Raw genomic sequence first — 143746 nt, 5'->3', positions numbered from 1 at the left:
TCTAGCTTTGTTTCTCGTAACCAAACCGTCTTCATTGAGTTTATTTCTGAATACCCATCTTGTTCCTATGACCGGTTGATCTTTCGGTCTGGGAACTAGATACCAGACTTTATTACTCTTAAACTGGTTTAACTCTTCTTGCATTGCCAAGATCCAATCTGAATCCGACAATGCTTCATCCACCCTTTTCGGCTCAATCTGGGAAATGAAATCGGAATTAAAGTATTCCTCCAGTTTTTGTCGCCTAGTTTGGACAGGTTTTGAAGGGTCACCTATAATAAGCTTGGGAGTATGATTTGTGTTCCTTTTGAGATTCGGTTCAGGATTGTCTACCAAATTACCGTTTGTTTGATCAAGACTAGACATCTCGGTAGGTTGATCAATAGTGTCAGACCGACCGATTTCCTCAGTTTGAACCGAGGTGTCAGCTTCGTGCTGTGTGGCAACTTGATCCTGCTGGGTTTCAACAACACCCATTTGGTCATGGACAAACTGTCTGAAAACCGGAATCTCATCTTCACTATCAGAATGGATATTATTATTTTCCAATCTGTTGTGTAGATCAAAGAATGATGCAGTGTTAATTTCAATAGATTCATCGAATACAACATGAAGAGATTCTTCCACAGTTAAAGTTCTAGTATTATATACTCTATATGCTTTACTAACCGCTGAGTAACCTAGCATGATCCCAATATCGGATTTTGCATCAAAAGCAGATAAGTAGTTTTTGCCATTAATGTGAATGTAACATTTACAGCCGAAAATCTTAAGGTACCGAATGTTGGGAATTCTATCAAAATACACTTCGTACGGTGTTTTATTGTGAAATCTGTTAATCAAAGACCGGTTTTGTGTATAACATGCAGTACTGATAACTTCAGACCAAAATTTTTGAGCAACACCTGAGTCGGCTATCATAGACCTTGCGGCTTCCTTGAGAGTTCGGTTTCTTCTCTCAGCCAGGCCGTTCTGTTGAGAAGTTCTAGCACTAGACAACGCGTGTCTAATGCCGGATTCATCAAGGAATGCATTTAGAGTACTATTTGTAAATTCGGTTCCTCTATCACTCCTAATGCTATTTATTCGTGTTGATTTTTCATTTTGTAAACGCTTAAGCAGAGTAATTAAATTGGATGCGGTTTCACGTTTAGATGCCAAAAATGTGACTCGTGTATATCTAGAATAATCATCAATAATAACCATAGTGTAAAGCATACCACTTATACTAGTGACCTTAATCGGTCCAAATAAATCCATGTGAAGAAGGTCTAAACATCGGTTAGATTGAATGTGTCCTTTACTCTTAAAGGTTGATTTGGTTTATTTACCCATTTGACATGCTGAGCACACCTTATCCTTATTAAATACTATATCAGGAATTCCTTCAACTAACTTTTTACCGCGGATATAGTTTAAGGTTTTGAGGTTTAGATGGTTTAGCATTTTATGCCATAGCCAAGTTTGATCGGTTTTAGCTACCATGCAAACAGGATGCTCCACTTCATTTTTCCAGTCTACTTTGTATATATTTCCTAATCTATTTCCGGTTAGTAGTGTGCTACCCTGAGAGTTTTTAACTAAACATGCATGCCTAAGAAATTCTACAGTATATCCAGCATCACACATCTGACTAATACTTAGCAGGTTAAAGTGTAGATTTTTTTCAACTAGAAGTACATTGTCGATTGTTAAGTTACCATGGACAATCTTACCCTTGCCCACAGTTCTACCTCTTGAGTTGTCAGCAAAGACAATCATTGCACCGGTTTCAATTTTGATGTCGGTCAGAAGGTTGTTGTTTCCAGTCATGTGTCTAGAGCAACTGCTGTCCAGATACCACTCAGAATTTCCTAGCTGTTTCTTCATATCCTGCAAAATATACATATTTACAACTATTTGGTACCCACATTTACTTGGGTCGACTTGGATGATGTGTTTGAACAGCACAGATTCACGACCCATTGTAGTTTGAAGAGATCGAAGGATCGAATGATTGAAAGTTTTGAGAGGTTTGAGAGCTAGAGAGAGAAAGATGATTCGCGTGAGAGTTAAAGAAAATGGCTAAGGACCCTTTTTATAGTCGCGGTTTGGAATTCCAACCTCCGCGAACCGTCACATCAGGTTTGGGCGGGAAGTTTTCCTCCAAAGGCCATGGGTGGGAATCGATGGGCGGGAATCGATGGGCGGGAATCCATGGGCGGGAATCGATGGGCGGGAATCCATGGGCGGGAATCGATGGGCGGGAATTTTCCCTCCAAAGGTTTTGAGTAGGCTTTTGATTGCGGTTATTTAACCGGCGATGAAGCGGTTTTTCTTGTAACCGTTTATTAGGTGAGTTGGTTATTTAACCGTGAGGATGCGGTTTTCGATTTTGACCGAGTTTTTAATGAAGTAATTTAGCGATATCAGCCGGTTAGTCAGTTAGATAGATATTCTGATGTTGCGATTTTTGACCCGGTTATCAAGCTTAAAAGTCAGATAATCATTGAAAGAAAAGATGCATGATAGAAACCGATACATTGATCGGTTTGAAATACATAAGATACAAAATTATAACTTATGTAATAATTATTCTAGAGAGATTGTCTTCCACCCCTTTCTCATCGAGAACATTTGATGGGCACGCTAGTGTACCCGGTCCAAAATCTGAACTGTGTTCAAGAATGAGTCGGCTGATATGGGGGGCGTATCTGAGACCTTTCTTTGGCTCGACCATAGTCCTCAGGTTTTGGAAGAGGACCGATGCCCAATTTATGGGGGTGTTGTTGACAATTTAGGTCATCATGTCGAAAACCCTCTTGGAGTAGTGTTGGTTCGGAGATTGGCAAATGATGGATCGGTTGACAATCTCGTAAAGGAGTTGGATGTGGTGGGCAAGACGGGTTTTCAGACCGTGGTTCTCCACCGGCACCTCGGTTCCGGAGAATAGTTCTGAATAGTCGGTCGCGGCTCTTCCCACCCGGGATGGGAAGTCGGAAAACCCTTCGGTAGGTAGATTGAACATTTGAGCAAATTCGGATTCGCTCAGAGAGATGGTGTGCCTTCTCACTGTGAAGACAATGCCATTGTCACTTATGTATGCATTGTGGAAGAATTCCAGCACTTCTGGAATGAGCATAGGTTCGGATTCTTCGAGAAAATCACGAAGACCAGTGTCGATTAGTGATTCAAACATGAGTTCCTTTGTTTCCAGGTCATCATGTTGAAGGACTGAATCGAAATCAATGCATAGAAACTTTCTTAGTGTGCGGCTCGACATGATTTCAAGTTTTGCTAAGAGAGAGAGAGAGTTTAAGAAATTTTGATTTGAAGATATGGTGAATTGATAAGGTGGGGTTCCTTGTATAGATCTGAAATTGGAGGGAAAATAGGGGTATTTAATGCTGAAATTCAGTTTTGTCTCATTTATGAAGGGAATATTTATGTTTCCAAAACTCCTTGGGAAGGAGTTACTTTTGACCGGTTGCGGAGCTCGAGGTAGAGAATCTAGTTAGGAAGTAACTAAGTTTGTGTAATTACCCATGTAGTTCGAAGTTGAAAGTTACGTTTCATTAATGGAGGAAAGTACATGAAACCGAAAGGGGCATAATTAAAACCGAAAATAGCATAGACTAAACCGAGATGATCATGATAGAGTGGGACACTGATACAACCGGTGCGTACAGCAAAATGACCGGTTGTAGGAAGGAGTGACTTAGTTTTCGGAGGAGTTAAGGTGTCGGTTCTTCCTCTTCCAGACCTTCTCAAACCGCTCATAAAATGATTCGGCAACCTCCTTGGTTATGACCTCGGCCTGGTTCAACCCTTCACCCGGACAGAGTGGAACCCCAAGTTCCAAAAGTAGGCAGCTGATCTGGGGAACGAGGTCGGTTTGGCGAATGTCGATCATCTAGATCAGGACATCGAATAACACTCTAGACTAGTTGACTAGCGTGTTTGTTGTGATGGCAGACATCATGTTAAAAACTGTAGCACAGTAGGTGTTGGTCACATCCTTTCCTAGGATGCCTCGACCGATAACATCGTTGAGAAGCTGGTACTCAGCTCTCAACGATGACCTGGCACCATGGTCACCGATCGGGCGGTTTGACCGAGCAAAGCTTAAGGAAATTTCGGCCTTTAGTTCAGCCGAAACGTTTAGGTTGGTGAGCCCTTTCTTCGGAAGATCGAAGCATCTGGCGAAGTCACTTTCTGTGAAATCAAACACGGTCCCTCCCACTTTGGACTGAATGTGGGTGTCGAAGTAAGGGGTACCCCGGAAAACCCTGGCATTGTAGAAAAAATCCAGGACTGTTTCTAGGAAGATTACATATTTGTCATCTAGAAAATGTTTGAGACTGGTGTCTTCAAGTGACTTAATCATCTTGAAGACTTCACAGTGCTCAGTGCCTTGAGCTGAATCGAAATCCACTTGAAGGATGTTTGGAAACTGAGACATTTTGTCTTAGTAAGAGGATAGGTTGGAGTTTGTGATTGTTTTGTCTAAGGTTTGTCTAACTTATATATTAGTGGAGGGGTGATAGTATTATCCAGTGTGTAGCAGGTAGTAGTGTCTATTAACCATAGGGTAAAGCATTTTGCATGAAATATGCATGTCTAAAACCTAGGATGTGAGTCATAGGCCTGGACGGTGAAAGATATCATATCTTCACGTCTTTTGAGGTATGACCGTTTTGCTTTGAAAAGGTAGTTTTTCAGAACAGATAAGTTTAAACACAGATAATTATTCCACTTTTGTTCGGAGGCCAAATAATCCGAAATAAACTATTTCCAAACTGGTTGGTTTTCAGTTGTTCGTTCCGATGCGGTTATTTGGTGCATGCACTAAGTAACCGGTCGGTTTACTCTAACTGATAGACAAGGCGGTTCTTCCATAGATACCTTGGTGAATTTGGAATCTGACAGTTTAGGAGGAACTACCGGTTTTGTCTGTTCGAACCGATTCCCCTTTTTAAACATTTCTAGAGATAAGCTGATTAATATCGGTTAAACCAAGTGTGATTCTGAATTGAGAAAACTTAGCTTCCTGTAGAGGCTTTGTGAAGATATCGGCTACTTGTTGTTTTGTCGATACGTATTCCAGCCGGATATGCTTCAACATGACATGTTCCCGAATGAAGTGGTGCCTTATGTCAATGTGCTTGGTTCTAGAGTGTAAAACTGGATTGTATGTAATTGCTATGGCACTTGTGTTATCACAGAATATTGGAGACTCTTCAGCTGTGATACCGAAATCCTTTAGTTGTTGTTGGATCCATAGAAGTTGTGAACAACAACTTCCGGCTGCCAGATACTCAGCTTCTGCGGTTGATGTGGCAACCGATGTCTGTTTCTTGTTGTGCCATGAAACAAGCCGATCACCTAGGAATTGGCATATTTCACTGGTGCTTTTTCTGTCAACTTTACAACCTGCATAATCTGCATCTGAGTAACTTGTGAGGTTAAAGGAGGAGTCTTTTGGATACCACAGACCGACTTCAGGAGTTCCCTTTAGGTATTTCAAGATTTGCTTTGCGGCTGTGTAATGAGACTGTTTTGGATTAGCCTGGAATCTTCCACACACACCGACTGCAAATAATATATCTAGTCTACTTTCTGTTAGGTATAGAAGAGAGCCGATGATTCCTCGGTAAGCTGTCAGGTCTACTATCTGACCGTCATCATCCTTGTCCAATTTGACCGATGAGCTCATTGGGGTAGCGGCTGAGGAGCATGTATCCATCCCAAATTTCTTTAGAAGTTCCTTAGTATACTTGGGTTGACTGATGAAGGTTCCTCCATCGAGTTGCTTAACCTGAAGACCTAGGAAGAAGCTTAATTCTCCAATCATACTCATTTCAAATTTGTTAGTCATCAAGGTTGAGAATTTATCACATAGCTTAGGATCGGTTGAACCGAAGATAATATCATCTACATATATTTTAACAAGTAGGATATGTTCCTTTTTCTCAAATTTAAATAGTGTTTTGTCCACCGGACCTATGGTGAAATCATGTTTTAACAGAAATGTGGTTAGTGTATCATACCAAGCTCTAAGAGCTTGCTTTAAACCGTATAAAGCTTTGTTTAAGCGGTATACATGGTTGGGAAGGTCAGCATTTTTGAAACCGGGTGGTTGTTCAACATACACTTCTTCACGTAGGTCACCATTCAAAAATGCACTTTTAACATCCATTTGAAAAACTTTAAAGTTTTTGAAAGCAACAAAAGCTAGAAAAATCCTAATAGCTTCAATCCTAGCTACAGGGGCAAATGATTCTTCAAAATCAATGCCTTCTTCCTGTTTGTACCCTTGTGCCACTAATCTGGCTTTGTTCCTCGTGACCAAACCGTCTTCATTGAGTTTGTTTCTAAATACCCATCTTGTTCCTATGACCAGTTGATCTTTCGGTCTAAGGACTAGGTACCAGACCTTATTACTCTCAAACTGGTTTAATTCTTCTTGCATTCCCAAGATCCAATCTGGATCTGACAATGTTTCATCCACTCTTTTCGGCTCAATCTGGGATATAAAAGCGGAATTGAAATATTCCTCCAAAATTTGTCGCCTAGTTCGAACGGGTTGTGAAGGATCACCTATAATTAGCTCAGGAGGGTGATTTGTGTTCCTTTTGAGATTCGGTTCAGGAGCGTCTATCAAATCACCGTTTACTTGATCAAGGCTAGACATATCGGTAGGCTGAACAAGAGTGTCAGACCGACCGATTTCCTCGGTTTGAACCGAAGTGTCAGCTTCCTGCAGTGTGAATGCTTGATCCGGCTGGGTTTCATCATTACCCATTTGGTCATGGACAAACCGTCTAAAAACCGGAATCTCATCTTCACTATCAGAATGAATATTGTTGTTTTCCAATCTGTTGTGTAGATCAAAGGATGATGTAGTGTTGCTTTCAACCGATTCATCGAAAACAACATGAAGTGATTCCTCCACGGTTAAAGTTCTAGTGTTATACACTCTATAAGCCTTACTGACTGCTAAGTAACCTAACATGATCCCAATATCGGATTTCGCATCAAAAGCAGATAGATAGGTTTTGTCATTTATGTGAATGTAACATTTACAACCGAAGATCTTAAGGTACTTGAGGTTAGGAACTCTATCAAAGTATACTTCATAAGGTGTTTTGTTGTGAAACTTGTTGATTAGAGACCGGTTTTATGTGTGACAGGCGGTTTTGATAGCCTCATCCCAGAATTTATGGGCAATACCCGAATCGGCTATCATAGACCGTACGGCTTCCTTGAGAGTTCGGTTTCTTCTCTCAGCCAGGCCATTCTGTTGAGGAGTCCTGGCACCAGCCAACTCGTGTCTAATACCGGATTCATCAAAAATGCATTCAGAGTACTATTTGTAAATTCGGTTCCTCTATCACTCCTAATGCTATTGATACGTGTTGATTTTTCATTTTGCAAACGTTTAAGAAGTGTAATTAAATTTGATGCGGTTTCACGTTTGGATGCCAAGAATATTACCCATGTATACCTAGAATAATCATCAACAACTACCATAGTATAAAGCATACCTCCTAGGCTGACGACCCTAATCGGTCCAAATAGGTCCATGTGAAGAAGACTTAAGCATCGGTTAGATTGAATGTGTCATTTACTTTTAAAGGTTGACCTGGTTTGTTTACCCATTTGACATGCTGAACAGACCTTATCCTTATTAAATACTATATCAGGAATTCCTTCAACTAGCTTTTTACCGCGGATATAGTTTAAAGTTTTCAGGTTTAAGTGGTTCAGCCTTTTATGCCACAGCCAGGTTTGATCGGTTTTAGCCACCATGCAGACAAGGTATTCTACTTTATTTTTCCAATCTGCCTTGTAAATATTTCCTAACCTATTTCCGGTTAGTAGTATGATACCTTGAGAATTTTTAACTAAGCATGCATGTTTAAGGAATTCTACAGTGTATCCAGCATCACACATTTGACTAATGCTTAACAGATTAAAATGTAGGTTTTCAACTAAGAGTACGTTATCAATTGTTAAGTTACCATGGACAATCTTACCCTTGCCCACAGTTCTACCTTTTGAGTTGTCACCGAAGGTGATCATTGCACCGGTTTCTGTTCTGATGTCGGTTAGAAGATTGTTGTTCCCAGTCATGTGTCTAGAGAAACCGCTATCCAGGTACCACTCGGAGTTTCCTATCCGTTTCTTCATATCCTACAAGATATACATATTTACAACTATTTGGTACCCACATTTACTTGGGTCCACAAGCGATTAGTCCCTTAGGTATCCAGACTTTGATAAGTCGAACAACTTTCTCGGTTATGGTTCTAACTAGTTTTCCTGCACTCGGTTTGGAGTCTTTCTGCTTTCCTAAAGGTGCCTTATTCGGTGGTGGTCTTTGGTTTAACTTGTGTGGTTCGACTTTCTTACCTTTGGGCCGGTTGGCTTTTCTTTTCTCAGGGTGAAGCCATTTTTCGGAATCAGTTGGACCTACATAGATTAGTTCGTCTTCCGGATATGAGGCACTTAATTCCTCTTCGTCGGTTAAGGAACTTTTGACAAAGCTTACAAAGGGGAGGTTATCCTTTGTGAGCCTCATGTTGTTGGAATGGTTCCGGTTGTTGGATCTGTTGTTCTTGTATCCAAGACCGAACATGCACTTGGGGTGTCTATTATAGTTACACATTCTATTCACCATTTCACTAGATCTTTTCCATGCGGCCATTCGATACTGGGTTCGGGCGTCTTCCTCCTAGGTAAACTCTTGAACTGACTCCTTGAGCTGTTTGGTCTCAGAGGATAATTCAGGTGCTGCCTCGGTTTCCAAGATTTTATCAGGTTGTATGGTTTTTGATTCGGTCAAGGTAGGTGCTATGGGGTCGGTTCTAAAGTTGAATTGGGCTTGTATTAGTATTAGTAGGTTCTTATACTCTACTACTATATCATTTAGTGCATTAAATAACTCATCTTTAATAAATTCATCACAGGGAGAGTCAGATTCATGTTCATCATTTGCCATGAGGCATGTGAGTTCATCATCACTATCACTGTGAGCCCATAAGCTTCCTCCATCATCGGCTATCAGTGCTTTCTGAACTTCACTTCCTTCACCGGTTTGTTGATAGTTATTTCGGTGATTCTGATCGTCCGGTTTTCGGTCATCCCGTCTCGGTTTTCTGCATTCCCACCTGAAATGTCCCAAACAATTGCAATTATAACATCTAACATTAGATTTATCACCGTAGTTATAGTTGTTGTTTTTCGGTTGGCTTCTCTTCATGAATCGGCCAAATTTCTGTGCAAGCATTGCCATGGCATCCTCGGTGAACTGTTCAGCGATTCTGATCGGTGCAGGAGCAACCGGTTCTGTGTATGTGACCAATGCTCTGGTTGAAGTTGAGGCTGAGACTTCTTCTTCAGTTCTAGATCTCATTTCAAACTCATATGCCTTAAGATCTTCGAATACATCGTGTAGCTTCATCTTGCTTAGGCAGTTTGATTCCCTCATCACCATTGTCTTTATATCTCATGCACTTGGAAGAGATCTTAGCGCTTTCATGATGACTTCCTTGTTGTCATACTTCTTGCCAAGAGTTGCTAGCTCGTCTATCACATCTGTGAACCGGTCACTGTATTCTCTCATTGTTTCTCCCGGTCTCATCTTGATGTTTTCAAACTTCTGGGTAGCCACCATTATCTTGTTTTCCTTGGTTCTTTCATTTCCCTCATGGATTTGAATCACCGCTTCCCATATTTCTTTTGCGGTTTTGTAATATCGGACCTTACAGAACTTATTTATGTCCAAACCGTTGGAGATGCGGTTTCTGGCATGGTTGTCTAGATTGTTTCTTCTCCTGTCTTCAGCTGTCCATTCCTTTCTGTCTTTATCAATTTTTATCGGTCCTTCAGACAGAATGAACTGCATCTCGTCATCCATAGTGATTAAGTGCAGGTGCATGTATGCCTTCCAGTTGGCAAAGTCGTCACCTTCTAGCATTAGAGGCCTATCAAACGACATGTTTGCTTGAGTATTGAAACTAACTGCTCTGATACCAATTGTTAGGATCTAGGTCGCGGCTAGGGAACCGGGGTTGTCCAGTTAACGCGTGGTGATTAATCCGGTTAGAGATTAACACTGGGGTTTCAATACTACACAAACTGTCACAAACCCTTGAACCGAGTTCAAGTGCGGAAGTGGTTTGTTTCAGGTTGAAGCAGCACACACGAGATAGGCAGAACCAGATTTGGATGAAGTTGGTTTGGAGTGTGGTAGGTCGGTTTTGGTATTCGGTAATTCGGTTATAATGATGTAGGACGGTTTAAGTGGAATCGGTCAGAACACAAGACCGGCAGAAAGTAAATAACAAGACAGAATTTTATGGATGTTCGGAGATAAACTCCTACGTCACCCCTTCCTCTCGAAACCGTGAGAAGGATATTCACTAAGGAATACACGAACACAATCCGATCGAGACATATTTTCTGCTCGATAACACTCGTACAATTGTAACTGAAATTGTAATCACTCTTCAACTACACACTTAAGCTCTTTTAATTTAGAGAGATAGAACACGATTTGTGACTTAGGTTGTAGAAAACTCTTAGAACTTGTAACCGCATTTATTCCTTCTCAGCTCCTTCTTTTATAGGTGAAATGTGTCAACGGTCACATTTCATTTCCTTGAATCTGATTGGTTGAGCAGAGGTTTAGTGATTCAGACCTGGCGGTCAAATCTTCAGACCTGGCGGTCTAGTCTTCAGACCTGGCGGTCTAACCGACTAGGTTTGTCTTTTACTCAATATGGTAACTGTCGGTTGGACAGTTGCCTGTACCTGGAAGATTTCGTCTCTGATTTATCTTGGAGTGGAAAGATCTTGTCGGACAATCTTCTGCAGCCTTTAGACTGTCTTCAGACTTGTATGAATATGGCAATACTAAAGTTTGTTCATTCGGTATCATCCTCAACAGATACTCGAAGTGTCTATTTGTATTGGTCGGTTGTTTATGTTAACCGAATGGCTTCCAGTTTTTCCATAACTTCAGATTGACCGAATGTTCAATGATTTTGCCTTCTGATTTGACCGATCTTGTCTTCTTGTTCGGTCAGGTTTTTGGTCGGTTGAGTTGCTTGACCGGTTGAGTTTCTTAACCGGTTGAGTAACTTGACCGGCTGAATTCTTTACCTGTTCCTGCACAGAAAATTTGTTTTTATTAAGTTTTATTTAACCGATTTAATTTTATCTAACATTGGTTTATAGTGATTATGATTTGAATGACTTATGATTTGGGACTGTTAACTTTCAGAATCAAGTAGAAAAGATTTTAATTGTGTAATGTTTTTGAATGTGACAACAAGAAATGAAAAAATGTAATGGATCCTACGGGGCCATCTCCCAATCTTATTAACTAATACAATAGCTTCATACATCTTACAAAATAGTCCTTAAATTATTGATATAATAACACAAATAGAAATAACTTTATAACTAAAACTATTTTACCCTAATCAACAAGTTATCTAATATAACTTATTACAATTTTTACATGGACATTCCCATGTATACAGAATCAATCAAAACATAGGAATTCCTATGTGAACATTATTTATATTCTTCAGTATCCTTTGTTATATCTTTGCTTTCATCTTCTACTTCTTACACTTCTTTGTCTTTAGATTTATCTTATTCAGCATCTCATGTTTCATCAATTTCATTGATTTCTTCATTATTTGATTCTACTTTGCTATCTTCCTCTACATCATTACTTTCTTCATTCTCTGATATTTACTTGATTTCTTCTTATGTATTTTTTCCTTGTTGATTGTCTTTAACTTCCCCAATATGCTCTTTGATCTTCGATTCTCCCGTTTCATTTTTCTATTTTTCTTCTTCTTGGGCTTTCAGGTTTTATGCTCTTCCTCAATTGCTTTTGCACATTTAGTGCTAGCATGTTGAAAAGTATTGTAGAAAACACTTGTCTGGATTCCATTCATATCAGATTTCCATGACTGTAGACTTTCCTTTTTGTCAACTAATGTCATGTTCTTGGTAGCGTACTTCGAGGATGTACTTCTTTCTTCCCCTGTTTTCCTACTATATTTTCTTTGGAACTTTTATCAACAATTGATTCTTTACCTTTGTTGCATTTCTATTTTTCCTTGATAATTTTTCTTCAGTAATCCTATTAATTTCTTTTTCAACTGCCTCCCTTAAACCTTTCATCACAAATTCTTTGACTTCCTTATCCTTATTGCTTTTCTTTCTTCCCATTTTAATAAAGAATAGAAAACAACAACAAAACAGAGCAATTATAGAACATGGTACACAAGAAACACTAGCTATTACAGAGAACAGGGTAACTAGAAACCCTAACCTCCAAACAAGTTTTGCAGATGAATGAACAACCTATCAATTGGATTTACCGTGTCGTTCGTACCGATTGTGCAAAAAGCGACCCGAAGCGACTAGCAACCGCGATCACAACAAGAGAACCGCGAACTTGATAACTTTCCAATCGTGTCGATTGTTCTATTCATGCCAATCTTGTCAACCTAGGTAATATTATGTTGACATTTAGCTTGTTGTCAAGTTATTTAGCTATTCACATTATGAGAGTATGAACTATTAATTATTAATTAGTTATTGTTGTTGTTGGGTTCTAATTAAATTTTTGAGAATATAATTTTTATAATTTGTTTTAAAATATAATGGGACTTAAAAAAATAAATTTAATGAATTAATGGTACTTTAAATAAAGTTAATGAATTGATAATCGGGGACGATTATAGCGGTTAAAATTAAAAGTATAAATACACTCCTCCTCCTCCGCCCATCCCATCTGCGCCAGGTTTACGCCAAGCCAATTAGAGGAAAAGGAAGAGAGGGATGATCGATCGATCGAATCCACCACCGAATCCGCGTCGTCTCTCTTCTCGGAGGAGCTCTACGCCAGTTTAGAGGAAAAGTGATCGGAGAGTGAAATCCACCACCCAACCAACACCGTTCCTTCCACATCATCCTCAGCAGGTCAGTCGGTCTTCTCATTTCATTTCATTTCATTTCTTGTATGAAATAATCCTAATAATTAATTACTGGCTCAACACAAACCCTAATTTCCCAAACTTTCTTACCGTTTGATCAATCAATCAATGTATTTCTCAATCAATAATCATGTTTCTTAATTAGTTGATCAATGAAACTCTTTCTTGACGCAAAATGGATCAAGGTTCGTCACATTAGTGCACCTCAAAACATTATTTGATATAAGGGTTTTTTTGGGGCATGCTGATATTATTTTTTGGATTATGATCCACATTTTTCATTTGGTATACGACTAATTTGTTTCTGCATCAATATCCCCAAATTGTAGTATAATCTTCTGCTTCATTTGAGAATTTTTTGTTTCTGATTTTTGATCAACATGACAAATGTATCTTTTTCATATTCATATCCTGCTGCGCTAAGAGCACCTATAAGTGCATTGTTCATAGTTGCAGTATGTTTGATGTACTATCAATATGGGTTATAAGACCCCGATCCCTTTCTTTCTTACTTATGATGATGTGTGATGAGCATTTATACAAGGAAATATATATAGATAGGAAATATATATAGATGTATATATTAAAAACATCTTTAACTTCCTAGAAAAGTATCACGAGTTATTATTCTCCAAGGCCCCATAGGCCATTTTATGTAATAGTTATTCCTACCAAGAGTAGTATATAAGGGTTAATTAGTATTATGTTATGTTAGTTGAATATTGGAGCCAATGACCAACCTTATATCACCTCATTCACATTCTCTTTCAAAGAAAGCCGCAAAAAAGGTCCCACAATCTTTTACAAGATAATACAAAACAATAAATAAAAAAATTTTCCACATCTTCTCACAAAATATCATATTTTTATATTCATTTATTTTGAAACAATTCATAACAAAAGCTAAAACATGTACATATATTGTTAAAATAACTGAAATTCTTCCGAACAAGAAATATATTAGGTTCCAAGTAGTGTCATTAATGTTAACTATTTGCATTTATTAATTTTCCCGGCAAAGATGTGGAGGTCTGTCCTAACTGTTATGAATGATTTTGGTAATCTATTAAGTAGAGGGTTTCATCTCCCTATACCTGCATTGACAACAAAAAATTATTTGTGATTAAGACTATAATTATATTCGGTTTGAAATTATTAAAATTATGTGTATGATAATATTTTATTTCTGCATATTTTCTTATTTAGTTAGTTTAGTCTTAAAATAATATGATAAGACTATATTGTTGCCACATGGATAAAAACACAAAATTTTAAAAGATTGAAAGCGATCAGTTACCAATATTGTTATAGTTATTGTGACTTTGTGACTTGTGATTTGAATTAGGACGTATAATTATATTCGTTTTAAAATTATAAAAACTCTGTATATCAGATTATTTCATTTATGCATATTCTCATACTTAGTTGGTATAATTATACAAATAATATGATAAAACTATATTGTTGGAGCATGAATAAAACATAAAATTCTAAAAGATTGAGAACGATCACATTAATGTTATTTTGAATAAATTGTAATTTGGGAAGTATAATTATATTCGATTTGACAGTACTAAACTATGTGTATGAGAATATTTAATTTCTACATATTCTCCTACTTAGTTGGTTTAGTCTTACAAATAATATAATAAGATATATTGTTACCACGTGGATAGAAACATAAAAATTCTAAAAAATTGAGAAAAATGACTTACTAATGTTGGTTTTATAGTGATTATGAATTTGTGACTTTAGATTTGAATGACTTTATATTTGAGACGTATAATTATATTCGGTTTGTATTATAAAAATTCAATGTATGAGAATACTTTCTGCATATTCTCCTACTTAGTTGATTTAGTCTTACAAATAATATGATAAGAATATATTATTGGCACATTGATAGAAACATAAAAATTCTAATAGATTGAGAAAGATCACTTACTAATATTGGTTTTATAGTGATTGTGATTTGGTAACTTGTGATTTGAATTGGGATATATAATTATATTCGTTTTGAAATTATAAAAACTCTGTGTATGAGAATACTTCATTTTCTGCATATTCTCATACTTAGTTGGTTTAGTCTTACAAATAATATTATAAGAATATATATATTGTTGCAGCGTGAATTTAAAACAAAATTTTAAAAGATTGAGAACGATCACTTACTAATATGATTTTATAGAGATTTTGATTTGGTGGATTTAGATTTGATTGACTTGTGATTTGAGACGTATAATTATATTCAGTTTGATATTATAAAACTATGTATGAGAATACTTTGTTTTTGCATATTCTCATACTTAGTTGGTTTAGTCTTAGAAATAAACTATATTGTTGTGGCGTGGATAGAAATACCAAAATTCTAAAAAAGATTGAAAAATATCATTTACAAATGTTGGTTTATAGTGATTGTGATTTAGTGACTTGTGATTTGAATGAATTGTGATTTGTTGCATAAAATTATATTTCGTTTGCAATTATAAAAACTCTATGTATGAGAATACTTCAATTCTGCCTATTCTCTTACTTAGTTGATTTAATCTTACAAATAATATGATAAGACTATATTGTTGCCGAGTGGATAGAATAATAAAAATTTAAAATATTGAGAATGATCATTTACAAATATTGGTTTATAGTAATTGTGATTTGGTGGATTTAGATTTGAATGACTTGTGATTTGGGACGTATAATTATATTCGGTTTGAAATTATAAAACTCAGTGTATGAGAATACTTCTTTTCTTCATATTCTCTTATTTAGTTGATTTAATCTGACAAATAATATGATAAGAGTATATTGTTGTTGCGTGAAAATAAACAAAAAATTCTAAAAGATTGAGAACGATCACTTATTAATGTTGGTTTTATTGTGATAGTGATTTGGTGACTTTTGATTTAAGACTTATAATTATATTCGGTTTGAATTATAAAATTTTGTGTATGAGAATACTTTATTTCTACATATTCTCATATTTAGTTGGTTTAGTCTACTATGTGGTTGCCATGTAGATATAAACAAAATAATTCTAAAAAATTGGGAACGATCATTTATTAATGTTGGTTTATGTTGATTGTGATTTGTATTGTAAAATTATATTTGGTTTGGATTATGAAAACTCTATTTATAAGAGAATACTTAATCTCTACATATTCTCATATTTAGTTGATTTAATCTTACAAATAAAATAATAAGACTATAATGTTGCCGCGTTGATATAATTACAAAAATTCTAAAAGATTGAGATTGATCATTTACAAATGTTGGTTTTACAAATGTTGGTTTATAGTAATTAAGATTTGGTGGATTTGGATTTGAATGACTAATGATTTGGGACGTATAATTATATTCAGTTTGAAATTATAAAATTCAGTGTATGAGAATACTTCTTTTCTGCATATTCTCTTATTTAATTGATTTAATCTTGCAAGTAATATGATAAAAGTATATTGTTGTTGCGTGAAAATAAACAATAAAATTCTAAAAGATTGAGAACGATTACTTATTAATGTTGGTTTTATTGTGATGGTGATTTGGTGACTTGTGATTTGAATGAGTTGTGATTTGTGGCGTAAAATTATATTTGGTTTGAAATTATAAAAACTATGAGTATTAAAATACTTCATTTCTATATGTTCTCCAATTTAGTTCATTTAATCTTACAAATAATATGATAAGACTATATTGTTGCTGTGTAGATAGAATCTACAAAAATTCTAAAATATTGAGAACAATCATTTACAAATGATGGTTTAAAGTAATTGTGATTTGGTGACTAACTTTGAATGACTTGTGATTTGGGACGTATAATTATTTTTGGTTTGAAATTATCAAAACCTTGTGTATGATAATACTTCATTTCTTCATATTCTCATATTCAGTTGATTTAATCTTACAAATAACATGATAAAACTATATTGTTAATTTGGGAAAATAGTTTAGCACAATTTCATTAAAAAGCCCAAAAAGTGGGGGATCAAAAATCAAAACTAGACCAACCTTAACTTTTGTTATAAAATGACAAACAAATGACCCTAAAATTTCTGAATGTTAGCAATCAAATAACAGTACAAACAATTAACATTCCCAATCTTTCATGTTATTTTTATATTCGCTTTGTAGGTAATGTTGATTTCTTCCACGTCCCCTTCCTCGTTCATATTTCACGAAAGGTGATTGAATTGTTGAAGATGACGATGCTTGTTTCCTCCCATTGCTAAGACTACCTCTATTTTAACCTATAATGATCTGATAATTTTTTTCCAGAATTTCAGGGTTTTTTATCAATGCTTTTTTCTGTTTTAATTTTTTGGGTTTAAGGATCAACAACCCTAGTTTCCTCCTCACTTTTCTCCTCTGTTATTTCTTTGTTTTCTTCTTTTAGTTGTTTCTCTTCCTTGTCTTCAGATTTAACCTTTTAAACATCCTCTATTTTTTAAATTTTCTTTATTTTCTTCCTTCTCTTATTTTTTCTTGCTCTCATCTTCTGTATTTTCGTCATTTTTGTCTTCTTTATCACTATCTTTGACTTCCACAATATGATTTTCTATTCTTGATTCTTCAGTTTTATTTTCCTGTTTTTTTGCTTCTTGGGCTTTTAGGATTTTCTGATATTCCTCTATTGTTTTTTCACATTTAGTACTAACATGTTGGAAATATTATAGAAAACACACTTGTTTGGCCTCCCTTCATATGAGATTTTCATGACTGGGTTTTTTACTTCCTATCAATAATTGTCATGTTCTTTGGCAGTGTACTTTGAGGGTACACTTCAATGTTTATTCTAACAAAAGTAAGGTGATCTTTCCTCTCTTTAATTTGGTCCATATATAATGATTTCTTCAATAGACTAACAAAGTGACTAAGAGCTTCTGCATTATAAATGTTTGATGGGATGTTTCTAAACTTTATCATATTTGAGCTGTTTAATTTGGCTTGCTTAGAATGCTTAATTCTTCAGATCATCTCTTTCAGCTTCATATAGTTGGATCCAATATAAGTATGCCCAATTTTCAGAATATCATCCAAGTTTGTTCCCTTTTTGAATTGCAAAAAATAGCGATCATGGATGTTTGCATAAACCTTCTTTAGTCCCTTCAGTTCTTATTGTTTCATTAGTGATTCATTGGTGATTGAGATAGTGAGATAGATACACGATTCTTTTCTATGTAGTTCCAACAACTACATTTTCTCATTCTTTGACGCATTTCTCTTTCATTTCAGTGGGACTTTTAAATTCAAAAGGAGAGTTGAGAATCTCGATTTTTGTTTTAAACTCATCTAAGTAGATTCTACCTTTGTATGCATGATCCTCTACTTTATTCTTTGAATTCTTTTTTTAAACTTCATTTACCTTCCAGCTGGAATTGCTTCTGATAGTATAGGTCTTTAATTTTGTGGACTTCATTAACTCCCTCATTGTTTCTATTGACCAATTTACAATCTTTTCGTATTCTTACTTCTTCAGTAAGTTCAATCTTGAAGATAGTGTATATTCAATTGAACGGTCGTTTGCTATATTTTCTCTTTGTTGAACATAATCTCTCATTTCTTTATATGCATCAGTAGTTTTGCGATTTAATTTTTAAGTCCAAAGAGATTTGCTTTTTCATTATACCTAACCTTCCATATTTCTTCATGATCTCTCTATTTTACTGTTGCATTTTTTTCAGAATTTTTATCAGCAATTGGTTTCTTACCTTTGTTGCATTCATATTAATCCTGAATACTTTCTTCAGTAATCCTATCAATTTCCTTTTCAGTTGCCTCATTCAAACCTTCCATCATAAATTATTTGACTTCCTTATTATTATTGTTATTCTTTCTTCCCATTTTAATGAAGAAGAGAACACAACAATGAAGTAAGCAATTACAAAATATGGTACACTAAAAACCATAACTATTATAGAACATGGTATACTAGAAACCATAAACTTCCAACCAAACTTTGCATATGATGATCGACCTAGCTATTAGAGATGATTGTGCTGATCGTGCACATGTTATTGATTTGACAAGGGACCCTAACCAACTAGAAACCGCTACCACAACATGAGAACTGCGACCTTGATATCAGACCCATGGTGGTCTTCTCCTTTGTTACAATGTGAGCAACCGTCTTGGCTAGCGTCAATCGGACAACTCTCAAAACCTGTCTATCAAGGAGTTTTCATTCAGTTTCATCCATCTTCTTTGGTTTCTCACTCAAAGAAACATGAAATTTATATCCATAGAGATAATCATCAATCTGAATCCTCCGGAATGCATAATTTGTTTCATCAAATCTTTCAATCTTGTGTCTTATATTGTTCTCGCTTGTCATCATTTTCAATGCTCCAATCTAGCATACCAACTCTGATACCAGTTGTTAGGATTTTGATCCCCCAATCTGACCTACTTGAAACGATCTGTAAAAACGCAAGAAAAAAGAAAACACAAATTTATAGTGGTTCACTCAAATGAGCTATGTCCATTTCAGCCGCCATCAAATTTCACTATGAAGAAAAATACGGAATACAGAGTTTTTGTCACTTTAACTCTCTGTAATTATGTTTTGTCAATGTAAACCCTTAATAATAACATATATAGGGTAAACATACATGTAATAAACATAAATAACTCTTGGTCAGATTCAAACACAAATACAAACCCAATAAACTTTAATTAACTATCGTAAAATTTATTATAAGTGTACACTCCATAACTCAACATTAATTGATATTGCCTAATAATTGGCATGAGAATAACAGTCACAAAATCTCAATATATATAGATATCAATAATCAAGTAATATCGCCTTATAATTTTTGAAATGTTCTTTTGTTTTAATTCCATCAAACAACAAAATAACAGCTTTAGCCCCTTCTAACAGCTTCTTATCTCCTTGTTCTTGATTTGGACCCTTCTAACAGCTTCTTATCTCCTTATTCCGGTCTGAACTATTATTTCGGTAGACTTTTAGTATTCATATAACTATATTTTAATATTATATAACAAACACAACATTGAATTACTGAATTCATATATTTGAAAAATTAATTTAATTCTATAGTTGAAAAATAATATAACTAACTTAATAAATATATATATATATATATATAATATATCTGTTTTATTTGAAAAACAAAGAGAATTAAAAATTATAAAATCACATTATTTAAATTTTATTCTAATTTTAATTTTTAATCTAATATGGTCTATCAAATCTAAAAAATACAAATATATCCCAATTTCAATTCTAATTTCATTTTAATTTCAATTTTATAGTTACCAATAACACTCTAAACAATATAGCACAACTGAATCAAATAATTTACCTAAATATTATGTCTCTCAATTTATAGTTTTGAAGGCCTTACCCCCATGACCCGACCCGACTTGACTTACCCAAGAATCATTTATATAGTAGTCTATTATCCATTTTTTTATGATTTTAAGGTCAATAACCCAAATCTCCTAAATAAAAGTGATCACTTTTTCCAATTTGATTAACTTTATATTTAATTCTTATCTTTGGTGGTGTCTTCAATGCATGCATTCTAACTAACTAAAATTAAAAGGATCTTATATTATCAATTAATACTTTGAATTTATCAATTTTGACTGTTGAATTTCATTAGAATTTGATCAGTCCAGAAAATTATTTGGATTAGGATTCTAAATAAAGTCATGCCATGTACAGAAAATGATCTAGTATTAGGTAATTTATATAATAAATAATAAACTATTAATCAAATTGTTCAGAAGTCAGATTGTTCGTACAATATTTCTTTCTTCATTAGTTGATTAGTTAGCCCATTAATAATATATTGGAAAAAAAAATACTTTTTTTCTTCTATTACATAAAAATTTGTAAATATTTTTTAAACATGAGATCACAGTCAAAATCAGCACCAGAATAATTTGTTCAGTGATTATAACCTGCAAGTTAAAAAAAAATAAATAGGTAATTTTCCAAAGAAAAATATAAAAAAAGGTAACGTACTAACGTGTATGAATTAATGAGAAAACGGTTACTCTTCTAAGTATGAAGACGAAGAAAATTGCAATGATTTTGACTAATTAATAAATGACAAAAATAAATGAATACCATAAAGTCAATATTCAGCGGTCAAGGTTCTTGAAAAAATACGTGTGAGAGAGAAATATTAAGTACCCAAACTTATCAAACACTTCATTACAAAATATAATAATAATTATTAGCCCCTATAGTTATTTTAGCCTTTGAAATTAGATCGATTTAATAAATGAGCTCGAATTTTAAATTAAATTCGGTCATATATGATTTTAATTATCAAAATTTTAATTATTTAAAAAAAATTAAATAATAAAATATTTATTATCTTATTTTAACGTATCATTATTGTTTCTATAATGAATTTGTCACATTTTAAAATAAAACGATATTTAAAAACGTTTTTTCGTATATTTTTAAATTAAGTATTATCTCGAGATTTACGTATTTTAATTTGTCGAATTTGTTAAGTACCTATAACAAAATGTGTAATCTAAGAATATATTTGAAAAAAATTGAATAGAGATATTTTGTATTTTTTTTTTATAAAACTTTGTAATTTCATAATTGTGTGTCTATCAATTTGGACGTAATTATATTTTAAATTTAATTTTTATTTAAGAAATATAGGTTCAAATCTATCCAATATGGTTTGAATGTCTTAAAAATGTATAATATGTCGGAAAATTAATTGGAAAAAAATATTACATTTTTTTTTAATAAATGTAGTATATTAATTTAGAAAAGAAAATTATTATGTTAAATGAATTATTATTTTTTAAAAATTTTAAATTAATTTAGAAAAGAAAATTATTATATTAAATTAAGAAGAATGACTGTTCACTTTGTATTAACAAATCTTAAATAACTAAAACTTTAATATTTAGAATCCTATGAGACTAAATTCAAAGTTCCAACTAATCTAATAAATATACTAAAATTCAAACCCTAATTAAGAATAAAAATTGTATCATAATTATTATATATCTCTCGAGTAATAAAATATACCATTTAAAATTAATATACAAAATTTAGAAACTTTAGTTTTTAAATATATTAGTATATAAGGATCCATATTTTCATAGAAATCACAAATTAATCCAATTGATCAATTACTCTTTCTCTCTCTACCTCCTTTTTTACAAAGTCTCCGGCGACAATGGGACAAGACGACGACAATATGCCGCCGCCGCATTTTAGTAAAGACGAATTGAACGGCGTTAACAGCAAGATCATGATATCCGCCATCGCTTCTTTATCCTTCGTCATAATCCTAGTCATAGTTCTTCACATCTACGCCCGTTGCTTAATCCGCCGTCAAGAACGGCGAACAATCGCCCTTCGACAGCTACGTATGACGTCAATCTCAGTCGACCACCTCATCATTCCGGACAGGCCCGGTCTAGATCCCGCCGTCATCGCTTCTCTTCCAATTTTCCCCTTCAAAAAGGAAACAACAACAGATGATGATGAATCACAGATTGAATGTTCTGTTTGCCTTAGTTTATTAGAACAGAATGAAATGGTTAGGAAATTGCCGAATTGTAATCATACTTTTCATTCACAGTGTATTGACATGTGGCTTGGATCTCATTCCACGTGTCCGGTTTGTCGGACGGAAGCAGAGCCGAAACCAGGTGTTCAATTGTTGCCGCCGGAGTCAAGTCATCAGCTTCCGACCGCGCCGCCGTTAGATGGAACCGATGGAACTTCCGGTCCGACGGTTAAAGTTGGTGGGTCGAGTTCAAGGCTGAGCTCTTTCCGGCGAATACTTAGCCGGGAAAGATCTTCCCGGCGAGTTCAATCTTGTGTTCAAGACGATGTCGTATTGGATCTTGAGAGACAACAGCAGCAGCAGCAATAGTTGTAATAGTCAAAGGTCAACTTTAAATTTATATAATTATTTTGCACTTAATTTATAAGAATAAATTTTGTTTTTAAGTTATGTATACCAAAATACTTTAGTTTTTATTTATGATTTTTTTTTTCATGGTATAAAATTAGGTTAAAAAGTTTGAGTGTTTAAAAAATTAAAAGAAAACAAAAGAAGAATTAGTTTGAGAAACTAGGGTAATTGGATTTTGATGTAAAATATATTGAGAATAATAAAACATCATTTATAATGATATATTTTCTAAATAAGTTGTACTTTTTTTTAAATGATTAATAAAAATATTTTGTTATTTTAATTGGAACTTCAATTTATTTATTTTATTTGGCAAGGTGAACCATTGATGTCCTACTTTAGAGAAGGAATTGGGTTGTGGTGTAAAAGGAACCCCAATGTATAGGTTGAGTGAATTGATTGTCTTCATTCGGAAAAATATAAATATATATATTTAATTGTCTGGTAGTCTGGTAGGAAGAAAATCAAACCCACCAAATCGTCAAGATCTATAATTCTTTTTTTGTTATTTTATTCAGATTAATTATAATCTTTTGAATATAACATTGTTTCTAAAAGTAGCCCGCAAACCTGTCATTCATAAAATTTATAGTCTTCCAACTATACATTGTTTTAGAAAAGGAGTACATTAAATTGACAAACTCAGAAATGACAATGGATAAGGTATATATATCATCGGATTTGAAATCGGGGATGGATAGTGAAAAATGTACCCAATCTAGTTGAGTACTAAGTATTAGTTTAACTTTTCCCAATCTAGTTGAGTACTAAGTATTAATTTAACTTATCTCATCATTGTATTCATCATAATAATTAAATCATTTATTATACTTTTATCCTCACTTTGTACCAACTTTTTCTTTTCTAAAACCATCTCCAACCTTCAACACCATTTTCAACTCCAAAATGCAGTAAACATCACATCAAACAGTAATCCATCTCCAACCCAAAAACCCATTTCCAAATTCAAAAGAATATTCTCAGAATATTCTTTTTTATACCAACTTTTTAACTTTACTAATATTATCTATATATTTATCAACTTTATAAATTTAACCCAAATCTTTTCTTATTTGTTTATGAAATAAAATTTAATTATAAATTAACAATTCATACACATAAATATAATTTAAATAAATAAATTATTAAATAATTAAATAAATTATATATAAATATAAAAAGATTATATATTAAAGATTATAAATATATAAAATTAGAGAAATATTTAATATAAAAATAAATAAAGAAATCCTTAATTAAAAGAAACACAAAAATTGGAGAACATGATTACATTTTATGCCTAATTGCAGTGATGAATATGCCGGCTTCTCTCTCCATATTTGCCGGATCTGCAAAATGCCGCTGGAAATGCATAGGGTTGGAGCAAAATGGGCTACTGCAAACCCATTTTGCAGTAGGGTTGGAGATGTCCTAATACCAAACAATTATTTATCTTTCATCATATTCATCTTCATCTAGTATGATATTAATAATCTCTTTTATCATTCTTGATCTTCCATTCTTAATTTTTCTTAACATTTAATTTATATTTTCTTCTTCAATATAATAATTTTTTTTGTCAAATAACAAATTAGGGTTCCTTATTGGAGACTAGTTGCAATTTGGGTCTTCTTCTTTTGAACTTTACAATTTGGGGCTCCTTATTGGGGTTAATTGTAATTTAGGGCATCTTTTTTCGAACCTAACAATTTGGGGTTCCTTATTGAGGCCAATTACAATTTGGGACCTCTTATTTCGAACCTTACAATTCAGGACTCTGCATTGTTAAGTTGATACAAAATGGGGTTTTGCCCTAACGGACATGGATGTCCGTCAAAAAAATGTATTACGTGACCTTATAATTAAAAAATTAATAATCACATGTACTTTTAAATATCAACTACATTTTTTAATAAATGTCAAATAATTGAAAAAAAAAGAAAAAAAAAAACTTACATCCATCCCAACTCAAATTAAACTATATCTTCGATTCCATCTTGTACCCTAGTTTGACTCTCATATCCTTCACATCGTGACGCTCGACTACCCTCACCCTACCTTAACTCTCCTCCTCTTCACATCGCGATGAAATGAAGTTGAGTCGGGTTTAAGACATTTTGAATTATGTGTTACTATTAATTTTATAATTATAAAAGCCACAAAATATATTTTTTGACGGCGTTCATGTCCGTTATGGCAAAACCTCATTTTATACAAACTCTACAATGCGGAGTCCTAAATTGTGAGGCTCAAAAGAAAATGTCCCAAATTGTACTTAATCCAATAAAGAGCCCCAAATTGTGAGGTTGAAAAAAAGGACCCAAATTACAATTGACTTCCAATAAGAAGCCTCAAATTGTGAGGTTCAAAAGAAAATGTCTCAAATTGCAATTAGTCCCCAATAAAGAGCCCTAATTTGTTGTTTCGGCCCAATTTTTTTTTTTGTTATATTTTCGACATGCTTATATAAATAAGTAATTATTACATTTATATATTTATTTTAATTTCGATATTATTAATCTTGTCTGTAGTTGTCATGCTAGTTTTTTATATTTAAAAAATAAATTATAAAATTATTTATTATTTAGTTAATCTAAAATCTTTATTTTGTAACGATTTTTTTTTAATAAAATATATAAATTCACACTTTAATTAAGTAATAATGTATCTTGATATTAAAATACTCGGGCAAATAAAGATGTGATAAAAATATAAATACTCGTCCAATTTAGATAGTAAATCAATTGGGATTTGGGAATAGATCAAAATAGATAAAATTATTTCACATGAAGAATTGCTACTTTAATTGTTAAGTCAAACAAATAAAAATTTCAGGCTCCAATTAACACTACTCTCATTTAATTGGGAGACTAAGTACATTTAGTGTTAGAAAATAAATCATAATCACATTTTAAAAAAATGAGTTTTTATTATTTATTTTTGTATAATATATAATTGGGAAGAATACTAAATATATTCTTGAAGGTGTGTCCATATCTAAAATATAGTGTTAACGATTTCAAATATGCTCAAGAAAATCAATATTAGACGTTCTCAATAGCACATGATTGACAGAAATATTATAATTTTATTCCCAATAAAATTTTGAGAAAGGAGAAAAACTAACAAAGTCAAAGCCAACGTATTCGAATTGAGATGAATAGCTCACGAAAAATCATAATTTGTGTGAGGTGTGGCCAAGAAGGTTATAGTAGTCAAAGATGTATTGAATAAAATTGTCAATAATTTAGAGAAGAATAATTGTAATTATTTTTATAAAATTTTAAATTATTATATATTGTTATGGTTAAAATATTTTAAATATATTAGACTATTAGTATTTATTAGGATGAAAAGTAAATATTTATTATATTATATTATATAAATAATAATTGAAATATAAATATATATATTAAAATTATAATTATAAAATTTATAAAATTATAATTTAAAATATATATATATATATATCAAAATATAAATAATAATAATAATATACCTATATACATCAAAATATAAATAATCTAATTTATAAAAATAATAATTTAAATATTTTAATAAAAAATAATAATTTAAATATATATTTAATAATAAGTTTAAATATAATATAAATAAATTAATTAATTAAAATATGAAAACTGAGTTTGAATAATAGAATAGATTAGTTTGGAAAGTTTTTAGTTTGAGAAATTGAACGTCAACCAAAATTAGTTTGATAATTAGTTCGGAAAAGAGGTAGAGTTAAGAGGGTGGGAAGTGAATAGGTTTAAGTTATGTTTGGTTAATTAATGTCATTAGTAATTGTATAAAAATAAACCAGGTGGGCAAATTATTAACGGCGTCCCTTTATTAGTATTTAATTTATTATATTTGAGAAAATGTTGAAGGTGAAAAAAAGAAAAGTAAAGAATTAAGAAAAAAAAGTGGGAGGTGAATAAGTTTAAGTTATGTTTGGTTAATTAATAATGCCATTAGTAATTGTATAAAATAATAAATAAAGACACATGTATATTAGGCAAATTATTAACGGCGTCTCTTTATTATTGTTTAATTTATTAAATTTAAGAAAATGTGAATATTAAGAAAAGTGGCTGGGGAGAGGAAGAGTTAGTCGGTGAAAAGGTATGTTTAATTAATTAATTAAATAATGTCATTAGTAATTGTATAAAAAAAATAAAGCCACCTCTAGAGCAAATTATTAACTGCCTCTCCTTACTGTATAATTTATTTAACTAGCATTTAGCCCGTGCATTTGCACGAGTAATAATATAAAAACCGTGAAAAAAAAATACGGATAACATTTTTTATTTTACTTTTAACCGTTTTAAGTTTATGGGTGAGTCAACCCACAATCCGACCCAATTATCCATTTACTCAACATCATTATATATTAATTAGTTAAAAAGTTGAACTTATATTAATATTAAAACGTCCCGCGTTTATCAAATTTGGTGTTGAATTTAAAATATAAAGTCTTTATAGCCTAGTTGGTTAAAAAGTTGTACTTGTTTTGTTAGGTTGCAAGTTCGAAACATACCTCTAGCATTTTTAATTTTATTTTTAACCGTTTTAAATTTAAAAACGGGTCAATCGACAATCCGACCCAAGTATCCAAATTAACCACAGCTCTCGACCCGGCAATCCAGACACTTTAAAAATTAAGCATCATTATATATATATATAGATTCGAGAATTTTTACCAATAATAAATAATAGAATTTTGAATCATAAATATATTTAAAAAATTAACCCAACCACAATTATATATTTAGTTTTCTTCCCATATATAATTATTAAGGCAGCTTATATAAAAAAACAGTTATTTTAAATATTTATTTTATCTTTGAAATAAAAAGAAAAGATAAAATATATCTTAAGTGTTATGTGATTATCTCCAAATATATGCAACTCTAACAATATTCAAAAGATTAAAAAAAAAAAGTAACTAAAACTTTACAACAGTAACTAACTAAGTAACTACTACTTTAAACTTGGAAGTAAAAAAGTTTTGTTTTTGGCAAACAATCATACTAACCCTCAAACTTTGTAAGAGGTGACCTAATCAAAACAAAACTTTTCATTTACACCATCTCTGCAACAGAAGCTACTAATACAAAAGGAAGAAGAAGGAAACGGCGAAAAACGCTACCAGATTTACTCTAACCGCAACAAGATCACCGCCACCGCCGCCGTTCAGATCTCCGCTTGCCGGATTCAGTCCCGGCGAGCTTCCATTATTCCTCACACTAGAGCTGAAATCAAAATGTAAGTCGATTCATCACCAAAAGTTTAAAAGCTGAATGATGATTACGTACCTCGATTGAAATTTGCAACTTCCATGACCTGAAATCAGCAATTAAAGCAGAAATCAACAATCGAGACAATAGATTCGATGATATCGGAACTGAATCAAGTGTAATTAAGTGGCGGTTTTCATTACTAGGGTTAAGAGATGTGAGAGCTGCAGTATTATCAAAATTGCAAGTATCATCTGTAAGTCCGTGTTTCAGGTAATAATCGTTGAAAGCATACGAAGCCGTCCGTGTTATATCGGCGGAATCGTAGCAAGATCCACCTGGTTGAATCGGTCTGCAATTTGCTCCGCCTTGACCGCAGGCCCAATCCAGGGCAAATTGGAGAGCATTGGTATCGGCGTTGTTCTTCGCTACGCACCAAAGCTCTACTGTCGATTGGCGGTGATTGGAGGCGTGTGAGAGGGAGGGAAAGTGGATTGTAACGAAGAAGACGATGATTAGAAAGAAAAAACTGTTGGCAGCCATTGATAACGCAGAAAATTACAGAGAGATTAATGGAAATGGAAAGGAGAGATGACTGAATTACTCTATGAGAGATTTTGTACAGTTAAAAAGTGGAAATGTGACCGTTGTGTGTATGGAAAAAAATTCAATTTCTTTAACTTTTTTATTTCCTGGAACGCTTTCTTTGTCCTCTTTCTCTTTATTTCTCATTGAATCATCAAATATTAAACATATGCTTGAAGTTTGCAAATAGAAATATGAAAATCAAAATAAATAATCTCTGTAAATACATGTATTAAGAAAATTATAGTTAAATTTAACATTTTTAGGTTATATTATGTTACTTGGGTTTAATTCGTGTTTTATAGATACTAAATGATCAATGTTTATGGGTCGATTTTCGCTTAAAACGCCTTAAGATGAAATAAATGTCTTCCTTACCGTGAGACATTCTAGCCTCCTATGTTAATAAAATAAAAAATCGAGTTTTGTAAAATTTAGTACAATTATTTTGGTTATACAAAAATATCCATAATAATCATAATCTAGCTGTTATGACGCAGATATCCCCGACTCCATGAAGTATAGGGATAGATTAAAAAGGGAAAACTTTAGAGAAGTGTGGGGGCTACACGGTGGCAAGCTCACGTCTTCTTAACCCGAAATGGATAGGGAGAGGTAGTTGAAGTCGCTGGCTCTCCTAGGTCTCCTAGGGTTCCCTCGTCTGGAATTCCTGGGGGAGGAGGATCAAGTTGGCTAAATTTCGCTTAGTTAAATTGGTTTAGTATGTTTGCGTTGCGGGCTATATGTTTGAACCGCGGGGTTAGTCGCACTCAGGAAAAAAGAAAAACTCTAAGATATTGAATTCTATGTTTTCTCAAAATGTATTTTGATCTTACTTAAATTGTAACTGCTTAAAATTGTAGTCAATGGCATATATAACTAACAACAATTAATAATCTACTTCCAAAACAAAATCCTATAATGAAATGTAATTTGGAAATGTAAATCACCTGAACAACATACATGTAAGAAGGGTTGCAAACCCTAGGACTTAAGCACCACAAAACTTTGACGAACCGCAGAAGCAAGTTCGACCTCTCCTATACTAGCCAGTCTCTCGACCACCTTTTGTCTAGTTGTTATATACGGTATAAACCCCCTTCTCGACATTCTCAAAGCAGACTTCCCTGCCAAAACATATTGACGCCGCTCTAAACAACCTTTAACCGCTAAATCATGAATCTCAAACCCTAAAAGACACCCCGCATTTTCCAAAAGTTTAATCATCTCAACCGCTCCCCACATTTCATTGTTTATACGCATTGATGCAACCACTTTTAACACCGTCTCTTGTCGAGGGTTCAAACCGAACTTTTCAACCATTTCCTTCATCATTCTGAAAGCTTCCCTACTCTTCCTTAGTGCACACATTTTGCTTATTATAGAACCGTAACTGTCCAAATCAGGTGTACACCTTGCCTTACTCATTCCATTCAGTACTTTTACAGCCTCCTCTAGCTGATCAATGGAACAGAGCGAGGAAATGAGATAGTTACAAGTTCCACAATCAGGGTAGTAACCGATTGATCGCATCTCATTTAGTAGGTTCGTGACTGATTGGGATTTGGCACGTCGATCAATCCAGGCAGTTGAAAGTAGGAGGTTGATTTGTGGATTAGGGATGCAGCCGGAGCGAGAAGTGCGTTGGATAATGGCGAGAGCAAGAGGGAGTGGATTGGGGGTTTGGAGGGAATAAGACAATAGATAGGAATAAGCAACTCTTAGGCTAGACCGTGGTCTAATGGGTACAAATGATTGTAGAAGTTCATCAATGGCTTGAATTCGGTTTTTCTCTGGGAATGTAGAAAGGAAGGAGAATGGGTTCTCCTTATTGCAAAATTCTCCAGATTCAATGAGGAGATCAGGGATTTGTTGGTATGATTTGGATTCGACAGCGGTCTTGATAGATTCTTGGAGAGTTGGCAATGAAGAGACTGATCGAATGAAGTAAAATGGAGAGAAAAGGCGTTTGGAACAACCAATAGATGTGGCGATCTTTGGAAACGCCATATGACAACTAGTGATGGGGTACCTGAGGCAAAAAGAACATAATTTATCACTAGAAGTGAAAAATCAAAGCAACTAAAAGATGCTGGTAGCTGTCATTTCTACAGAAAATGTCTACTTACAAGGACTGAGATGCGAAAATCACTTCAAGGTAAGCTTATGCGATGTAAATGTCTGCGTCTGGATTTGATTCTACAGCGGAGCACACGAAAGAAAATCACAAAGATGACAATTACAGCTTGTACTATAATCACTACCTTCAGACCTGAAATCAATAATCTCATTAATCAATAAGAACAGATGAAGTAACTTGATTGATAGGAAATTAAAACACCTTTAATTTTCCAGCTCGAGTCCTCCAAACTGGCCTGTTCTTCAGCTTCTTTTGCGTATTTTGTAGCTACATATGCAATATTCCCACCCATAACACAAGTGTTGGGACAAATGATGCTACCATCGTATTCATCGCTACCGTCACAGCAATCTAAAGAATTTCTTTGAATCAGTTCATGGATCAGAACACTGAATGAAAAAAGATACAGTAGCTTGATCATCTCAGACTTACCACAAATTCGATCATTCACACGAGAAGAGAATAAAAAGTGAGGTGTGCTTCCTACATTTCCGCAATAGAATTTTCCCCTAGGGCATGCCGAAGTTCCTGCAATTGCAAATCGAGGGATTATGAGATGATTGCACATACACTTATGCTAAACCTGATGAAATCTCGATTCTCAGGCTAAATTTGATGATGTGTGAAGAAAAATAATGGAGGCGTAACTCAAATACCTGGCTCATCAGTTCCATCGAGACAATCGCAGAAATCGTCATTGATGCGATCTTTAGTGAAGTTCTTTGATCCGTCTTTACACTTAATCACTTCCGATTGATAGTACTTATCATCTGTATAACAACTCAGATCAATTTAATACTAGCTATGATAGATCCTTTACACTGAAGTAACAAAGATAACTAGTACAGAACAAGAACAATCATCAAAAGATGTAAACATAGAGGAAGAGAAAACCTAAGGGATGGATTCCGATCGGAAGAAGAGAAACGGTCAAATGAATGAAGAAGAAGGCGAAGAAGACGAGATAGACGCAGCAGCTGCAGAAACCCTGCTCCATTATTGTGGTCATTGAGAAGATTTCATTATCTTATTTGCTAATACTAGTACCCGACCCGTATGTTCTTATTATCGTAATATTATACCTAAAATATTGAAAATATAGATTTTTTTTTATATATCAAAAAATAGTAAGTCGAAATTATTACTACCATCAAAATACGAAATTTTAAAAATTTATGTATAAATAATTAAATTTTTATTTTTATTTTTATTTTAAAATTTAATTCACGCAGTATTATGAATAAAGATGATCAGAGGTAATGAAGTACACCTCTCCCAAGCTCGATTTCATTTTACTTCTCACTCCAGACTCCAATCATCACGGGTATATTTATATCATTGATTCGTCGGATACCCAATCCTCGACAAGTATTTATTCATTGTCAAACTAAAATTATAAGATGGTAAAGGTTGAATAAGAAAAAACATAATATTAATAAATAATTTTTAAATTAATAATATCGAAATGTTAAAAATAAATTATTTACTTACATATCTATATATATATAATGATGCTTAATTTTGAAAATGTCTGAATTATCGGGTCGAGAGCTATTATTAATTTGGATATATATGTTAGAGTAAATGGATACATGAGTCGGATTCTGGGTTGACCCGCCCATAAACTTAAAACGGTTTTAAATTAAAAAAAATGTTATAGGTATGTTTCAAATTCCCAACCTAACAAAACAAGTACAACTCTTTAACCAACTAGACTAATAATACTTTATATTTTAAATTCAACACCAAATTTGATGAACGTGAGACATTTTTAACTAACTAATCTATATATATAATGATGCTTAAAACGGTTAAAAATAAAATTAAAAATGCTATAGGTATTTGGATATATGTGAGAGTAAATGGATACTTAGGTCGGATTTTGGGTTGACCCGCCCATAAATTTAAAACGGTTAAAAATAAAATTAAAAAAACTATAGGTATGTTTCGAACTCGCAACCTAACAAAACAAATACAACTCTTTAACCAACTAGACAATAATAATTTATAATTTAAATTTAACAGCAAATTTGATGAACGCGTGACATGTTTAACTAACTAATCTATATATAATGATGCTTAATTTTAAAAGTTTCCGGATTGTCGGGTTGAGAGTTGTGGTTAATTTGAATAGATATATGTGAGAGTAAATGGATATTTAGGTCGGATTCTTGGTTGACCCGTCCATAAACTTAAAACGGTTAAAAATAAAAATATTATAAGTATGTTTTGAACTCGCAATCTAATAAAACAAGTACAACTTTTTAACCAACTAGACTAATAACACTTTATATTTTAAATTCAACACCAAATTTAATAACACGAGACGTTATAACAATATATTTTTTTCCATGTGCATCGTACGAGGATCTTCCTAGTTCATGTTTAAGATCATTAAGATTATAAATAAATGTTGAAGAGAAATTAAAATTTAAATATGAAGAGTGGTGAGAGAAAATAATATTTTTATTAAAAAAAAGTTGAAAATAAATAGACAAAAAAATATCTTTTTTGAATTATAAAAAAATAAAATTAGAGTGTGTGAATAATAACAAGATTAATGTTGTATTTATGATGATATTTGTAATGGTAAGGTATTTAAAATGTCTTATTCAACTTTAATAAAAAAAACACATTTTGTTTTTTATATTAATCTAGATAGGTATCAGATATTGGTAAGGGTGGGTGGTCAATACTTTATACCTTAACTTTTTTATCCATACTTTATATTTTATAAAAAAAAATCAGTATAGAAAAATTCAAACATTTATCGCACATTGATTTTGATATAACTTAAAATCGGTATGATATCAGTGTTATATATTTAATACCTAAAAATTATATTTACTTAAACAAAAAAAAATATGTTTCATATTTTATTGTGTTTTATATTTAAGATAAACTTATTAAAATATTATTAGACTCTAATTCAAAAATAAATTCAAACACTTTATAAAAAAATAAAATAAAATATATAACGATTATATATATAATCTCCATTAGAGATTTTGGAGATGTGTACACTCCATCCCATCCACGTTCATTCACATTTCTTCTTTCTTAATTATATATATATATTATTTAGAGTAATGATAGAGAATGGAAAAAAATTGACAGGATTTATAGGAAATGAGGTGTCACTTTTTAAATGGATTGAAAATTTAATAGAAGAGAGAATTTTCAGATTTTCAGTCCAATTAAAAAGTGACACATCATTCCCTATACATTCCTGTCAATTTTTTTTCCGCTTCCTATCATTTCTTTTATTTATGAAGTGTGATGAAGGAATTGAGAGAAATAACGTGATTCCACAAAATCTATTTCAGTAGAGCCTATGTATTGTCGATGGGCCCGAAGTATAGCACTCATAAGAAAAAAAGAAGTTTGTTACTTTTTTTTTTGTCAATCAATTCAGATTAAGTAAATAATTCTTTCTCCATTTTTCTTCCAAATTCTCCCATTTATTATATATATATTTTAAATATATATAATTTTATATATAATAAAAATAATTAAATTTCTTATCATAATTTTTTTAATATATTATATAAATTTATGAATAAAAACAATTTATCTTTTTATTTTTTTCAATATACAATATATACATTTTATTCTAATTACAAATTTTAATTCCTAATTTATTTAATAATATATAATAATTATACAATGTATATATACATATTATATTAGAAAAAAATTATTTTATTAATAAATTTATATAATATATTAAAAAAAATAGTATAAGAGATATAATTATTTTATTATATATTATATATAATATATATATTTAGAGAAAAAATATTTGTATTATATATTAAGATTTATATAGGTATAATATTATTTTTTATAAATATTAATAAATATAATATATAATTATTCAAAATTTTATTTATAAAATATTAATTCATACACAATATTATAAAACTATTTAATATTTTTAGGTGGTCTAGCTATTAAAATATTAAATTTCATATATAAGACTACCTAGGATGCCCTGATATAGATTATTGGTATGTGTATAAATTATATAAGATATAAATTATATAAAAGTATAAATTGTAATGAGATATAAATAATATAGGGCATTATAAGTTGCATTTGATATATGTTATTGATGTTTAGTATGAATTATAAAAATTGAATAAGTTGTATATGGTTTATTTTTGTGTTTGGTATATAGTATAAGAATGTAGTATAAGTGTATAAGTTGTTTAAGTATGAATTTAAAATTATTATTATTATTTATATTTACTTATATTATAAATAATATTATTTATTACTATAAATTATTTTACTACTATTATTTAATAATTAATGTAATTTTAATTAAATTATAAAAAATTAATTATAATATAAATTATAAATTATATTTATTTAATTTAAATATTATTAATAATTATCATAAAATAAACAATATTATTTATAATATAAGAAAATATATAAATTAATAATTAATAAAATTACTGTTATAAAAATAAATAAATATTTTTTAATTAAAATATTGAATTATTTTAAAATATATATTAAAAATGATTAATATAATAATATTAATAATATTAAAATTAAATAAAATATATTTAACATATTATATAATAATAAATTATATATAATAATAATAATAAAAGGTATAATGAGAAATTAAAAATTAAGTGATATAAAAATAATTACACCATGTATAAAATAGTAACTAGTTTATGGGTATAACACTATTATTATATTTCTTAATTTTAATTTTTATTATACTTTTTTATTAATATTATATATAATTTATTATTCATTTTTAATATATTTTTTTTAATAGTTTAATTAATTATTTTTATAATAATAATTTTATGAATTATTATTTTTTATATTTAATTATATTCTAAGGTTGAGTTTTTGAGACCAAGAGCTTCCACGGAAACCAATAAAAAAGGGTTTCGGTAGGTTTTAATATTTTATTTATATCAAAAGCCTTTTTTTAGAAGTTGAGCATGTGATGTCTGATTTTGATTGACCTCAATTTTTTTTGAGTGTGCCAGCGAACGGAACTACGTGTAGTGCTGCTGTTTATACTTAATGACTTGTTATTTATTTCTTTTTCTTTTTTATATTTATTAATAATTTTATCTCTCTCCTTATTACTTACATTTTCTCTTTTTAATTAATAATTTTCTCTCTCCTCATTACTTATATTTTCTCTTTTTATCTTAAATACTAGCATTCAATAAAAAATTTAATTTTTATTATTAAAAAAACACTTAACAATTTATCTCTTTAATTTTTTATTATTATAAATATATATATTTTTTAAATTATTGTACATACCCACTATAAACCTATAAACCGCATTTTAATTATTTCTCCCACTATAAACCGCATTTTAATTATTTCTCCCACTATAAACCGCATTTTAATTATTTCTCTCTTTTAGTAATTTATTTTCTTTTATTTATTAAAAAAATAAAATTTATTTTTAATAATAAAAATGGCTCAAATTAAAATAAATAATAATTAATTAGAAGAATAATATCATGGTGTGCTAGTTGGTTGTTGTAGTTGATTGAACTTAGTTGATTGAGTTTCTAGTTGTTGGGTTTCTTTGCCTAGAATATTCTTTTTGTATGATTGTCCCACATCGGAAGATGATGGGAGTTGGGGAAGTTTCTTAGTGTATAAAAGAAACTCTCCCCTCTTTGGTTCAATGCACCCAATATTTGTTAGTTCTCTTTTGAACTATTCTGAGTATCTGTAATCCGTGTTAACGATTATAGTGAAATATTTTTTCAGTGGCTCTGCCCGTGGATTAGTCAGCAATTTTGCTGGATACCACGTTAAATCGGGTGTCGTTTTCATTCTGTCTTTTACTATTATTATCATTGTTCTTGCATCCGTTATAACAAACTGGTATCAGAGCAGGGTTGTTCAGATCCGCTCAGGCAAGAACGATGGTTGAATGTAAAAGTTTTGAAAGCCGACAAGTTTACTGGGAGGAATAGTTTCAGTTTGTGGCAGATCAAGGTCCGGGCATTGTTGAAACAACACGGCCTATGGGCTCCCTTGATGAAGCCTACACCTGTCCCGCCACCTGCTGATATAAAGTTTTTGGAAGAAAATGCACACTCAACATTGCTCTTGGCTTTGGCAGACGATATCATTACTGAGGTGGCTGAGGAGGAAACCGCTGCTAGTTTGTGGTCTAAGCTGGAGACTTTATACATGAAGAAGAGCTTAACCAACAAGTTGCTTTTGAAGCAACGTCTGTTCAGTCTGCGTATGCAAGAAGGTACACCTCTTAGAGACCATCTAGATCAATTAAATGCAATATTATTAGATCTGTGTAATATTGATATTAAGATAGATGATAAGGATGCTGCCTTGATTTTGTTAGTTTCTTTACCAATATCATATGAAAACTTTAGGGAGTCTTTCATTAGTGGTAAAGATTCATTGCTTTAGAAGAAGTTAGATCTGCCCTTCACAGTAGAGAATTGCGACATATTTGTAGTGGCACTGTTTCGGATAGTCAGGTTGTTGGGCTAATTGCAAATAACCATCAGGGATATGGTAAACCGGGGAAAAAGAAGTTCCCAAGAAACCAGTCAGTAGGGGTTCGAAACCAACAGATGTGTGCAATTACTGTAAGGAAAATGGACATTGGAAGAATGAATGTCCAAAGAAGAGACAAAGTCAACATGAGAAGGCACCAGGTACTGTTGCAGTTGCTGAAGATGGTACAAATTCCGAAGAGGATTTGGCCTTAGTTGTTGATGGTCACACACATTACACTGATGTGTGGGTTCTGGATTCTGGAGCATCTTCTGATAGGAGGGTTATTCTGAGTAAGAATGTTGTCTTTGATGAAAATTTCATGCTTAACCCAACTGTGAAGTTCACCATTCCGGTAGATTGTGGTGTCGAGAAACGTGGTCATGGGAAATGATGCCATATGTAAAACGGTGGGTATTGGGACTATCAAAATTCTGACTGATGATGGTAAGATACGGACCCTAACTGACGTTCGACATGTTCCTCAACTGAAGAAGAACTTAATATCTTTAGGCATTTTAGATGCTAAAGGTTTCAAGTTTAGCGGTGAAGAAGGAACATTGTGCATCAGTAAAGGTTCAAAAATAATACTGAAAGGTATTAAACAGAATACCTTGTATATACTACAAGGTAAGACGCTGACAAGTTCCGCTGCGGTCGCATCCAAATCTGTGAATCGGCACCCTGATGTAACCAAGTTGTGGCATATGCGACTTGGACAAATGGGGGAGAGGGGGATGCAAATTTTGTCCAAACGAGATCTTCTATCTGGCCACAAGGTTACCAACCTTGAGTTGTGTGAACACTGCATTTTCGGGAAAAAAACATCGCCGTAAGTTCAGTAAGGGAGTTCACAAAACTAAGGGCACACTAGATTATATTCACTCTGATTGTTGGGGTCTTGCTCAAGTTGAAGGTATAGGAGGTTATAGCTATTTTGTAACATTCATAGATGATTACTCAAGGATGACCTGGTTGTATCTTCTAAGACATAAGAGCGAGGTATTTAAGTCCTTCAAACATTGGAAGGCACTGGTGGAGAATCAAACTGGAAAGAAGGTTAAGAGGCTGCGAACAAATAATGGACTTGAATTCTGTTCATCTGAGTTTAATGAGTTCTGCAGGGATATGGGGATTGCAAGACATCACACTGTCCGAGGTACACCACAGCAGAATGGTATAGCAGAAAGGGTGAATCAATCAATGTTAGAAGCTGTTGATTGCCCTTGAAGGGGCAAGGCCTGAGGCAGAGCAAGTCACATCTGGGCATTCAGTGTAATGCATCTGTTTTGTTTATTTAAGCATTTAGTGTAATGCATCTGTTTTGTTTATCTGGGCATTCAGTGTAATGCATCTGGCACATCTGGTATTTAAAGTACATCTGGCACATCTGGTATTTAAAGTACATCTGGTGCATCTGGCTATCTGGGAAAATATATCTGGGCATTTAGTGTAATGAATCTGGCACATCTGATATTTAAAGTAAATCTGGTGCATCTGACTATCTGGGAAAATATTCAAGTCAAGGTGGAGATTTGTTGGGTTTCTTTGCCTAGAATATTCTTTTTGTATAATTGTCCCACATCGGAAGATGATGGGAGTTGGGGAAGTTTCTTAGTGTATAAAAGAAACTCTCCCCTCCTCTTTGGTTCAATGCACCCAATATTTGTTAGTTCTCTTTTGAACTATTCTGAGTATCTGTAATCCGTGTTAACGATTATAGTGAAATATTTTTCAGTGGCTCTGCCCGTGGATTAGTCAGCAATTTTGCTGGATACCACGTTAAATCGGGTGTCGTTTTCATTCTGTCTTTTACTATTATTATCATTGTTCTTGCATCCGTTATAACACTAGTAAATAGAGATTTTTAAATAGAGAAAAGAAAGAAAAATAACATTTAAGAGTTTAAAAAAGAAAATTAATAATTAAAATGATTAATAATTTTAATTAATTAAAATGTGTTTATAGTGGGCATGTACAATGATTTAAAAAATATATATTTATAATAATAAAAAATTAAAGAGATAAATTATTAAGTGTTTTTTAATAATAAAAATTGAATTTTTTATTGAAATTCGTTATATTTAAGATAAAGAGAGAAAATGTAAGTAATGAGAAGAGAGAAAAAATTATTAATGAATATAAAAGGAAAAATAAATAAATACGAGTCATCAAGTTTAATTAGCACTTCATGTCGTTTGCTGGAACCATTTCTTGTTCTACTCACCTTTCAAACAAATTTTCCCAAACTACTCACATTTTCATTCAAATTCCCAAACTACCCACATTTCTCTCTCTAAATCATTAATCAACCTTTTAATTACACATCTTTCACATTAAATTCATTAATTACTTTATTTTATAAATAAAAATATATATATATATTTTAATATATATAATTAAAATTAAACATTATAAATATTATAAACTAAAATAAAATATTATACACTAAAATAAATTAATTTACATAAAGTTTTAATATTATATTATTTATTAAAATAAAATAATATATATATTATATAAATATTAAAATAATACATATATTACATAAATATTAAAATAACACGTATATTTTAAAGTTTATTGTAATTTATTTTATTTTAAGGTTTTTTAAATTAATATTTTTATAAATATTTTAAGATTTAGGTAATTTATTTTAAGATTTAGTTTATTTTATTTTATTTAAGGTTTATGTTATTTATTTAATTTTAGTTTATAATATTTATTTTGATATTTAATTTAGTATGTTTAGTTTTAATTATATATATTATATTTATAAAATTAAGTAGAAATAAAATATATGTGTTGTTTTAATATTTAATGTAATATATGTGTTATTTTAATATTTATATAATATAATATATTTTATTTTAATATATAATATTAAAGGTGTAGGTAATAATTTTTGTTTTAGTTTATAATATTTATTTGTATTATTTAATTTATAATGCTTATTTTTAATTATATATATCATAATTATAAAATTAAGTAAACATAAAATATATGTGTTATTTTAATATTTATGTAATATATTTTATTTAATATATATTATTAATTTTAATTATATATATTTGTATTTATAAAATAAAGTAATTAGTGAATTTAATGTGGAAGATGGGTAATTAAAAAGTTGATTAATGATTTAGAGAGAGAAAAATTGGTAATTTGGGAATGTGAATGAAAATGTGGATAGTTTGAGAAAAATTGTTTGAAAGGTGGGTAGAACACCCCATTTACTACAAATTTTTACCTCCCCTATCATTACTTTTTTTCATATAGGTTCAACCATTCTAAAACTTGTTTGGTTTGGGTGTTTATGTTTTGTTTGATTTTTTTATTTCTCAAAAATAATTTAAAATTATTATTATTAAATATTTTTATTTAAATTGGGATATATAAATATTAGGTGTTTAAAATATATATTGAGAAAATAAATTAGGAAATATATTTTTTTAATTAGGATAATAGTTATAATTATTTTTAATATATATAAATAAATAAATATGTAATATTATATATATAAATGTAAATATTTATATATATATATATATATATTATATATATATATGGTAATTATAAATATAAATATTATATATATAAATATATATATATATATATTAATTAGTGTTCTAACCAACAAATTCATGATATATAAATACAAATAATTGTTTCTCCATAATCACCCAACTAATCAAAGAACAATAATATATATCAACTATGTCTTTCTAGCTCCAAATTGCTACGTTTTTATCGCCTCTTCCTCCGCAACAAGAAGTCCACCAGTCAATTCATCAACAACTTTGATCCAAAATGTTTGCTCCAAAACTCAAAACCCTACCCTTTGCAATATATTGAATTCTAATCCTCGAAGTGCAAAAGCTGATCTGAAATCTTGCAATATTTGTGATCGCGTCTCTTTACAAAAACGCATATAACACCGAGACCAAAGATCAACTGCAATCGTGTGATACGTCTTACAAGAGTGCAATGATTAATCTCAATAAGGCGGATGCAACTCTAAAGTCATGTGATAAGTAAATATATATAGTGATCTAATATCGATTATAGATGGAGTTAAGTAATGTGATAAGTAAATATATATATATATATATAGTGATCTAATATCGGTTATAAATGGAGTTAAGTCATGTGACGATGTATATGACAGTCCACCGGTCATTCCTCCTATCATTGAAGAAATTAACAAGAATTTTGAGGACATTGTTAATATTATTTTCGCAATAAGTAAACTTTTGTAACTGAATTAAACACAAATTTTCTATATTATAATATAGATCTCTAATAAATTTTATTTCACCCATATTTTATTGTATTGATTTTATGAAGTTAAATTGGATTGTCAATTTTATTTGAAACATTATAATTTTAATTCAAATTATAGGAAAATCCAACATTAATATTTTGTAGTCAATTGCTATTGCTTGCTAGTTATAAAAGCATGAATGAGAATTTGAAATATTAAATAAGAGGAGATAAAACATGGATGACTTTAAGTTTTAACCCATTGAAGATCTCCAATTATAAGAGGAGATAAAAAAAATTATCCCTTTAGCTACAATTATTTCTCTTAAAATTACTTGTGACTTGACTTTTATTGATTTTTAAAAATAAATTGACAACTTATTTTAAAATAAATATTTTTTTAATTAATTATATTTAATTAATTTAAACTAAATGATTTCTAAAGAATCAAATTAGGATTTGATCGTCGTAAATTTTCGAATTATTTAAAATTTAACCACAAAATTAATTTTAATTAATTATAAAAAGGAATTAGTGACATTTTTTAAATAATGTTTTATTTTACGGAACAAAGGGATTTTAAAAATAAATCTTTTTGGTTTTTTTTTTTATTTTTTTTTATTTTATAGATGTTGGGCCTATCTGATGCTGGTCTGACCCTGCCTGAAATTTTTATATAGGTTCAGCCATTAAGACTAAGCCTTGTTTGGTTTGGGTGCTTATGTTTTGTTTGATTTTTTTATTTCTCAAAAATAATTTAAAATTATTACTATTATATATTTTTATTTAAATTGAGGTATATAAATATTAGGGACTAAGCCTTGTTTGGTTTGGGTGCTTATGTTTTGTTTGATTTTTTTATTTCTCAAAAATAATTTAAAATTATTACTATTATATATTTTTATTTAAATTGAGGTATATAAATATTAGGTGTTTAAAATATATATTGAGAAAATAAATTAAGAGATTTTTTTTTAATTATTTTTATTATATATATATATATATATAAATATTATATATATATATATATATATATATATATATTATGTATAAATGGTATAATGTATATTATATCCATATATAAAGATAAAATATATATGGTAGAATATAATATATATATATATATATATATATATATATATATATATATATATATATATTAGTGTTCTAATCGATAAATTCATTATATAAATGTAAGATTATTTTTTCTTCATAAACACCCAACTAATCAAAGAACAATAATATATATCAATTACGTCTTTCTCTTGTAGCACCAAATTGCTAGTCTTTCTCTTCGCGATTTATTACGTTCTTATCGCCTCTTCTTCTGCAATAAGAGGTCCACGAGTGAATTCATCAACAACTTGGATCCAAAATGTTTGCTCCAAAACTCAGAACCCTACTCTTTGCAATGATATATTGAATTCTGATACTCGAAGTGCACAAGCTGATTTGAAAAGTCTGGTTCAAATACTTATTGATAAGACATATGCTAAGGGAAATCTTGCAATATCTGTGATCGCATCTCTTTACAAAAACGCAATTTACAAAAACGCAAGTAACACTGAGACCAAAGATTAACTGCAATCGTGTGATACGTCTTACAAAGGTGCAATGATCAATCTCAATAAGGCGGATGCAGCTCTAAAGTCATGTGATAGGGAAATATATAGTGATCTAATATCCGTTTTAGATGGAGTTAAGTCATGTGATGATGTATACGACGGTCCACCGGTCATTCCTCCTATCCTTGAAGAAGCTAATCAGAACTTTGAGGACATTGTTAACATTATTTTTGCAATAAGTAAACTTTTGTGAATGAATTAAACATAAATTTTCTATATTATAATATAGATCTCTAATAAATTTTGTTTCACTCATGTTTTATTGCATTGATTTTATGAAGTTGAATTGGATTGTCAATTTTATTTGAAACATTATAATTTCAATTCAAATTATAGGAAAATTCAACATTAATATATTGTAGTCAATTGCTAGTTATAAAAGCATGAATGAGAATTTGAAATATTAAATAAGAGGAGATAAAATATGGATGACTTTAAGTTTTAACCTATTGAAGACCTCCAATTATAACACATCATCCATTAACTATGTATATAAGGCATCAAAAAAATTGAACTAAGAATTGATCTGAAATTTTGGATAACAACAAGCTTTGTATTCTTAAACTAACGATATTTAAAAAAACTAGTTTGGTTCATAAAATTTAGAAAAGAACTCAAATTATGTTATTGTCGTCGACTAACTAAAGTTCATTCTCTCTATATTTATAACACATCTCTTATAAATGTTTTTGACAATTAAACTATTTTAATGAATTTCTAAGAAATAATAATATTTGTAAGGAGATCAGATCATGACATATGACATGTGATGATTTACTAATAAATAAATAATTCAACTGAGTTCTTTTCTTGACAATTATTTAAAATTGAATTTTGAAATTAATTTCAAATAATTTAAAAAAATTGTTAAGAATTAGTGACATTTTTTAAATAATATTTTATTTTAAAAGAATATTTTTAAGACGTAAACCGATGTTAAAATTTTCGAATAAAAATTTTGCACGAAAATCAATACAAAAGGATTTATATCAAATGCTTTCTTTGGAGCCTTTTTTAGATGTTGGGTATATTTTGTTTTTTATGTTGGGTCTTGGAGTTTTGTTTGGTTTGATCAAATGACTTTGTATTTTGTTTGATTTTTTATATCTCATAAATAATTTAAAATTATTATTATTTTATATTTTTTATTTAAATTGGAGTATATAAATATTATGTGTTTACAAATATATAAATATATACAATAGACTTTCTGTAAAATAATAACGTCGGACCAACTCAAAATTATTATATTATCGAAATATTATTTAATCGATAAAGTAATAATTTATTATTTTACATGTATAATAATAAATTACATTCAAAATTCAAATTCTATATATTGGGGTTCATTTATTGTAAAAAAAAAATATTCTTAAAGTCATTTAATATGTATTGTAAATGGTGTAATATCTTATGTTGTAAGATGATTTTTATCTCAAAACAATAATCCAATATCGTGTCAATAAACTAGCGTGGATGACTGGAGTATTGTTTGAAGAATATGTTTAATGGTTCGACAAGAGATGGATGGACGAAAGATTTTATTGGTTATTGACAATTTCCTACCCATCCAAAGGTAATTCAAAGGTTACAAAATGTTGAATTGTTCTTTTTTACCACCCAATACAACTTAAAAAATTCAGCCATGTGATGCAGAAATTATAAGAGCATTTAATATGCATTATCGTTGCAAATTTTGTCGTTCAATTTTAGAGGGTTTTTTTGTTGGATAAACAAATTCAGAGAAGATCATTGTTCTAGATGCAGTCAACATTGCTATTTCAACTTGGATGAACAATGTTAAGAATACCACAATTGCAAATTGTTTTCAACATTGCAAAATTCGTTCGGTAGAAAATGTGATTTCACAGTCTTTAGAAGAAGAAGGCATTAGAGAATTAGGGTCAACAATAAAGGAGTTACAATACCGTAACACAATGAATGTGGATCAACTCTTGCATTATCCGGGTGAAAACGACACGAACGAGATTTTAACTGATGAAGAAATCATTGAAGGTCTTGGAGAAAACAATCAAGATGAAGACAATGAGGATGATAATTGTGTTTTGGAGTCTGTTTCTCGTAAATAAGCAATTCAAGCCGCAATGAAACTTAGTATTTTTCTCCTACAATATGATAGAAGCACTCCATAACTTCATAAAGCTTTATAAAAAAGTGAAGAAAGAGATTCTAATGAATATAAATTTTTATACAAAACAGACAACGATTGACTCATATTTCATTAAGGCACCCTGAATTATTTAAAAAATAGTATATTATTATTACTTTATATATCGGTTGGGACCTATATGCGTCAAAAAATTATATTACTTAATAAATTTATTTAAATTATTGCTTTAGCTATTCGGCTCGAGTTGGGACGGTAATAACTTTATCGAGGTTATAACTTTATCGAGGTTATAATTTTATCGAATATTATTTTATCGAGAGTTTACTGTCATCCCTAATTATGAATTTATCAGTAAAATCAAACAGCGAATCTACATATCTCAATAAATTTATTTACTTTTTAAAATAAATTTGTGGTTCAAATATTAAAAAAAAATATGACTATAGATTTGTTTATTTTTTTAAATTATTTTGTTTTTATTTAATTATAAAAACTTAAATTTTGAAAATTAAACTAAAATTTAATTAAAATTTAATATTATTTGATATTAATAATATATACCGAAATCGCAATATACAGTTAATATTGCGATTACCAACCCTTAACCCGATATATGACCGACCTATTAGATAAATGTAATTGGTCAATCAATGTTCAGGGTTTGACAAATACCCATCTTTCCGACCCGAGAATAGACAGATTCCAGTAAAAACAAATCCTATCCCCAATATTGGTTTATACCCAAACCCGGTATGTCGGGTCCTGCGGCGGCGGGTATCTGATTATCAATCATTAACATCCTACTTTAGAAAAACCCTTCTCCCTCGATCACAAAGAGAGAGTCTTTGAAGCAAGCGGAGCCGAACTTCTGCTCTCTTTACTTCTTCTCCTCCAAGGCAGAGATGGCGGGGCCGTTGCTTCGCTCCCTCTGGTCTACCACCAAGAAATCTCTCTCTACTTCTGCCTCTCGCTCATGCTCTTTCAATCAATCTTTCTACGGAAACCCACTTGCCTATTCGCGTGCTTTATCCTCCGCCGCTGCTTCGGCTGCAGCTGGGACAGCTCCAAGCAGCTCTCTTGACCCGACCCGTCTTCGGAATGTCGCTGTTATTGCCCACGTCGATCACGGTAAAACCACCCTCATGGACCGTCTTCTTCGCCAGTGCGGTGCTGATATACCCCACGAGCGTGCCCTCGATTCCATCAACTTGGAGCGAGAACGAGGCATCACCATAGCTTCTAAGGTTCGTCTGGTTGTTTTTTAATTAATTCAAAGTTCAGAGTGAGGGTGCTACAATCATTTAAAAAAGTATTATTTTTTACCTTCTTATGATATTGATAGTATGTAATTCGTCTTCTTCAGTTTCCAAAACAATTATGTTTCATTGGCAACTGCTTACTGTCCTTATAGTATTCAATTGCAATGATTTTATGTTTCTTTGTCAGGATGTGGTTATTCCGAATTTTATCAATATTGAAACATATATCATGTATGTGGTTCACAGGTTACAGCTATTTGTTGGAAGGAAAATGAGCTAAACATGGTTGATACACCTGGACACGCCGACTTTGGTGGTGAAGTATGTACAAATCGAAGTATATTTTTATTAGTTGATTTGTTTAATTAATGTCATATATTTCATTTTCAAACAATATGATTCATGAAATTTTTGTTTTTGGAGAGTCCTTATGTTTCTTTTAGAGACTGGGGATTTAAAAAAGTACCCTTTTGCATTTAAAAGGAAGAAAAATACTATATAAAGACAGGTGTACATGTGGAACACATGAAGGAAGGTGTGGCAAGGATTTTGGAACATGCAATAATTTGTTGGTGAAGGGTATAGAAGAAATAGGATAGTGGCTGCAACATATAGAAACTCTTTGGTGCAAATATGAAGTTTGTAAATGCCTAACATGGCGTAAGTAGTACATGATCAATAAAAAATGACCTATAGCAATCTGGTGAATTCTATGTCGACTTGGTCCTACTATGAAAACTAGATAGACTGGTTTGGTCTCATTGTAAGAGCTGTACTTAAAGAGTTGATATAGTATATTAGAATCTTTGTAGTATATTATTAAGAGTTGATATAGTATATTAGAATGTTCATACTTTAAATTCACAAAATCGAGTCTGTACGCTCTATCTCGTTGCATATATGCATTGGTGCAGAATCCTAATGAGGTCTGAAACACCACATATCACTGGATAATCTGTTGCATATTTTTTTTGCCCAAAACAAATATATATCTTTTGCATACTGATGGTTCCTTCTGTCTTTATTGTGTGACCGTAGGTTGAGAGGGTTGTTGGCATGGTGGAGGGAGCAATTCTGGTTGTAGATGCTGGTGAAGGTCCACTCGCACAGACAAAGTTTGTGCTCGCTAAAGCCTTAAGATACGGGCTGCGTCCTCTTCTTCTTCTTAACAAAGTAGACCGACCTGCAGGTCAAATTCTTAACTGAATTCTCACATCATTTTTGTGCTACATCCATCAATGTTTGGTTACTCAAGATTTTGCACACCTTATTTGCAGTTTCTGAGGAAAGGTGCGACGAAGTTGAGAGCCTTGTGTTTGATCTTTTTGCAAATCTTGGTGCCACAGGTGAAATTACCCTTCTACTCTCTTTGATCAGTGTTGGGATTTAAATCATATATAGCAGTTTCCTTTGTATGACCTATGATCATAAAATATTGTCTTCTATTTTTAATATCGTGTATCAGAGGAGCAGCTAGATTTTCCGGTCCTTTATGCTTCTGCTAAAGAAGGATGGGCTTCATCTACCTACACCAAAAGTCCACCTGATGGTGAAAAGAATATGGCACAGTTGCTTGATGCAATTGTAAAACATGTGCCTTCACCAACAGCAAACTTAGAAGCCCCTTTCCAGATGCTGGTTTGTACTAAAATAAACATTACTATATGCCTGTCAGGATGTATTTGTTACTGATTGAACTGTTGCCAGTTTGTAGTTGGACATGTGTACATATCATTCTGAGTCTTGATTTTAAGTGATGGGAAGGCTCTGAATCAGCCTATTCTTTTGGCGTTATAGGCTGAATTGTCTTTTCTCTTGTATCATGTTGATTCTCAAAGTAGGAATTATTTTGTGTTACTAGAACTAAAGATGGTACGAGCTCTTATTGTTCGTGATCATGCTTTATAAGAACCTATTTAAGTACCATGGCCAGCTTAGGAAATTGCTATGTACTGCACTAGGAGCTTGTTAGATGTAGTTTTTTTTTTCTTTTCAAATAATCCTATTTATTTGTAAAAAATCCTTGTTTGATGAAAAATGGATTATTTGGGGTAAATGACTAAAATATCCTTTGTATTTCATATTTTAAAATGATATAAAAAATAAAGTAAGGGTATTTTAATATTTTAGTATATGATTTGATTGTATAAGCAATAATAGATTCCTTCATAAAAAAAGGCTTAGACTTGATGTAGGTAGGCATTTCCCTGAAGGAATCATGAATTCTGAGCATCCTCAACTAGAGCATCCCTGTTCACTGATCTCCATGTATGCTTTATTTTGTTTATGGGAATTGAGATGGATACTTGACTGTTTGTTTCAGGTTTCCATGATGGAAAAAGACTTCTATCTTGGACGGATTTTAACTGGACGTGTTACTTCTGGAGTCCTTTGTATTGGGGACAGAGTGCATGGGATTAAGAAAACAGATACTGGGATTGAGAAAATTGAAGAGGGGAAGGTATGTTTTACGTGACATCTACTCTTGGGTTATTTCTGGTCAGTCATGTTATTCTGATGAAAATATGCTGCATTCTAAATAAATGCTAGTAATTGTAGATCTCTTTAGGGTTCTTTCTATATATGTACACAAATGTGAATATTTTTAACTAAAATGGACTTGAATTTGGGATCCATAATTTGTAATCAGAATTTCTTTCTTGGGTTCAAATTTGATTTTTGAGGTTACAGGGTTCTTATTGTTAGTAGTTGTTCTTGTCATGTAGGTTGTGAAATTGATGAAAAAGAAGGGTACACACATGGTGCTGATTGATAGTGCTGGTGCTGGAGACATAATATCAATGGCCGGGTTGGGAAAACCATCAATAGGACATACTGTGGCAAATGTGGAGGTATACTAATTTTCTGAACTTTAGGGAACCAAATAATGAACGGTTATCCTACATATTTTGTTTTTTTTATATTAATTTTCTTTATATATAGTATCAATAATGTAGAACCCTTTATTGTGACATTTTTATGCCTGTGTTTTTAATCAAGCAAAATGCTCACTTAAAGATGTTTTTCCATGTTGTATGCTGTGAGTTGTTAATTTGTAAGTAATTCATGCTTATGCAAATATGATCTCTCCTCTTGGAAGTTGTTTTTTCCCTGGACAAGTTATAGGTCATATGGTATAAAGAACTGCTTTTTGTTTGCATTTCTCTGATTCCTCTTTAAACACTTTCTAGGTAACAACTGCACTTCCCACTGCAGAATTGGATCCCCCAACAATTTCCATGACTTTTGGTGTCAATGACTCTCCTCTTGCTGGTCGGGATGGCACTCATGTAAGTCTTAGCATTTTTTTTAGTTTGCACCGTGTTGTCGGTTCATTCAATGTGACAAAAGAATACATGAAAAAGGAATCATATCCATTTTAATTTCTTTCTATGTTGTTTGAGGGTGTGTTAATCATCGCATGCTAAATAAACCCTTCATTACCACGACTTATTCATAGTTGACCGGTGGGAAGATTGGTGATCGACTTATGGCTGAAGCAGAAACGAATCTTGCTATAAACGTGCTTCCAGGTATGGGAGAATCATATGAAGTCCAGGGGAGAGGAGAGCTTCAACTAGGTAAGCTTTTCCTAATCTCACAAACCAGCCTATGCTCAGTTTCTTTCTCAAGCTGATTGGAAACATTGGACCTCTCACCGATTAACTGATTTAAGCTAATTGGTAACATTGCATTGTTATTAATATGTGCTAAACATTTTTGTTCACTTTTCTTGTGGATACACTAGGTATCTTGATTGAGAATATGAGACGCGAAGGATTCGAGTTGTCGGTATCACCACCCAGAGTCATGTATGTTTTTCATTCTCCTTCGATTTTTTTTTTCCTTTTCTATTTGTTGTATGCCTGACAAGAGCAAATATATATCTTCTCTCTATATAATTGATCTCTTTATAATTCGTATCCTCAAGAAAGAGAAGCCGTGTATAATCTTTTGCAGCTTTTAGGGATTTTATGTGCAAGCTTTCTTTACTTTTGCCCTGTTAGGTATAAGATGGAGGGTGGTGCCAAATTGGAGCCAATAGAAGAAGTGACCATTGAGGTTGGGTTTTGAGTTTTTCATTGGATCTACTTAAGCTATTACTGGTTCTAACTCTCATGGTGATATATCAGGTTAATGAGGAGCATGTGGGATTGGTAATGGAAGCACTGTCCCATAGGAAAGGCGACGTAACGGACATGGGTCCTGTCCCTGGACATGCCGGTAGAGTTAAAATGTTGTTGAGTTGTCCTTCAAGGTTTGTCAGATATTAGTATAAGTGTCTTGATAAAAATTATACAATGTTTTCCAGTTAAGCAAATGTATAATTTGGCTATTTCTTTCTGGAATTATAGGGGATTAGTTGGTTACCGGAGTGTGTTCAGCAGTGATACCCGTGGCACTGGGTTTATGCACCGCGCTTTCTCGGGTAAGTTTTTTCATGTGATAAGATTCTCCTTCATCTTCAATTTTTCTTTCTATGTTTCAGGAGTATGAATTTTCCGTAGGCATACATTTTCAGTAATTTTATACCTGGTTGAGTTAGATTATGCTAGAACAATCATCTGACATATTTTTATGTAACTATTTTACAGGATATGAAAAGTATAGAGGTCCTCTTGGGCATGTTAGGAAGGGAGTACTGGTATGTATAAATGTGTCCTTGATTTTTGTTTTTCCTTTTTTCTAAAAATTGCATTTAAATGGTGGAACAGGTGTCAATGGGGCTTGGGACAACCACAGTTTATTCGCTTATGAGTTTAGAGCCCCGTGGAACTCTCTTTGTCACCGCTGGGATGGAGGTAATATGAATATATTTTTTTGTTACTTATGGAAGGATTTGTGTTTAATTTTTGGTGGGTGGATATACATGCATACAGGCATATGATGGCATGATTATTGGAGAACATTCACGAGATTCGGATCTGGACGTAAGATGCTGTCTTCCCATTTCTGAGTCAATTTTGGTTTAGTTATTAGTATCTTATTGTGCCTAACCCAACTCATCAAGGATGGTATTATTTTCTTTTGTTACAGGTGAACCCAGTGCGAGCCAAAGAACTTACCAACATTCGGTCTGCTTGCAAGGATGAGACTGTGAAACTGTCCCCACCTCGTCTTGTACGTTTTTCTTTTTGGTAGTTTTCATTCACTTTACATGTGTTTTTTTAATCTTTAATGAAATCACCACCTTTCTTGGCTACAGATGACTCTTGAAGAAGCAATAGGATATGTTGCCTCGGATGAACTCATTGAGGTAATATACATATTTATGTTCTGAATTTTTGTTACTCCCTTTTGCTCATCCTTTTAACTATATTATAGGTTACTCCAAAATCAATTCGGTTAAGGAAGAGGTATCTGGATGTCAACAAGCGAAAAACAATGAGCAAAAGGCCCAAAGAGTAAAGAGAAATTCATCACGCAATTTTGTTGGTAAAATCTTGGAGATTGTTTTATTTTGAGTTGTATACTCTCAATTTAAATACCAGATGATCAAAGTGAAATTACCTTTGTCAGTTTTCTTTATTATTTATGCCAGGAAGGCCAAACATTGTAACATTTACATTAGTAATAGCAATAGTTAAGATATGACAGATCGAAAAAGCCGAAGAACAAAAATGTAGATGAATAAGATGCAGCTGCCCATCCAGGTTTTAAACTGTGGTATTTGAATACGACATGATTGCTTCATTTATAGATTCTTTTTTTGTGTGGCTTTTTTGGTTTGAAGACCTAAATAAATGTTTTGCTAAATGTTCTTTGAATATCTAATGATTGTAGGCAGTGCTAATATTGAATGGGATCTATATTGAATTATTAAAATGAGCTTTCATTTTTTGTTGTTAATACAAATATGTCTTCTTTTATGGGTCACATCAATTAACCCAAATCATCTGTGTACATGTCATGAAAACATATAAGTTTTTATTTTGATTGATGAGATATGTAAGGGCAACAAAGTGATTTTTAATTTGGAGTAATTATATTTAGACATTTTCCTTCAATTTTTAAAATAAAACTAACTTAAATTTTTATGTAATACAATGAAATTTTACTATTTGTTAGTTCAAATTTAAGCAGTGATTTGTATCTCTCTATTAGTTTATCTATTATTAATCTGTATTCCGTTTCAAAAATATTTAATAAATAACATGTATATATATATAAACAAATAATCTTAACTCATTTAAATAACTTTAAAAAATAATATAATAAAAATAAATTTTAGAAAATAATATATTCTGATAAATAGAATTTATTTAAAAATAATATATAATATAAATTACTAATTTTAAAATTATAAAAAAAAAATTGATTTTTTTGTTAATGTTTTTTATAATTATATAAAAATACGATATAAAAATTTATTTTAAATATAGATATTTTTTAATTTTGAAATGTTTTTAATATAAATAAATAAAAACATTTAAAATTCAAAATATTTTTCGTAATAATAAAATGGATGAAAATTAATATAAATTATTAATTAATTATATAAAATATTTCTAAGAAATATATTTAAAAAAAATTTAAATCATATATTAATAAAATATATAATAAATTTAAAATCTAATATTTATTCAATAAATTAAAATTAATTAATTAAAAAATAATTTATAAATATAAATTTGTAAATATTTAAAAATTATGAATAATAATAATTGATAAAAACAATTAGTAAGAATAATTATTTTTCAAATTAAAAAAATAAGTTGATTTAAAAAATTAATAATTAATTTTTAATCAAAATATAATAAAATTAATAATTAATTTCGAATTTAATAATGATATAATTTTTTTTATAACTTTATTAAATAAATTATAATTTAAAGATAAAAAGTTGATATATTAGATAGATCTAATTTTACGTTATAAATTATCAAACTTATTAAATTATATATAGAAAATTATAAACTAAATCAATAAATTGATATTTATTAATTTTCAATATAATAATAAGTTTATATTTATTTCAAAAAATTATTATTTTTTAAATATTTTAATTTATTTATTTTTCAAATATTTTATAAAACCGAATATATAAATAAATATTTTAAACCAAAAACATATAAAATAAAGAAAATAAAAATATTTTTTTTTTATAAATATAAATAAATTTTTAAAACATATTACAATTTGAAATAATATAATAAATAGTACAATTTAAAATTAATATTAATAATAAATTTTGTTTAATTATTTGTTTTACAAAATAATATTTAAATACATTAAAAAATTATTTTTTATAAAAGAAAATTAAAATAAGAAACAAATAAACTTTAAAATCTTTTTTAACAAATATAATAATAATATATAAATAAACAATTTAAGTTTTATTTTACAACAATTTAAGAAAAAATAAGATTTATAAAAAAAGAGAAATAATGTATATACAAAATATAAAATATATGATTACATTAAAAATATATTAAATATAATATTTTAAAATTAAAATTAAAATAATATTTTATTATATAAAAAGATGTTTAGAAAATATAATATTTATGTTTTTTTTTATTTGAAATTATTTTTTTATTATATAAAAATGGTGTATATAGAATTAAATTAAATATAAATTTACATATATATATCAAATATAAAAAATAAATAATAAAAATATGTTTTTAATAAAAAAATATTTTATATATTTAAAATTAAATTATTTGACATTAATAAATATATATATATATATATATATAAATATATATATATATATAAATATATATATATATATATATATATATATATATATATATATATATATATATGTAAATTTATAATAAATATATATTTAATAAAATAAAATATTTATATACAAATTTATAATACATATATCCAAATTTATAATATATATATATATATATATATATATATATAAAATCCATGACTTCATAATTAATATATAATATTAATACAATTTTATTTTTTAATTAAAAATATTAAAGTATTTTAATTATATATTTATAAATTATGTAAATTTAAATATTATAAAATATTTTAATAAGTTATTATAACTTATTTTCTTTAATTAAATAACAAATTACCACAATTCAAATAAAATAAATTGATACATTAATTATTAAATTTATTTTATTTTATTATATTATTACTTAATTTTACATTTATATAAATAAATTAAGATTAAATATATTATTATTAATATATATACACATAATTTAAAATATATTTATTAATTATATATGTATATATATAATTTATATTTAATAGTATACAAATTTTTTATTATAAAACATATTTAAATATATTCAAAACAATATTTTTAAATTAAAATTAAATAAAATTAAGAAGTAAATAAACTATAAAATATTTATTTACAAATATAATTAAAATATATATTTATAAACATTTTATGTTTTATTTAAAAATATTCTAAATAAAAATAATATTTATAAAAAAATTAAAGCAATAGATTATTTTTTTAAAATATTATAGTTTTTAGAAATTATATTTTATTTTTAAATACTTATAAAGTTTATAGTAGATTTTTTTTAAATATATTATTTATAAATAATAATAATTTTTTTTACTAATAATAAATATAATAAAATATAATATAATTAAATATAATAATATAAATAATATTTCAAAATATAAAATATTATAATTACTTTAATAAAATAAAAAAAATGTTTAAATAATATTTTTTTATATATATTATTCTTAAATAAAATTTATTAAAATATTAAATCAAATATTGAAATGGGTTATAATTTTTTTAATAATTTTATATATATTTGATTAATATTTTTATATATAAAAAAATAAAAATAAAAATTAAATTTTATTAAGAAAATAATAATTAGTTATTATTAAAATTTTAAAAATTTGTTTAAATTTAATTTTAATATAAAAATTAAATATTGTACTTTAATATAACAAATATCTTTTTATTTATAACTTTAATTTAAATTTAATTGAAAATTGAAATCTATATACATAAATTAGGAATATGGTATACATTAAAATTATTAAATGAATATATAGTATTTTAAGCATTTAAATAAAATATTTAATTATTAAGTATTTAAAAATTAAAACTAAATTATAATAATTTAATTCCATTAATAAAATGCAAAATTTAAATTTTGGTATAATATTATTAAATATAAATATTAATAATAAATACAAAATTCTGTTTTATATAAAATAAAATATTTATTAATTTTAAATTAGAGAAAAAATATTTATATTGATATTAAAATTTTTTTATAGATTATTAAAAAATAATAGTTTAAGTATTTAAATTATATTTTTTTAATAATAAAATTTCTATTTAAAAAATAAAAATATATTTTTTTTATAAGTTTTATAAAAATATTTTTTTTATAAGTTTTATAAAATTTAAATTTTGATGTATAAATAGTGTGTACAAAATCTTGCAAATATATATATTTTTTATAAAATTCAGAATTTTTATATTTATTTTAATGTTTGCAAATTTACATTTGCGGCCTCCCACTTTAACCTCTCTAAATAGGGAAATTTGATCAAATAATTCTTATAGAGTTATTTTTTAAAAATAACTTGTCTCTAATCTTATTTGTAAAAATAACTTTATCCCCGACAAAAGACCAAACTACCCTTAGTAACTTATTATTTCTCTTCTTCTCTTTTACTATCTTCTTTCTCTCTTCTTCTCCCTTAGCGCAACCTCAACGAGTATGTTATCCCTTCTACGTCTCTATTATCCTCCGACGACACGTCTATCCCAAGCAAAACAACTCCGGACGTTTACTTCTACTTTCCATCCCAACGTTTGCTATCCCCCGACGACTGTAGCATCTACGCAGAACTGTAGCCCCTAACAACTCCATTAAACTAGATTTCCAACAAACGTCGATGGATAAGTTAGATATTGATTTATTATAGCTGAAAACACTTGTTATTCATCAATTGGTATCGTAAAGTGCATCGTGTGTCGGGGCAAGATGCATCTTGCGTCGACGCAAATTGCATATTGCCCCAACGCAAATTGCAAATTGCATCTTGCGCCGTCATTTCATCAAATTTCCCCAATTATTTGGTTTATCATCTATTTGTTTCATCAAGGGTATGTATGAATGCGTTGTAGAAAAGGCTTTAGGTTGAGAAAAAAGACTTGTGTTCAAGAGTTTTATGTAACAACGCCAAACTTGTCATAAAGAATTCTTATACGAATTTTATGTTTCTCTATTTTGTAGGAACAGGGCCGACCCATTGACTGTGCAAGATGTGCAAACAAAAAATGTAGGGCCACCAAAAAATTATATACATACATATTAACAAAATTAACAAATCGTTGTAGTATAGTGGTAAATATTCCCGTTTGTCACGCGGGTGACCCGGGTTTGATCTCACTAAAAGAAATACACGTCGCCGACATCGACATTAATACTTTCTTATTATTTACACCTAAATTAGTGTATTAATAACCAATTCATAACTAAGACTACAAAAATGAACATCATAAAAAATCTAAACAAATATCAACATATTAAATCCAAAGTAGAAAATCTCAAATCTTCGATATTTATTTTTTCTTTCATCATTTTTAATCATTTTATTTTTATATTGTCAGTAAACAATTGCAGTCTGAAAATATGCGGATTGATGTAGCAATGGATAGTGTGAAGACACTTATTGCATTCTTTAGAGAGTACATAGAAGTAGGGTTTGAGAATGCGTTGAATTGTGCCAAAGAAATTGTTGTTGAATTGTATATTGATCTAGTGTTTCCAGAGAAGAAAAGGAAAAGAAAAGTTCTTAAGAAAAAATATTTTGATGAGATTGACTCTGAAAATCAGCCATCTGAACCACCTATCGAAGAATCAAGTCAAGAATCTTTCAGAATTCATTACTCTTTATACATAATTGATGAAGCAATCGGTTCATTGGAGAAAAGGTTTGAGCAATATGAGGAGACATTTGGGTTCTTATTTACGGCAGAGAAGCTAAAGTCCTTAGATTCTGTTAACCTAAAAAGAAGCTAAAATCCTTGAATTCTTATTTATGGTGATGATTTATTAAATGAATTGGGACTATTACAAAAACATTTACCAAATGAGCTTGATTCAACTAGTGCAATCCTAAATTTCTTGAAAAGAGCTAATTGTTATCCTACTAGTTGTCTTGCATATATAATTATGTTAACAGTTCCAGTGATAGTAGCATCAGTTGAAAGAAGCTTTTCAAAGCTAAAAATATTGAAATCTTACTTGCGTTCGACCATGTCACAAGAAAGACTAAATGCTTTGGTTTTAATTTCTATTGAACATGAGTTCTTGAAAAAGCTTGACTATGATAGGTTAATTGATGATTTCGCATCTAAGAGTGCAAGAAGATCAATTTTCAGAAAATAGTATTGCATTGACTGATTCAAATTGGTAAAATTCTAGTAGAATTGTATTGCATGTCGTGTCTTTGTAATAGATTTCAGACTTTTGGTCATTCCTTTTGAAGACAATGTAACAAGAGCATTTGTTATTGAAGTAAATTCAATAAGCTTTACCATAAAATTTGCCTTGATTTTTTTTTTTTATGTTTTTGTTGTTGTGATCTTAATTGTTGGTATGCGTAGATATTTATTTATGATATTATGTTTGTAGTTTTGGTGTTTTTCTTTTTTTTGGAGTACTTAGGGCCGCATTTGATATCTTGCACAAGACCTTGAAACATATTGTGTCGGCACTGTGTAAGGAGGTAATCAATCTCTTACAAAGCTGCACTTGGTATGAGCTTCTATATATCTATTATTATCAAAAGAGTTAAAATTCATTCAAATAAAATCACAAAACACAAAGACATTTCACTAAACTCTGTCATGTTGTGCTTCATTACAAAACCAATTCAATCATTAATAACAGTTCAAAATTTAAATGAAAAATATGGGACATGATTTTTGGACTTACAAAACCAATTCAATCATTAATAACAGTTGAAAATTTAAATGAAAAATATGGGACATGATTTTTGGACTTGGCTTGGGGTATGATGGATGAATGGGATAAATGTTGTCCAACATCCAAACTTGGCACACTATTTATAAGTTATCTTTTAGAGGTTATTTTGGGGTTATCTTCTCTAGTTCAAAGGCAAGCAAGTCAAGCTTAATATTCTTGACAGCCAATACTTTCATCCTTGTCATACTAATGCAGAATTACCGATACTCGCCATTGTTCAAACAGATTGGAATTGCAAATTCTATGGAATAAAAGACGACTAACAAGTTGGGCCACCTATGAGCATTTGGCATAAGTTAAACTACCTACCTCCCTGAAGGGAAGAGAACCCTTATCAAAGGGTGACACAGATTCTTGTTTATTTATTTGTTTGGTTAACCTGTCAATTGCGGTTTACTGTTTTGGTTAACATTTGAGAATTTTGGCATATTTTCGTATGTAATTTTGATATATTTTTTAAAAACTTTTTTAACATATTAAATGATCGAAATCCACATCTTTGTTTGGAATTTGGATAAAAATGATACAACTCATATACAAAAAATGTTTGTTTTCCTGCCCATTTTGTTTATACATTTTCAAGTTCTTCACCATTATTCGAAATTGGATTAATTTCTTCTTTGGGTTGTTCACTCAAGTTTGCTTATTTGTTGGGTCTTCTTTTATTGTGAAGTATTGATTTTGTGCTTGTTTGATTATGAATAAGAGTTGCCTACAACCCCTAATTCAAGCCAACATTAATTATGATTTAGTTGTTGAAATCATCTTTAAGCTCTACATTTTTCTTTTTGTTGTTCATGTTATGTTGCATTGTTTTTTCATGTTTATAAAACACTCATAGTTTGTGTGTTTGGTTTTGATGATACTAGTGTTTTTCTTCGACCCCTTACATATTTACTATTTGTGTGTTGTGGCCCTTGTTGGTGGCCATGGATCTTCATTTACTAGAATCTTGAGTAAACTCAAGACTATTAGTAGACAGTAGAGCGGTTAGACGGGCCAACCCATGGCGGGACGGGCCTACTCACCAAAACCCATCATTTGACGGGTCGACGGCGGGCCGACCCACAATCCTGGCGGGCTAAAAATCCCCAACCCAACCCAAGGTGGGTTGCGGGTTAAGCGGGCCAGCCTGCGGGTTGTCTCACTATAAATAAAAATAAATAAAAATCATTAATAGTTCTAGAAATTATTTATACTGTTTTTTGCATCCATTATATTCAGTTTTTTCTATATTATTAATACCTTTCATTTTCTTAAAATACATTCAAATATTAGAATATTCTCTATACTTTTTAGATGATTCTTCATCATGCTTAGCACTTTCAAATTCATCAACATCCAAATTAATACATTAATTTTGAGAGAAATCAATTTCAAAAATTAATCTGTTATTTAACAGAATATTAAGTTTCAGACTTTCAGTATGAAACTTCTGGAACTAGAACCAAGTTTGAATCCACGAACCCTTGAAAGCGAGAACAAAGAAAAGAAATGCGGAATAAATAAGAAATAAATAAATAGTCGGTGGTCAATGGACGAAATATTGAGTATTGACTGCTGTAGTATAGAACCAACTTTGAATCCACGAACCCTTGAAGACGAGAACGAAGAGAAGAAAGACGGAACAAATAAGTAGTCGGCGGCCGATGAACAAAGTATTAAGTATTGACTACTGCAGTGCTGCCTGGGAGAGAAAAAAAACTAGGACTATGCGGCATATTCCTATAAGGCTATAAATCAGATTACATTTTTTTTGTCAACCCAAGCCCGACCCGCTTAGGCCCGCGACTCGAGCGGACTGACCCTTGTAGGCCCACTTCCAAATGGGTTGCTAATATTTCAACCCAACCCATCTAAATTTTTTGGCGGGGCGGGCCAACCCAAATTGACGACTCTAGTAGACAATAGTAATGCTCACTTGAATTAAATGCATTTTGGGGTCTAAATGTATTGTTCTTTGATAATATATTCGTTTTTTTTGAAAATGTCTACTCCAAAACTGATAACCAAACAATTTTAGAATGAAGATATGTGATATGGTTGTTGTAGCTAAAATCATGAAGGCAACCCTTGTACTTCCTTCTCTAGATCATACATCATATTGGGCCGATGAAAAGTTTATTTTTTTTAATCTTTTCATGATTTTATTTAGGGCTGGCAATTTTGGACACGATACGAAAACACGACCCGGACCGAACACGAAAAAATCAGGTTAGTGTTATGTATTTTTTGTTCAGGTTAAAATTAGGTCGACCTGTTTAACCTGATTAATAAACATGTTAAAATTGTGTCGACCTAACATGACTCAAAATAGACCCGATAACCCGTTTACAAGTTTCTTTTGTTGAGTTTTGTGTTATTCTTTTTTATTCACTCACTTATTTTCTTTTGTAAAATTTTTTATAAGAGAAATTGTGATTTAACTTCATTTTTATTTTGTATTGATGTCATTTTAATTTGAAATAGAACGATGTGAATTAATTATATCGGGTTTGGTTTCAAGTTAAGTTATGTAAATCAGGTCAAACGAGTCAGGTTCAGGTCAAACACAAATAAACAGGTCATGTTCAGGTTATAGATTTTTTACCTGAATTATTAAACAAGTCAGGTTTATATTATAATCGTTGAACCCATTAACCTGCTAACCTGAAATTTACCTAAATTTCCACCCCTAATTTTACTCACACTGATTCTCGACTTGCCGACAATGGACTCCTGGGCTCCATACAAAAGCTCCAGTGTCATTTGAACTACCGAGCACTAAAGTATTCAAAACAAATAAGAGAAGTTGAAGAGTTGAGTCATATATTGATTGATACTGGAATTCAATATGGTTTCCACCTTTTGCATTTTATTCAATGAATACATAAAAGAAACTTATAGATGAGATTATACTTTGAATTTTATAGAGAAACCATTTGCTTAGAATTGTTTATCTATTATATCTATAACTTCTTCCCTTTTTGGTTCATTTGTATTATAGGAGAAAACATATTGTTTCCCTTATTAATAACAAAGATTATGTCCAAATTCTTTTTTCCTATTAGATTCAAGTTATTTGGAGATTTTTTTTATTTAGATTTAATCTAATTAATTAACATCAAACAAATCTTTAATTTGTAATTGATATGAAAGGGAAAAGTAAAATAATCATTAATCAAGAATATCACTGCTAAATTAACTTTAATCACGTCACAAACTAGTCAGAAAATTGTTTATCCGGACAAAGAATTCCAAAACCCACAAGGAAGAAATAAGAGAACTAGAAGAGCCTTTACTAGAAATGTAAGCCAAAATGAAAACAAGATTGAAGAAGTTTCATATTCTCCTCTATAACTGCAAGATGGATTCAACCAGTTCATATAGATGTGCAAGTTCTCCCTTATCGATCAACTGGAATTCCTGTCATACACGAGTTAAGAAACTGTTTAGATAATCTTCTTCCTTCAAATAATCATATGAATTCCTTGATTATCTATAAATATATAGAACTTACCCATGTGAAAGAACAAAATGCTTAAAGCAAGTGTTTAGATGAGCTTCTTCCTTCAAACTCACAATCTTCTAGAAATATGAGTGATAGATATGAGCATAGACTCTAAATAATCATTTGAATATTGTCTTAACTACATCTTGGAAGTTCCCGGAAATGGAGTTCCTACAATTTACACACAATATATAAAAAAGATCATAAAAAAACCAACATCAACCACTGCTTCCCATCCAAACCCATATATTGGTTTAGCTTAAATATATGTACCTATTTTTTTTAAGGAAAAATAGATTCATCGTCGAGTTGAGTTTCAATCCAGTCCATCAAATACTCCACGTACTTTGGAGCCGACACCTCTATCGGTTTCCTTATGGTCACTCCATCAGTCCATTTATACTCATACTTATCCAATCAAAAACTTACTCATCAACCAAAATACCATTTTTTTTAAAACAAATCATTATATATTCACACCCCTAATGTATTTTTATCCAATTAACCTCAATTTCAAGTCAAACAACTACATCAAATGTAAGAAACATGGGAAAACTAAAATGAACTTAAATGTGTAGTAATAGTTAACGAGAATGGCTAAAGAATGGATACTTTGGTCTTGCAGTCATGGATGGGCAAATCGTTAGCGTGAAGTGTAGTTTGCGTCGAGGCAAGATGCAATTTGCGTCGACGCAAGATGCAATTTGGGATGCATTGTGCGATCCCAATTGATTAATAACAAGTATTTTCAGCTATAACCAATCAATATTTAACTTACCCATCGGAGTTTGTTGGAGATCTAGCTTAATGGAGTCGTCGGAAGCTACAATTCTGCGTAGATGTTTCAGTCGCCGGGGGATAGCAGACATCCGGCGTTGCTTTGTTTGGGATAGACATGTCGTGGGGATAGTAGAAGAAAGAAGAGAAAGTAAAAGTTATTAAGGATAATTTGGTCTTTTACCGGAGGTAAAATATTATTTTTGCAAATAACATTGGAGTTCAATTATTTTTAAAAACAACCCTATTATGAGGGTCATTTGATTAAATTTCCCTTTTTTGATATTATTGTATATTTTAAAATGATTAAACATGTTATATTAAAAAAATATCAAAAAATAATTAGTTTTCTATTTCTATAAGACGGTGCTTCCAATCTCTCTCTGCCTTCCACTCAAGTCCCTCTCTCGGTGCTCAATCCGATTACTGCACTTTTCACCTGTAATTTTGCAGATCTCATTTCCGGTACCTTAAGTGGAAGTTACCGCCGGCGAGTATGGGAGCTTATAGATCCGACGATGATTATGATTATCTCTTCAAACTCGTACTGATCGGTGACTCAGGCGTCGGCAAATCGAACCTACTCTCTAGATTCACCAGGAACGAATTCAACCTCGAATCGAAGTCCACTATAGGAGTCGAATTCGCTACTCGAAGCATCCGTGTTGATGATAAGGTCATCAAGGCTCAGATTTGGGACACCGCCGGCCAAGAGAGGTAAACATACCTCTTCATGAATCTCCAAAATGCAAATAGTTCTTGGCATTGACTGAATTCTGATATATATAGTTAGGAATTTCCGTATTTTAGCCGACAGAGAGTAAAATTAGGAATCGTATCAGAATCTGAATCCGAATCCGGTGATTGCGGTGTTCTGTTTTGATTATTCAGATCTAGATATCAGATCTGGTTTGAAGACTAACATATTAGGGTTTTATTTTCAGATATCGAGCAATTACAAGTGCATATTATCGAGGAGCTGTAGGAGCATTACTTGTTTTCGATGTAACTCGTCACATAACATTCGAGAACGTAGAGAGATGGTTAAAGGAACTCCGTGATCATACAGATGCTAACATTGTAATAATGCTTGTTGGTAACAAGGCAGATCTGGAACATCTTCGAGCAGTTTCAACAGATGAAACAAAGGCATTTGCTGAAAGAGAAAGAACATTCTTCATGGAAACATCTGCATTGGAATCTAGAAATGTTGAAAATGCATTCACTGAAGTTCTTACTCAAATTCATCAGATTGTTAGCAAGAAAGCCCTTGAAGTTGGAGATGATCCGACCGCGTTACCCAAGGGACAAACGATCAATGTTGGGAAGGATGATCCTTCGGCTGCGAAGAAAGTGGGATGCTGTTCGGTATAATTAGCAGACAAAAAGAGGTGATTGATTGATCAATTCTGGTCTTCTTTTTGGATGACTTTCTTATAATATGCAAGCTAGAGTTTGACGAATTCTATATATACATTTTCATTTCTATTGCACAAAAACCTTATTCAGTCTTTTATTAGTATTATTGCTTTTCAAACATATCTGCATAAACAGAATTTTCTATTATAATACAATGTGTTTAAACTTGAGATGAAAATGTTACTACCATTCAATTGAAATTGTTGATAATAGCGAAAAACTAACATCGTTAGTAAGAAGACGATGAAATCCTAAGTCGAAGAGGATGTTGTTCATGTTCTACTTAGGTTAATGGAAATTCAGACCTGATTCGAAGTTTCTTTTCGAATCACAATTCCTATCTCAATACCCGTATCTGTGGATTCAGATGAGATCATATTTAGAAATAATGGCGATTTCTTTAAGTGGTTTTTATAGACCAGCAGCATCAAACTTTGTACAAACAAAAATTATGATAATCAAGTACAGCCAAGAACAATATTGAGCTGAAAGGCTTGTTTCCTATCCTATTAAACTATATTACCAGAATCAAAGAGTGAAAAAAAAGACCATTAATTCCATTTTCTACATCATTTCACTCTTTCTTTGGTCCATTACATCATTCAAATAATGAATCAAAATATTATTTATTTTAAATTATCATTTTTTATTTTATTTATATATATTAATATCCTTTTAAGTATTTTTTACTCTTTTCAATTTATTAATAATTATTATTTTTTTCTCTTTTTAAATTTTTATTTTAAATAATCCTAATCTAACAAGGCATTTGTGTTGGTATTAAAGAAACATAAGAAAGAAAATGAGAAAGATTAACAGAGACTACTTACCTTTTTTCATCTTAGGTTTTCTTGTACAAGAAAATTGAAATTTATAAATATATTATTTATTTTCAAAATATCATTAATGTAGTAAATTAAAAATACTTTGAATAACAAAATAATTGAGATATATATATTTTAAAATAAAGATAATCTTGTTAAATAACATACTCAAGTTGAAGTTCGGGTGTGTTCCTTACCATTCATTGTAATGGATGTAATTTCAATTTTTTAATGTAATTTGTAAGATTAAGAATTGGAAAATCCAATATAATTAAAATCGTAATTTTGTAATTCTAAGCTTAATTGTAATTTTAATATTTTTGTTTTCTTTTAAATAAAATATTTAGGTAAAATATTAAATGGATTCTGTAATTTTTTTCAAATATAAATTAATTCTTATACAATTATAATATATATTTTAAACTATCATAAAATTTAAAAGGAGTTGCAATGATTCAAATGGGTGGAGTTATGGAAGAATGAAGAAGTTGATTAGATGGAGCTTCTATTCAATTTTTATTCAATAATTTGAAAGAAAAAAATATTCAGCAATGAAAAATAAATAAATTATAATAAATTGTTAAAAACAATTCATCAATCACTAGGGCCCTTCAATTAAAATCAGGTTATATATATATATTCTTAGTAGGGTTGTCATTGATAACATGTATCACTCAAGTATAGTATTAAATTCTTCTTCTCAGAATTCGATTTTTATTTACTACTCGATCGATCTGAACTTAACATATATCGTATCATTATCCTCGATTCGTTAGATACCCAATTTTTGTCCAATTAACAAATCAAATATGTATAAAATTTTAAATATTAAAAAAGAAAAAATATAACTTTATTAATCATAAATAATTTTAAAATTAATAATATCAAAATTAAAAAAATATATTAAAACATTACTTACCTTAGACCTACATACTTATATTATAATATTGATGGAAGAGTATTAAATTTTTTGTATGAGAATGGTACAATATATTATATTTATTTAGTGTAATTAGGTGAAACAAAAAAAAATCAACTTAAGTATTAAAAATAATAACAATATATTTGTAATAATAATATAGTTGAGTATCGAGCTTTGAGTTTATGTCTGCACATTCCTCGATCGGGACCATCGTGTAACCTTCTCTTCTTCTCATCTTTCTCATTCCCGATCATAAACTTGATCATCGGGTATTCATATGTATCGAGTATACTAGTACCTATTGAAATCCGGTCTAGTCGTTTAATCTCTTTAATAAACAAATCAAAATTAGGTGAACTTGAAATGGTTCAAAGTAGATCCGTTAATCTGTTTATAAATTTTTTTATATAAACGGATTTGTAATTTAACTTAATCTTTTTTCTTGTTATTTTAAAATTTTGATATTAACAAATCTAAATTGAATTTGAGTTTAGTTAAGTTCAGGTTAAAAATAATTCAACGAATATATAAGAATTAGGTTAATATTGCCCAACTAACTTAACTTTCAACTCAAAGCTGATAATTTGACATCTCTATGAATCATTAATAACTGAAGTTAGCCATGAATATTTGTGGTTAAGTTTTGAATTATATATATATATATATATATATATATATATATATTGTTCTATTTTTATTAGTTAGGTCAAATAAATTTATTTTAATTGTAAATAAATGAATATATAACTTTTTATTTAACAAGTAATTATTATTAGAAAAAGTATTATTGATTCTAAAAATATTTAACTAGTGCTTAGATTACGGTACAAATTTAAGGATGGCAATTTGAAATCGCCCCGCGAAAACCGAACCGAATTACCCCGTTTGGGACGGTTTTTTTCCGAAACCAAACGAGGATGGGGCGAGAATGGTATTTGTGTCCTCCGCCCCGCCCCGATTTCACCCCGTTTTCACTCCGAGTCTGCCCCGAATACCATAAACATAATTAAATATATTAAATCACTAATATATTTATTTATTTATTATATTTTATAAGAGTATTAAAATTATTTCTTTATAATAATATAAAATTTTAATATATTATAATATATATTATATTAAAAAATTAGTTTATATAATTTTATTATATAATATTTATTTATTTTTTTAAATAAAAACTATTAACGGTGACTACGGGATTCCCCGAAACCGAAAAAAATCGAACAGGCCTGGGTAAAATTCCATTCAAAAAACTTTGAAACGATTTGAGTTCAAGGTAATGTTTTATTAAGGTAATGTTTTATTAAAAAAAGAAGAAAATAAATATTTATTACTTGATCACTTATGTCAGTATGTCGTCGTACCAGTACTCTTTCAGCCAGAAAAATCTTGGTGGATAATTAATCAAACTGAAATGGTGCCCCATGTTCTAGTTCTACGATCACCGCCGATAATCATTCATCCGCATTCTGTATCTATACCTAAATCCAGGTATCTAAACTCTAGTACTACTACTTCATCAATTTGCCTTCAATTTCTCTATAGTAGTAGCTACCTGTTAACCACTACATCTTCTGCCTGCCTGCCTGCAATTTAACATCCTGATGCTACTCTCGTTGGATCACATATGAACTCCTACTCCAGGTTTTCTATTGATGCTAAAATATCACTGTGATGAAATCATATAGAGCATTTCTGGTAAAAATGAGGACTCTTGTAGAAAATTTTGATGTTCTTCATCATAATTAACTTTGATCATCTTTGCATCCACCTGATTTATGGTTATCTGGGTAGGATTGATTTCAATTGGCACACACAGTTAAAGGAATTTCATATATAATAGAGGAAAAACTGTATTGCTTCAATGTAGGAGAACACCTGAAAAGGCAGTGGTAAACTGTGCATTTGGGATGCATTTACCAAGTAAGGATAATATTACTAGACAATTGGTAACCGGAGTAGCTGCATCTATTCTATTTCTCTCCCAAACAAGTCCGGTTAGTTTCCATGTCATTGTGTTTCTATATACTTAGTTAATAGTGAATTCGAAGCACACAATTGTTCGGTTTCTTGGGCAGGCAGTTGGTGTAGATCTTTCGCAGCATAGCAACTTATGGCAGCTAGCAAATGCAACCGACAATGCTGTGGTTCCTTTTCCACTTGACCCGGGGTCTGACAAAGGAAATGGAATGATGATGATGATGATGAGGGGTATGACAGCGAAAAATTTCGATCCTATCAGATATTCGGGAAGGTGGTTTGAAGTTGCCTCACTTAAACGCGGTTTTGCTGGACAAGGTCAAGAAGATTGCCATTGCACCCAGGTGAATAACCCCACAAGGATATTGTGTATACATGTTCTTATGATAAAAAATTGTGTTTGCCTGTCGTGCAATAAAAATATGTTTTCTTTTCTAGGGATTATATACAGTTGATGTAAATGCAGCTGCTATTCAAGTAGACACCTTTTGTGTTCATGGAGGACCTGATGGATATATCACAGGGATAAGAGGAAAGGTCCAATGCTTATCAGAAGAAGAAAAGGAAAAGAATGAATCTGATCTCGAAAAAACAGAAGCCATCAGTGAAAAGTGTTTTCTTCGTTTTCCTACCCTCCCCTTCATTCCCAAAGAACCTTACGATGTAATCGCTACTGATTACGACAACTATGCTCTCGTATCCGGGGCAAAAGACAAGAGTTTCATTCAGGTAACTTATTTGGTACAAAAAAAAAGTGTCCAAGTTTATCAATTATACATTCTTTTTATTTCTCTCTCAGTAAATTTCAGATATACTCGAGACAACCTAATCCGGGCACTGCGTTTATAGAGAAGTACAAGAATTATCTGGCTGATTTTGGATACGATCCAAACATGATTAAAGACACTCCACAGGACTGTGAAATGATGTCTGATAGTAAACTAACTGCAATGATGTCTTTAAATGGAATGCAACAAGCTTTGACAAATCAATTTCCAGACCTTGAACTCAAAGCTGCAGTCGCGTTTAACCCCTTTACTAGCGTATTCGACACTCTCAAGAAGCTTATCGAGCTTTACTTCAAGCTATAACTTAACTTGGTTTGTAAAACAAATACATTGATCAAATAATAGTATATAATTATTCTTCTACATGGTCTCTGCTACTACAAACATCAAACACAAACACAAACACAAACAAAAACAACAATCAAATGATCATGCCTTCTTGGCAGAGGCAGAAAAACTAAGAATAAAATTCTTGATCTCATCGTTGAGTGCCCTATCAATGGCGGTTCGTCCTTCAGCATCCTTGACAGTGATTTTGGCACCAGCTTTCATCAGCTCCTCAATTTTTGGCTTGTCAGCTTCAGATGCAGCTAACATTAGTAAAATATCAACAGGATGAATGTTTTGATTCAAAAGAGCTTCCATTTTATCATATGTACCCTCAACCGCTAGCATTCCCATGTAGTTAAAATACTGCAAATCATATATAAAATTCATTATCAATCTCTCCTCTAGCTCTAGTTAGCTCTAGCTAGATCCAATTTATGTAAAGAATGAACCTGTTCGACATCGTCACGGTCGAAATCATCCCTGGACTGACTACCATAGATTCCGGCACCTTCGGCATCAACACCGTTCTTGCCAAACCTAAACCAGCATACTGTTCTACCACCGGAATTGGGTCCTAGTCTGGATGGTCTGGGTCTCGACCATGCAAGATTCTTCTTAAGACCCAGAAACTGAGACCCGATTCTGGGTAGGTTTGGAGCAGACCCAGATGGAGAAGATTGAAGAGAATTATGGCATTTTGAAGGGAGAATTACTAGTTGGACTGAAGCCATGATAATAATGTGGAGTTCGGGAGAGCTCTCAACTCAAATATTCTTCTTATCTTTCATTTCTCTCGCAGGTTGTTTTAGTACTATATAATTATACAACTATTGATAAGAAAAAATCAAAGTGTCGCAGTGGAAATGTTGGACCCATATAACCTAGATGTCTCAAGATCGAAACTTGGATGTCTTGTTTTTTATTTATTTGTTTTTTTAGTATTATTGAAGTTGGGTTTAATTTTAAATATTTGAAAACTATACTGCTCTATCGTCCAATCCAAGTCCCAATATCGTGATTCCCTCTCACAGTCGTCAGGTCACAGATCTCTCATTTTTTCAAGCTTTGATTTTGATTTCAAGATGGTGGGTGACCGGTGAGCCACTCCCATCCCATCCCATCATTACTCTCCAAACCGATCGCATTTTTTCTCTCTCTTTTCATCATAGTCTTGAGTTTCAGTTCCAAATCCTAGATTCCTCCTTCTACTTGTGGCTGCTGGCCTATCTTGTTCAGCGAAAATCAGGGTCCAAAATGTCTACACATGGGTCCAAAACATCGAGACCTTCAAGGACGCAGAACCCATCACCCCATGGAACAATGCCTTCAAGATCTTCATCATCTTCCCTTTCCTCACATCTCGCCATGATTGAGCTCAAGCAGAGGATCCTTGCTTCTCTTTCTAAGCTCTCAGATAGAGATACCTACCAGATCGCTGTCGAAGACCTCGAGAAGATTATTCAGGACGTCTCTCCCGATGGTGTATCCATGCTTCTCAATTGTTTATGCGATGCAACCATTGACCCTAAACCCGCCGTGAAGAAGGAATCACTTCGCCTTCTTGCCGTGCTTTCATCTGCCCATTGCGACTCCACCGCCGCCTATTTGACAAAAATCATCGCGCACATTGTGAAGAGACTCAAGGATTCTGATTCTGGAGTCAGAGATTCTTGCAGGGATGCTATTGGGTCACTATCAGCGCAGTATCTGAAAAATGACCGCAGTGATAATGGCGGTCTTGGGTCGATTGTTTCTTTATTTGTGAAGCCACTGTTCGAAGCAATGAGCGAGCAGAACAAAGGGGTCCAGGCTGGGTCTGCAATTTGCTTGGCTAAGATGATTGATTGTGCTTCAGATCCCCCAATTGCTTCGTTTCAGAAGCTTTGTCCAAGGATCTCCAAATACCTCAACAATCCCAACTTCTTAGCCAAAGCAGCATTGTTGTCTGTCGTTTCAAGTTTGTCTCAGGTTTGTTATTGCTTACACTATTATCTGTTAGTTCTCACAGCATTATAGTCAAGACTGCAAATTTTGGAAGGCCAATTATAAACCAATGTTGGTTAAAAGTTGTAACTGAGTGAGATCACAGTTTCATTTGACAAACAAAGATGTAGCTGGATGACAAACACGAAATTTGAGATGTCTGATCAAATTTATGATTCGAAAAGGGATTGTGTATACTATTGTTGGTTTGGCATTAGATATATGACCTTAGTGGCTTTTATTGATTATCAATGTTCTGACATGAGTTTTACAAGCATTAATATTTACTCAAAACAAAAAAACTTATCATCTTGTATTATGGTAATAGGTTGGTGCTATTCCATCTCAAAGCTTAGAATCTCTGCTGCAAAGCATCCATGATTACCTTGGAAGCACGGACTGGGCAACTCGTAAAGCTGCTGCTGAAACATTGATTTGTTTAGCATCACACTCCCGAGAATTAGTATTGGACGGGGCAGCATCAACTTTGGCAGTGCTGGAGACTTGCCGCTTTGACAAAGTACCTTAAGTTTTTTGTTTGTTTGTTTTATTTTTCTCGAAAGGAAGCACAACTACTAGCACTTATAGCATTATTTCCCTTTTATGGTAAAAGAAGAAGATGTCTTTTTAGGCAACATAAAACTTCCAATGCAACTCACCTAGGGTATATTAAGTGGTAAGAGTCTTCAACTAAGAGATTGAGGTCTCAGGTTCGATTCCCACTAAGAGATGGCTCTGAGGCTGATGCATATTCCTATAGGTTCACCAGTTTGAAATGTTGAAGATCCAATATATCAATTCCTTTAGAAAACTGATATTATTCTATTTTCCAGATAAAACCTGTCAGAGATAGTGTAATTGAAGCACTACAGCTGTGGAAAAAGATGGTTGAAAAAAATGGAGATGTGGCTTCAGATGACCAGAAAACTTCCTCTCATGGTAAAATCAGCACTATTATTTCTTATGTAGTATTACCTCTTATCAATCATACCATATTGTTGTTTTAATTTTTTCATTTCACTTAGATGGTGAAAAATGTGAACGAGCTGATCAGTCAGGACTGAATGGTTTGAAACTGAGAGTGACTGAGTCATCAGCTATGGATTCATCCAATGGATCATCTCCTACAGATTCCAGTTCGAAAGGGAAGGGTGCCAACATTTTTGACAAAGCAGTTGGGATATTGAAAAAGATGACACCCGCTTTACCTGACAGAGAATTGAACCCGGAATTCTTCCAGAAACTCGAAACAAAAGGTTCAGATGATTTTCCATTAGAGGTGGTTGTTCCTCGGGGGCATCAGAACTCGCCTAGCACCCAGACTCGGGAAGAACCAGAGTTAAAAATGGAGGCAATGATAGCTGGCATACTGGATGAAGAGATTTCCAATTCTAAATACCAAAGCCAAGATAGAGGAATGGCATTTGGACAGACTAGGCAACAAGATTCTGATGCCTTTTCGCGTGAAGAAAGAGGCAACGGAAAAGATTCGCGAACAAATTGGTTGGCCATTCAGAGACAACTACTACAGCTGGAGAGACAACAATCACATCTCATGAATATGTTGCAGGTATCATATTGGTTCTTTTGATATCATAAAAATTGATTTGGGATTTCATCAATCTCAAATTTTGTTTGTCATCCAGCCTAAAATCCAGTTTTTTTTATCCAACTACATCTTTTTCACCAAAAACAAAATTTACGTGTTCTCAAAGTTTGGAATCATCATCTGACTAAATGATATGAACCCTAAATTGGGTATGATTTTGAGAGAAAGGGGAGAGACTTTGAGAATTTGGAGACAGAACTAAGAACTTGTTTGATGAAGGCTTTCCTTGAAATAATTATGTTTGTTTGAAGAAGAAAACTTTTGTTTGATGAAAAATGGATTATTTAGGTTAAATGATTAATATATCCTTTGTATTTAATATCTAAAATCTTATAAAATAAGGTAAAATACATATTTTGGTTGATGCTTTGATTAATGAGGTGATTGATTATGAGATGAGGGTTATTTGGATCCTTCATTGTAAGTTTCTAATCATAGTTAATTAATTTAAAAGTAAAACATAATTATTCTAACCACTAATAATAGTTATCCTAACCACTTGTAATAATGATCTAACACTTCTAATCAATCAACCGACATGATTGATCTTTTTTGTATATACTTTCATTTTTTCAAATGAAGTTGTGATCTAACTCAATTACAAACTCTTTTACAGTTATATTTCTTTTTGGGATTGAGATTGACACTCCAAATTTTCCAAAAAAAAAATAAACATAGTTTCCAAATAAATGCTGCACTATTCTTCCTCTTTTTTCATCACATCACCTTCTTCTTCTTTTTTTTTCTGGCTGCAGGATTTCATGGGCGGGTCTCATAATAGCATGTTGACTTTGGAAAGCAGAGTGCGTGGCCTGGAAAGAGTTGTGGAAGACATGGCAAGGGATTTGTCATTATCTTCTGTTCGAAGAAGTACCAACTTTATGACAGGCTATGAAGGATCTTCTGGTAGGCCATCTAGCAATTACAATGGTTTTCCCGAGTACCCTGGCAGTAAGATTGGTCGGGCTGGTGATGGTTGGCCTTGGGGTGGTGGTGAAAGGTTTGGACAGTCTTCAACCATTAGAGGAAGGGTGGGGACTTCTTGGCGATCCGATACTGATGCTCGGGATTATCACACCCATGAAAAGAATGGACATATTATTGGTTCCAGAAGAGGAAGAGGTCCTGTTGATCCTGTAAGTAGCAGAAGGGCATGGGATAAAGGTACTGGACCAGTTAGGCTGGGTGAAGGACCTTCTGCAAGGAGTGTTTGGCAAGCTTCCAAGGATGAAGCAACCTTGGAAGCAATTCGTGGTGGTCCTAGAGTGGCAATCCCGGAATTGTGTGCAGAAGCTATGGGAGATGATGACAATGGTGGTGGTGTGCCTGAGCGAGACCCAGTATGGACTTGTTGGAGTAATGCAATGGATGCACTTCATTCGGACGATACAGATACAGCTTATAGTGAAGTCTTGTCTACTGGCGACGATTTATTGCTTGTGAAGCTAATGGACAAGACGGGTGCTGTAATTGATCAACTCTCTAACGAGGTTGCAAACGATGTTTTGAATGCTGTTGCTCAGTTTCTTCAGGAGCAGAACTTATATGATATTTGCCTTTACTGGATTCAACAGGTATTATTTTTTTGTTCATCCTTTTTTGATCTGTTATAGATTGGGAATTATTTTGAAATCTGGTTTTGTTGTGTTCATTTTGTATAGTTAACAGATCTGCTGGATGAAAATGGACCGGGCTTGTTTGGCATTCCAGATGAAATGAAAAGAGAGCTTTTGTTGAATCTGCAGGAAGCTGCGTCGACATTTGATGTACCTGAGGATTGGGAAGGGACTGCGCCTGAGCAACTGTTAATGCAATTAGCGTCAACCTGGGGTATTAGTAAGCAACAACTTAAGTAATTTGAAAGAGCTCAGCTAAATTTGGTGAGGGGATATGGGATTTTGTGTGTGCATTGCCTTTTGTTCATTTCTTTTTATTAGCCTGTTTGGTTGGCTAAATATGTAGTTTTGTTTTGATGACATCCACTTACAAGAATTATAGGTTTAGCTCCACTATATGTTCTTATTAAATATATATTTTTTCATTCATTTTTTATTGCCATAATATTGTCTGTCACTTTGAATTCAACATTTAGGAAATGGGTGTGTATTTTTACAATATGAAGAAGAGTTTTGATAATCCTGTTGGTTTGTTCTTGGCTTGTCTATATAATCCCATAAGAAGAAGAAAAGTCAATGGTTCATGCCCTAGTTTTTGTAAACTAACCTCCTAAAATGATCAACTTTTCATCCATAGTTTTTTTGAAAGCCTAGGTAAATAGTTGGAACACCCTCCTATGACAAACAAATATCCATGAAGATAAGTATTTAAAAGTTACTTGTATATTTGCTATTTCAGATCTTACAATAATGGGTTGGGAAATTTGTAATGTAGTCAAGCAGGGTCAAAACCAAAGAACAATATTGATACAAGACCTGATTTTAAATAGTTATATTAAATATTCTATCTAATTAGTTAATAAACTTGTAAAAATAATTCTTAACTAATTAAATCTTTCAAATTTTCCTATTTCTCAATTAACTAACATCTCATTGTTTTGTTTAGGTTAATAACAGTGAAATTGATTTAAACAAGAGACATGTAGTTTTTTAATTATGTAATATTTTATTTTATTTTTTTACTTATAAATTAATTTAATCACATCATTTATTAAATATATTTAACTAACCTTAACATATTTAAATTAAAAATAATATTTATCATTATAAAATACAATACAATTTATAAATATTATTGATAAAATAACAAGATTAAATATACTAATGATCTCATTTTAAAAATAATAAGATTAAATTAATCTTATTAATTAAATAAAAATAAAATTTATAAAATTAGACTATATTTGTTCTTAGAAACTCTCAACTATTTTAAATTATATTAAATAACAAAATTAATTCTCAATTTTACAAAATTATTAATAGATGAGTTCTAATATTTTCTACCTAATTAATTATATATTTATAATTATATACAAAATCACTCTAAAACTTTAAAACTTAATAATAAAGTTTTACTGAACAAAAATTAAATAATTTATAAAATAATAATAAATAAAATATCTTCTAATAAATATCTTATCTCTAAAATTATTATATTTAACTAACTAATATATTGATTTTTTAAAATAAATTAATTAATAACTCTAATACAACACATTCATCATATTTGTAACCCTCAAATCTCGCCTCTCGCGAGGATCGCGTCTCAGTTTGATAATCGTCTCTCTATAACCTCATTTCTCTCGAGTGAGACGATGAATCAAAATGGTAGTCGCGATTAGAACACGTGTAAAGGGTTTTAATTTTGGACTAGTTTTGAATTCTTAGGGTCTGTCACATAATTATTTCTTTAAAAATTAGAGAAAAAAATGTTAGGTGTATTCAAACACATTTTATATATTCTGTTTTTGTTTAGTATTTTGTTACACGTGAGAAAATGCATCGGTACTAACGTCTCACGTGAACGTTACATTACAGTCTCTATTTTAAATTTTTTGTCATTTAAAATAATATCATTTTACACCTTATTTAGTTATTACATCATAAAACATTCTTCTAATTGTGAATTTAAGTCTAAACATATGTCTAATTTTGATATAATATATTCTTAAAAGCACGTGTTTACGTTATTGTTATATATTAAATGTCTAAAATAATAATAAAAATGTAAGTTACTTGTAAGCAAAAAGCGATGCAAATAATATTGATACCAATATAAATAGCAAACTAGGACAAGAGAAATGGAGAAGGAAAAAAAGAGGAAAAAAGGCGAAAATGCTTAAATCATATTCGAAAAAAAAATTCATTTTCGAATGTGAGATTGTTTGAAGTTTCTTATATGTTCAAGAATCTTTTAGCATTAAGCCGGTAAGCTCACATTTTGTCTTATCGATAAGACTAGATGAGTGCTAGAAGATTCTTGAACATATAAGAAACTCTTAAACAACCTCACACACAAAAATATTTTTTTTTTTTGCAAATATGATTTAAGTCTTTTCGACCTTTTTCTTCCTTTTTTTCTTCTCCCTTTTGTTGGATTTTGGATTTAAATATATATGTAGAACATATTATTAGATTAAAGTCATAGACTTAATGATTATGAAATGAATAATTATAGATACCCGTTTAGTATTTGTTAATTTGGCGACGTGACAAAACAAGTATTAATAATATGGTGGGCCTTCTTATATTGTGGGCTTTAACAATATATGGGCTTCAACTAGGGTTAAGTTCCTGAGACAAGTATTATTTAATAAACAGGAGAGGGAGATTCAAAGAAAACTTTCACGCCTTCTCTCTCTCAACTCTCCTCCGTTTTCTTGTCCTTTGATTTCCCCCGTCAATATTAGAGGAGAACGGATAATACTTAGTCTTGGAAGACCTAGCCGTTCCTTTCAAGAACAGATCAATCCGGATCTACAATGTGATCATCTTCAGATACGCTTCCGCTGCGTTATAATTATAGTCTATATTAATGATTAGGATAATGATAAACATCCTATCAGTTGGTATCAGAGCTATCCTATTTATGAATCGATAATTTTTATAATGATCGTATTTGAATCTGAATTGGTTTATTTATTTATTTATTTATTTATTTTTAATTAATAATAATTAAAATATATTATTTTATTTTTATTATCATTACTATTAAACTTATAATATAATAATTTTTTATTATCATTAAATAAATAAGAAATTGATAATATAATATTTATTTTTTATCATCATTAATAAAGAATTTATATTATATTAAATAATATTAACGACTAAGAAATGAATTATTAGAATCTGTTTTATTAAATTAGATAATAATATTAATAATCTAATATTTATTCCATTTAAATAAAATAATTTCATCTTCAGATGTCACCAAAGTCACTCTATTTCGTAATTGTTTTATTTAAATTCTTAAGGATGATTGTATATTTTTTTATTTCATGCGTTTATTGATTAACTCAAAGGTTGATCAATACTTGGTAGAAATATAAACATACTCGTGATAATAAATCTGTGACAGTTATAAAGTTTTCATGTGGATTATACTTTTATCTAAAGATAAATTTATTAGTTTTACAGAATTTATTGTCAAGATTTTATTATTGCAACAAAAGTACCGCTTATAATTAACATTATTATTCAAAGATTTGGTTTTAATGTTGTGTTTGGTATCTTGCGATGGGGTTAACCATAATTTGTTTATTATTTAAATATTTGTAATAATATGAGTGTTTATATTTTTTGTTAACTTCAGGATCTGGTTCTTTGATATCTGCTAACTATTCAGTCCCTATTTTATCGGGGGACAACTTTAAGAACTGAAAAGAATCCATTTTGATTCATTTGGGCTGTATGGATCTGGACTTAGCATTAAGGATAGACCAACCCGCTCCTCTTACGGATGTAAGCACTACTGATCAAAGGCAAATGTTTGAGAAGTGGGAAAGGTCTAATCGTTTAAGTCTGATGATCATAAAGAAAAGCATTCCAGAAATATTTCGGGGTACGATATCTGATGATATCACTAAGGCTAAAGAATTTCTCATCGAGATAGAAAAACGCTTTACTAAAAGCGATAAGGCGGAAATGAGTACTTTTCTTATGTCACTCATTACCATGAGGTATCTTGGGAAGGGAACATAAGGGAGTACATCCTTAATATGTCCAATGTCGCTTCAAAACTGAGAACACTCAAGTTAGACCTTTCAGAGGACATGTTAGTCCTATTGGTCCTGCTCTCACTTCCTGCTCAATACGATCAGTTCAAAGTTAGTTATAATTTTCAAAAGGAGAAATGAACTCTTAATGAACCCATTTCTCACTGTGTTGAAGAGGAAGAAAGAATGAAGCACAAAAGGACTGAGGAGATACATATGATTGGAACCTCGAAATATGTCGGCGGAAATAAAAGAAAGTTTAAGGCCGTGAAGATTGAGACTGCTAAGGCTCCAGTCCCAGCTCCTCAGGCTCGTCCTATGGAGAAATCTTGCTTCTTTTGCAAGAAGACTGGACATGAAAAGAAGGATTGTGCCAGTTATCACAATTGGTGTGTGAAGAAAGGTATTGTTCTTACTTTGATTTGTTCTGAAGTTAATATAGCTTCAGTGCCTCGAAACACTTGGTGATTAGACTCTGGTTCAACTACTAACATCAGTGTTTCAATGCAGGGTTGCCTAAGCCACCGAAGCCCAATTGATGCTGAAAGACGCATTTACTTTGGAAATGGGGAATCGGTCGAAGTGGAAGCAGTTGGTAATTTTAAATTGTTGCTAAGTACTGGGCATTTTCTTGAATTAAAAGACACTTTTATTATACTGTCATTTAGACGGAATTTGGTTTCTATTTCTTATTTGGACAAATTCGGTTATTATTGTTAGTTTGGAAACAATGAAGTTACATTGTCTTTGAATTCAAATTTGGTTGGTTTTGGTACTTTTATGTTGAATGACAATTTATACATGCTTGACACTTTAACTTCATATCATGAAACCCTAAATGTGCAAACGAGAGGTACTAAGCGAAAATTAAATAATTCAAGTTTATTATGGCACAAACGTTTAGGTCATATTTCGAAAAATCGAGTTGAAAGACTCATTAAGGATGGAATCCTTGATTCCATAGTTTTTTCGGATATTGAGGTTTGTGTTAACTGCATTAAAGGTAAACAGACCAAAGTGAAGAGGACATGTGCTTATCGAGCTACAGAAGTCTTAGAGTTGATACATACAGACATTTGCGGGTCATTTTCCACATCTTCGTAAAATGGACAACAATACTTTGTATCATTCACAGATGATTATTCTCGATATGGCTATCTTTACCTCATAAGGGAAAAATCTGAGGTAGTGGACATGTTCAAAGCATTTAAGGTTGAAGTTGAAAATCAACTCAACAAACGCATTAAGATCATCAGATCTGACCGTGGAGGTGAATATTACGGTAGAAATAATGGATCGGGTGAACAACGTCCAGGCCCTTTTGCTGACTTCCTTAAAGAGTGTGGAATAGTCCCTCAATACACCATGCCGGGTTCTCCTAGCATGAATGGTGTTGCAGAGAGACGTAATCGCACATTAAAAGATATGGTTCGAAGTATGATATGTCAAACTACTTTGGCAAAATCTTTTTGGGGGGGAAGCATTGAAAACTACAGTCTACATTCTTAATCGAGTACCGATTAAGGCGACAATCAAAACACCTTATGAACTTTGGACTGAGCGTAAACCCAGTTTACGTCATTTTAGGGTGTGGGGATGTCCAGCTGAGGCAAGACGTTATATGCCAAATGAACCAAAGCTAGCATCTCGTACGGTGAGTAATCACTTTATTGGTTACTCGAAACGGTCAAAGGGGTATAAGTTTTATGATCCCCCATCAAGAAATATTTTTGAGACGGGTATTGCCACGTTCTTTGAGAATATTGAGTTTGGGGAGAGAAATACAGTTTTAGACTTTTCTTTAGAGGATCAAGAAATCACCAAAGTGATTGACTTGACACCTCAAGAAGGATTAGTCATTCTGACTCCCATACAGTTTCAAGATACAATTGAGGAACCCATTCAAATTGAACGGGAACACCAAGTTGTAGCTGAAGAAAAAACTCAAAAAACTCAAGAACATATTTTTCAAGAGCCAACTTTATTACGTAGATCCACTAGAGAACGAAGAAATGCCATTCCGAATGATTATGTGACATTTCTTCAAGAAAATGAGGACAATGGTGGCATGACTGAGGATGATCCTATCAACTTTTGTCATGCCATGAAGGGTCCTAATTCGGATAAATGGATCGAAGCAATGCGTGATGAGTATAAATCAATGCAAGACAATAAGGTTTGGGAACTTGTCCTATTGCCAGAAGGTGCAAAACCCGTAGGTTGTAAATGGATTTTTAAAACTAAACGGGATGCTAATGGAAATGTGGAGAGGTATAAAACACGTCTTGTAGCTAAAGGTTATACTCAGAAAAAGGGAATTGACTATAAAGAGACTTTCTCTCCGGTTTCTTCGAAAGACTCTTTTAGGACAATCATGGCTCTAGTGGCACATTTTGATTTGGAGCTTCATTAGATGGATGTAAAGACAATGTTTATGAATGGTGACATTGATGAAACAATCTATATGGTACAACCTGAAAGTTTTGAGGTCGATGACCCGAAACAAATGGTTTGTAAATTAAGAAAATATATCTATGGACTAAAACAAGCGTCTCGCCAGTGGTATCACAAATTTCATCAAATAATTCTTTCATACGGTTTTGAAATGAATGTAGTTGATGATTTTGTTTATCAAAAGTTTAGTGGGAGTAAATTTATTTTTTTGGTTTTGTATGTGGATGTCATTCTGCTTGCCACAAACGATATGAGCTTCTTGCACGAAACTAAGAAATTTATTTCGAATAACTTTGAAATGAAAGATCTTGGTGAAGCATCTTTTGTATTAGGGATCCAAATATACCGTGAAAGATCTCAGTATATTCTTAGGTTATCTCAAAGGAGCTATATCGATAAAGTGCTTGAACGATTTGACATGCAAAATTGCAAACCAGGAAATACCCTAGTTGCCAAAGGAGACAAATTCAATTTAAATCAATGTCCAAAATCAAGTTTAGACATCCAAGAAATGCAAAAGATTCCATATGCTTCTGCAGTTGGAAGTCTTATGTATGCACAAGTATGTACGCGTCCGGATATTGCGTTCATAGTTGGTGTGTTAGGCAGATATCTCAATAATCCTGGAATGGATCACTGGAAAGCAACTAAAAGGGTGATGAGATACCTAAAGAAAACAAAGGATTATATGCTCACATATAGGAGGTCAGACCATTTGGAGATCGTTGGGTATTCTGACTCTCATTTTGCGGGTTGCCTAGACAGTAGGAGATCTACATCTAGCTGCGTTTATACATTGGCTGGAGGAGCCATTTCTTGGCGTAGTGCCAAACAGACAATTGTTACTAGCTCTACTATGGAGGCTGAATTTGTGGCATGTTTTGAAGCATCACATCAGGGAATTTGGTTAAAGAATTTTGTCACAAGGCTGCGCATTATTCCGAGGGTCGAAAGACTTATTAAGATTTTTTGTGACAATAATTCAGTTGTTTTGTATTCCAATAACAATAGGAGCTCGTTGAAGTCAAAGCATATTGACATCAAGTTCATACGTGTGAAAGAAATGGTACAAAGTGGTCAGATTTACATCGAGCATTTAGGAACAAAATCTATGTTAGAAGACCCCCTAACTAAAGGTGTAATACCTATGGTATTTTACGGGCATACTGCACGTATGTGTGTGTTACAATTTAAGGAAGCTTCATTATAGTGGGAGAGTATGCTACAATTAATTTTTTGTCAATTGCGCGATATTTTCTAAAGCACTTTTCTGATCAGAAATAAAGTTTATTTTTGACACTTTTGTACATTATATTCAAATATAACGATCCTATTAAGTTTGGACCAGAGAAAATGAACATATTCAAGTCACATTAATGTCATTTTCTCTCTACATGTTTCATAATTGATCTATGTCGTTTGATTGTAGTAGTATCAGTGATTATTGTTAGTTTAGCCATAAATATGACGAATGCTTCTTTAGTCCTATATTGCTATGATTGATGGACCAGATTGTTATAAGCCCTTTATTTTTATTGACTGATAAATTGAGCTCTTGAAGAATAATGTATTCATTCGGATACATATTAATTCCAGTGGAAGATTGTTGGGTTTTGGATTTAAATATATATGTAGAACATATTATTAGATTAAAGTCATGGGCTTAATGATTATGAAATGAATAATTGTAGATACCCGTTTAGTATTTGTTTATTTGGTGACGTGACAAAACAAGTATTAATAATATGGTGGGTCTTCTTATATTGTGGGCTTTAACAATATATGGGCTTCAACTAGAGTTAAGTCCCTGAGACAAGTATTATTTAAGAAATAGGAGAGGGAGATTCAAAGAAGAACTCTCACGCATTCTCTCTCTCAACTCTCATTCGTTTTCTTGTCCTTTGATTTCCCCCGTCAATATCAGAGGAGAACGGATAATACTTAGTCTTGGAAGACCTACCCGTTCCTTTCAAGAACAGATCAATCTGGATCTAGGGATCATCTTCAGGTACGCTTCCGCTGCGTTATAATTATATTCTATATTCATGAATAGGATAATTATAAACATTCTATCACCTTTCTCTTGTCCTGGTTTGTTATTTATAGTGGTATCAATGGTCCCTCCACTATAAATTGTGACATTCTTTTTAGGAAGTAAGTTTAGGAACATATAGCCTACATCATTGAGATAATTCTTAATGATATAGCCTAATTCTCAACAGATAATTCATCTTAAGAATATAGCCTAAGTTAATCAAACACCTAACATGCATGATTCTAAATCAATCTTTGACATGATATTTAACTCCGATTTTTCCTAAATTATACACTAACAAAAACCTTGAATCATGCCAAAACAAGAACAACACAAATAAAACAAAATGAGAGTTTACAGTGAGGCTTAAATGTTAAAAGATTCTTGAACATATAAAAATAACTCTCAAACAACCTCATACACGAAAATGAAAAAAAAATTAAAAATATGATTCACCCTTTTTTTTCTTTATACTCCTTTTCTCTTGTCCTAGTATGCTATTTATAGTGGTATGAATGCTCTTCCTCCCTCGCGATAGATTGTGGCCTTTACACGGTCATTTAGTACTTTTGTGACTTCAAATAATCTCCCATTTTTTACCTTTCTTTATTTTGCTTAATTCCTATAAAAAAACTAAATAAATCAAAATTTATATTTATTTATCCTACAAAATAAACTAATATTAATATATTTATATTAGCCTATTTATTTTAGCATATGAAATAAAATAACATTTTTAATAATACATTAAATCATTTGAAATTCAACATATTTATAAAACTATTATTTATATTATTGGCAAGATTTGATATTATTCCTCCAAAAATAATTTTACTTTTTCAAACAAAAATAATTTGGTATGCTCTAAATTTATATAAATTTAGGGAACAAAAATAACAAAAATGAAAGTCTACAAAGTTATGTTTGGAATCACAACAAAAGTGTAATGATTTTCATGTTTCAAAAGGTCAACTGTTTCGTAGTAGAGACTGTCCATTTGGACGGGCGTGTGGGATATAACGCCACTGGTCATTTCCTACACGTAACCAAGCACCAAACCCAAAAGAATTTCTAAAATATTTTTTCTTAGTTTCTCTTGGAACAAATTAAGTGGCAACTCTAAAAAAGAGTCAAAAATACGTCTAACTATTTCTAAGTTCTATTTCGGTTCCTCGCCTAAATTTTAGTGAGACAGCTCCTGAGTGAGTTGTTTCCTCACCTCGTTTTACAAGATTCGAGAAAAGGTACATCACGGGACTTAATAAAATAATCGACTAAAAACATTTTTTTTTGAAGTGCATGGGTCGAGCCTACCATTTCGATTCCACATCTCACTCAGGATTCGAGAGGAAGGCAAGGCATGGGATCGACCAATTTCGGATCGCACAAACCGCCATTAAAGACGGGGTAAAAATGTTTTAAGATCGAAAAAACTTTCTTTAGACGAGAGCGAAAAAAAGACATACAATAAGCATGAGACAAATGAATTTGATCGAGCATGAGTTCATATGACATTAATAGGCCTTTGTGCCATAATATTTTGAGTGGATAAATGTATGTCATGACACTCATGAAAATGAGCATTGTCATGACACGATTGAAGGCATAATACTAATGTAAATGAGCATCAACACGACACGATTGAAGATTTGACACGAACTACCTAAGTCGAACACGATTGGTCGGTTTAATGGTCAACTCTAGTCAGCATAACACGACACACAAATTTGATCACGAATAAGTCCGTTGACACGAGTTAGCACGATACGAATGAGCCTATGAGTCATGGTATTTTGAGCAGGTCAAATTATGATACGACATGCATGAAAATAAGTTTCAGCACGAAACGACAATATTGAAAGTCTGAAACGAAGTGCCCGAGTCGGACACAACTGTAGTGAAAATCATAATAACAATATTCTTACCTAAAAAGAATTAGAGACGGCGAGTTTTTTACTAGGTCCAAGGGCAACAATCGGTTACAAAGTGGACGCCCCCACTCCTGTCTTCGAATGTAGTGGCCTACTACTCTCATTAACACACTGACCTAGTTGATGACATAATAGTGAGTCTGAACAAGAATTGGGTGAAGTAGAGAACGACCATCGGGATCAAAGAAGTTGGGTTCAAACTGCACATTCCTAAAGAAGACTAAAATATGAAATTTGAATAAATCTTAAATCCTACATTCAACTTACATCAACTCTAAATATAAGTAATATAACAAAAAAAAATTCATTTAACTAGGTTTCATTCTGTTTGGGTTATTTAATTGACACCTCAAAAATTATATATCACATCATCCGTCCCTCCCTACTTTCATTCAATTATTTAAATTAAATTAATCGTTAGAAAGACTAAATTACCCTTTACAGATGCCCCCACCCTCTTTCCACACCAACTAACTTTGAACTTCAAAACTTTTGACATTGACTTAATTGTCAAAGTTCATAGTTTTGTCCGTTAATTGTCTATGCATTTGCAATGTCCTGTGAAGCGTCGGTATATAAACGACGATAGAAGTTCGTCTTTCGTCACTATAAGTTCTTTTAATTGTAGGGTATGAATTACCCAAATATAGAATTCAAAATGCAACTATGTATATATATAAAGTTGTTAGAAAATTATCTTAGCCAAAAGAATAAAGTTGATATCAAATGATCTGGTAGCAATGCACAAACAATTATTTTGCATTCACATTCACTAGGTGATCGAGCGTTAAGTTACCGTCACCATTAAGCGTTTGGTGGAAAATTAAATCAAACCGCTTTCTATTTCACTAGCCAAAAAAAGAAAAATATTAAGAGACCGATGCTGTTAACAAAGACAATGCAGCCTTGTGTGTTAATATTTTGTTGGTATTTTTTTCTTGGCTTGTCAATGTTTTCTACAGGCATAACGTTGTATCATTAAGCAGCCGGTTCTCTTCTCTCGTCATAACACGACACAACACGAAATGAAAGTCATTCATCAGAAGAAAGATTGTCGTCTCCCGCCACTTCATCTCCTTCGTCTCTATTTGCAGAAGATAAGAACTCAAGGGCAGTCACAACGTCGCTAATTAGGGGCCGAATGCTGGCATCTTCTTGTAGACACATGGCTGCTATGGCAAGAGCTTGATACAATGCCTTTATTGGATATTTTCCTTCTAACAATGGATCTGCCATTTCATTGAAATTTCTTTTGTCCTTAAACAAAGGTTGTGCCTACAAACAAAAAAAAAAATGGTTATCAAATTAATTTTGAAGCCACTTTATTTGAAAATAATATATATACCCAAGCAACAAGATCTTGTTCTTCGCTGGGCCTCGTATCATCGATGACTCTCCTTCCAGTGATTATCTCCAAGAACACGACTCCATAACTATAAACATCCGATTTGGTGGTTAACTGGCCAGTGGATGCATATTCTGGTGCACAATAACCGTAAGTACCCATCACCCTGGTTGACACATGGGTCTTGTCGCCTGTCGGGCCAAGCTTAGCCAGCCCAAAATCAGATAGTTTTGGATTGAATTCCTCGTCCAAGAGAATGTTGGACGCCTTGAAGTCCCTATAGATAACCGGTGGATTGGCTAGTTCGTGTAAATATTCTAGTCCTCTAGCCGCACCTAGAGCAATTCTCATCCTATTGTTCCAATCTAGAGGTTTTTTACTTGGTTCCAAATCTGTTTATTGAAAATTAATTAAGTATGTTGAAATATATTATATTATTTGAAAAGATTATAAAATAATTTACCAAGAAGGTGATCCTCGAGGGAACCATGAGGCATGTATTCGTATACCAATAACCTTTGGGAGCCATCGGTACAATAGCCAACTAAATTGACTAGGTTTTGATGGTGCAAGAGGCTTAACATTAAAACCTCGACAAGGAATTCTCGATTTCCTTGGAAGCCATTTCGGTCTAGTTGCTTCACAGCAACTTCCATATTCAAACTTTTGATCATGCCTTTGTAAACGCGTCCAAATCCTCCTTCTCCGAGCAAATTCTTGGGGTTGAAGTTTTGAGTAGCGATGGCTAAGTCATTGTACGAGAATATTTGGGAAGTTATGTTGCCTTTTCCAATTTTCGATATCTCTTCTGCAATGTATCTTTTCTTGCTTGCATCTAGACATATAAGGTGGTGGAATCAATCAAGAATTAAGAATCAATCGAGAATAAAAATGAGATGTATATTAATTCCTTTTTAAAATTTACCACTCTTTACGGAGATGTTGGCAAATGAAGCTCTTTTAGCATGTTTCAATTCATGGATGCTGTGCCTGAAAGATCTTCTCGCGGTCGATGTTGTTGTTGTTGTTGTCGTAGTCTTTTTCTTCTCCTCTTCAAACTCTAAAATGGTGCAACACGAGAAGCACTTCTTCATACTTTTACTTTTTCTCATTTCGATTTCAATCGATTCTTGAAAAAAAAATTGAAACCGAAAAGAATGAAAAGATAAAACAGAGAATTCTAATTAATTTGACAGAAAATTGAACATTAATTTGCTTGCCCTGAAATTTTGTATATTTTCTTTTTTGGTTTCTGAAACCAAAAAAGAAAACATTTTTGAAGACTAGAATTCCTAATTCAACATGGTGATCCTGATTGGAAAATGGAAAAAGAAACTACTTGGTCAGAATTAGCCAATTTCTGGATAAAAAAAAGATGACCATCAATTCAAATAATTCTAGTTAGTTAGTTAAATTATTGTTGGTTGGAAATTTAAGGACCATTTTCTCCCTTCAATATATATATATAGTAATTTATATATAAATAAATGATAAAATGACAATTTTAGTAAGAAATAAAGTAAGCAGAAATATCTAAAAATAAAAACAGCAATAATATCCCTCAGAATTGAATTGTTATCAGTGGATGTCAGGCGATGTCAGGCACTACTAATTCATCACTGGGATATAGTACTAATAATTTACCTTAATTTCTCCAAAAATAAAATAAATAAATCATGACCCTGATTAAAAATCAAGCTTTGTGTATGTTTAGAGCTGGTTTGATTTTTTGGGTTTTCTTGGATTTTAAAAATTTTTAAGAAAACTATTAAAATATTAAACAAGCTCTAAGTTAGAAAGAGAACATCTCCAAGAATTAATCAACATAGAGAAGATAAGTAAATATTCAGAAAATAATAATAATAATAATAATAATAAAGAAAGAAATAAAATAAGACATAGAATTAATCAACAAGATTATGAGTAATTATATAGGACCAGCGGATCGCTGTTTGGTCAAATACTCTTGCGTTCCAAGTTAATTCTGAGATAGAGGTGCGTTCCAATTTGTTATTTGAATATGAGGCGGCGGTAATAACATCAGATTGACATTTTTATTTTATTTTATTTGTTTATAACTCTAATTTTCATTTCTCTAAGACCTTGTTTGAATTGGGGTTTTTTAAAATTTAGAGGGAGAAAAAAATAATGATGGTGGATGATTTTGATGAGATGATGATTATTTGTGATAAAAATATTTAAAATGTATTGATATATATATAAAATAAAATATTATAATTTAAAATAAAAAGTATTTTAGTATTTTGGTTAATGAAATAAGTGATGTGATGGTTGAAAAATGATTGATTAGAAAAATAATTTTGTTTGATTATTTAAAAACCTTAAGAATCAAATGATATATAAATATATAACATTTTAATAAGATTTTTTTTATTTTTATGCATGTGAGTATTTTTTCTATTATTAAATCATAAGTATATGGTAATTAAAATTGTAGATAAATAAACATAATTCATGTCAAGAAGTTAGTAATTAATTTGATCTTGGAATTCAAATACCTTTTTAATTTTTTATTAAATACAAATTTTTTAACAATTTAAACAAATAAAATATTATAGTTATGATTGAAATTATTAGGGATGATAATGATACCCGTTTATTCGATAACCATCGATGGTCGAGTTCGGAATTTTAAATTGGGTTCGGAGATGGTGAGGGGAGAAAGTTACCTGATCTGGTTTGAGGTTAGGATGGGGAGGGTGCAAAACCCAAATTTAATTCCTGACTATATTTTAAAAATTGTCTATGTAAATTAAAATCTGATTGTATTAATAATCGTTTAAGCCCAACGATAAAACATGACATAATAAAAATATGAAAATAAGAAGAAAAATATACAAATACGTTACCAAGAGATTATAAAGTCTATAGATCTTTAAGAAAAAACGAATAACTCTCCAACCTACTTCACTAGTTTTTCAAAACAAATGTCAAAAACCGTTATAATAATAAAATTATGAATGATACGCATCAGACGACTACGATCATTGAAGATTCAGTAATTTTTCTCTAACTAGATAACTTACTAGAAAATAATCAGGATGGTAACCCAAATATGTATTCATGTCATATCAGTCGCCACAATCAAAACTTTATAGTAACTACCTAAAAACTTGGGCATCACCTAGTGAAGCTCAATCATATTCCCAAAAAAATTCATATACTAGTCACCCTTAATAATTTAAAAGTGTGTGAGTCACTAATTCCACCTCTTTATGACATATATGATAACGAATTAGCATAATGCAACGTTTTCCCATAATACCACAAGAATACCATGAGACGTCCCTAAAGAATCAATAGGCTCTCAACCACACAACCGTCAATTATATAGATCATTTGCAATCCACTAATCCATATTTCGAATTTTAATCTCACTAAAACAATATATGCCACAATTAAGAGTTCTCAATAGTGACTTAATGGCTCATCTCTTCACACCATCATTTATTTCGTAAGCGTTTCAAGTAATAATCTTTTCAATCATTGATGGAATCTAATGGGAATAACTCTTTCTTGGCTTCGAGACACACTTTCTCTCTTGCATTGTAACCCCCAAAAAATTCCTTTGTCCGCAGCATAGCACGTGTTAGTTGACATGTAGCAATACGGGGATCCGGGATGGCTCGAGATTCAATGGTTTCAACATTGATTTGCGTGTCAGACATCTTTTTAAAATAAAACATTATTTTTAAAGATTTTGACAATACCTAACAGCTTTTAAAATTAATCATGTAAAAATAATTAATTTTATTCAAATTTTAATAATGTGGGAATTTGCGGTAATCAAATGACAATTTGAATCTTTTAAAATCCTGGTTTAAATTAATTAAACATAATTATTTAAAAAAAATATTATTTGAAAACAGAGTCGTCAAATGATTTTAGAAAAATCAGTAAAATATACGTATATAAAGGTACTTTATACCAGAGTTTCTATAAGGGGTTCGTTATTTGATTACGTTCAGGAAATGACTTTCGTGTTATGTCCTCCGCTCTCGATGAAAACAGTTTAATTTTTTATAAGTCTGGCTATCAAAAGATTTATATATAATATTTATTTCCTTTAATTAGTAGTCTGGGGTCGTAAACAAGGATAAGTTTAGATTACATAAATAATTATACACAATTATTTAGAAGTGTGTACCTACAATTGTGTTTATGTAAGATTGAGTAAAAAACTTAACAAATATTAGAAAAGTATTAGAATTTAAATATAAATTTTAAATGGAGCTTTAGTCAAAATATTTGTTTGGGAAATATCCCAAAAATATTTTGAAATCATTTTCTGACATCTCGGGATTATTTGAAAATAGATTTAGGTTTCAAAATTACAAAAATAATTTTGGGTTTTGAAAAGTGGAACCAAACAGGCATTAGGACCGGAGTCCTAAGAGTCGGGTCTGGTTTTATCGGAATGGGACCGGAGAGACTTGGTCTAGAAAGAGGGTGCTCTCGATCGGGGTTCGAGAGGCTCGGTCCTAGGGTTCAGAAGGCTCGGTCCTAAACTTGGATTGTTTGATCCTAGGTTTGGGAGTCTCGGTCCTAGATCTAAATTTTTTGACTATGGGTCTTGGGAGTCTCGGTCCCAAGTCAGACCTCTCGGTCCTAGGTGAAAATCATCGGTCGGATTTCTCGGTCCTTACTCAAAAACATTGATCTTAGGGCTCGGTCCTAACTCAAGAACATCGGTCCTTAGTCATAGTCCTAGGTTATTTTTTTGGTCCTCGATCATACAGGACTCGGTCCAAGAACACCGAGTGTTCTTCATTTGGTATAAAAATTTCAGGTTTGTATCTTTTGATACAGACCATCAAAACATGATTTGTAAGTTCCTAACAACTCATATGGTTGTAGGGATCATAACTCCTAATTCTAAACCCAATCAATCGAGCCCTAAGACGATTCATTTTTCAGAACGATTTCTAAGGAAAAAATTCTGATCTTTTGAATTAGGCTATCCCATGGCCTAATTCTTGTTCCAACAGCTTCGATATGATGTTTACAATCGAACACAGCCAAAACAAGAACATCAAGTGAGTTTTGTAATAAATTTTAAAACTGAAATATAAACATTTTATTTCAAAATTTTCAGTTCGATCAAACATGATCGGGATAAATGTTTTATGATTTAAAATTCGTCTTAACATGTTTACAAACATGTTAGGCAACTATTTGAATCAAAATTCAAGCTTAAAAGGTCGAGAACGCGAATTTCAAATTTTCCAGATTTTCAAATCATATTTAGATTTTTTATTATGGTTGAATTGATTAAATCTTTTTCAACAGAAAGCTTAGACGTCATCTAGGTAATTAGGGTTGTGCAAAAAAAACGATAATCGAATCAATAGCTTACCGGTTTTGTTTTACCGGTTTATTGATTAACTGGTTCTAACGGTTCCGATTAACCGGTTTTTTGTCGGTTCCGGTTAACATTTTTTACCGGTTAAATGGTTCGGTTTTGGTTGAACTATTTTTCTACCAGTTTAACCGGTAAATCGATAATAATTTAATTATATATTTTATCATTTATATTAATTATTTTATAAATATTAGATATCCATCGAGGTCGAATAGGAAAATAAAATCTGGGTTCGGAGTCGGTCATCCCTAACTGAAATAGATAAAACTTTATAAGTTATTTTAAATGATAATTTGTTTATATTTCATTTTGACTATTTAACTCATACTTAACTTTATTTATTTTTTGTTATATTAAAAAAAATAGTTATAAAAAAAATTGATGAATACAAATTCGTTTATACACTATTTAGTTATGTCTGGGTGGATCAATTTTATCTTAATTTTAATAAATAACCAAATTAAATTAAGACATTATTATTTATAATTAAATATATTTATAAATAATTAAATTGATAATTAAGACCCATAAACTATTGGGAAAAAAAATTCATTTATAATTTTCCCCAAAAAAAAATTCATTTATAAAGAAAAGAAAGAAGTTGTATAAAATATATAATTATTTAAGGAATTTTGTTTGATGTGTAGGGAAGATTAGATAAATAATTGAGAGAAAACAGAAGAGATAGAAGTTAGGTGAGAATATCTTAGACAACATGACTTTTAATGAATTTATTGATCATGAAATTTTACCAAATTAATTTGTAAGACTCTAGGCAAAAGTGTCAAAATCCTTGTACCAAAAGAATAATAATATTCAAATGTATTTTTATAAATTCACTACATGTGAATAAACTTATTTATTATTAAATAATAGATTAATGGTAATAAAATTGTAGATAAATAAGATACTTCTTGTTTCCAATAATTAACTATCTATTTAAATTAACTAAATTTAGTAATTTTTGAAAGGTTGATTAAAAATATGTTCGAGAAATCATCTCAACTTATATCAAGCACATTTTTAGTTATAATTGAATATGGGATCATCTAAGAAAAACATTTTTTATTGAAATTGATCTTGAAGATCAATTACAAATAGTTTAAAAAACAATTTAAGCAACAGTTATATTTGTGTATCTTAAGTTCTTAAATTGTGTTCTTATGTAATGGATTTAAATGTTATCCTTCGGTAAATATTCATATATATTGTACTGAAAAATTATATATAAAATCAAAGAATATTTTGATGAGTTGCATTTATTCAAAAAGAATTTATTTATTTTTATTTATAACTTGGGGCATTGCATAGCTCAACATGATGATTGATAAGTGCTTTTCCAAGTTAATAGTTGATTATTAGCTGATTATGAGGGGGCAATTTAATGCGTTGTGACACTTTTTTGTTTTTTTTTTATTTTTACGAAAATGCCCTAGTTGCTTCACGCAATCTGAGATTGTGTGACGCAATTTTTTATTTTTTTATTTTTCAAAAAATTTTAATTATGAATTTTTTTTGGACGAAAATACCCCAGTTGCGTCACGCAATCGCGAGACGAAATAAAATAAAATAAATAAATTATCTCGCGATTTCCAGTTGCGTCTCGCGATTGAGGACGTATCGCGACATAGGCAAAATTGTCCAAAAGTAAAAGATGTCACCCGGCTTTTTTTTTTTTTTTCTTTGTAAGAGCTTTTTTTTAAGCGCCGCCCTTTTAACATTTAAGCTTTTTTAGGGCCATCTGATCCAATTTCTCTTCTGAGGCAAGGGTGCGTATCAATTTGTTATTTGAATTTGAGGCGGCGGTAATCACATTGATTGTTTTTATTTTATTTGTTTATAACTCCAATTTTCATTTCTCTAGGAATCAAATTATGTATAAATAAAATATATAGTTTACATATATTTTGAACAAATAAAAAATATTTTTTTTTACTAATTTAAAAATTATGATTGAAATGAGGGATGACAATGATACTAATATATTTGATAACGTAGATATCCTGTGTTCGAGTTCAGGAATTTTAAATTGGGTTCGGTGATGGTGAGGGGAGAAAGTTACCCGATCGGATTGGGTTGGATTAGGATGGAGAGTGTGCGAAACTCAAATCCAATTCCTGAATATATTTTAAAAATTGTCTAAGTAAATTGAAACATGACTATGTTAATAATCGTTTAAGCACGCAACAATAAAACATGAAATAATAAAGAAAAATGAAATATAAAGATAAAAAATACAAACACGTTACCAACCGATTATAAAGTTCATAGATATTTAAGAATAACGAATAACTATCCAACATATTTCATTGGTTTCCAAAACAAATATCAGAAATCGTCATAATAATAAATTATGATTGAAACACATCAAACAACTACGATCATTAAAAGTTCGGTGATTTTTTTTCAACTAGATAGTCTACCATAAAATAATTGGGATAGAACCAAAATGTGAAAAATATCATATTAGTCGTCACAATCCAAACTTCATAACAACTACACAAAGACTTGGAGATCACCTAGTGAATCTTAATAATATTTCACAAAAAATATCATATACTAGTCACCATTGACAATGCAAAAGTGAATAAGTCAATGATTCTACCTATTTATGACACATACGACAATGACTTACCATAATGCCACAAGATCCCACCAGACGCCTTTATAGAATCAAAAGGTTTTTAACCACACAACCGTCATTTACATAGATCATTTGCAATACTCTGATCCATCTTTCGAATTTAATCTCACTAAAACAATCATTAATTTCATAGTATTTCAAACAATAATTTTTCTATCATTTTTAAAAACAAAAATGTAGCCACAAGGGGTTAAACACATGGTCCGCAAACATATTTAACAATTAACTAGGCGCAAAACTTGTCGTCTTAGCCTGACGGGCTCAAATCTAAAACCTCTTAAGAAGGCTGGAGATATTCAACTCTTATTATCGTTAGGCTAGAATAGGGGATAATCTTTTCAATCATTGATTGTATCTAATCGGAATAATTCTTTCTTGGCTTAGAGACACTTTCTCTCTTGCATATAACTTTGCAGTAGATTATTTAGTTTTTTAGATGACAATTATTCAATGAAGAAGGGTTTGAGTAGAAAGTATACGAAAAATGTGGGATATCACGCACATTAGACTAAGGCTGTTAAAATTTCGAATTGACTCTTAAAATCTTACGATTTTATGATTTCACTTAAGGTTAATTTAGTAAACTCTTACAACTTTAAATTTTTAATAATAAATTTTAAGATTTTACGAGTTTATAAATAAATTTAATTTTACGATTTTACTTTTAAAAAAATAAATTTATATTAAATTAAAAAATAAAATTATTATTTATTCAAATAAATTAATTAATTTTATTATTACTTATTATTATTTTTTAATTAATTTTATATTTAAATATATAAAATTTTAAAATTGACTGAGTATAAAATAATTAATTATATATAAAAATATTAATAATATATAACTAATATATTTTCAAATTAATTTTTTACAATTTCAAATATATTTTAAATTTTACGAGTTCACAACTAACCCACAATTTTCATTCAACGTCATATTATTTATTATGTGTCTTCCCTTTTCTACATCATCATGGGTTAAATTCCTCAAGTTTTGATACTCCTGTCTTCCCTTTTCTACATCATCATGGGGTTAAATCCCTCAAGTTTTGATAATCCAACACTCTCGAACTTACTAAAACATGTGGTTGTCAGTCTATTTCAAATCTCTTTAAATTTGTCATCTAAACAAATAGTCTTTCAACATTTACAAAGTTAGTCATACGGATTCAATCAATGTAAAATGAGTTATCACTGGCTTTCTTGTCTGTCTAAACAAGTCGATAACTCCAACACAAATGAATTTAATGTGTTTGTTCATAATTAATAAGACACAATAATAGCACATTCATAGCATACATCACATACCATCACCTTAGCATACATCACATACCATCACCTTTTACATTTGTGTTGAGTAATGAATATGTAAATTAGAGTGATGCACCGAATTCGAATTCTTATCAAGCTTAATAAATTCATCATGCCAACTATAAAAAATATCATAATTCCACGTATAAAGATCATGATTCAACATATTCTTTGGCATCCCAGACAATCAAATTCAGTAACTCATTTTCTCCCCTGACTAACTTAAAATGTTAGTCAAGAAACCCATTAATTTAATTTGCCATCAACTTAAATGCTATAAAGCATCAACTGCTTCAGAAGTAATACATTTACATATAAAAGATCTATAAACTTCATTAATATCTTGCAAAAAGATAGTGAAAAGACTACTGAATGTAAATGATGAATAATAGCCAAAAAAATCAAATAATGAAACTTAAAAATCTATAAAATGCCAAATAATTATACTTTTTACATACACAAAAAAGAGTTGCAAAACGAGTTGATAGCTACCTTGTTTCAAAATCCCAAGTCAACCTGGAACTCATAGCAAGAAATCTAAGAAGAAGATAAGTTATGTTCTAATAAAACAATATCCCTCAGAATTTAATTGTCATCAATGGATGTCAGTCCACTACTTTTACTTAATTCATCACCGGGATATATATAGTGGATTACCATTTGATCTTTTATGGTTCATGAAATTAACAAGAAACTATTGAAGAATCAAGTTTATTATGATTCATGCCTAAACTACAACTCCTATAACAGAAACAATGAATCAAAACAATCAAATTCATAAATACAAAATATAGTTTTCAATAAAGATATCATTTTTCAGCAAACAGTATTTTCTCAAACAAATGATAGTGTTTGCAAACAAGAAAAACAAAGATGATTTGTTACCATGTTATAGATCATCAATCAACCTTGCAATTTTAGCAAGAAATCATCTAATAGAACAAGATCCCTCAGAATTGAATAGTCATCAATGGATGTCAGTCCACTACTTTAAATTAATTCATTCATCACTGGGATTACTATTATCCATGGAAGATAACAAGACCCTATGTAAAAATCAAGCTTATACCGGTTCTTGTATAACATAAATCTGTCAATATTCAAACTTAGTGACATAGATCCACGCATATACCCTCAAAGAGAAAATCATAAAGAATTGTTTTTTATTGGTACAAAACAGTTTGAAATCATAGAAAATCAATCATCAGCATCCCTCAGATAGTATTTTATCCGCAATAAACTTTCAGTCTACTTTTAACGTTAATATTGAAACAAAGTTATTCATCATGGGGATGCAGTATACCAAATGAAAACGGTGAAAGGAAGGAAGAAAAGAAAGCACCAGATGCAAACTAAAGAATCTCATAACTAGAGCAAAATAAAGAAAGCGCAATCACAGATCTATGCAAGTCTATTGCTGAAATGTAGATCCAAAACAACCAAGAATGAACAAAGAAAAGAACTTGATAAATCAAAGGACTCTTGCAAGAAAGAAAGAGAGAGAGAGAGATGATTTTTACGGCGGCGGGATCTCTTGAGTTTATATGGAACAAGCGGATAGCTGCTAGGTCAAATGCTCTTTGGGTTCCAAGTTGTGAGCGGCGGTAATCACAGAAATTATTTTTTTATTTTATTTTTTTATATATCAAATTTTGATATATTTTAAAAAAAAAAAAAATAGATAAAATTATTTAATTTTAAAATATATATATTTTTTATCAAATATAAACTTTAACATTTTAACTAATTTTTTTTTAAATAAAATACTATAATTTACAAATAATTTCGTTTTAAGTCCAATAATGAAAATATTTTTTATTGAGAATCAAGACATTTGTTGATTTAGTCAAAAGACTTTTTGCCATAATTTCATAATTTTTAATATTTAAATTATTAATTAAAAAAATATTGATTGAATACCAGTGTCATGGCTATTTTTTTGTTAGATTAATTTACAAGTTTGGTATTTTAAGGTGATTTTTTTAATATAAGCACAAAAATTATTGATATATATTTAAAATCGTCACTTAAATTAGTTTTATTCTTCTCCGGTAAAGTTATTTATAAAATAATATAATTATACATAAAAAAAATTATATATATATATATATATATATTGTAGTTCAATGTTAAAACTTAATTATTAAAAAATGTTTGAATCAGGTTCTAAACTTTAAGCTGGGCCAAATTAAATAATTTTAGGATCGAGCTCGGTTTATTTAGCATATATTCGGGCTCGAGCTGAGTTCGAAATTTAATATTAAGGCTTATAAGCGGTTAGAATATAATTATTTTAAAGACTTTTGACATAATTTCTTAGTTTTTAAATCTTAAATTCATTTAAAAAATATTGATAGAATAACATAACAGTGTTATTCAAAATTTCAAATAAAACAGAGCTATTTTTTGTTAGATTAATTTAAAAGTTTGGCATGTTAACATGATTTTTTTAATATAGACACACAAACTATTGAAATCAAAATCTGTCAATTAAATTAGTTTTATTCTTTCCTAAAAAGTTATTTACAAAATAATAAAATTATACAAAAGAAATTATATATATATATATTATAGCTTGATGGTTGAAATTTAACTATTAAAAAAATGTTTGAGTTCAGGTTGTAAATGAGTTGATTTGGGTCAGTTTCAGGCTCGAGTTCATTTTATTTAGTATAATCGTGCTCGAGTTCAGTTCGAGTTTTAATATTAGAGCTTGAGTCTATCGATTTAGTTGGGCACACGAGTGCTCGAATTCGATTGGTTTATAGTTCGTTAAGAGCTAGTTTAGATTCTAGAAGAAGTTGAAATTTAATTATTAAAAAATTGTTTGAGTTCAGGTTGTAAACGAGTTGAGTCGAGTCAAACTGAACAGTTTCATGCTCGAGTTCATTTTATTTAGTATATTCGTGCTCGAGCTCAGTTCGAGTTTTAATATTAGAGCTTGAGTCTATCTATTTAGTTGGGCACACGAGTGCTCGAATTCGATTGGTTTATAGTTCGTTAAGAGCTAGTTTAGATTCTAGAAGAAGTTGAAATTTAATTATTAAAAAATTGTTTGAGTTCAGGTTGTAAACGAGTTGAGTCGGGTCAAACTGAACAGTTTCAGGCTCGAGTTCATTTTATTTAGTATATTCGTGCTCGAGCTCAGTTCGAGTTTTAATATTAGAGCTTGAGTCTATTTATTTAGTTGGGCACACGAGTACTCAAATTCGATTGGTTTATAGTTCGTTAAGAGCTAGTTTAGATTCTAGAAGAATGATTTACCTTAGATGAAGAGTCCACCCTGTTTTGGGTTATTATATATTAATATATGTTAGAACATATTACGAAAATAATAAAGAAAAAACACAAATTTAAACGTAATTAATGAAGATAAAATTTTGTTACGTATACTTATAAAAAAAAATTAAGTAGATTAGAACAAATATTACATCATGATAGTTTAAGGTTATGACATTAGTTTATACTAGCATGTATCCCGTGCATTTGCACGAGTAATAATAATATAAAAAACCGTGAAAAAAATATTACGGTAAAATTTTTATGGACGGGTCAACCCACAATCCGACCCAAGTATCAATTTACTCTCACATATATCCAAATTAACCACAACTCTCGACCCGGCAATCCGGACACTTTAAAAATTAAGCATCATTATATATATATATATAGATTAGTTTGTTAAAAAGTTGAACTTATATTGTTAAAATGTCACGCGTTTATCAAATTTTGGGTTGAATTTAAAATATAAAATGTTATTAGTCTAGTTGGTTAAAAAGTTGTACTTGTTTTGTTAGGTTACAAGTTCGAACCATATTTACAGCATTTTTAATTTTATTTTTAACCGTTTTAAGTTTATGGGCGGGTCAACCCACAATCCGACTCAAATATCCATTTACTCTCACATATATCCAAATTAACCACAGTTCTCGACCCGGCAATCCGAATACTTTAAAAATTAAGCATCATTATATATATAGATAACCCTAACAAATACAAAATTGGACTAGAATGCTCTTAAGACGAAGACTTTAGAAATCTAATTACATTTATATATATATATATATATTAAGAACGTTGATTTTCACCGTTTATTGCGAAAACAATAAAAAATAATAACATAAATTTAAACGTGATTTATCAAGATAAAATTTGGTTACGTCTATTTAGAAGAAAAAAATTACTATTAAGTAGATTAAAACAAATATTACATTAATTTATTTAAGGGTATGACATTAATTTATATAACCCTAAGAAATATAAAATTGGACTAAAATGCTCTTAAGCAAAGACTTTACAAATCTAATTATACTCTTCAATAAACTCAAACAGATATAAAATATCATACCTAATATAAAATCTTAATGAATATATAATTTAGTTGTTTATTAAGAAAATTCAAATATTCAATATGAATAAATATTAAATAAAGTTTTAAACTAGTCTCTAAACGAAAATGTTCACTGGCACATAAACGAGTTTTTAAACGAATACGTCACCCCATTAACGAGCCTCTAAACGAATATGTTTGCGAGTTGACGACCCGACTATCTAAAGTTCTAGATCAACGGATTAAAATTTTAAACTGGTTCGACTCATTAATACTAAAAAAAGATCTGAACCGAGCTTTTTACCGAAATTGAAATAGCTCACGAACATAATTCATTTACGTCCCATAAATTTTAAATTTAATTAAGATAAGGTATGTATGGCGGTTCGACCCTCCCAGAGTCCCAGTAAACCGAATCGTTCGGGTTAGTTTGGTCATTTTATAAACCTTCGTTTATTTTGTTTGATCAATTCGATTCATTTTCGGTTTAATTTAAACCGGTTCTTTCGATAAGTGCGGTTTAATTAGTTTTGCTTATCCCTAATTATTTAATTATTTATAAAATTGTTATTTTGTTTAATGTAATAATATAAATATTGTGATGAACTAAAGATCACAATTTTCAGGGATTTGTGAAAGGAGAACGGAGAAGAGAAACGGTAAGACGACGACTCCTATTTGACACTGTGTTCTTCATTCAATTGAATGGTTGATTATACCCAGTTCATAAGCATCAATAATTCAATGAATCTGACTTCCCATTTTGCAGTAACAATTTTTCATCGTGGCTTAGCGAGCTGTTCTTCCCTTTAACTCGCCGGCGCCTGCGATCGAATTAGGAATTCAGGAGTGAAGAGATGAGGCGCAGACCTGGAATTGGCGGGTTGCAGACGGCTGCTGCTGCGAGGGTTTTGATCATTCTCCTGATTAGTTTCGTCGATGATGATTTCCCCCCTCCTTACTAATTTTTTATTTTATGCATCTCTACCCATGATTGACTTCAGGATCAGTATCGTTTGCTGGGAGAAAATGTTTCTAAGTTGAGAACTGATCTTATGAAAGAACAACTCTCGACTTTCCGATCCCAATTAGAAGATTTCGCCAGAAAACACAAGGTTTGTCATTTGTGTAGTATTTTGATTCCGATGATTCCTCAAAATGCCCATCTGATTGATTGAAACAGAATGACATACGCAAGAATCCAGCTTTTAGAGCTCAATTCCATGAGATGTGTTCAAAAGTAGGTGTGGATCCTTTGGCTTCAAATAAGGGTTTCTGGGCAGAGCTTTTAGGCATTGGTGATTTCTATTATGAACTAGGTTAGTGTCAATCTTCTTTGTGACAGCTTTTGTTTTTTCTCTTGATGTGTTGAAGCTGTCTCTCTAAGTATGTATTTTGTATGTTATCTTAGCAAGTGTAATTTGATGTGCCTAGACAGGGGTGCAAATAGTGGATATTTGCTTGTCTACTAGACCTCTTAACGGAGGTTTAATCAGCTTGGAGGAACTCCGCAAGCTGCTCTCTCAGAGACGAAAAAGTGCTCGTGAATCTGTTTCAGATGACGACTGCTTGCGTGCTATTAGTAAATTGAAGGTATGTTCGTTTAATGTTGTTCTTGGCGCCACGAGTGTGGATGTTGAGTTTGATGATCTGCGATTGATCATAGACTTCATCTTGAAAAAATCATTTTTGTTAGATTACTTGGGCAGTTTATCTGATTCAAAAACAAAAGTGTTTCCAAATAGGATTATGATGAACAAATAACTATGCTTTAGTTTCCAACTAAACACAGTATTGATTGCTTGTATTTATATGTTTGGCAACTCCATTTAGGTTTCCTTGGTGATGCACGATTCTTGCGATGTATATAGTTTTCACTTTTCTCTTTTCAGATGCTAGGAAATGGTTTTGAGGTGATTTCAGTTGGAAAAAAAAAGCTTGTGCGATCTGTCCCAACCGAGCTAAATAAAGACCACAATGAAATTCTCGAGTTGGCTCAGGTTTTCTTTCCTTCTCCTTCTCCTTTTTTACTCCCGTAAATGGTATGGTTGATATCCTAGCAAATCTCTACATCACAAATGCCTGTAAATAACAATCTTCATAAAATTCAAGCTAACGTGAATAAGGGGTTTAATATGTTATTGAAAAAGTGTATTACAACAACTAGTTACAAGAATAAGAAATGTGTTCTTATTTGATCATTTAAGAAATGTGCATAAACTATCGATAATGGGCATTGGCAGGCTCAAGGATTTGTGACGGTTGAAGAGGTAGAGCGAAGACTCTCATGGTCCACTGGCCGTGCTACTGATGCACTAGAAACCTTGTTAGAAGTAAGTCTTTTTCTCCACTTCTTCTACATAGGCTTTGTGAAGGTGGTAAATTTGTTTTTCATGTTGGTAACAAATACAATTACAGGATGGTCTTGCAATGATAGATGATGGTCATAGAGATGGAAAACGTCGTTATTGGTTTCCGTGTGTGTCTTCCATTTCCTCCTACTCTGGAACCGACTCTCTATCTGAGTCGTAAGCATATTTTTAACATATCGAAGATGAACAATGAACATGTCTGTTGAGGATGAACTTCTCATAAATGGGTGGTAATACATTTTCTGAACTAAAACATTTCCATGTTTGCTGAATATTTCATTCATAGTGTTGTGTGCATTACAGATTACATTTAAAAGTCATTTCCACTTGAGCTAACTTTGGTCATATTTTTAGTTGAAATCGAACTTAAAATATTTGATTTCTTATTTTAATGGGAATAGAATTTATTATATTTAATCTCTTAGTCATCAAATTGATTGAAAACAAGTGCAGTTATAGATAGATTGTATTATCAAAATACCAATTACAATATACAAATTAAAAGTCAAAAGTCATGACTTTAGAGGAGTATTAACTTTTTAAAATTTAAGAAAAATAAAAATAAAATTACACTTCCAAATTAAATTAAAAAAATAAAAATAAAAATAAAATATTAAGTTTCTCTAATTAGGTTTAGTTTTCTGAACTGATCATTCCAAATATTATTTTGAAATGGACTATTAATTTATTTAGTACATCACAAGAAGCTTCCTATACTAAATTGAGATTAGGATAAGACCCTCTTAATATTTAATTTCACTATATATTTAATTGTATATAAAAAAAATGATGTATAATTTTTTTCTAATAATATATTTTAAAAGTATTTTTTTTGGTAATAGTTTAATTAGTAAAATGATACAATGGCAAGAACTGAGATTTCAAATAGGTTGAAGAAGAAGTTTAGAAAAACTTTTACAAATAATGTGAAAATGGGCAATAGAGAATTGAAGACTATTAATCATCAAATGTTTAAATCCATTGATAAATATAAAAATATAAAAATATGAATAAATTTTGAGAAAAGAGAATTTATATATTGTAGAAACACCAATTTTGAAAAATAAAATGAAAAAAGGTTTGTTCATGGAAGATGCATTAGATTTAGAGACAATGTACAACCAAAAGTGTTTCATAAACTGTAATTTTCTAGGTTAATGAATGGAAAAAGAGTTAATTAAAAAGATAGGTCAATTTCAAATAATTTTGTAACTATTTGACTAAAAATAATTGATGCAAGTTTAACGATTATATTCAATCGAAGTGTATAATTCATAACGTCATTATTATGACACTGAAATTAGTGTTTGAAAGCTCATTGAATCGGTTGAGAAATTATCGTTCTTCTTGACGTTAATTATTTTATTGTACGTTGCCTACCTTCTTTTTTTTCTCTCTTTTTCTCTCTTTTTATTTTTTATTTTTTTAATATCATATTTTATTTGGTCATGGACATTTTAATTTATCGTGAACTTAAAAAAAACTAGTTTAATTTGTTAAAGTTTTCTCAGATTATTATTATTTTTATTTTTATTTTTTTTTAAGGAATTAAGAACTAACATAACATTGACTTCATGACTCCCGTTCACAGAGACGAATACAAGCATGACTTCATGACTCCCAACCCTAGTTAATTTTTTTATTTTTATTTTATATATATATAAAAAAAAGGTTAAAATCCTATCATAAAATATAGGCTATTTCCCTTTTCCAGTGCAACTATATATGTATATATATATAATTCTTCATTTCCATATTGTTTTGTTTTTGAGTAGTTTACAATCAAATAGTTTTTTTGATTTATTTTCCTTAATTCTCATTTCATAATTTCTTCTATAGTTTTATCTAAATATGAAATGTTTAATTTTCTAATTCCGAATCCCATCATTTTTTAATATTCTAATTTTTTGGGTAATTTTTTTTATTTTTATCTTTTTATGCATATAATTATTATAAACGATTTTATATATATGTTTGATTGAATGTATAACAACGAGAATATGTCCTTTTAACATCACTTAGTCCATTTTTATACTTAAAAAAATTCATTCAACTGATTTAACAGTGAGATATTAATTTATAACGAAGTTTATTCTGAAAATTTCATAGGAAAACATTATTATTTTGAAGTATGAATTGATACGTTATAAATTTGATGCAATGCAGAATGTAAACGTTCTTACATTTGTTGAGTTGTGTAAACAATTCATCGATAATAATTATCTTGTTTTAACACTACATGTTTCTACTATTGATAAAACAATTTCAATAATTAAAAAATGTGAAGACGGAAATTCCTAATAAAATGAATGATATTTTTGTTGTTGATTATATGACCCTCTATATTGAATTAGATTTAATTAAGGATATAAAAATAAATTTTATTATAAAATACTCCTATTTTTTAAATTTCATAAAACTAAACTTATTTAAACATTATAATATCTTATTTTTATATATATTAATTTTTATTTTAAATTCAAGCACACCCCTACTATTATTTCTAGATCTTTCGTCCCTTGCCCGTTCAACTCAAAACGCTTTCGGATTAAATTAAACCCTTGACAATTTCTCAGATTATTATTATATAATTTATTGCCTAACTAGATTAACTCAAATATTAAGAGTTTCAAACCAATTATGGTTCTTAATTTTTTTTCTTCTTCATATAAGTAATTTATTTAATTAAAATAAAAAGTTTATATATATATTATTTAATAAATTATAGTATTATTTAGTTAGTTATATATATCCGTTGCGTTTATAATAAAATCAGTTTTCACTATTTCTTGGTAACGGTTACTCTTCCAAGAATCCTCCAACGTCGTCCTACCGTCGCTCGACGTCGGCGGCATTCTCTCCGGCGACGTCGTCGTAACGTCGGCGGCATTCTCTCCCTTGTTTCCTCCCGCCTGTTATCTCCCTCGACTTCGCGCAGCCGTCTTATATCTGGCAAGGCTCTGTTCTTCTATCTGTATTACTGCATTTAGCTTTACATGTTCAGCTACAAAACATTCAAGACAATATCTGTTTCTTGATCACTGCCAAAAACAAGTAATATATAGCGAAATTCATATTTAGAAGTTTGATTTTGATAAACTTGGTTTTTCCTTGAAGTTTAAGAGTTAATGGTTATGGCGCAATAAAGGATTTCCATGAAACTGAAGTAATTATAATTGCTTTTCCTTCATGTTCTCTAGTCATACAACAAAATTAGTATTTTCTAGACAGGAAATGAGTTTTCAAGAAAAGGGTTTTGGTGCATCTTCAAGGTCTAATACTGATCAGCACTTGAATAATATATTGAACTAAATACATTTGTACTGCAGTTCGAACTAGAAAATCTGTTTTTTTTTCAATCATTATGAATCCAAAATCTGGCGATAAAGCTGGGAAGAAGCAGAAGGTATCGTATCGATCTCTTTTACTGTTCTAGATCAAATTAGCTCCTGGATTAAGCATCGAGTTGTAATTTTGAAAATCTTGACATATTAATATGAACTGTTGTAGGTGAGGTTTGCTCCAAAGCCTCCTAAAAAATTGCTGAAACCTGTGGTTCCTAAAGTGTAATTTCCTTTCTTTGTCAGAACCTATTTATTTGGTTTCTCAAATCAATTTATTTTGAAACACACTACAATCTGTTTCAATTATAGTTCAAAGGTTGAAGCTGCTGTTTCCGATGATGCTCGTGCACAAGAATTGTTGCGTAGTTTCAATGTAAGTATCACGAGTTGTTACGTATAAAAGCACTGCTTATTTGAGTAGCTCTGGTCTCTGTTATACTATATATCTTCACTTTATTTTCCAGGAGTCTAGGGCCAAAACAGAAAAGAAAGGTGATCTTTTGGCTTTCTCATTTGTTAACTAGCAAATTGATCATGTTCTTGTTACAATTTGTAGTTTTGGGCATATATTATTACCTAAGTAACTATTGGAACTGATCACTTCATTGACATTTTACAGAAACAAATGTACAAGTTGCATTTGGCTATGGTGGTACCTCAACTAGTTTTAGGTCATCTGGAAGTTCCAAAAAAGGTGGAAATACATCTTCTTTCGACCTCGGTAGAATTGTTGCTTGAAGTATATATAGTTGATTAGAATTATTATTATATTTCTAACTACTACAGGATCTTCTAGTTCATCAAACTTGAAAACAAAGAAAGAATACCAAGAACCATGGGTGGGTAAACTAATTGATATGATTTCATATTCCTTTGTCACAATCTCTTTAATTGAATATAACTGCAGGATTTTAATAGTAACTATCCTGTAAGTCTTCCTTGGAGGATACCTTATTCAGGAAATCCAGGTAATATTATTATTACAAAAATCCATACAAAGTATCGAGAATGATGTATAAATTGTCTGTGCAGAACGTCTGAATGAAGAGGAGTTTTGGGAAGCTTCAAAGACTACACAAATTAATGAAAATACTCCATCAAAACCTGCAACAGACCTTGGTTTGATGGTTAGTTAATTCATTTTTATGTCAAAATAATGATTGTTTCTTTATGGTAATTTAATTAATGTTGTTGTAGGAAGTGAATCCAAAAACAAGACTTTTATTCCTTCAATTGCCAAACATTATTCCTACATTAAACAATAGTCAAAGCTCAGCTGCTTCAAGTTCTTCTAATAAGGCAGTATCTTCAGAGAAAACTTGCAAGTTGAATGAGTTACCTGCTGGCTATATGGGAAAACTGTTAGTTTACGAGAGTGGCGTTGTCAAGCTTAAACTCGGTGAAACCATATTCGATGTAAGATTTGAGACTCTCTGTTTTGTTATAATGCAATTTTACCATTTGATTTGATCTGATATGATATGATCTGATCTCATTGGAGTTGTTAATATTGCAAGTTTATGAAGGGTTGAATAATTCATTTGCTCAAGAAGCTGTTGCTATCAATACAAAAACTGCTCAGATTTGTTCCCTTGGGGAGCTCAACAAAACCGCGATTGTTGTTCCAGACGTCGAATATATTATAAATAGTATCATTCAAAGTGATTTCCTATCGTAACATTTTTCCTCTGATTTAACCCGACTATTATTGAATTTGTGTAGCATTTAACATAGTGTTCATAGTTCATGCAATTGTATGATTTGAAATTTCAATTGGAGTTACTTAAGGGCTAAGCTAATTTTATATAATTGACATTATTGAAATGATTATAACACTTGAGATGGACATCTTTACACAGGTTGACTAAATAACAATTATACTTAAATTATCCATTTTGTTAATATGCAAAGATTGATTGAATACAGATCCAAAGAATGAAAACAAAATATTAAGTTTGTATAATTAAATTTTGTTTTTAAATATTTTTCTATATGAATCCAATCCAAATAGTATTTAAAAATGGACTATTATTAATTAATTTAGTACATGAACCAACCAACAAGAAGCTTCCTACCCTCCTAATTAAGTATTTCATTATATTACAAATGATCATTATAAAATTTTAACTTCTTCTGTAAAACTATAAAAATTTTGAAAGCATTCTTCTTCAAGAAGAATCAATAATAATATATATACTATTTTTTTATAAAAGAATTTATTCTGATTAAATTCAATTAGTAGTTATATATAAAAAATTAATTAGTAAATAATATAAAATATCATTTACAAAATAATTAATGATATAGATGACAAATTGTTGAAAAGATCCAAAGATCCTACCATTTTTTAGGGACATCCAAAAAACAAACTCAATTAAGTTTATATACGATAAGTAACGATATCGATAAGTGTTGAAGTTGAGCAAGAAAAACGAACCAATGAAACGGTGTCAGTAGAATGAAAAATAACTTCAATCCAATAAAAATGTTTTTGCTGTTAATAAGAGAACATATACGGACTCGAAAAAAAATTATCAACATAATTGGAGGGTATAAACAACAAACGATATGATCAACGTTGATAGTATTATTCGAATTACAAAATTATAGTCCAACTAAACATGAGTCGAACCGAACAAAATATAACATAAACTCAAATCTGAATTATAAAAAAATAAACGAAACGCCCTGTAATACTTAAAAAAAAATAAAAAATCAAATGACCAAGAAGAAATAGAAAAATTTACTTACTTGAGTATGAGTTATTTAAAAACATTTTTGTGTCTAAATTATTTTGTATTTAAAATTGAGTCATTTGAGTAAAAAAGGAAAATAAAGAATATTTTCATGAAGCGTAAAACTGGGTTATTTGAGAGTAAACATAAATAATTAAAACCAAATCTTTTATAATTTCATTTTCATGAATATTTTCAATAAACTATGAGGGAAAATATTTTAATTGCATAATCCAGATTAATCAAGATTGAGACTAATTATTAACAGACCTGTCAATTCAATTGTATGTAATTTGTTAATTGACTTAATTTACAAAGCGACATTAACAGTGTCCATACAGGAAGGAAGGAAGGTAGTATCCCGCCATTGATGGAATCAAGACAGTGTTCAGGAAGCTACTTCCATCATCATATTTCTTGACAACCCATTTTTTCTATTTTCGTCTTCATCTCATTTCTCTTACATATCTCTCGTTTCTCTCTTTCTCTCATCCTCAAGCTCAATTCTTGCGTCCATGGCTGCTGCTTCATCCTTTCTCACCATCTCCTTCCTCCTACTGATCACATCCCACCACACAAACGCTCTGAAATCACCCTTTCATGCAAGGGACATACTTCCTCTCTTGCCAAGACAAATATCGTGGCCAATTCTCAAATCAATCGGAAGCCCTGTAGATCTCCTCCCTGCTTTTGTAGGTTCAGCTTCTGCAACTTATAACACTTCTCTTTACTGGAAAGGAACTTGCTTTGATAAGAACAAAGCTTGGATTGAATTTCACAACAAGACTAATAGTGAATTCGGTGGAGGAACTCTTCACATTGAGGTAGGTGATGATCAGAATCTAAACTGGATTTGAATATTCAAATGCTTATCATTTTTCAAATCTTTCAGGTGGATCATGCATCTAGTTGGACATGTATGGATCTTTATATTTTCGCAACTCCATATCGAGTGACATGGGATTACTATTTTCGTTCACGTGATCATACGATGGAGTTCATGGAATGGGAAGGGAAAGCTGAGTATGAATATGTCAGTCTTCTTCTTAAAAAATAGCATTAAAAAGTTGTAATTTAGCAACACATATTAAGGTTTTAGATATATGACAGGTGAAGCGCAAGGGGATATCAATATTTCTAATGCAAGCTGGAATGTTGGGTACACTTAAAGCATTATGGAATGTATTTCCCTTATTCACAAACACAGGCTGGGGAGAGAATTCGAACATCGACTTTCTGGAGAACCATATGGGTGCATCTTTTGAAATCCGTCCTAAACCATGGTCGGCAGAGATTAACACCGACGATATTCAATCGGGGGACCTCATTGTTATATCGAAACTAAGAGGCAGATGGGGAGGTTTCGAGACTTTGGAGAAATGGGTCACTGGAGCTTATGCAGGACATTCTGTTGTTTGTTTAAGGGATTTGGAAGGGAAACTTTGGATTGGTGAATCTGGACATGATCATGACGAGGTCAAATAAACTTCTTCTTTTTTCTTGGATTAATGTAGATCGATGTTTGTTTATATGTGAATTTGTGTTTGTATTTGAGACAACAGGGACCAGAGACAATTGAAATATTAACATGGGATGATTGGTGGATTTCTGTGACAACAGAAAAATCTGATCCTCATGTTGCTTTGCTTCCTTTGAGTTCAAGTGTTCGTGCCAAGTTTAATAACACGGCTGCTTGGCAGAGTGCTCTAACCATGTCTGGTTCTCTTTATGGTTACCATAACATGATCTTTAGCTGGATTGACACTGTTTCAAACAATTATCCTCCACCTTTGGATGCTCATGTGGTAATAATCCTTGTTTTTTCTTAGCTCTAAGTGGTAAAAGATTTGAACTAAGTTTCAGATTCAATTCCCATTAAGAACAGAAACCTGACATTTTTAGGTTTGCAGATTGCTTCTGGAATGACTGTCTGGACCAGACTACAGCCTGATTACGCAGCTAACTTGTGGAACGAAGCCTTGAACTTGCGGCTAGGAACTAAGGTGCGGCTAACATTTTGTTTGTTTGTTTTCAATACAAAGGCTGATGGTTTTTAACGAGATATTGGAATTCATGTAGGATCTGGATCTTCCTCATATTATAACTGAAGCAGTCAAAAGAGGGTCATCTTTCGACGAGTTGTTGGCAATTCCAGAACAAGATGTTTGGATCTATAGTGACGGAAAGTCAGTATCTTGCATTGCTTTCATTCTTGAAATATACAAAGCAGCTGGACTGTTTGGGCAGTTATCTAGATCCATACAAGTTACAGAGTTCACGGTTAGTTCCTTCAAGAACATCGAGTAGAAGTCTTGGTTTAATTTGGCTTAAGGTTTGTCTTATGATATTGTTGAATGAATTGCAGATTAAAGATGCTTATAGTCTGGATTTTTTCGAGAAGAATTCAAGTATGCTTCCAAAGTGGTGCAATGATGGTGATACTGTGAAGATGATGTTTTGTCAAATATTGGGTCAGTACAGAATGGAACTACCCGGATATAACTCAATGCCTCCCTATGCTCACATGAACGAAAGGTGCCCGTCTCTACCCCCCACATATTATAAACCTACCGGTTGCTGAGGGTGTAAAACGTAAAAATACAAAGCTATAACCACGAGATTCATAAGGCTTGTCGCTATCCGTTCAAGAACAAGAACATGAATCCGATTGTTTGATAATCTCTTTTGTTCATGTGTTGTTTTAATTAGGGTTTTTATTCATACTCATCATGAAATAGGGCTAAGTCATGTAACATCAACAGTTTTTTTTTCAATATATTGTCGAGATGTTCAGCAGAAACAAGAAAATCTACATATAAAAATGACAAAAGAGACCTTGGTTGGAAACAAATTATATTTTGAGACAGTGTCATAGATCAGATGAATATTTCGAGCCATTACTCAGCCTTCGCAGCAGGGAAATGGTTTCCCCCGGTCGCGATCTTGTACAAGTAGAATAAGGTCATGACAGCACTGCAAACAAAGAATATCATAAATGGTCATAAAATCAAACTGAACTGCAATAACACAACAGTATTGTTTAATCTTTGTTCACCTGATACCCGCAACCATGCCAGCTGGCATTATCTTAGAAGTTTGGAGATATCGTTGCCCCATTATCCAAGTGATAGCAGCTGCACAAACTGTAAACAAACAGGGTACCGATAACTTTGAGCATCATTTGTTACTAACATAAATTAAAATTGGTAAAGCTTTCAACTTTAAGATGGGTATGATCAATGATGAAAAAGTCTGGTGAAGGCTTAATTTCTACACTCAAGACAAACCATCATTCTAGCTAGAAACATATATTGAAGCCATGGAAAGAAGCTTGACACAACCAAAAGAGAAATTTGGTGCTTTAGTTCATTAAGTTTCCAATGCTTATTTCCAGAACTATGTTTCATTCACGATGAAGAAGATAATCTTACACAGATAACATGTAGCAACTAAGTGTAGTTTCTTCTCTTGTTTCTATGCAGATAGCTATAAAACAAAATTTGAGAAAGCACTTGAAAAACAACTGTTTGATGACCACATATTTGTCATTACACGAGATACAGTAAGAAACACCAACAATGGAATCATATAATTCAAAGAGAATATCAATCATAAGCTTGTCCAGACCCCTCATTTCAATTCAATTGTTTTCAATGAGAATCAAACATGAAATCTTCTCTTAGTTCAAAACTAACCAGGGTTTGATCTAAATATTTGATCTTGATTCATGAAAACTTCTCAGTTGTAAGTAGCTAGATCTCTACATATGAAAATGACTTCACATCATTATATGTCAGAAACAACACAAAACCAACATCATTATCCCTTCCACCAAAATCATCTGTAATTACCCAGCTGATATATGCTCAGTAAACTTGATCAAAATGAACAGAAAGGAAGAGAATAAATAAAGAAGTGACCTGTTTCCAGAATCAAACCGAGATACGAATTCTTTTTCTTGTGGAAGGCATTGAGACTCAGATAACCAGCTAATATGAGCACCAATCCAGCACCAGCACCACCGCCCAAGGAAGCTATACTTCCTTTCTTTGCATACCCAATGATTCCTCCAACGATTAGAACAAACCCATAAGGGAATGTAAAGCAGAAATCATGCATTTTGATGGATTGGATCGACTCAAAAAGAACAAGATTTTGGAGAAATTGTAACAAGAGTTGATCTTGAGCTGCTGAATGTTGAATTGAAGTTATAGAGAGAGCAAAATATATGAGAAATTTCTAAGTCGAGAACCACCGTCGACGACTTTTTCATCCGTCAATAATTTGATGTTCGGACCGAACTACCCTTCAAACTTTCTGAATTACCGATCCAATCCTTAACTACTCGTGGTCAACTCACTCTCATCATTATTTATATTTTTTTAATTATTAAAATATTTTTATAAAACTTAATTTAAATATAAGATTATATTTTAATATTGGGTTGTTCAAAATTCATGTTAGTCTTCAATAAAATAATTGTTTTACTTATTCATAGATCTAGGTTTGTTTGTTTAAAATTTGTTTTAGTATTTTATAATAGAATTATTTATGTTCTAATGTTGGATTTGTTTAACAACTGTTATGATCTGTTTGAATTAATTTTTATTGAACCACTTGTTATTTTTGTCTATATATTGTTGGGACTGGATATTGTGCACCTTGATTAAAAATGAAATTGTTTTTTTTTTATATATATAAATATGGTGTATTAGTAAGAAAGTGCAGTTACAAGGTAAAAGAAAAATAATTAATATTTTTTGTAATACATTAACTACTAATATCCGAATGTCAAAGATGTAATTTAAATATAAGACTGACATGCTCATTTTAAGCCTAAAAAGGCATGCTATTAAGTCTTAAAGCATGCAACAACATCCTTAAATATAAGTTATAATTTAGGATAATTGTTATTTTTTCTAGAAAATGTTATTAAATAAATTATAAAGCTGAAAATAATAAGACTTATTTATTAGTGTTGTGATTAAAATCAGAACTTTGCACTACAGTATATACTTTAATAAAGAATCTCAAAATTAATACAAAATTCAGACAAATATATATATTTTAAAGCTGAAATATAGGGTTTTGAATAGGAATTCCCTAATAAATTAATATTTTCAGGTTTTAAGCTAATGATATTTGATAAATTATTCGTGACAAGATCGATTCAAAATGTTGTAGTTCAACTTGAAGTGGTTCTACCCATTTCCTTGCTTCGGCGAAAAATATTGATCCCTTCCTCGCAAATAATAGTTGAAAGTAGGGTTGTTTGATACAAGAGTTGAGTATTGTTTATTTCTTTGTTGTTTTACTGTCTATAATATAGTATAGAATTAACAACACAACAGTTGAGTAACTAATGGTATGAGATTTTCTAGGCTATAATGATTTGAAATGGTTTCTTTTATGCCAGAGCTTGCACCGAGCAAATGTTGAATGGCACCCAGATAGGTGGTCCAGCAACCAAGCAAAGCAGGTTTATCACCATTTTCTCGAATTTTGGGTGTTTCGGATTGGAGTGGGGGAAGGATATGAATCATATGGATATCCTCAATGAGATCATAACATGTGCTATGAAAGAAGCTATCCTCATTATGCCAAAAAATACTTGTTTTCCTTTTGAACAGTTGTCATGCCGTGTTTGCGCAGTGAACAAGTCTAAACGAGTACCAATGGTTGATGACTTGGTTAACCATTGGTTCGATTTGTAATGACTTATGTGTGTAGATTTCTTGAATTTGCAACTCATCAATGCTAGGAAAGTCCATTATTTGTTATTTATACATGTTTGTCTTTCAAGATTCGGCCAATCAACAAATTGAAGTTCAGCAGAAGTAGATGTTAATATTCATATATAGTTCAAAACCTATCAGACCGACCTGACATACATATATATATATATATATATATATATATATATATATATATATATATATATATATATATATATATATATATATATAAAACTGATGTTAGGAGAAAAGCAGAAAAGTCTAACCTTAATTAGTTCCAAAGCCTTAAACAAAGAACGATTGATTAAATTTTGGTTACTGTTGCAGTGATCCGATCCTAACATAGCCTGCGGTATGCTATACATAGTTTCAAGACAAAAACAACTTATCATGCTACATTACGTCACTCTGTCAACTTCTCGTTCAAAACCTGGACATGACATAATTGATCTCACTATCAAGACAATAAAATGAAACAATCTCAAGCAGTTATTAGTTAATTATTATTAACGGGGATGAAGCTTGATGTCATACCTCTAACAGCTCCGACATTCTGCCCATCTCTCTTTTTTCAGTAGGTCTTGAAATAGGAGCAGTTTGATTGTTAAAACCAGAATGTATAGTTTGCAAGGGCTCAACAAACAAAGGCTCATTCATGTCCTCAGTCTCTTCCTGCATCGGCTGGCTGGAACTGTTCGAAGTTTTAAGTGGAGATGCCACTATTGGTATTTGTTGGGAAGGAGACACACCATTTGTCAAATTCATAGGCTTGAGAACAACAGGCACAAAAGTACCTCTTGAACCAACAGGAGGAGCCGAGTATGTTACCACGGTGGTTATGGATTTTCCAGGCACATGTTTATTAGACTGTTCAAAGTCTTCATTCAAGAAACTAGACATGTTGTTTCCATTGTAATCTCCATCTTTCTTCCTCCTGCTGCCTTTTGACCGACGAACTTTCCTGACCTTTTGGAGAGGAATCTCTGTTCTTTGAATCATCTGAACATTTGGAGCAACATCATTCTCAGTTGATATAGGAACATAATGCCCTGGCTTAAAGACGACACCCCTAAGGCTGATATCTGAGTCTCCAATTCTCACTTTCAGCATATAACCGGCGTCAAATGCAGCCTCAACTACACCAGTAACTGTAAGCCCAACAATGCTGTCATTAGCAACTTCAGATGATTCTTTCGGATGAGATTGGATATTGTTACGCCCTTGTAACCCTGTTCGAACTCCAGTTCTAGCTCGGATTTGGCTACGGTCTTTACGAGGGCGACCGCGCTTTCGTTTGATTAGGATGCTGGATGGCGCTGCAGAAATGTCTCCTGGCTTTGATAGCTCCATCTTAGCTGGAGAAAAAAGTATATATGCAGAAACTTAGATGGGATGAAATGGAGGCTTGAAGATTTAAATCTTACATTATTGGTTTGATAGGCATTTCTCCAAGGACTCATAAGAAATCACTGATGTGAAGAAAATTTACTTTCTATTTACAAAGCACATGTATCTGAATAAGAATCATCCTGAGCTTTTTACATTTTCATAGTGCATAAACATGAAAAGTTCCACTACATTGTACAAAGTGATAATATCATACGGTCCTTGTTAGCTAGGGTTTGAAAACAGTTAGAGCCCTAATATCAGAAGCAGAATGAAATTACAATATGATAAAAACTGAAAACAAAAGCCAAAAAGAAACAATCTGAACAGACAACCAGGAAATTCATGCAAGGAAGATTGTTTGTATGAAGAACAAGCAGAAGCTATTAGGCCCCTGAGCATTATCAAACTATTCAGCTTTTCATTAAATGGAAGTTGTATAGAGGTATGAGATACACTCAACAAAGTTTTATGCGCATTGGATGAACAAGTCAGACAAAGATACAAAAGAGAAAGCCATGTCCAAGTTGGAAAACGAGCCATATAGAATCCTCTAGTTCTTATGATAAAGGGAATCAATAAAAGATAAGATAAACAAAGAGCAAGCTGAACAAATTAAGATTATTTTACGTTCAAATGCAATGACATTTATTTCCAAGAAAAGAAGATGAAAGTTCGTAATGCAAGAATTATTGTTCTTTTCTTTACTAAAATACTACAAGAGTGCAAATTGGGTGGCATTGGATCTAATGTTTATGGTCCACTTGAGAATAACGCTCAAGTGTATTTTCCTAGAATGTATGCTTAGGGAGGCAGAAGTGGAACTAGTCGTGGGTTGTTTATCCAATAAATATTATGACAAATGGTCCAGCTTACAAACAAAAGTTATGATTGAAAATGGAAATCCAAAAGAAGAAAATTCATTTTCATTAACAAATGGAATAACCACAAAACTCATAAAACACTGTGAGATTAGATTACAGATTCAACGAACCGGATAATTGACAATCTAAGATAAGAGAAGGGACGAACATGAATTGTATAATCATTACAGGCTTCACAGCATGTTTAAACTCAAAGTATACAACAAAAAACATTTCTATTGTATAATCATTACATGTTTCACAGCAGATAACATTTGCAACCCCTACAACAAAAGATACTTCTGAACTAATTAACAGTTCTCAATCAATGCCTTCTTGATTTGGAAAATACTCAATAGAAACTTTTTGTCATTAATAAGAAGTTTCCATTTTGCTATTTGGGAAGGCACTGGTGCATTTTAGCACGACATATACAAAGGTAAACAAAGAGCAAGCAAGTCAAGAGTAGAACAACAAAGAATGAAAAAAACAAAAACAGCCAAAAATGGTAAGCACTAAGCAGATAATCTGGAAAAAGAAAACCCACTAAGAATACACACCCTACGCTATATTGGAAACCCTATTTAACATATAATAGTTAGAATTAGTAGTAATCTATGTCAACTCTCTTCTTAAACTAAAGCAAAAAAACCCAAATGTTTTCTCAAAATGAAGAAGGTCACCGACCGATACGAAGTTATTATTTGGTTGATTCCATGCAAGCAAGAAGTTTAAAGTTTGAAGTTTGAACTACATCATACCTTTGAAGAGTGTGAAGAAGATTGCAGTAGAATGAACTGGAAACCCTAAAAAGCTAGCGTCGAATGGAGAAGGGAGAGATTTTTGAAGCTAGAGTCCAGTCTTCAGGTGGGATTCGAGAACCTAGTCAGAAGCCGGTGGTGGCCAGTCAATTTACATACATAGAGCGAGAAACAGATTTCAAAGGGTTTGACGATTTTGTTCTTGTCCTCATTGCATTGTTTAATATCATTTTTAGTTTGTTTAATGTAAGATTATATATTATTAATCATTTTATTATTAAACAAATTAAATTTATTACCATACCAATTTTATATTTTTATACTAAGATATTTGTTTCTTAAATACGAATTCATGATTTTTTTTCTTCTATTAAACGAGAATTAAATATTAGTTTCTTGAATACGAAATCATGATTTTTTTCTATTAAACGAGAATTAGTATGACATTCACTGTCATAACTTCCCGCCTAAACCAAAAGCGCTTCCAGATCAATCCCATAACATTTTAATCTCTTGTCATTATATTGCCTTGGTGGGGGTTTGAATTCTTGACATTACCCTAATATATTAAATATCATAATAATTCTAATATCATAATAATTCTAAGATTCTTATTAACTTTAACACTAAAATTAAAGTTTTTGGTGTTAACTTTGTATTTAATAACAATTATTGAAAAATTTAGATTATTTGAAAAATAATGATTTGTGATAATTTTAAAGTTGTGAAGATATTTTTAAATAAAAAAAATTAATAATTTAAAATAAAATGTATTTTAGTTTGTTTAATGAATTGAATAATGTGACAAGATGAAAAGTTATTTTTCAAATTTGAATTATTTAGATAAATCAATCCAAACCCGACCTTAAGTAGCACAATGGAAATCCCTTTTTTAAAAAATAAATAAACAAAAGAATGAGAAATTAATGAAGAAAAGTTAAATTCTTTCAGCTAGAAATGTAACAGAGAAATATTGCAACATTTCATGACAAATAATAGTATTTGAACAAGACACAAAGAGAAAACAAACTCCATTGAAGATGGAGTTCTGATTTTGTTTACTTCCTTCTTGATGCAGCTTTCTCCTTCTTTACTGCAGGTTTCTTACCAGGCCTTACATTAGGACCAGACTTGGAACTTCCACCAGACCTTGCCTTAGGACCGGCCTTGGTGGAACTGCCACCAGATTTCTTATTTTTTGATGACTTGAAACCAGTTCCATTATCCTGTCAACCATAAAATGATAATAATAATAAGCTCAACCCACAAAAATTTCTCAAGATTCTGTAATGGAAAAACCAAGAAGTGAGAAAATGACAGTAATTTGGTTATGCCATAGCTGATACAGAAAAATAGGACAAACTGGAATTACCTTTTTGTACTGTCCGTAGGCGATCTTGCCAGTCAGCTCTTTCCCATCTTTGACATAAACCTGATATCAATATTAACTTAGCATTACTCCAAGACTATGTAAAAATAACATGAAAGAATGAAACAAAGGACTGGACTTACTCTCCTTCCAGAAGAACCTGTGTACCAATAACCAGGAGATTGACCAGCAGATTGATCAGCAGATTGACCAACTGCTTGAACCCGTCTTTTTGCTGCATTTTCAGGGGCTACCTTATTAGTGCTTCTGGGATTTATCCAACTTCTAGAATTTTCCTGTGTCTCTTCAGCAGTGACCTTCTTCGAATTCTTCTTGTTCTTTGTTGAGTTAGTACTCTGATTGTTTGCTTTAACACCACCTCTCCCCTTGGAACTTTCACCTTGGTTGAATTGACTCCTATAAAGTAAAATAAGTCCTTTAAATAGCCCTACAATAATAATCCCACTGAAAGTAAAAGTAACATACATGTAATCAATAACAGATGAACCAGGCTGTGTGTTTCCCCTGCTGGTTATATTGTCCAACTCCAAGGGAAAGAAGTTGGGCAAACGACTTCGTACTAAGCTGCAAATCCTCGGGTCGTCGTTGAAAAAGTATTGATGAGAAGGTGGAGCTTGGTCCAGCAAACTGCCATTTGATTCGTCATCATCAACCGAATAAGGATTTCCATACGAGCCTCTGTTTTCTTTTGTTCTATTATAACCTCTAAGATTATTTGTTCCTGTGTTATCCTTCACAGACCTGAAGTATTCCTCGCAGACTTCATCTAAAACAGGAGTTGGAATTGCAAAACTTTTCTCCAATTCAAAATCTTTCCATAAGTCCTCCTTCTGAGAAGTAATTCCAAATGACTTGGCTGTTTTTTTATCGTTAACAGATTTCAAAGATATGTCATCTTTCCTTTTGCATTCGTCACTATTAGTAGTATCATCGGAATCAGAGTCAGAATCAGAATCGGAGATCAACTGAAATCTTCTTAGGGGACTAATGGTTAATTTGGGAAACTGTGTTTTCGTACTAGTGTTATCAGTTAAGGAAGAAACTGGGGTATCTAATGACTGTTTCATCTTCTTCTGTGTATGTTGAGGTGCTACTCTTCTGAAAATACTTCCACCATGCAGGTGAGATTTTGAACCGCTACATACTGAGTTATGTTGGCTCAATGGTCTCTTTGCTACAAAGGGATAAAAACATAATCAATTTAAAGAATGAAACCCGAGTTAAGTTATAATAAACAAACTACTATGACAAAACTCTTGATGGTAGCTACCATTGTACCTTGATGAGAATGCATAAAAACATAGCCAGCCCTCTCTTTCCCTTCCTCTATTATTTTCAGACATTCAATATGATTCTCTTCAGGTAAAAATAGCTATGTTCACTGAAACTATTCAACTCTCCAGCCTAAATCCAAAACTATTTCACATATAATTGATGAAACATAAAGAATTGCAGCCAATTGAAGCTCTAGGTATGAGGTCTTAGTCTAATTGGGATCATCATCCAAGTATATAAAACATGCTAGCTAGAAATCATTTAAGTTTGTAGTGAAAAATGAAGCAACATGGGTATCAATTTAGGTTTACCAAATAAAGATGTCGACTATCTTGGCCCTATCATGAAAACTTTAAAAACTTGAACTTTAAACTGTCACTTCTTGGCATTTTCAAAGCAATCAACAACCAAACTAAAAATAATAATAATTCAATCAAATGTCAATCTTCAATACCGCCTTTACCTGCAGGTGTATCTTCCTGGGAAGAGAATTCTTCAATATCATCATCCAAAATAGATCCAAACTCAAAAGACTCATTCTTAGCTGTGGAAACTCGTTCGGAGGCAAAACCACGACGGAGACGCTTTAAGGGAGGAGGCGAGTCACGAACGTCAGAACCCACATCCGTTGCCAGAGTTCCAAAATCAATTTCGTCATCGATTGGTGAGCAAAAGGAAGTCGATGGCTGAACTGGAACATGAAGAGGAGGTTGTTCACTTGGATTTACAAGAGAGTCAGGATCCATTGAAAAATCAAACCCTAAAGAGAAGGAAGGAGCTCCGAAATCCGCCATTGGAATGTGTATGATGATAGAAGATTGCGATCGTGGATTCGAAATAGCGATTCGCTGGTTTATGAACAAAAAATTTGAGAGGGAGATAGAGAGATTTCTGGCGCGTTAAGACAAATTGAAAAGATTGGGTGCATATTCAAACCCACGGCTCAAGCTTGGTTCTTTCCCGTGTAAGTCTCAAACATGTCGGCTTGGTTGGAGTGAAAATTGTTAAATTTGAATTAATTTGTGGTACTAAAAATATTTTAATAGTATTATATATTTTTAATTTAGTATATACATATTATTTCTAACTATAAAATATTTATAGGGTAATATACTAATATATATAATGATCATTTAATTAAGTTTTACATATCCTTATACATTGTTTTTTTTAAAATTTTTTTTATATATTTATTTTGCTTAAAATTATTCTTCATATTTTTATTCAAATTACATCATAAATATCTGAACTCATTTAAAAAATAATTATAAGTCTTAATGCGGACAAAACGTTCAACTTCGTTTTGAGATGATTTTTTCAACTTAAATTGAAACGACGACGACGCATATGTTATATTCCATTTTTTAGACAAAGATGTTACAAACTAAGGCAGCGATGAGATTATTACTCATTCGTCTTCTCAATATTTAGATATTGTGTATTTTGTGTTGTGCCTCCAAAATTTTCTATAAACAATAAAATAATATTGATGTTGAAGAAAATTAAAAGTTTTATAATTAAAATGTAAGGTTACGAAATATAAAATACGATATTGTAATAAAAACACGTAATAGACTTGAATCGGCTGGTTAGACATTACTTACACTAATTAAAAAGACGATGATTATCCCTTAGTGAGAATGAGAATAAATGTAATTTGATTTGAAAATGAAATAAGTTTATTCGTCAAAATAAACTATAATTCAAATCTAAGAAACACACCATAGTTAAAATTTTCGAAGGTGAATGATTTTAAATTAATTATTAAAATAGTTCAAACTTTTACCATAGAACCCAAGACCAAACAAGGATGTAAATGCATTCTAACTGATACCGATGACCTTAATTTCCAAAACAATACTTGTTGAAACTCATGTAGTGTATTGATCCATTCTCTGTCATGTCAAGCAAAATCAGGACACATTCCCGGTTTCCTTGTTTTTCCTCAACAAGAATGATCTCAGACCAGGGGCGGCCACACATGGGATAGGGTGGGCTCCAGCCCCACCTAAATTAAAATGTTAAAAAAGAATTTTTATATATATATTTTACAAATGACTCTTGGCCTAGTTGGCTATATTACTAAAAATGTGAAGATGAGGTCAGGTGATCATCACTTTTAATTTTAAAATATTACTTTTATCTAAAAATTAATTCATAATTATTTTATACCAACAATATTTTCTATTATACATAAAATTTAATTAATATATAAATAACTTTAATTTATTATATTTTAAAATATAATTTTTATCTATAAATTAATTCATAATTATTTTATTTTATACTAACAATATTTTCTAATATACAAATATTTATAATAATTCATAAATTTTAATTAATATATAAATAAGATTTATTTATATAAATAAAGTATAAAAAATTATATATAAAAGAATGAATATTACTTTTATCTAAAAATTAATTCATAATTATTTTATACCAACAATATTTTCTATTATACATAAAATTTAATTAATATATAAATAAGATTTATTTATATAAATAATTTTAATTTATTATATTTTAAAATATAATTTTATCTATAAATTAATTCATAATTATTTTATTTTATACTAACAATATTTTCTAATATACAAATATTTATAATAATTCATAAATTTTAATTAATATATAAATAAGATTTATTTATATAAATAAAGTATAAAAAATTATATATAAAATAATGTAAATCATATAATAATATTATTTATTTTAAAATTATATTTATATAATAATTATACATTATTTTTTATTTATTTTAATATAATTAATAATACAAATTATTTATAAGGGTAAAATATAAAAATTAAAATAATAATAGTGTTTTATATTTCTTAATTTTAAACTATTTCAAAAATTTATAAGAAAATATAAATTAATATTAATAAAATGTTAAAATAGTTACATTGGTTTGATTCGGTATTTAAATAAAAAATTTGATATCCCTGCTCAAAAACCTAACAAATCTCCTAGAATCGATGTTGATGTAAGTTCTCTTAAACTTGATCTAGCATTACGCATTCCGATATGGTAATATCCTTTTAATAAAATTGATGAAATTAGACGAGCTTATAAGATGGGGTCATATCAACCTTTTAAGGATGAGTACTCGCCGACCAAATTTGGAAATCAAAATCGACGATTCCAAAGTCATTGGTTTATGAAATTTACTTGGTTAGAATACTCTCCTTTGAAAGATGTTATTTTTGTTTCCCATGTTTCTTGTTTGAACATAAACAACCCAAAAAACCTACATTTACAATAGATAAATTCAAATATTGAAAGCGAGTTAATGATGGAAATAAATGCTCTTTTGTTATGCATATAAGATGTAATATTTCACCACATAATATGGCAGTTGAATATCTTGATAATCTAATAAATATCCTTGTCATATTGACAAAGTACTGAATGCATAGTATTCAGATGAAAAACAAAATAACATATTACCGCTTACAACAACTATTGAAAGCACTCGGTGCCTCACTTTGCAAGCGTGTGCATTGAGAGAGCATGACGAGTCTCCATATTTGAATAATTGTGAAAATTTTATTGAAAAAAAAGCGGAGTATAGAAAGTTAAATCTGAGATGCAAGTTGGAGTCAGCCCCAAGTAATTTTTTATCCTGGCTCCGCCCCTGCATCGGACATTATCTGATTGTAAACAGGTGCGTAATATGTCAGATGGAATACAAAAGAGGTGATAAACAGATGACCCTGATTCCATGCAAACACGTCTACCATGTCTGTTGTGGAACTAAGTGGCTTGGCATCAACAAGGTGAGCTCCGTATCACATGTTTTCCTTAGAAATGATTTCAACTGGTTTTATTCATTGCCAAAATGTTCACTTGTTTCTTCTCAGGCATGCCCCATATGTTACACCGAGGTGTTTGGAGATGAATCAAAACACTAGGATACTACTGGGCATTTCCTTCTCCCTATCTCTGTTCTTGTGTCAGCTTCAGTTTCTTGGTTTTACCTGATATATAGTCTTATATGTTGATTTTTTCAATAACTCTAATGATATTGGATGAATGTTTCAAAACCTGGAGGATTTCCATAATTTTCTACATGAACTAACCATTTAGCTCAGCTTGTCATTTTGTTAGATATAGTGACAACCAAAAGGCAGAGGGTTTGAGAGTTTTAAACAGAAAGACAGTGGGTTTGTTTATTCCGGTGATTCAATAGTTGTATTGGTTGAATAATGACAATTAATGGGTTTTGGTAACACATTTTTAAAACTACAATCCACGTTACACTATTTGAAAGCATATTCCTTTTCATATGATTCTACTTTGCCTTTTTAATTAGATTGGCATCAGTATTTATATTAAAACTGAATCATTTGTTTCTAAGCAGTTCCTATTAAGGTTTAGTGAAGATGTGATAAGATGGCTCCTCATAAAATTTCCACATATATTTCATCAAATTAAATATATTGATATATATATATAAGACATTATAAGAAGCTTAACAAAAGAATATCAGACATTTATTCTCTTATTGGCTGCTTTGTTTGAGTTTTGATGATGAGTATTCCTTCCCCAATGATATAAGTATCTTCATTCTTGCAGAAATTATTCTCTTTTCAAATTCAAATTATAGCCTGCAAAATAAAAGGAATTGAGTTACATTGAAAAATGCTTTAACGATTTTAATTATATATTGATATCCCTACTAGGATGGTAAAATATAAGATAGCTTATGTAGATACAATGTAGTACTTACATAAACCCAATTGTTGCATCAATTTCTTAGTAAAGGATGTGAGGAATAGATCACTTGTAATAAAATGGAGGAGGTGGTGACTTATAAATGTAAGAAGGAGGTGGTGGAGACTTGTAACCATATGGAGGAGGTGGAGGAGACTTATAAATGTAAGTGGGTGGTGGTGGAGACTTATAAATGTAAGGTGGTGGTGGTGGAGATGAGTACACATAAGGAGGAGGTGGTGGAGACTTGTAAACATATGGTGGTGGTGGAGGAGATGTGTACTTATAAGGAGGCGGTGGGGGAGACTTGTATACATATGATGGAGGTGGGGGAGACTTGTATACATATGATGGTGGTGGAGAGGAGTATTTGTATGGAGGAGGTGGTGGAGACTTGTAAACATATGGTGGCGGTGGTGGAGATGAGTAGACATATGGTGGTGGTGGTGGAGACTTGTAGACATATGGTGGTGGTGGTGGAGATGAGTACACATATGGAGGAGGTGGTGGAGACTTGTAAACATATGGTGGCGGTGGTGGAGACGAGTAGACATATGGTGGTGGTGGTGGAGACTTATAGACATATGGTGGTGGTGGTGGGGATGAATACACATATGGAGGAAGTGGGGGAGACGAGTACTTATAAGGAGGTGGTGGGGGAGACTTATAAACGTAGGGTGATGGTGGTGGAGATGAGTACACATATGGAGGAGGTGGTGGAGATTTGTAAACATATGGTGGCGGTGGTGGAGACGAGTAGACATATGGTGGTGGTGGTGGAGACTTGTAGACATATGGTGGTGGTGGTGGGGATGAATACACATATGGAGGAGGTGGGGGAGACGAGTACTTATAAGGAGGTGGTGGGGGAGACTTATAAACGTAGGGTGATGGTGGTGGAGATGAGTACACATATGGAGGAGGTGGTGGAGATTTGTAAACATATGGTGGCGGTGGTGGAGACGAGTAGACATATGGTGGTGGTGGTGGAGACTTGTAGACATATGGTGGTGGTGGTGGGGATGAATACACATATGGAGGAGGTGGGGGAGACGAGTACTTATAAGGAGGTGGTGGGGGAGACGAGTACTTATAAGGAGGTGGTGGGGGAGACGAATACTTATAAGGAGGTGGCGGGGGAGACTTGTAAACGTAGGGTGGTGGTGACGGAGATGAGTACACATATGGAGGAGGTGGGGGAGACGAGTATTTATAAGGAGGTGGTGGGGGAGACTTGTAAATGTAGGGTGGTGGTGGCGGAGATGAGTACACATATGGAGGAGGAGGTGGAGACTTGTAGACATATGGTGGTGGTGGTGGGGATGAATACACATATGGAGGTGGTGGTGGAGATGAATATTTATAAGGAGGTGGGGGTGGAGATGAATATTTATAAGGAGGTGGTGGGGGAGACTTGTAAACGTATGGTGGCGGTGGTGGAGATGTATACTTATAAGGCGGCGGTGACGGAGACTTGTAAACGTATGGCGGCGGTGGGGGAGACTTGTAAACATATGGCGGCGGTGGGGGAGATTTGTAAACGTAGGGCGGTGGCGGTGGAGATGAGTACACATATGGAGGAGGTGGCGGAGACTTGTAGACATATGGTGGTGGTGATGGAGATGAATATTTATAAGGAGGGGGTGGAGGAGATGTATACTTATAAGGAGGGGGTGGGGGAGACTTGTAAACGTATGGTGGAGGCGGTGGAGATGTATACTTATAAGGCGGCGGAGGTGGTGATGTATATTTATAAGGTGGCGGAGGGGGAGATGTATACTTATAAGGAGGCGGTGGTGGAGATGTATATTTATAAGGAGGCGGTGGTGGAGATGTATATTTATAAGGAGGCGGTGGTGGAGATGAGTATACATATGGAGGCGGCGGAGATGAATACTCGTAACCCGCCGAAACACTAACTGCCATCAAACATATAGCCAAGGCACAAAGTGCCCAAGGCCGATAATTAGCCATTAATTTTTTTTTTATTGAATTCAATGAAACTAGTTAAGGATGAATGCATTTACAATGGAACATGAACCCTTTATATAGTCATTTCACCACCCTCAATCATTAATCCCCTTTTGTTTACTAAGTAATTAACCCTTTGAAACTTCCAACTTATATTATTTTTATTAACCCTCGGTTGACAATCAATGGGTTAATGTCATGGTTGTTAGATGCATCGTGACAAGTCTATCATATTACATTTATTAATAAAACAAGGTATTGTAACATATACAAATATGAAGAAAAAAAAAGAATTAAATTAAGAAATACCGACATCCCATTTCCCAACCGGTTCTTCTTGCTTACAATTATTTTCCTTGATCAAAATCTTCTTAATTTATTATAATATATAGAAAGGATATTCTTAGAGAAAAAAACTTGTATTAATGATTAAATCAATAACTTGTATCCAACAATGTATTTAGTCCACATACATAGTAGTTGAAGTTTACAAGGATTGCACTTATAAATTGTCAACCCCATTTTTCCTTTCTAATTAATTCTGAGAAATGAATCAATATATGATCATATTACAATTCAATAATTGATCTCAATGAGACAATGTTTAGCAACCACTATTTTTCATTCTTTCCAGTTTAAATATCAAACATAACATAAACAAAATTTAAACTAACATAATCAAATTTAAACATTGATGAAACAAATGTTTTGACTCCTCTCTATCTCTTGAAAAAAAAACTCTCTTTAAGTAAATTAAAAAATATTGTTTAAAATTTGTAAATATTTATAAATTAATCTTTTTTATATATAATTCTTTATTTAAATTAAATAAAAATTAATTTTAAAAAAATCACACAAATAATAATAATAATAATAATTTGAATCAAAATATAATTATATATTTAAATAATACAAATAATAAAATACTTTTATATTCTGAAATATTTTAAAGTTTTAATAAAATTAAAATTGAAACATAAAAAAAATGGGTTGCAATGATTATAAACTTTTGACATAAAATTATAAGAAAAATCACTATATCATGGAACCTCTAATTCTATTAGGTTATTTTATTTTAAATCGAGGCTTGTTTAGGAAACTCTTGTTTACTTTGTTGGCTAGGTTCTCTCATAAAAAATAACATTTTTTTTATATATTAATTTTAGGTTCCGTTTGATTTTTTTAAATCTAATTGATCTTAAAACTTATTTAAAATTGATGTGCCTTTTTTGAGATTTAATTGTCAAAGTAAAATTTATTATTAATATAAAAATATTACTTTATTCATAATCTAAATATTATAATGTGATTAAATATAAATAAAAAGTATATTATTATCCTAACTTATAAATATATAATTTATTTTAATATAAACTATTTATATATTTTGATAACTAAATTTTTAACTTTTTCTTTAAAATTTTATTTGTCTTGATTTTAACTTAATTTACTCTTTTTTTAGTTTCATACTTAAAATATTCAATTTTAAATTTCAATTTTATTTATTAAAGATTAAATATATTTAAAATTAATTTTTATTCTGTTTAGTCAAAATAAGATGAATAATAATGAATGAGAAAAATAATTAAATTTATTCAGAGAATTTTACTATTCAAATTGTGGTGACGTAAAAAAACAAAGACATAATATTATGATTCTCATACTATTAAGTGTCTCCAATATAATATAAAACTATCTTTAAAAAATAAATTATTTGTATTGTATTATTTAATTATAATTAAATTAATAAACATATATTTTTAAAATATAAATAATATAGTAAATATAAAATCAATATAAATATCAACCAAAAATAAAATAAAAATAAAGTTTATAAATTAAAACTCAGTTTTTAGTTACATTGGCTCCTACACAATAAAATGTAACAAAAAAAAATTGTATGAACCAAACTTAGATCAACTCATAGACTCATAAGAGTTTTTATAGTAAAATGTTTGAAAAAAAAAATTAGAGTATTGAAGCTGATCACGAACAAATTTAATTAAATATATATATATATATATATATATATATATATATAAAATTAAAGTATATATTTAAAAACATTATTTTATTTAAATTAATATATTAAGATATTTAAAACAAATAATTTTTAAATATTTTTTTTCTCAAACCCACCTTATCCAACTCCGAATTTGAGTGTCTCTAAAATTTAATTTTTTTCTTCAAAAGTGATGGTCCAAAGTTTAAACTCTTCATTTATCATATTAAATTGCGCACCTCAGATTGTACGTACTTGCCAATTTTGATCGATTTGTTCCCCTAATGTAAACTATCTAAACTGTTGGGCATAAATTTGAATATAACATGATCTTTGGTGTTATTACCTAGCTTCTTTCAAGTCTTTGATCAGGCGGTTTAATTATTTTTTTTCAGATTTTCGATCAATTTAAAACGTATTTTGGTAAGGATTTTAACATCGGGTTTTTGTCTATTTCTGTATTTAGAGAATGAACAACACTTCAACCTATTAAAACAAAACCCTTTTTCGACAAAGTTAATGTTAGTCCATGTGAAGAACGAACCGAAAAGGGGTGTTGGTTAAGATGATTTTGGTAGGACACATCAGTTTGATTTAATTAGACTATTTGAAAGCATATTCATTTTCATTTTATTTACATACATCAATATTTATAGTAAATGGATTTTTATTTTTATTTTATTATAATATCATATATTTCTAAACAATTTCCAATAAGGCTTAATAAAGATATGAATAAGATGTCTCCTCATAAATTTCTAAATATATTTCAGCAAATTAAATATATTGATATGTATAAGACTTTATAAGAGAAGTTTAACAAAAAAAATAAAATAAAAAATATTTAAAATAACTAGCATGTAGTCCGTGCATTTGCACGAGTAATGATATAAAAATCGTGAAAAAAATATTATAGTAAAAATGTGATAGTATTTTTAATTATATTTTTAACCGTTTTAAGTTTATAGGCGAGTCAACACACAATCCGACCCAAGTATCCATTTACTCTCACACATATATATTCAAATTAATCACAACTCTCGACCCCGACAATTCAGACAATTTAAAAAATTAAACATCATTATATATATATATATAGATTAGTTAGTTAAAAAGTTGAACTTATATTTTTAAAATGTCCCGCGTTTATGAAATTTGATATTGAATTTAAAATAAAAAATCTTATTAGCATAGTTGGTTAAAGCGTTGTACTTGTTTTGTTAGGTTATAAGTTCGAAACATATTTGTTAGGTTGTAAGTTAAAATCTTATTTTTAATTTTATGTTTAACCGTTTTAAGTTTATAGGCGGGTCAACCCACAATCTGACCCAAATATTCATTACTTTCACACACATACACACACACATATATATATATATATCCAAATTAACAACAACTCTCGACCCCCGACAAATCCGGATACTTTGAAAATTAAGCATAATTATATATATATATATATTTGTTAAAAAGTTGAACTTATATTGGTAAAATGTCCCGCGTTCATCAAATTTAGTGTTAAATTTAAAATATAAAATATTATTAGCCTAGTTGGTTATAACGTTGTACTTGTTTCGTTAGGTTGCAAGTTCAAAACATACATATATCATTTTCAATTTTATTTTTAACCGTTTTAAGTTTATAGGCGGGTCAATCCGGCCACAATCCGACCCAAGTATCCATTACTCTCTCACACACACACACACATATATATATATATATATATATATATATATATATATCCAAATTAATCATATCTCTCGACTCGGCAATCCAGACATTTTGAAAATTAAGCATCATTATATATAAATATATTAGTTAGTTAAAAAGTTGAACTTATATTGTTAAAATGTCCCGCGTCATCAAATTTGGTGTTGAATTTAAAACATAAAATCTTATTAGCCTAGTTGATTAAACGTTGTATTTGTTTGGTTAGGTTGCAAGTTTGAAACATACATACGTATGTCATTTTTAATTTTATTTTTAACTGTTTTAAATTTATGGGCGGATCAACCCACAATCCGACACAAGTATCCATTTACTCTCACATTGTTAGATTAAAGTTGCTAATTAACTTAGTATAATTAATCAATGTTAAAAAATTACCAAGTTTTAGTAATTTAGCTTAAATAATCAAAAAGAGAGAAATTTCATCTAGTATATCCACGATCAAAAGCATATTCTCTAATGTACTACCTTGGAACACATCTAACCAAAATTGCCACGTAGGCGCTCCCGGTATTAAATGACTTCGGTATTTAAGAGGCACTCCAAGTATTAAATTACTTCGGTATTTAAGATGCGCGTCCGGTATTAAATGACTTCAGTATTATATTAGGACGCTAAGTCGAAAACAAGCCGTGTCTAAGTTCTGATTATCCGACTAGGTTTGTGTAAGAGTTGTATTTAAACCAAATCTTTTAGTGAATATCCTTCTCAAGGTTGAGAAGAAGGGGTTAATTAGGAGAATTTACTCTGAACATCAATAAACAATCCTTGTGTCTTGTGTTCTTTACATTCAGCATTATCATACTCTTTATCTGTCGCTTCAAGTCTAAACAAACAGTTCCGCACTTGACTTTGTTCAAGAGTTTGTGAAAACTCGTGAAAAATAGAAACATATATTAACTTCTAACAGAGTTAACATCGAACGAAGGTTTTTCGTGGTTAACAATACTTGGTCACCCCCCTGCTATTGTTGACTCCTTTCCTAACAAGTATATATTCAAATTAACCACAACTCTCGACCCGATAATCCGGACACTTTGAAAATTAAGCATCATTATATATATATATATAGATTAGAGTTATGTTTTTTATTATTTATTTTGTACTGTTTGACATAGCCTAACTATTTCAAATAAAAATAAATGTATAAGGAGCAATTTTAAACAAAATAAATATACAAATAATAATTTCAAACAAAATTATGTATTGGGAGATATTTAAATCTTAATTAAATGTATATGAAACGTTATACATATTACAACTATAATTAATTAATAATTAAATAAGCTTCATTCGTACAAATGCAAGTTACTCTAACTTTTATATTGGATTTTCCAAGGTTCTAAAAATTGTTCCGGTCATGAACCCAAATTTTTGGACGAATTCTGGTTGAATCGATTGAACCATCGGTCGGACCAGGTTTTAATTTATTTTTTAAAATTTAAATATATATGTATAACGTCTAAAATCGGTCGACATCATAAAACGTTTTTCAAACACGATAGTTTTCGCCTCATAACTTACCTTGATCTTGAACCTTGGGTGAGATGATAAACCAAAATAATAGGCTAAACTAGAGTTTAACTTATTGCTAATTTCATCAAATCTCGTGTCTTACCTTGCTTTCGAACCTCGTAAAACGATGAGAGAATGCATTTCTCGGAAGTCATCTCGTCTAAAATAAGGTGAGGAACCGAAAATATGATTTAATAATATTGCTAGACTACCTTTGACTTTTTTAAGTTGCCATCCAATTTTTTTTCTTTAAGAAATTGGGAAAAGAAAAAATGTTATGCGTTCACGAACGCGTATGAAAGAGATTTCGATCAAGATTCAGTGTAACAAGTTTTGTTACATGTGAGGAATGATTTCGATACTATGTCTCACATACCATCAAATGATGGTCTCTACTCTTGGCCATTTTATATAAATTGATTTTACACTTCATTTTTGTATTCCACCCTAGTAGATGTGTTTAAGGATAAATTCAAATCTTATCATGTGACTAAAATTTTGCAATGATTTGTCCATAAGACATGCGTACAGGTTATCGCCATGGTGCGGAAAATAAATAGGTAAGATTAAGATAAATACCCTAAGGCGTGGTCTAAAAAATACTTGGAAAATGAGATAAAATAGAGTTATAATAAATAAATTTCAAACAAGACCTTAAGCAATTACTCTTTTATATTTATGTTAGAAAATATTTATTTAGCCATTTTATATTTTGATTTTAATTATTTTTATGAAGCCCTCAAAATACAAAGAAAAGAAAAAATAGAACTATGAAAAAAAAATAGGGCCCAAAGCCATGTTGACCAAGTCAACTAGTCCTCCAAATGGGTTTGGGCGCGGATTGCCGGACGACACAAATTGCGGGTCATACTGGTGGTCAGGTTAGGCAAGGTAAATGTAGGGTCATGTGTACAATACCTAGGGGTGATTATTTTAATTTTGAGTGATGGTTAGTTTTTTCCTGAGTGGTTGTAGCTGGTTTTTGTGATTGTGTTCATACTCACCTTAAGCTTGTGTTCATACTCACCTTAAGCTTCAATTCTAACTCTAACTTTTGACTTTATTTAATAAGATTTGAAGTTCCTTTTATTCATATTTCTATATTTGCTTATTGTTTTGGATAATTTGAGATTTTTATTTGAAATATTTAAAATTGTCTAATAACGGGTATTGTTTTAGTTCTCGTGTGAATGATGATCCCTAATCTATTTTTTTTTTAAATAAGGAGAATTAGAATATACCCCACAATCATGACTTTCGCTTCCATTCACCGCGCTTCTAGTGGGAATCGAACCTGTGAGATTTTGACTCTTAAGTCGACTCTTTCCACTTGACCACTAATGGAATATGCGATTTATTTGGGGAGAGTCTCAGGTCAATCTGTGAGGAAAAGTCGGTGACGCTGGCCGCTGCAGACGTATATTTTCAATTTTATTGTTGAATTGTTGTTGTCATTAATAAGTCTGAATACGACATGTTCAAAACTTATCGAGAGAGAACGTTGATCGTCGGAAGACCCGAAACTCCCTACTAGCTATAACCAATCTTTTGGAGACTAGAGGAGGAAGAAGACTCAGACTAACTCTCGACCTATTTCCATCCCATATGTGTTTGTCTTTAGAGTGACCCTTAACAATTGTTGTGATCGTTGGATCTTTTCCAAGTGGAATTTTATTTTTATAAATTGTTCATACAATTTGACATCTAGATCATTAATTGTTTACTTGATTTTATAAATTATATTTTATATTATTTACTAATTAATTTTTTATATGTAAATCACAATAATTGAATTCAATAAGAATTAAGGATTTGTTCGGTTTGGGTTATTTAAATTATTCAAACAAACTCTATAACCCCTAGAAAATCCTTGTCCTGGAAAAGATTGAAGTTCGAAAAATTTTAAAATCAATTTTCTTGTCAAGAATCTTAAAAGATTTTAAATAAATCCTGACATTTTAAAAATTAATTATAAAAATAATTAATTTGGGTTCAAGTTTAAATAATCTTTAAATTTCTCATAATCAAATTAAAATTTGATTTATGAAATATGTGTTTAAATTAATTAAAAATAATTAATTTAAAAGATTATTTATTTAAAATAGAGTCGTCAATTAAATTTTAAAACTAATAAAATGTGTACGTATACAAACGTATTTTTTTATTAGAGTTTTATTTAGTTCGAAATTTAGTGATACTTGGAAAAAGGCTTTTGTGCTTCTTCCTCCTTACATGTTTTAAAAACGGTCTAAACTTTATAAAGTCTTAGTTTTTAAAAATTAATTGTATAACGTTTTATTTAACAAATTATTCTTCCGGTCTTACACATGCATAAGTTTTTGCATATTTAAAAATTGTAACAACAATATTTAAATGTTGGTATATGTTGATGATGATGCTGATTAGACCATCTCCAACGGGCACGCAAATCCCATTATGCGTGCCCATTCTTCCTCCAACCGGATCCCATACTTGAACGCAAAATGCGTTTTACTGATTCTCTCTCCACCGGCCAACGCATATATGCGTTGGTACTGTTCCTCCCCATTTTTGGTCATTTTTTCAAAATGGCCCCTAATCTATTGATTATTATTAAATTGTATTATAGTTGATATTTTATTTAATTTATTTTATATTTTTACTTTATATTTTATAAATAAAATTTTATAATTGTATTATACTTGAATTGATACATTAATGTTTTTTTATTAATAATATTTGTTTTAATATAATATGTTTGTTTATTTAAATGTATTATTGAATTATTTGTTGGTATGAATTGTTGATATATAATTAATTTTATTAAATGAATGAGAAAAGATTGAGGTTAAATATGTAAAGTTAATAAATATATAGATAAGGTTAATAAGGTTAAAAAGTTAGTGTAAGAAAGGAATATTTTAAGAATATTCTTTTGAGTTTGGAAATAGGTTTTTGGGTTGGAGATGAATTAGTGTTTGATGTGATGTTTATTGCATTTTGGGTTTGAGAATGAGTTTATGGGTTAGAGATGGTCTTAGAGAGGATAATAGATGAAGAATATTAGTATTTAAAGACATTAAGGTTTTAAAATAAATCACAAACGAGCCCTTATCAAAATATTTTTTTTATGAAAATATCCTAAAAATATTTTGAACTCATTTTCTATTTTTTTGGGATTTTTAGAAAATGGTTTGAAGTCCTAAAATTATTATTTTTTTGGAAAATTGAAACATGCAACCAAACAGGCCTTAGGACTAGTGTCCTCAGTCTTGGGTACGTTTTTATCGGTCATGGCTAAAAGTCCTCGGTCTTGGGTTAGGATTCTCGGTCGGGGTGTGGAAGCCACCGATCATAGGTTCGTGAGTTCTAGGTCGGGTGCGAGACTCCTCGGTCCCAAGTTTGATTTCTCGGTCGGGGTGTAGAAGCCACCAATCCTAGGTTCAAGAGTTCTCGGTCGAGTGTGAGACTCCTCGTTCGGGTGCAAGACTCCTCGGTCCTAAGTTCGATTTCTCGGTCGGATGTAAAATCCTCGGTCCTAGTTGAAAAACCTTGGTCGGACCTCTCGGTCCTAGGTGAAATTTCTTGGTCGGATCTCTCAGTTCTAGTCGAACACATCAGTTCTTAAGAACATCAAAATTACAGGTTTTACAATTTTGATTAAGGCCCTAATTCTTTGATCCAAAGCTCCTAAGAATATTAAAAGCATCATTCCAAGGTATCATTCGACTTGGGTGATGTTCAATTTGTTAAAAATAGTTTGAAGGCCAAAAATCGGGTTTTTGGTTTTTAGAGTTTAATGCTTGCTAATAACTTCCTTATACTTCATATGATTGATTGATACCAAAACATGATTACTAACGGTTAATTTGGACCAATTCAAAAACTTAAAATTTTCATTTATTTTAAAAATTTTGATCAAACATGATCAAGATAGATCAAACATGATTCAAATATGTGTCTAACATCTTTAGAAACATGTTGGGAAGCCTTTTGGGCTATTGTTCTTGAGGAATAACTAAAAATAGAAAACCCGATTTTTGATTTTTCCAATTTCATTATTTTTTTGTTTTAGATCGATTAATCAATTATAGATTTCACTATAAGCTTGTAAATGATTCTATGATCGTTTTCCAATCGAGAGATCCAACAACCAGACAATATACAAACTTATGAAAAATAAAATATAAAAATTTCAATTTCAAACTGGAAGATTGAATTAGAGGATGATTGGAAGCTTACCAAGGATTGAATAACACTCCTTAAATCTTAGGGAAGCATTTGGGATGTATGAATCCAAGTTTTAAGGCCTTATATAGAATTTCGAAAAATCTAGAAAACTTGAGATTCAATGGTGAATTTTCTGAAAATTCAGATTGTGGGCTTGAGAGTTGAGCTCTTACCTTCAAAATTATCAAGGGAGACTATTTATAGTCACCTGAAGTCGGTTTGAGTATCAAGTTGGCCTCAATTAATCATACATCCATTATGGTGTTTTGGCTGTTCTTTCGACCAATTGCCGATGTAGGTCGTAATTACGATCCTAGATGTAGGGGAAATGATCACCAAAGTAGGGTGATCATTTTTAAATGGAGTCAAGCCATCCAGAAATTACAAAGTTCCATCTTTGAAAAATCAAAGATGATTGTTGTTCTTATCCTCCCGGCGTCGCGATGGAGACGACGATCTAGAGACGAAATTGCGTTGTTTTGGGCGAAAACGCAATTGCAAAGCATTCCGTCAGCGCACAGGCATTCCACCTGCATTGGAGGAGACAACATTGGAGCAGCCGTTTGGCGATCAACTACTTCACGCGCGCGTCTTCTACTGTAGCGGGCGACGTAATGTGCTCACGAGCGTTGGATGAAAATATAACGCTTATCCAGTCGTTGTTTTGGCTGTCGCTATTCTCCCAAATTTCGGCTACACCCGATTGCGAATTTGTATTTTTATTTAAAACCTTAAGAATTCATTTGAAATTGATTTTTCTTTATCCCTTTTGGCTTTATTTTTAAATATTTAAAATACACAAAATATTTAAAATAAATATGACATTTATTTTGTCAATTTATTTCAAAATTATAAATTCTAAATCCTAAATCCTAAACCCTAAATAAATAATTTATTTAGGATAAAATGGATACAACATTCATTTTAAATTATTTATTTCAATACTCTTAATTTTTCTAAAATTAATTTGAGATGAAATGATTATAACATTTATCCCGAATTATTTTATTTATTTTATTTAACAATTATCCTTAATTAATTTTGGATTTAATTATTATAATAATTAGTTCAATTGTTAGATTTTGGATTGAGTTAATTATTTTAATTTATTTATTCAAAAATAATTATTTTTAAATTTAAAAATTAAGTACTTAGACTTTAAAGGCTTATACACTAACTTCTTATTCATTACTAATCAATTAACTAAAATATTAAACTATCATTTATTTTAAATTATTATTTTTTATTTTATTATTATATATTAATATTTTTTAAATATTTTTACCCAAAAAATCTTACAAACTCAAAATCATACTCATCATTATTTTATTTTTATCTATTTATTATTTAAAAACATCTAGATTCAATAGAAGAATCCCTAATCTATATATATATATATATATATATATATATATATAATGATGCTTAATTTTTAAAGTGTTCGGATTGCCGGGTCAAGATGTGTGGTTAATTTGGATATATATGTGAGAATAAATGGATACTTGGGTCGGATTGTGAGTTGACCCGCCCATAAACTTAAAACGGTTAAAAATAAAATAAAAAATACTATAGGTATGGTTCGAACTTGCAACCTAACAAAATAAGTAAAACCCTTTTAACCAACTAGACTAATAACAATTTATATTTTAAATTCAACACCAAATTTGATGAACACATAATATTTTAAAAATATAAGTTCAACTTTTTAACTAACTAATCTATATATAATGATGCTTAATTTTTAAAGTGTCCGGATTGCCAGGTCGAGAGCTGTGGTTAATTTGAATATATATGTGAGAGTAAATGGATACTTAGGTCGGATTGTAGGTTGACCCGCCCATAAACATTTTTACCGTAATACTTTTTTTCAATTTTTTATATTATTATTCATTCAAATGCACGAGATACATGCTACTTTCTTTTAAAAATAAAAGTCAAATAAGAAATGGAATATTTTAAGGGTTAAAAGTTATTATAAAAGACTAAATATCTCGAGAATTGGATTTTTTTATATAAAAGTTTTTGAAGTTGAATAGAACAATGACACTGAAAAATTGTGATAACTTGCTGAATTAAAAAAAAAATAAAAAAACTCAAACATTAAAATTTGTAATATATATATATATATATATATATATATTATATTAAATTAATATAAAAATTTATTAATATTTCATGAACTTTCAATTACAAACTATTATTATATGCTTATAAATGAGCAAATGATCATTAACTTTCTCTACTCATCTTAGGTATCCCAACCCATTCTCCCGTGTCTCTTCCTTCTCCGCCTCTTCCACCACCTCCTTTTCCAGTGTCATCTCCATCCGTGCTCAGGGGAGGAGCCACGTTTAACCCTACCTGGGCTGTAACCCGAGTGTCCCTTGCCACTAAAGTGTAATATTTTTTGAGAGAGAGAGTGATTAAGGAATTCTCAGTAATATTTTTTATAAGGAATATATAGAGAGGGATTAAAATTGCCACTAAAGTGTAATATTTTTTGAGAGAGAGAGTGATTAAGGAATTCTTAGTAATATTTTTTATAAGGAATATATAGAGAGGGATTAAAATGAATTGTCAACCCGGGATGCATAATTGTTTTTATATAGAGATTAAAGATAATTTTAGTAAAAAAATATATATATCATACTAGAGGCCTACTAAACTTTTATATAATTTATTTCAAATTAAATAATATTTATAACCTAACTCTTTTAACCCCAAATATTAATTATTGGTCATAATTTGAAAAATTAAAATTCATTATCTCCTTATTATTATTTTTTTACTTTAACTAAAATTCATTTTCTTTTACTTAGTTCTTTCACCAATTTTGTATAATTTATATATTTTTTTTATCAATCATACTTTATTGATATATGTATTGTTGTTATAATCATTTGTCTATACGAATCATTTCTATATTCCGATGATAATTTTCTTATTATCTGATATTCACATGTTGAAAATCTTGAAATTGAATAATTTTTTAATGTCAAATTCGAAGAAATAAGAGAAAAAAAATTAATATTTCATCTTTTTTAAGCCAATAATTGATAGTCATTTATTATATTAGTCAATCGAAAATAATATAATAATTTCTGATTGGAATTTAGAATCTTCTTCTAAATATCAAAGAATTGAGTTAATGAACTACACTTGAAAGAGATCCTAAATTGCATATTTCTATGTGGCGACATCAAGCTAATCATCATGATAATTTAGATGAACTTACAATAAAATGACCCATATAAACCTATATTGTTGAAGTATTCGAGAATTTAATCTGAAAAGTTTATCAAGTTAATTTTAATACTTAGCTTTTATTATTGTATTAAATTGGTTTTTGGGTGAATTTTTTAACCCGGGAAGATTTTACATCCTGGCTCCGTCTTTGTCTGTGCTACCACCATCATCACCGCCTCCTTCGCCAGTGTCATCTCCTTCACCTCCATCTACATCACCGCCACTGTCACCTCCATCTGCATCACCGCCAGTGTCACCTTCATCTTCACCACTCTCACCGCCATCTTGGTCGGCGACACCTTCAACCAAATTAGTGGTAATTTCATTATCATCTCCTCCAGAGTCCCCACCATTGTCTCCTCCATCATCACCACCATCGCTGTCACCGCCATCTTCACCGCCTCCTCCACCAGTACTACCGCCATCATCATCGTCGTCTCCATCGTGAGGAGGTTTGCCACCGTGGGTACATAATTGATAGCACAAACATCTGCGTTTAATACCTCCAAATACCTTGCACAGGCCACTTTCAAAGCCTTCTTCAATGCATATGTTTTCACAATTGTGTCTGTTTAAACAAACACCTCTGAAATCTCTGCTCGGAGAATAACACAGCCTTGCCTCCCCTACATCCACTAATTTCCCATTTTCATTTCAACCATTAATAATTAATAAGATCAAACACTATAATCTAATCTAAGCAAAAAACAAATAAATAACAGGATAGAAACTCACGAGAAGCTATGAACACGATCGGTAAGATCATGCTCAAGATGACAATGTCATCCAAAGATCTTGACCACATTTTGAATATGAGTTTAGTTTATAATTTGATTTGATTTTATTGACTGTTTAATTTACTATAACATTGGGTTTTTATAGTGAAGTTTTCCCATCACTTTACTAATTAATTGTAAATAAGAAATTAAGTTCAGATTACAAAGCCATACACTTTTAATCTACACTATGCGAGCATAACTATTTGGATATCTACTTAATTTATTATAACATGCTATTTGTACATTAAGATAAATTAAATTAACACTCATTTTTTTAAATCTTCTTGAATCTTTATATCTTACACTACATCCCTTAGAGCAACTCTAACCGAACACCAAACCCATACCCAAAACTCATTTTTCACTCCAACCAATACAAAATGGGTTTCCCTCATTTTCCCTCTCATGCGAATGTATATATGCGTTTGCACTATTCATGAAACTCAAAACTTTTTTTTGTTTTTTAAATTTAATCCCTAAATTTAATTGAGGTCCATTTTATACATTAAAATTATTTATATAATTTATTATTTTAATTTATTTATATAATTTAATTCATTTATATAATATTTTTGTATAACATAAATTTATAATAATATTCAAAAAAAATATATAATAATGTTTAAAAAATTATAATAATATTCAAAAATTATAATAATGTTCAAATATTATAATAATGTTCAAAAACATTATAATAGTGAACAATAATTTTTTTATTTAGTTTGTGTATTATAATTTTTGAATTTTTAATAATTTATTTATAATCAAATTTAAAATAATGAGGTGATATTAAAATATTGTGGTGTAATTTATAATATTGTAAAATATATAAGGTGGTATTAAAAGTTGATGTAAGGAAGAATATTATAAGAATATTTTTTTGGGTTTGAGAATCGTTTTTTCGGTTGGAGAATATTTACTGTTTGATTGATGTGATATTTACATCAAAAACGAGTTTGAAAATGAGTTTTTCGATTTGAAAATGAGTTTTTCGATTGGGAATGGTCTTAGTTATTATATATATATATATATATATATATATATATATATATATATATTTATAGCTATAGCTAATTTTAAACTGTGTGTGCGTGTGAACACGGATATATAAGCAATAACTTGGTTTAATATGGATGAGTTTATATGAGAATGTGATTATCAACAATTGCTTTAATTCCATTCATTGAGATTATAGATAAGATTAATTGCAGATTATCTTTATATTTAGGGGGTTTGGTATTTTATTATTCTGTTGTACTTACCTTATTAAGGTTGGTTTCTTTCATATTGTTTATTTTCTTTTTCTGGGTTTTGCCTTTTGATTGAAGAGCTATAATGTAGCTGTTACCGGTATTTTCATTTAGGAAAAAATACACTTCAAAAACTTAAGGTTAATTATTTCAATGGAAAAAAATGAAAAAGAAAAGAAGACTCATCTCAATGTGGATAGTGTTTGTGTATCTGTTCATAAATAGTAATTCTTCTATTACACTTAAAATAAAATAGGTATTTTGAGTTATTAGTCTCTATTTGAGTTGTGACACTTATTTTAATGTCGGCAATTAAAATCCTCTGCTACTATTTTTTTTTTTTTCTCTTTTTCCCTGTTCTCTTTTGCAGGGGAGGGACATATTGTAATAATTTATTTATTTATTATTTATTTATTTATGGTTTTATCCCTCGGAAACAAAGAAAATTGGTTCTAATGTTGGCTAGCATGAAAATGATATAAAATATTTGTACTTCACAACTGTCATTTATACCATTAATTAAATGATGTATTTAAGATTTTGATATCATACTCTTTTATGTGTAGATTTATTTTAATTGAATTATAAAATTGACTATACAAAGGCCAGTTAAGAGGACCACTCCTAGGGATGGCAAATTGTACTTTACTCGTCAGGGAATTTACTCGTCAGGAAATGAAGTATCTATTTATGAACTTGATTTTTATTTTATTACCTGACTCTGACCCGAACCCGATGGATATATCTATTTGTATCACATCCCTGATTCGTCGGCTACCCGATCCCTGACATATACTCAGGGACGGACCCAGGAATTAAAGTTAGGGTGGCTCGAAAAAAAATTTAAAATAAATATAATGTTATTTTTGTGGGGTTGAATAAAATAAAGAGAAAATTATAGATTTAACGAGTGGATGAACCCGAGTTTAACCCTTTTTTTTATAAATTTGTAAAAGAAAATAGTGAATAAAAATTAAAGCAAAAAATTAAGGAGTCAGGTCTCTTTTCTACCATAAAAAAATCGTTTAACCCTTCTCAACCCTAACCTAGATCCACTCTAAAAAAGAATCATTCTTATATATAATGCAATATTTAAAAAATATATGTTATAAAACCGAAATAAATTTAGTAAAGCAAAATTTTAATTCAATTTCTACGCAATTAAATAAAATAAAATAAATAAATAAAAATGTCTAACCAAATAAGGGATGACCCCGATTACGTACCAACATTTAAAATATAATTATAACTAAGACATTTGTTATTAAATTATAAATGAATAAAATAATTAACACACAAAATAATTAATTTTTATTGAAAAACTTTCTTATAAAGGTAAGATTTATACATATTATAATAAGGGTGGACATATAAAAAATAATATTTGAGAATAACTTCAAAATAAATAATATGTAACTAAAATACCTCTAGTATGCAAATAATAATAATATTATTAATTTTTGAAAGATTAGATTATACTATTCTAATATCATTATTTAAATAAAATAATTATTTATTATAAAATATGATTGGTGTTAGATAACATTAGACCGGTTAATAGAACTTAACATAAATAAACTTCCTATGCAGGAACAGACAAAGAACCGGACCGGTCAAACCAATGAATCGGTTAAGAAGCTCAACCGGTAAAACAACTAAACTGATCAGAAACATGACCGCACAAAGAAGGCAAGATCGGTCAAAACTAAACCCCTGATTAAACACCAGACAGCCGGTCACTTAAGAAGCCAAAAGAATAACCGAAAGCCATCCGGTTAAGATAAATAACCGACCAGCCCGAAAGCACATCCGGTTAAGACAAATAACCGACCAACATAAGAAGATACTTCGGGTATCTGTTGAGAATGATACCAAAGGAACAGACTGAAAATTTCCATATTCATACAAGTCTGAGGACAGTCTGCAGGCTGCAGAAAACCGTCCTACAAGATCTTTCCACTTCAAGATAAATCAGAAAGGCAATCTTCCAAGTACAGACAACTGTTTAACCGACAGTCACCATATTGAGTAAAAGACAAACCAAGCCGGTTTGTCCTACATACTGGAGGATTAGACCGCCATGTCTGAAAGGTTGACCGCCAGGTCTGAATCACTGAACCTCTGCTTAACCAATCAAATTCAAGGAAATGAAATATGACCGTTGGCATATTTCACCTATAAAAGGAGCAGCTGAAGAAGAGTAAATGTGGGACACAGTGGACAATTAATTTACAAGTGATAAGATTGTGTTCTATCTCTAGAAAAGCTTAAGTGCTAAGTTGAAGTGTGTATTTACAATTTCGGTGTAAATTGTACGGGTGTTATCGAGCAGGAAATAAGTCTCGATCGGATTGTATTTGTATTCATTAGTGAATATCCTTCTCGCGGTTTCGAGAGGAAGGGGTGACGTAGGAGTTTTATCTCCGAACATCCATAAAAACCTGTCTTGTTATTTACTTTCTGCCGGTACTACATTCTAACCGATCTGTACTAACCTACCTACACCGCCTTGACCGACTCCACACTACCTAAACCGAATCATCAAGTTACAAAACCGACCCAGCAAACTTCCAAACCTAT

General features: G+C 31.0%; 17 protein-coding genes, 2 non-coding genes and 1 pseudogene across 21 annotated transcripts; 8 read left to right on the top strand and 12 right to left on the bottom strand.

Annotated features, from left to right (window-relative positions):
- The first annotated feature begins 22128 nt into the window (after nt 1-22128).
- On the top strand, nt 22129-23113 carry LOC124921977 (RING-H2 finger protein ATL40-like). The gene has a single exon (XM_047462688.1). It carries the CDS (start codon nt 22184-22186, stop codon nt 22886-22888), a length of 705 nt encoding a protein of 234 aa, XP_047318644.1. The 5' UTR covers nt 22129-22183; the 3' UTR covers nt 22889-23113.
- A 4783-nt stretch (nt 23114-27896) lies between these two features.
- On the bottom strand, nt 27897-28885 carry LOC124921458 (PLASMODESMATA CALLOSE-BINDING PROTEIN 5-like). The gene is made up of 3 exons (XM_047462124.1): nt 28371-28885; nt 28246-28273; nt 27897-28182 (listed from the first exon to the last, which is right to left on the bottom strand). Exons 1-3 carry the CDS (start codon nt 28708-28710, stop codon nt 28038-28040), a joined length of 513 nt encoding a protein of 170 aa, XP_047318080.1. The 5' UTR covers nt 28711-28885; the 3' UTR covers nt 27897-28037.
- A 743-nt stretch (nt 28886-29628) lies between these two features.
- Nucleotides 29629-31927, bottom strand: LOC124919437 (pentatricopeptide repeat-containing protein At1g06270-like). 2 transcript variants are annotated; one of them, XM_047459674.1, is made up of 6 exons: nt 31787-31927; nt 31549-31662; nt 31325-31420; nt 31094-31243; nt 30882-31024; nt 30643-30784 (listed from the first exon to the last, which is right to left on the bottom strand). In XM_047459674.1, exons 1-5 carry the CDS (start codon nt 31899-31901, stop codon nt 30906-30908), a joined length of 594 nt encoding a protein of 197 aa, XP_047315630.1. In that variant the 5' UTR covers nt 31902-31927; the 3' UTR covers nt 30643-30784; nt 30882-30905. The 2 variants fall into 2 exon arrangements, with proteins under 2 accessions (XP_047315628.1, XP_047315630.1); XM_047459672.1 differs by lacking the exons at nt 31094-31243; nt 31325-31420; nt 31549-31662; nt 31787-31927 and having other exon boundaries at nt 29629-30784; nt 30882-31023.
- Nucleotides 31928-46262: 14335 nt separating this feature from the next.
- LOC124919988 (50S ribosomal subunit assembly factor BipA) lies at nt 46263-52398 on the top strand. The gene is made up of 19 exons (XM_047460367.1): nt 46263-46683; nt 46945-47019; nt 47737-47887; nt 47976-48044; nt 48164-48336; nt 49022-49159; nt 49425-49550; nt 49890-49988; nt 50159-50279; nt 50447-50510; nt 50706-50760; nt 50832-50956; nt 51054-51127; nt 51294-51343; nt 51414-51500; nt 51579-51629; nt 51736-51819; nt 51905-51955; nt 52024-52398. Exons 1-19 carry the CDS (start codon nt 46342-46344, stop codon nt 52105-52107), a joined length of 2019 nt encoding a protein of 672 aa, XP_047316323.1. The 5' UTR covers nt 46263-46341; the 3' UTR covers nt 52108-52398.
- A 9596-nt stretch (nt 52399-61994) lies between these two features.
- LOC124943585 lies at nt 61995-63388 on the bottom strand (annotated as a pseudogene).
- Nucleotides 63310-64517, top strand: LOC124922206 (ras-related protein Rab11B-like). Its single transcript, XM_047462940.1, has 2 exons — nt 63310-63645; nt 63873-64517. The coding sequence occupies exons 1-2, from the start codon at nt 63425-63427 to the stop codon at nt 64300-64302; spliced, it is 651 nt and encodes a 216-aa protein (XP_047318896.1). The 5' UTR covers nt 63310-63424; the 3' UTR covers nt 64303-64517.
- A 2932-nt stretch (nt 64518-67449) lies between these two features.
- Nucleotides 67450-69224, top strand: LOC124922205 (chloroplastic lipocalin). Its single transcript, XM_047462939.1, has 5 exons — nt 67450-67584; nt 67964-68090; nt 68172-68417; nt 68512-68802; nt 68883-69224. The coding sequence occupies exons 1-5, from the start codon at nt 67508-67510 to the stop codon at nt 69162-69164; spliced, it is 1023 nt and encodes a 340-aa protein (XP_047318895.1). The 5' UTR covers nt 67450-67507; the 3' UTR covers nt 69165-69224.
- LOC124922207 (protein LHCP TRANSLOCATION DEFECT) lies at nt 69132-69989 on the bottom strand. Its single transcript, XM_047462941.1, has 2 exons — nt 69641-69989; nt 69132-69554 (listed from the first exon to the last, which is right to left on the bottom strand). Exons 1-2 carry the CDS (start codon nt 69920-69922, stop codon nt 69291-69293), a joined length of 546 nt encoding a protein of 181 aa, XP_047318897.1. The 5' UTR covers nt 69923-69989; the 3' UTR covers nt 69132-69290.
- A 123-nt stretch (nt 69990-70112) lies between these two features.
- LOC124922204 (microtubule-associated protein TORTIFOLIA1-like) lies at nt 70113-74856 on the top strand. The gene is made up of 6 exons (XM_047462938.1): nt 70113-71159; nt 71503-71694; nt 72008-72113; nt 72200-72744; nt 73539-74357; nt 74445-74856. Exons 1-6 carry the CDS (start codon nt 70446-70448, stop codon nt 74637-74639), a joined length of 2571 nt encoding a protein of 856 aa, XP_047318894.1. The 5' UTR covers nt 70113-70445; the 3' UTR covers nt 74640-74856.
- Nucleotides 74857-85763: 10907 nt separating this feature from the next.
- On the bottom strand, nt 85764-87382 carry LOC124921337 (probable serine/threonine-protein kinase PBL23). The gene is made up of 4 exons (XM_047461984.1): nt 87148-87382; nt 86686-87057; nt 86223-86614; nt 85764-86152 (listed from the first exon to the last, which is right to left on the bottom strand). The coding sequence occupies exons 1-4, from the start codon at nt 87332-87334 to the stop codon at nt 85910-85912; spliced, it is 1194 nt and encodes a 397-aa protein (XP_047317940.1). The 5' UTR covers nt 87335-87382; the 3' UTR covers nt 85764-85909.
- Nucleotides 87383-96131: 8749 nt separating this feature from the next.
- On the bottom strand, nt 96132-96201 carry LOC124923158. Its single transcript, XR_007098168.1, has one exon. It is a non-coding gene; the product is annotated as a small nucleolar RNA R21 (small nucleolar RNA).
- Nucleotides 96202-96503: 302 nt separating this feature from the next.
- Nucleotides 96504-96577, bottom strand: LOC124923157. The gene has a single exon (XR_007098167.1). It is a non-coding gene; the product is annotated as a small nucleolar RNA R21 (small nucleolar RNA).
- Nucleotides 96578-100490: 3913 nt separating this feature from the next.
- LOC124920847 (vacuolar protein sorting-associated protein 22 homolog 1) lies at nt 100491-102588 on the top strand. Of its 2 annotated transcripts, none has more exons than XM_047461414.1 (8): nt 100491-100548; nt 100645-100797; nt 100894-101004; nt 101073-101208; nt 101328-101482; nt 101782-101889; nt 102133-102222; nt 102308-102588. In XM_047461414.1, exons 2-8 carry the CDS (start codon nt 100747-100749, stop codon nt 102419-102421), a joined length of 765 nt encoding a protein of 254 aa, XP_047317370.1. In that variant the 5' UTR covers nt 100491-100548; nt 100645-100746; the 3' UTR covers nt 102422-102588. The 2 variants fall into 2 exon arrangements, with proteins under 2 accessions (XP_047317370.1, XP_047317371.1); XM_047461415.1 differs by having other exon boundaries at nt 100512-100548; nt 100659-100797.
- Nucleotides 102589-106518: 3930 nt separating this feature from the next.
- On the top strand, nt 106519-107075 carry LOC124943319 (DNA-directed RNA polymerase III subunit RPC4-like). Its single transcript, XM_047483861.1, has 3 exons — nt 106519-106573; nt 106638-106732; nt 106803-107075. Exons 2-3 carry the CDS (start codon nt 106730-106732, stop codon nt 107073-107075), a joined length of 276 nt encoding a protein of 91 aa, XP_047339817.1. The 5' UTR covers nt 106519-106573; nt 106638-106729.
- Nucleotides 107076-108787: 1712 nt separating this feature from the next.
- On the top strand, nt 108788-111213 carry LOC124921045. Its single transcript, XM_047461645.1, has 7 exons — nt 108788-109164; nt 109233-109373; nt 109451-109816; nt 109903-110145; nt 110251-110343; nt 110420-110620; nt 110706-111213. The coding sequence occupies exons 1-7, from the start codon at nt 108856-108858 to the stop codon at nt 110919-110921; spliced, it is 1569 nt and encodes a 522-aa protein (XP_047317601.1). The 5' UTR covers nt 108788-108855; the 3' UTR covers nt 110922-111213.
- On the bottom strand, nt 111091-112563 carry LOC124921046 (protein FATTY ACID EXPORT 5-like). The gene is made up of 3 exons (XM_047461647.1): nt 112261-112563; nt 111396-111483; nt 111091-111313 (listed from the first exon to the last, which is right to left on the bottom strand). Exons 1-3 carry the CDS (start codon nt 112457-112459, stop codon nt 111238-111240), a joined length of 363 nt encoding a protein of 120 aa, XP_047317603.1. The 5' UTR covers nt 112460-112563; the 3' UTR covers nt 111091-111237.
- A 1736-nt stretch (nt 112564-114299) lies between these two features.
- LOC124920672 lies at nt 114300-117276 on the bottom strand. Its single transcript, XM_047461216.1, has 3 exons — nt 117086-117276; nt 114610-115430; nt 114300-114505 (listed from the first exon to the last, which is right to left on the bottom strand). Exons 2-3 carry the CDS (start codon nt 115423-115425, stop codon nt 114479-114481), a joined length of 843 nt encoding a protein of 280 aa, XP_047317172.1. The 5' UTR covers nt 115426-115430; nt 117086-117276; the 3' UTR covers nt 114300-114478.
- Nucleotides 117277-118012: 736 nt separating this feature from the next.
- Nucleotides 118013-120707, bottom strand: LOC124921100. The gene is made up of 5 exons (XM_047461710.1): nt 120214-120707; nt 118941-119649; nt 118598-118871; nt 118458-118517; nt 118013-118311 (listed from the first exon to the last, which is right to left on the bottom strand). Exons 1-5 carry the CDS (start codon nt 120542-120544, stop codon nt 118144-118146), a joined length of 1542 nt encoding a protein of 513 aa, XP_047317666.1. The 5' UTR covers nt 120545-120707; the 3' UTR covers nt 118013-118143.
- A 3667-nt stretch (nt 120708-124374) lies between these two features.
- Nucleotides 124375-126443, bottom strand: LOC124943234 (extensin-2-like). Its single transcript, XM_047483800.1, has one exon. The coding sequence runs from the start codon at nt 126441-126443 to the stop codon at nt 124536-124538; it is 1908 nt and encodes a 635-aa protein (XP_047339756.1). The 3' UTR covers nt 124375-124535.
- A 12823-nt stretch (nt 126444-139266) lies between these two features.
- Nucleotides 139267-139942, bottom strand: LOC124943155 (keratin, type I cytoskeletal 9-like). Its single transcript, XM_047483730.1, has 2 exons — nt 139873-139942; nt 139267-139772 (listed from the first exon to the last, which is right to left on the bottom strand). Exons 1-2 carry the CDS (start codon nt 139940-139942, stop codon nt 139267-139269), a joined length of 576 nt encoding a protein of 191 aa, XP_047339686.1.
- Nucleotides 139943-143746: the final 3804 nt, after the last annotated feature.

The sequence above is a fragment of the Impatiens glandulifera genome, chromosome 1 (genome assembly GCF_907164915.1).
Source record: "Impatiens glandulifera chromosome 1, dImpGla2.1, whole genome shotgun sequence".
Taxonomy (NCBI): domain Eukaryota; kingdom Viridiplantae; phylum Streptophyta; class Magnoliopsida; order Ericales; family Balsaminaceae; genus Impatiens; species Impatiens glandulifera.
This window is presented reverse-complemented; position numbering and strand designations above follow the sequence as displayed.

Excerpts from the sequence above, each read along its gene's own strand:
- LOC124921977 (XM_047462688.1), top strand. The coding sequence starts at position 22,184 with ATGGGACAAGACGACGACAATATGCCGCCGCCGCATTTTAGTAAAGAC.
- LOC124921458 (XM_047462124.1), bottom strand. The coding sequence starts at position 28,710 with ATGGCTGCCAACAGTTTTTTCTTTCTAATCATCGTCTTCTTCGTTACA. Across the intron at positions 28,274-28,370 it reads TCTCACATCTCTTAACCCTA|GTCATGGAAGTTGCAAATTT; the intron begins GTAATGAAAACC and ends TGCTGATTTCAG. Across the intron at positions 28,183-28,245 it reads AGTTGCAAATTTCAATCGAG|CTCTAGTGTGAGGAATAATG; the intron begins GTACGTAATCAT and ends TTTTGATTTCAG.
- LOC124919437 (XM_047459672.1), bottom strand. The coding sequence starts at position 30,762 with ATGGCGTTTCCAAAGATCGCCACATCTATTGGTTGTTCCAAACGCCTT.
- LOC124919988 (XM_047460367.1), top strand. The coding sequence starts at position 46,342 with ATGGCGGGGCCGTTGCTTCGCTCCCTCTGGTCTACCACCAAGAAATCT. Across the intron at positions 48,337-49,021 it reads AAGCCCCTTTCCAGATGCTG|GTTTCCATGATGGAAAAAGA; the intron begins GTTTGTACTAAA and ends TGTTTGTTTCAG. Across the intron at positions 51,128-51,293 it reads TATGCACCGCGCTTTCTCGG|GATATGAAAAGTATAGAGGT; the intron begins GTAAGTTTTTTC and ends ACTATTTTACAG.
- LOC124922206 (XM_047462940.1), top strand. The coding sequence starts at position 63,425 with ATGGGAGCTTATAGATCCGACGATGATTATGATTATCTCTTCAAACTC. Across the intron at positions 63,646-63,872 it reads GACACCGCCGGCCAAGAGAG|ATATCGAGCAATTACAAGTG; the intron begins GTAAACATACCT and ends TTTTATTTTCAG.
- LOC124922205 (XM_047462939.1), top strand. The coding sequence starts at position 67,508 with ATGGTGCCCCATGTTCTAGTTCTACGATCACCGCCGATAATCATTCAT. Across the intron at positions 68,418-68,511 it reads AAGATTGCCATTGCACCCAG|GGATTATATACAGTTGATGT; the intron begins GTGAATAACCCC and ends TTTCTTTTCTAG. Across the intron at positions 68,803-68,882 it reads AAGACAAGAGTTTCATTCAG|ATATACTCGAGACAACCTAA; the intron begins GTAACTTATTTG and ends AGTAAATTTCAG.
- LOC124922207 (XM_047462941.1), bottom strand. The coding sequence starts at position 69,922 with ATGGCTTCAGTCCAACTAGTAATTCTCCCTTCAAAATGCCATAATTCT. Across the intron at positions 69,555-69,640 it reads ACCGTGACGATGTCGAACAG|TATTTTAACTACATGGGAAT; the intron begins GTTCATTCTTTA and ends TATGATTTGCAG.
- LOC124922204 (XM_047462938.1), top strand. The coding sequence starts at position 70,446 with ATGTCTACACATGGGTCCAAAACATCGAGACCTTCAAGGACGCAGAAC. Across the intron at positions 72,745-73,538 it reads ATCTCATGAATATGTTGCAG|GATTTCATGGGCGGGTCTCA; the intron begins GTATCATATTGG and ends TTCTGGCTGCAG. Across the intron at positions 74,358-74,444 it reads GCCTTTACTGGATTCAACAG|TTAACAGATCTGCTGGATGA; the intron begins GTATTATTTTTT and ends CATTTTGTATAG.
- LOC124921337 (XM_047461984.1), bottom strand. The coding sequence starts at position 87,334 with ATGAGAAAAAGTAAAAGTATGAAGAAGTGCTTCTCGTGTTGCACCATT. Across the intron at positions 87,058-87,147 it reads CAACATCTCCGTAAAGAGTG|ATGCAAGCAAGAAAAGATAC; the intron begins GTAAATTTTAAA and ends TTATATGTCTAG. Across the intron at positions 86,615-86,685 it reads CCTCGAGGATCACCTTCTTG|ATTTGGAACCAAGTAAAAAA; the intron begins GTAAATTATTTT and ends TTCAATAAACAG.
- LOC124920847 (XM_047461414.1), top strand. The coding sequence starts at position 100,747 with ATGAGGCGCAGACCTGGAATTGGCGGGTTGCAGACGGCTGCTGCTGCG. Across the intron at positions 101,005-101,072 it reads ATTTCGCCAGAAAACACAAG|AATGACATACGCAAGAATCC; the intron begins GTTTGTCATTTG and ends TGATTGAAACAG. Across the intron at positions 101,209-101,327 it reads TGATTTCTATTATGAACTAG|GGGTGCAAATAGTGGATATT; the intron begins GTTAGTGTCAAT and ends GTGCCTAGACAG.
- LOC124921045 (XM_047461645.1), top strand. The coding sequence starts at position 108,856 with ATGGCTGCTGCTTCATCCTTTCTCACCATCTCCTTCCTCCTACTGATC. Across the intron at positions 109,817-109,902 it reads CTGGACATGATCATGACGAG|GGACCAGAGACAATTGAAAT; the intron begins GTCAAATAAACT and ends TTGAGACAACAG. Across the intron at positions 110,146-110,250 it reads CACCTTTGGATGCTCATGTG|ATTGCTTCTGGAATGACTGT; the intron begins GTAATAATCCTT and ends TTAGGTTTGCAG.
- LOC124921046 (XM_047461647.1), bottom strand. The coding sequence starts at position 112,459 with ATGCATGATTTCTGCTTTACATTCCCTTATGGGTTTGTTCTAATCGTT. Across the intron at positions 111,484-112,260 it reads CGGTTTGATTCTGGAAACAG|TTTGTGCAGCTGCTATCACT; the intron begins GTCACTTCTTTA and ends GTTTGTTTACAG. Across the intron at positions 111,314-111,395 it reads GGCATGGTTGCGGGTATCAG|TGCTGTCATGACCTTATTCT; the intron begins GTGAACAAAGAT and ends CTTTGTTTGCAG.
- LOC124920672 (XM_047461216.1), bottom strand. The coding sequence starts at position 115,425 with ATGGAGCTATCAAAGCCAGGAGACATTTCTGCAGCGCCATCCAGCATC. Across the intron at positions 114,506-114,609 it reads GAATGTCGGAGCTGTTAGAG|GTTTTGAACGAGAAGTTGAC; the intron begins GTATGACATCAA and ends TGTCATGTCCAG.
- LOC124921100 (XM_047461710.1), bottom strand. The coding sequence starts at position 120,544 with ATGGCGGATTTCGGAGCTCCTTCCTTCTCTTTAGGGTTTGATTTTTCA. Across the intron at positions 119,650-120,213 it reads CCAGGAAGATACACCTGCAG|CAAAGAGACCATTGAGCCAA; the intron begins GTAAAGGCGGTA and ends ATCCCTTTGTAG. Across the intron at positions 118,872-118,940 it reads TCATCTGTTATTGATTACAT|GAGTCAATTCAACCAAGGTG; the intron begins GTATGTTACTTT and ends TTTACTTTATAG.
- LOC124943234 (XM_047483800.1), bottom strand. The coding sequence starts at position 126,443 with ATGGCTAATTATCGGCCTTGGGCACTTTGTGCCTTGGCTATATGTTTG.
- LOC124943155 (XM_047483730.1), bottom strand. The coding sequence starts at position 139,942 with ATGTGGTCAAGATCTTTGGATGACATTGTCATCTTGAGCATGATCTTA. Across the intron at positions 139,773-139,872 it reads GATCGTGTTCATAGCTTCTC|TGGATGTAGGGGAGGCAAGG; the intron begins GTGAGTTTCTAT and ends ATGGGAAATTAG.